General features: G+C 49.4%; 8 protein-coding genes across 14 annotated transcripts; 3 read left to right on the top strand and 5 right to left on the bottom strand.

Moving 5' to 3' along the window:
• The first annotated feature begins 1,983 nt into the window (after window positions 1–1,983).
• Gast (gastrin) lies at window positions 1,984–2,403 on the top strand. Its single transcript, XM_021178234.3, has 2 exons — window positions 1,984–2,194; window positions 2,306–2,403. Exons 1-2 carry the CDS (start codon window positions 1,984–1,986, stop codon window positions 2,401–2,403), a joined length of 309 nt encoding a protein of 102 aa, XP_021033893.1.
• A 6,928-nt stretch (window positions 2,404–9,331) lies between these two features.
• Hap1 (huntingtin associated protein 1) lies at window positions 9,332–18,367 on the bottom strand. 3 transcript variants are annotated; one of them, XM_085829572.1, is made up of 14 exons: window positions 18,153–18,364; window positions 17,783–18,034; window positions 16,768–16,844; window positions 16,341–16,457; window positions 16,050–16,228; window positions 15,784–15,883; window positions 15,640–15,706; window positions 14,226–14,356; window positions 13,885–13,947; window positions 13,457–13,591; window positions 13,249–13,340; window positions 11,223–11,605; window positions 10,633–10,840; window positions 9,332–10,459 (listed from the first exon to the last, which is right to left on the bottom strand). In XM_085829572.1, the coding sequence occupies exons 2-13, from the start codon at window positions 17,967–17,969 to the stop codon at window positions 10,686–10,688; spliced, it is 1,686 nt and encodes a 561-aa protein (XP_085685698.1). In that variant the 5' UTR covers window positions 17,970–18,034; window positions 18,153–18,364; the 3' UTR covers window positions 9,332–10,459; window positions 10,633–10,685. The 3 variants fall into 3 exon arrangements, with proteins under 3 accessions (XP_085685698.1, XP_085685697.1, XP_085685696.1); XM_085829571.1 differs by having other exon boundaries at window positions 11,223–11,587; window positions 17,783–18,367; XM_085829570.1 differs by having other exon boundaries at window positions 17,783–18,365.
• A 15,044-nt stretch (window positions 18,368–33,411) lies between these two features.
• Jup (junction plakoglobin) lies at window positions 33,412–61,358 on the bottom strand. 4 transcript variants are annotated; one of them, XM_021176737.3, is made up of 14 exons: window positions 61,093–61,358; window positions 49,515–49,730; window positions 46,076–46,335; window positions 45,691–45,929; window positions 44,411–44,612; window positions 43,272–43,416; window positions 42,118–42,221; window positions 40,639–40,977; window positions 39,262–39,537; window positions 37,026–37,176; window positions 36,778–36,899; window positions 35,379–35,418; window positions 35,019–35,184; window positions 33,412–34,246 (listed from the first exon to the last, which is right to left on the bottom strand). In XM_021176737.3, the coding sequence occupies exons 2-13, from the start codon at window positions 49,720–49,722 to the stop codon at window positions 35,033–35,035; spliced, it is 2,238 nt and encodes a 745-aa protein (XP_021032396.1). In that variant the 5' UTR covers window positions 49,723–49,730; window positions 61,093–61,358; the 3' UTR covers window positions 33,412–34,246; window positions 35,019–35,032. The 4 variants fall into 4 exon arrangements, with proteins under 4 accessions (XP_021032396.1, XP_029339632.1, XP_029339631.1 ...); XM_029483772.2 differs by having other exon boundaries at window positions 61,078–61,254; XM_029483771.2 differs by having other exon boundaries at window positions 61,009–61,251.
• Window positions 61,359–72,123: 10,765 nt separating this feature from the next.
• P3h4 (prolyl 3-hydroxylase family member 4 (inactive)) lies at window positions 72,124–78,791 on the bottom strand. Its single transcript, XM_085829569.1, has 8 exons — window positions 78,249–78,791; window positions 77,997–78,149; window positions 77,676–77,847; window positions 76,544–76,672; window positions 75,450–75,595; window positions 74,847–74,930; window positions 73,139–73,283; window positions 72,124–72,920 (listed from the first exon to the last, which is right to left on the bottom strand). The coding sequence occupies exons 1-8, from the start codon at window positions 78,726–78,728 to the stop codon at window positions 72,898–72,900; spliced, it is 1,332 nt and encodes a 443-aa protein (XP_085685695.1). The 5' UTR covers window positions 78,729–78,791; the 3' UTR covers window positions 72,124–72,897.
• A 959-nt stretch (window positions 78,792–79,750) lies between these two features.
• Window positions 79,751–88,767, top strand: Fkbp10 (FKBP prolyl isomerase 10). The gene is made up of 10 exons (XM_021177369.2): window positions 79,751–80,066; window positions 84,395–84,540; window positions 84,886–85,075; window positions 85,189–85,334; window positions 85,639–85,828; window positions 85,938–86,083; window positions 86,621–86,813; window positions 87,071–87,213; window positions 87,421–87,584; window positions 87,883–88,767. Exons 1-10 carry the CDS (start codon window positions 79,825–79,827, stop codon window positions 88,066–88,068), a joined length of 1,746 nt encoding a protein of 581 aa, XP_021033028.1. The 5' UTR covers window positions 79,751–79,824; the 3' UTR covers window positions 88,069–88,767.
• A 4,728-nt stretch (window positions 88,768–93,495) lies between these two features.
• On the bottom strand, window positions 93,496–106,657 carry Nt5c3b (5'-nucleotidase, cytosolic IIIB). Of its 2 annotated transcripts, XM_021176975.2 has the most exons (10): window positions 106,580–106,657; window positions 105,912–106,050; window positions 105,697–105,795; window positions 105,113–105,182; window positions 104,968–105,014; window positions 100,870–100,955; window positions 99,401–99,490; window positions 97,467–97,629; window positions 95,653–95,853; window positions 93,496–94,094 (listed from the first exon to the last, which is right to left on the bottom strand). In XM_021176975.2, exons 2-10 carry the CDS (start codon window positions 105,921–105,923, stop codon window positions 93,960–93,962), a joined length of 903 nt encoding a protein of 300 aa, XP_021032634.1. In that variant the 5' UTR covers window positions 105,924–106,050; window positions 106,580–106,657; the 3' UTR covers window positions 93,496–93,959. The 2 variants fall into 2 exon arrangements, with proteins under 2 accessions (XP_021032634.1, XP_021032637.1); XM_021176978.3 differs by lacking the exons at window positions 105,697–105,795; window positions 105,912–106,050; window positions 106,580–106,657 and adding an exon at window positions 105,796–105,866.
• A 128-nt stretch (window positions 106,658–106,785) lies between these two features.
• Window positions 106,786–119,990, top strand: Klhl10 (kelch like family member 10). Its single transcript, XM_021176704.3, has 5 exons — window positions 106,786–107,110; window positions 110,200–110,689; window positions 111,931–112,548; window positions 119,245–119,394; window positions 119,566–119,990. Exons 1-5 carry the CDS (start codon window positions 106,917–106,919, stop codon window positions 119,938–119,940), a joined length of 1,827 nt encoding a protein of 608 aa, XP_021032363.1. The 5' UTR covers window positions 106,786–106,916; the 3' UTR covers window positions 119,941–119,990.
• A 574-nt stretch (window positions 119,991–120,564) lies between these two features.
• Klhl11 (kelch like family member 11) lies at window positions 120,565–135,780 on the bottom strand. Its single transcript, XM_021176915.2, has 2 exons — window positions 135,181–135,780; window positions 120,565–127,483 (listed from the first exon to the last, which is right to left on the bottom strand). Exons 1-2 carry the CDS (start codon window positions 135,726–135,728, stop codon window positions 125,902–125,904), a joined length of 2,130 nt encoding a protein of 709 aa, XP_021032574.1. The 5' UTR covers window positions 135,729–135,780; the 3' UTR covers window positions 120,565–125,901.
• Window positions 135,781–138,949: the final 3,169 nt, after the last annotated feature.

Raw genomic sequence — 138,949 nt, 5'->3', positions numbered from 1 at the left:
GGCTCCTGCCAGCCAGGGAGATGAGCAAGTGAGGGCCTATCCCCCATTGCTAAGATGAGAAAACTGAAGTCTAGAAGCCAGGCCGTGCTAAGACTGGAACTCACAGCTCTGGATCGCGTCGCAAGCCCTTTCCTAGGCCAGTGAAAATTCTGCAATAATGAGAATGCTTTAAATCCGCACTTTCCTATATAGCAGCCATTAGCCACATGAGTACTTATCATGTGGCTAGTTCAAAGGTGGAAAAATTGTATAGCAATTCATTCAAAAGTAAGGAGACACAAATAACTAGTGACTGCCATATTTATCAAGCTGCATGGCTCATATTGGACAGAACAATTGTCTATAGCATTGATTTTTTTCCCCTTTTCATTCATTCTTTCTTTAGAAAGAGTATCACTCTAGCCCTGGTTTGCCTAGCACTCACAGAACCTTGTGAGGCAATTCTGCTTCAGCCTCCCAAGTACTGAGACAGAAACAGGAGCCAGCAAGTCCAGCTGCGATTTTCAACATTTCTTTATTAGCCACAAATATTTCTCTCCCTCAGAACATCTAATTTGAGAATTTTGTCATAAGAAGCTAATATTTTTTTTAAAGATTTATTTATTTATTTATTACATGTAAGTACACTGTAGTTTTCTTCAGACACTCCAGAAGAGGGAGTCAGATCTCATCACGGATGGTTGTGAGCCACCATGTGGTTGCTGGGATTTGAACTCCAGACCTTTGGAAGAGCAGTCGGGTGCTCTTACCCACTGAGCCATCTCACCAGCCCCAAGAAGCTAATATTTTTAAGGGTTTTTTGTTGTTGTTGGTTGGTTGGTTTTGGTTTTGTTTTTCAAGATAGGGTTTCTCTAGTACCACCCTGCCTGTCCTGCAACTAGCTCTATATAGAGACCAGGCTGGCCTTGAACTCAGAGATCCGCTTGCCTCTGCTTCCTGAGTGCTGGGATTGAAAACATGTGTCAACACTCACAGCCTCTAATATCTTTTTTTTTTTTTTTTTTTTTTTTTAGTTTTTCGAGACAGGGTTTCTCTGTGTAGCCCCAGCTGTCCTGGAACTCACTCTGTAGACCAGGCTGGCTTTGAACTCAGAAATCCGCCTGCCTCTGCCTCCCGAGTGCTGGGATTAAAGGCGTGGGCCACCATGCCTGGTGTTTGTTTGTTTGTTTGTTTCCTAATATCTTTTAATACACATTTTTCTTATGGGGGAAAGTTAAAAAAAAAAAAAAGCAAAAACAAAAACAAAACAGAAAATATCAAGTCCCAGGAACAGATAAGGTTTGGAATTTGATGTTTGCTTGGGATTCTACTTTAGGTCCAAGCTGTGGTTTCCCCAGACTTGATTCACCCCCCAGCTTAGCTGCAAATGCCAGGTTTAATTTATTTTCCTTAGCTGCATAAGTACAGTTGCAGGCTGTTCATCAGCTAAACGATTCGGAGCCTCTGCTCCAAGGTTGCCTAGCAACCATGGGGCCCAGCCTCTGATGGACATACTGGTGGTCTCCAAGTGGCAGTGTATGATCTATAACACCCTTTAGTGTGTGCATGCCTCTTTGTTGTTGCTACTTAAAATTTCACTTTAAGCTCTAAGAATCATCAGACCTAGCCTCATCTGGCGGAGCAGTCTGGAAAATACTGTTCTATGATCATTGTGGGGTTTTTTTTTGCATTTGAAATTGTGTGTGTGCGTGTGTATGTGTGCATGCACACACACATTTGGATGGGCAAGGTGAGTACCCATATGGACATCAGAGGAAGTCTATTGCTCTATAGTTTAGTCCACTGAGACCAGATCTCTCTCTCTCTCTCCCTCTCCCTCTCCCTCTCATCCCTCTCTCTCTTCCTCCCTATCTCCCTTTCTCTCCCTCTTCCTCTCTCTTTCTGTAGCCAGGCAGCTTAGAGCTCATCTGGCCTAGCCCTTTACATCTGGGACTATGGAATATCCCCATCTTGAAGCCCAGCTCTCTTCCCTTCTCAGACAAGATGCCTCGACTGTGTGTATACATGCTGGTCTTAGTGCTGGCTCTAGCTACCTTCTCGGAAGCTTCTTGGAAGCCCCGCTCCCAGCTACAGGATGCATCGTCTGGACCAGGGACCAATGAGGACCTGGAACAGCACCAGCTCAACAAGCTGGGCTCAGCCTCTCACCATCGAAGGCAGCTGGGGCCCCAGGGTCCTCAATACTTCATAGCAGGTAGTAGCTGCTGAGCCAGCCAGGTTTGGTCATGGTTCCTCCATACTGACCCCACAGTTCTTTAAGACTTTGCCTTCTTCTCCCCGTTCTTACCTCCTGTTACCTCCTCAGACCTGTCCAAGAAGCAGAGGCCAAGAATGGAGGAAGAAGAAGAGGCCTACGGATGGATGGACTTTGGCCGCCGCAGTGCTGAGGAAGAAGGCCAGTAGGACTAGCCACACTCTTCCAGAGCCCAGCCATCTCCAGCCACCACCACCCTCAGCTCCGTCCTTACAAAGCATATTAAAAATAAACTAGCTTCCAATGTATCCCTGAGTCATGTCATGTGCTTGCCTGGAGAGGGGTTGAGGCAGGAGGGAGAGCTGAGTACACCTTAGAGGCAGACCCAAGAGTAGCACTGATCAAGGATCTACCTGGGTGAGCAGTTAAACTTACTGCTCTTTCAAAGGATTCTGGTTCAGTTCCCAGTACCCATATTGGGTGGATCACAGCTGCCTATAAGTCCAGTTAGAGGGAATCCAACCTTCTTCTCATCTCCTTGGACATCTATACTCACATGCATCTAGACACAAAACATCATGTGTGTGTGTGTTTGTGTGTGTGTGTGTGTGTCAAAATGTGTCACTATTGGAAGGTTTAAACCTCCCAAGACTGCCCATTCCATTTACAGTGAGGCCACAACTCCATTCCAAAGCCCTGTGCTAGCTCAGCTGCCTTCTTCCTGCCTCGGGGAATCCAGTCTCTTCCTTCTCCTTCCTTTCCTCACACAGACGTGTCATGCTCTTTCCTTCTCCTTTACCCTTAGTGGTCTCAGCTCCTGGGATGTTCTTCTCTCTGCCCAAACGTGGCAGGCTCCCCTTCCTACTTGAGGTGCCCCTAATTTCATGCGTATAACTGGTTTCTTGCCCACTACATCTGCCTTCTCATCCAGGTGGAAAACTAAGCATGGGTGGGTACTGGACTGGCTGGTTGTGTGCGTCAACTTGACACAAGCTGGAGTTATCACAGAGAAAGGAGCCTCCCTTGAGGAAATGCCTCTCTATGGGATCTGCACTGAAGATATCAAATTGTCTCAGTGAAGTATTGAGAAGGGGCCAAAAGGCCCAGAGGTGGGCATGATAGAAGAGAATTGCCGTGTGAGACAAGGAATCCACTTGGGCGTGGAGTGTTCTGCTAGGAACATAGAAATGCTATGGAAAGGGAAATGAAGCTCCTCTGAGAGGCTATCCCCTCTTGGTTTGCCAGAGATAGCCTTAACAAAGCACCACACAGGATGCCTGAAAGCCCATGTACTGTCCCAAAGGTCTGGAGAACTGTAGGTCTGAGACCCACATGTTGGCAGAGTTGGACCCGTCTAAGAATGGTGAGGGAGAATCTCTTTTTCTGCCAATGTCTGATGGTTTGCTGGCAGCCTTTGGCAGCATTCAGCTTGTAAGTCTCTACACTGTCCATATATAGTGTTCTCCCCCCCTCCTCTCTCTCTCTCTCTCTCTCTCTCTCTCTCTCTCTCTCTCACACACACACACACACACATATGTGTGTGTAGTGTTTGATAATGTTTTCTAAACATACCAGTCACACAGATTACAGCACACACCCTAATGACTTCTTCATTGTAATTAATTACATCTGCATTGATCCTATTATAAAAGCCACAGTCTGAGCTAGTGGGGATTAGATCTGCACAGAAATTGGAGGAGTTACTGGGCATGGTGGCTCACACCTGCAATCTCAACACTCCAGAACATGAGGCAGGAGAATTCCCCTGAATTCAAGGCCAGCCTAGGCTAATAGAGTAAGACCTTCTCTTTTTTTTTTTTTTTTTTTTTGGTTTTTCGAGACAGGGTTTCTCTGTGTAGTCCTGGCTGATCCTGGAACTCACTCTGTAGACCAGGCTGGCCTCGAACTCAGAAATCCACCTGCCTCTGCCTCCCGAGTGCTGGGATTAAAGGCGTGCGCCACCATGCCCGGCTTTTAGAGTAAGACCTTCTCAACACATAAAGTGTGTGCTAAAGATGGATCAGATCAGCAGTTAGGAGTACAGACTATTCTTCCAGAGAACCTGGGTTTGGTTCCCAGGACCCACATCTTGGTTCATGACTATCTGTAACTGCAGTTCCAGGGGATCTGACACTCTCTTCTGATTTCTGGTGGCACCACACATGCACCTGGTATCCTTACATGTGTGCAGATCAAACCCTCATAACATATAAAATACACCCAAAAATCTTCAAAGATCTAGGCTACCGTTAACAGAGGAGCTGCTACCTGGCCTAGCTGGTGCTGTAGGGATGTCAAGGGTACCAAATGGATATGAAACAACAGTATTACCATCTCTAACAAGGTAGACTTTATTGTCACAGAAAAGCTAAAGCAATGCGGGCAAGCAGGGGTTCCAACTGCAGGCTTGACTATGGTAGCTCCAGGCTTGACTATGGTAGCTCCTACCATGGTGATTCAGTTCTTCAGAGATGAAGAGCAGAGGAGTCAAAGGCCAATGCCAGCTGCTAAAATGGAAAATCATAATCCTTTGCCTGGTTTCCAAATCCACTTGGGTTTCCAAAACAGCCACTGATCAGGGTGGGTGCATACTGGGGAAAGAGCCCCACGCAGAGTTCACAAGGTAAGCTATGGAACACAAGGCCTGAGTCAACACTCACCCCAAAGACCCAGAGGGCCATGGTGTCAGAGTTAGAGGTGGCACAGAGAAGCCTTGGAGTTCCACCCAAGTGTCTTGCCACAGGTGCAGTGAGTCTTTACACATACCTTGTAATTTCTTAGTCTAGGAATGTATAATTTGGATAAATAAACATGACGGCTGACAGAGCCTCCCTCTTAATTCCCTGGGATGAGGAATAAGAATCACTATGGTGAGGGGGCTGGTGAGATGGCTCAGTGGGTAAGAGCACCCGACTGCTCTTCCGAAGGTCCGAGGTTCAAATCCCAGCAACCACATGGCGGCTCACAACCATCCGTAACGAGATCTGGCGCCCCCTTCTGGAGTGTCTGAAGACAGCTGCAGTGTACTTACATATAATAAAAATAAATAAATCTTTAAAAAAAAAAAAAAAAAGAATCACTATGGTGGGAGGTGCCAGCCCCTGAAGTCACCTTATTGCTCACAATATCACATGTCAGGTCAAATAGCAGAGACTCATCCTTAAAGACTTAAAGGAGGTCCAGTGTTGGTTTTGGTGGGAGACAGAGGCAGGCAAATCTCTGAGTTCAAGATCAGCCTGGTCTACAGAGTAAGTTCTAGTAGAGCCAAGGCTGCACAGAGAAACCCTGTCTTGAAAAACAAAACAAAAAAGACTTAAGAGAGACATGAGTGGAGTAACCTATTACACTGCCCAGGCCTGGGTCCTAGGCAGACAAGATGGACTATTGCCATCCTGGGAACTACTGCAAACATCAACAAAAGCAGTTGTGGATACAGAAAGACGTGCTGACGTTACTAGAGAATCACAATGTCTGATACATGCTGAGCTGATGAAATGCTTTTCCATCTGTCTGGAACAAGGATCAGAAAGAGTTCTCCTCCAGCCACAACGGACCGCAGTACACGTTCAAACAGGACATGTTTAAAATTAGTGTCAAAGTACCTGTGGTAGACAGGGACGTCTGGCTGTCTGCACGGTCCCGAGAGGAGACACACAGGGAAGCACTTACCCCTACATCTGCTAAACTATTTCTCATAGGGCAAAATAGGAAATAGTTTAGACTTAACAAGTTAAGAGGCAAAAAGTCAAGGAAGGAAGGGAGATTCTCAGATTAGAATTCTACAGTTACTGATGGCAGGTGTCTGTAATCACAGCACTTGGGAGATTGTGAGGGTTGGAAGTTCAAGGTTGGCCTGGGCTTCATGGTAGCACTTTACCATCCTAGCTACACCCTAGGCCTTTTTTTTTTTTTTTTTTTTTTTTTTTTTTTTTTGACAAGGGCTAACTGTAGCCAACTAAGTAGACCAGGTTAGTCTCCAACTCCAGATGGTCCTTCCACCTCAGCCTGCTGAATACTGTAATTCTGGCAGAACAGGCATGGACCACCACAGTAAGAACAGTTCATAAAGCAAGGAGTTCTAGGGCCTGCAAGGTGGAGTCAGAAGACTCAGGAGTTCAGAACCACCACTGTTACATAGTGAGTTCCTCTGGTCAGTGAACTAGAAGGGGGGTTGAAGCAGTCTAGAACCCTAAGTAAAGTAGGTTTAGAAACAGCTAAGCCTACTGGTTACTGTCCCTACTTTCCATGAGGGAAAACCTCATGTCAGGGACAAGAAGGATTGTGTCTAGGACTCAGGGACGTGTGGGGGTGGGCGGCTCTGTGCTTCCGGTCTCGTAATAAACATGAGTAGGGAATTCAAATAACCTGGCCTGACAAAGGAGGTAAAGCGAGGTGAAGATTTTGGTTGTCCCACCAGGAAGACAAGGTGAGCCAGTTGGGGGTGGGGGTGGGGCTCTCATGGAGGAGAATGCAGAGTATAGAGGAAGCACATCATAAGAATCATCCAGGGTTCTGGATTGACAGGCACAGCCTATACCATTCTACACCATTTGTCCTCTGGTTACCTTTGGGTTTTGTTAGTTTTGTGAGACAAAGTCTCACTGTATGGCTCTGGCTGGCCTAGAACTTGCTACATAGACCAGGCTGACCTCTACCCTCAAGATCTACCTGCCTCTGCCTTCCAAGTGGTGGGATTAAAGATATTTACCACCATACCCAAGAAGTAATTACGCTTATTTATGTATACTTGTGTGTGTGTGTGTATATATGTGTACACATATGTCACAGCATGCATGAGGTCTGATTGCCTTCTTTGTGAGTGTGAATATGTATATGCGTGATGCGTGTGTATACGCAGGTGTGTGCACCCGTCCATGTGCTCAGAGACCAGAGGAGGAGTCTAGGTGTCCTCCTTTATAATCTCTGGCTTATGCCTATGAGACAGAGCCTCTCAGTAAACCTTGAACTAGGCTCATAGCCCAAAAGCCCCAGCAGGCGTCCTGTCGTCTCCACTCTCCATGGTGCTGGGAATTCAAGGTACTCAGGCTTGCACCATGAAGCTCTCTCACCCACTGAACCATCTCTCTGTTGGTCTTTTTTTTTTTAAAAAAAGATTTATTTATTATATGCAAGTACACTGTAGCTGTCTTCAGACACTCCAGAAGAGGGAGTCAGATCTCATTAAAGATGGTTGTGAGCCACCATGTGGTTGCTGGGATTTGAACTCTGGACCTTCGGAAGAGCAGTCAGGTGCTCTTACCCACTGAGCCATCTCACCAGCCCTCTGTTGGTCTTCTTTTGAAGTTGCTTTTTGCTTGAGATAAGGTCTGGCTGTAGAGCCCAAACAGGCCTTGAACTCCGGTTCTACCTATTTCTGCCTCCAAGTGCTGAAATTACAGCTCTGTACTACTGTAGAATATTTTTTTCCTTTAAGGTACCATTGCCAGTTGGCAGGGGGGTAGAGGGAGGGTCGAGGGGGTGGGGGAGGAACGGTGCATGCCTTTATCCCACTACTTGACAGGCAGAAACAGTCAAATCTTTGTAGATTTGAGGCCAGCCTGATTTATATACTGAGTTCCAAGTCAGTCACAGTTTCAAAAAGAGAGGGGAAAAAAGCAACCCTGTGTGTTTACTGTGTAGTGCTATAAACTGTAAGTAGACAACTTTCCCTCCTACAAGATTTATAGCTAAGAATTGCCTTGGCTCTCACAGTCACTTTAAACTTGAACTTTTCTGTTTGGTTTTTTGAGGCAGGTCTCACTGTGTAGCTCTGGCTGTTCTAGAACTCACTACATAGACCAGACTGACCTTGAACTCATAGAGATCCTCCTGCCTTTTACTCAATTACTGGGATTAAAGGTGTATGCCACTCCAACTTGGAGGAGTATCACAACTGTTTAAGATTTGGGGGCTTCTTAGAGATATACTGAACACATAAACTAACTGATCCAAGCTTTTTTGGAACCATGAGTGGATTATTATACTTTAGAGATGAAGACTCACCCCCAAAGGCTCGTAAGTTAAGAGCTCAGTGTAGTGAGACCACTGTGTAGCCACTTTGTCTCAAACCTCTACATTAGTTTCCTGTTACTAATCCACTCCCTAAGACTATTTCCTGGGGGTGTCTCCAAGATGGCCTACTTATTCCTATTCCAGGTTTAGAGAGTTTGACCTAAGCCAGATGGCAACTCTCTCCCCACTTTATCTGTTTAACTAGGGCACAGGAACAGAGACCTCTCGGCAGATAGGTTCAGGAGAGCGAGCCTTGTCAAACTCAGCACTATCCCCAGCTCTTAGACCCCTAGATCACTGAACCTGTCTGAGTCTCTGTTTCACCACCTGCAAATGTATAGATCATCACCTGACACCTCACAGTCATGGGTCATATGCATTTATATTTAATGCAAAGTCATTGGTGTGTCATCCAATATCAGTCAATCTTCTTTCTGCAGCTCTGTTCCCATACAGTACACACACACACACACACACATTCATACACAGGCATACACACACACACTCATACACAGGCATACACACACACACTCATTCATACACACACACACTCATACACAGGCATACACACACAATCATACATACACAAACACACATTCATACACAGGCATACACACACACACTCATACATACACACACAGACACTCATACACAGGCATACACACAGACACTCATACACAGGCATACACACACAATCACACATACACACACACATTCATACACAGGCATACACACACACACTCGTACATACACAGACACTCATACACAGGCATACACACACACACACTCATACACAGGCATACACACACACACTCGTACATACACACACACTCATACATACACACACATACACTCATACACAGGCGCACACACACACACTCGTACATACACACACACTCATACATACACACACATACACTCATACACAGGCGCACACACACACTTGTACATACACACACACTCATACATACACACACATACACTCATACACAGGCGCACACACACACTTGTACATACACACACACTCATACATACACACACATACACTCATACACAGGCGCACACGCGCACACACGCACACCACGATCCCTAAGGAACACAACTGAGACAGGGCAGATATCTCACAAGTTCTTTATTTCCCACATTGGCACATATATCAATACAAAGGCTGACGAGCTACAAGACTATGAAGCGCTGCAGAAGCAGGGCAGGCGCTGAGGCCACAGCTCTGGGTGAGCACAGATGTGGAGGAAGGCAGAACTCTAGAAGGAAACTCACAGGCCACAGGACACAGAGACAGCACTGGGCAGAGGGGCACAACCCTCACTCAGATACACTTTACATCACACACAGTAATAGAAACGGAGAAGGGTAAAAAACAGCGAAAAGGACCAGGTTCAAAAAGCCAACCAGGACTGGGGAAGTCCCTTTACAGTGAGAGGTTCAAGGGATAGAGAAGATGCCCTGCCCCGCCCCCCATAACTGTCTACCCTAGGGACACGCCCACTCACACCCATCTCAGAGCTGGGTCTGGTAGCCAGCCAATCTGGGGTTCCAGCAGCCACAGCTTTGGCCCCAGTTTCAGAATGAGGGACCGGGGTTCTTTCAGCCTGTCCTACAAGAGGAGACAGGTCTACCAGGACAGGATAGGGAGAACTTCTGGCAGACATGGGGGGGAGGGTCCTGTTTCAGAGGAAAGGAAGGAAGGGTGGGACTTGGCCAGGCAGCAGAAGGAGGGGGTCTCAAGCTGTCTGTGGGGCTTTTTCCGACTGCTGGGAAACAGCAAGCCCAGGAAAAGAAGGGGGTGGATGGGAGCCAGGAGCCAGACCACCCTCAAACCCAGTCGGCCCTGTCAGAGGAGACAACAGAAAACCACCACTGGCCCTCACTCAGGTCCCCCGTGGTCAGCGACGTAAGTGCTGACCCAGCTTACAACCTGCGCCATCTTACTGTGCTGCAGCCAGTGATGTTCCACCCACTGGTGCCCCCAAAAAACGGGGTGGGGGTGGGAGGGGGCATCAGAACGACTGAAGGAGGCTGCCAAAACTTCAGGTGGAACGCAAGGATGGGAGCAGGAGGTGTGCACAGCAGTGAGACCAGGCCAGGGGTTCAGAACTCATAGACACGAGCTCAGATCTGCTCCTAGTATGACCTTGGCCAAGTCATCTCAGATCTCTGAACTTCGGGTTCCTCTTCTAATAAATGGTGCACAATCACATGTACCCACCCACAGGGCCATGAAGACGAAAGGAGCTAACACAAAAGAAGATCCGGATGCTAAGTAATCTGACTTCCCGGACAGCTCCTCAGAGGGAGTGCCAGAAAGGCCTGCCCTCAGAGCACGTAACCCCCCAAAGCTGGGGTTTCTAGATGGGCAGAGGGGACCCTGACCCACCCCTACCACCCTGCAGGAGCCCCACACTCACCCGGGGGAATGTTCCAACTGTGGCCCTTGCTGGCAGAGGCCTTCGTTCCAGGCCTAGGTGGCCCCAGAAGGCCCCTCTTCCTCCCTGGCACTGGGAGAGTGAGTGGCCCTTTCCTCCTCCAGCCTCTGAGAGTCCTGGGTCGGCACTCTGGGCTGCGGCTCCAGGATCCCGCCCCCCATGTTTGTTTGCTGCTGCTGGACTGGGGAGTCTTGGTGGGTAGAGGAATTTGGGATGAAGGATAGGGCAGAGATAGGAAGTTGAGGTACAAAGGTGTGTATAGCCCAACCCTGATTCCCAGTTCAGCCCCCCCCCCAGGAAGAAGGTGGACAGACAGCTGGACTTGTAAGCAGATTTTGCATAAATAAACACTGAGGCAGCAGTTCTAGCCAAGGGGGACTGGAGGCAACTATGTAAATAGTATGTAAATTGTATGCAAAGTCCATGCAAATCAGTACACTGAGTGGGACCGAGTTGAGGTAAGCGATCACTGGGGAGGGGGGGTGGGTCTTCACCTACTCTCACCTCTCATATGGTTGATGATCGGAAGCTTGTCCCACTGGCAGGAGGGTGTCCTCTGCGGGAACACTCACCTTTTGGGACCACCTTCTGCTTCTGCTGCCGCTTAGAGTGGGCGTCCTGCCAGTTGGACAGTTGCTGGAGGACATACTTCATGTCCAGGTGGGAAGGGCCCAGGCCACTGGCCTCCAGGGCGGAGACCACCACATTCATCCTTGTGGTCTCGTCCACCTCCGGCTCCACCTCCTCCCAGGCCTCGGTCTCCTCAGACGCCTGCTCGGTCTCTTCCGCCTGCCCATCCTCAGCCGTCCCCACCTCTTCTATGGCCCCCAGCTCCTCCTCAGGAACCAACTCCTCTGGAGCCTCGAAATCTTCAGGTGGCTTGGGATCTTGAGCCGGTGGGGGTGGCATCACCCTCTGCTCCTTCTTCCGCCCCTCCCTGCAGTGAGTGTCACGTCTAGGCAAGGAGACAGTGACGTCTTTCCACACGGGCCACCCCAACACTTCACTCCACACACCCCGATAGTCCCCCACCCCAGCTGTCCTAGCTAGGAGTGAGGGGAGAGGGCATCATCTTGGAGGCTTCCAAAAAACGCCAGCCCATGCCCCCAGCAGGAGGACTGAGGGTTATCAATACCAAAGAGGTCCCTTCTTCTTCTCCACTCCCACCCTTCAGCCTAGAGATGAGCAACTGGGATGGATATCTCATCCCAGAGCCAGTTGTCATGGAAATAAATCCATTATAGTAAGGCTCAGATGGGTCAGATGGCTTTGCCCAAAGAACTCCAAGCTGCCCAACTGGGACTGGGTCCCAGGGCTGTTCACCTCTCAGGTCATAGTCAGGTGACGAAAAGAAAAGCCTTCATCTCCAGCCACGTGGAGTAAAAAGCCACCTAGAAGGTGAGATCTGAATGGAGAGGGCACAGCCATTCCCCAAACAACAAGCAGACGAGCAGCCCCCCCCCCAAAACACTGATTTCTCAGAGTTTTCCCGGTCACAGAACCAGCAACAAGTGGTTGTCTGGCGGCTGAAATGTGAAGACAGATGATGGGGGTGAGGGGAAACCTTAGCCAGGTCACCCCAGGTTTGATGTCTTTCCCCCACCAACCATCTCATTAAATCCTTAACAGAGATCAGGACCTTCGGAATACTGAAGAAACTCAAACTGCAAGTTCCTTGGGCCATAAACATTGAAAAGTCACATGAAGCACAGGCAGGGTGGCACCTGTCCTGGGGAGGCAGAGGCAGGCAGATCTCTAAGTTCGGGGCCAGCCTGGTCTACAGAGTGAGTTCCAGGACAGCCAGGGTTACACAGAGAAATCCAGCCTCAAAAAGGAGGAGAAGGCTGGTGAGATGGCTGAGCAGGTAAGAGCACTGACTGCTCTTCCAGAGGTCCTGAGTTCAAATCCCAGCAACCACATGGTGGCTCACAACCACTCGTAATGAGATCTGACGCCCTCTTCTGGTGTGTCTGAAGACAGCCACAGTGTACTTATGTATAGTAATAAATAAATCTTTGGGCCAGAACAAGCGGGGTTGACCAGAGTGGGCAGAGGTCCTAAATTCAATTCCCAACAACCAGATGAAGGCTCACAAATATCTGTACAGCTACAGTGTGTACTCATATACGTAAAATAAAGAAATAAATCTTTAAAAAAAAAAAAAGAAGGAAGAGAAGAAGAGGGGGAGGAGGAGGAAGAGGAGGAGGAGGAAAGGAGGGGAGGAGGAGGAAAAGGAAGGAAGAAAGGAAGGAAGGAAGGAAGGAAGGAAGGAGGGAGGGAGGGAGGGAGGGAGGGAGGGAGGGAGGGAAGGAAGGAAGGAAGGAAGGAAGGAAGGAAGGAAGGAAGGAAGGAAGGAAGGAAGGAAGGAAGGAAGAGAAAGAAAAAAAGTCTCAGGTGGAAATGACTGATCCCATGCAGAGTCTGCAGAGCTAGGCAGTGTGAACGAGGCAGGATAAGGAGGCAGGAAGGATGCCTGAACATTAGGAGGTCAGAACATTAAGGTCAACCATTCTCTACTCAGAAAAGGTAGTTGGCACTGGGTGGACCAAAATGAGCATGGCTGAACCAGGCAAGCCTGAGGATCCCAGTTAGACACACCTCTCCATGAAATACGCAGGGTCAGTGATGAACTTCCTCAGAGATGTTCGGAGCTCCTCAGCCAGTGTCTCTGGGAAACTTGGAAGTGCATCCTACAGCCAAGAGGGGAGACATTCCACCCCAACACTCAGAAGAAATAATCTGAAGGCAGAAATCAGCCAGCAGGGCTGAAACCCAGGGCACACCGAGGTAAAAAGGGCACTCTCACCAGAGGCACACTGTATCCATAGTGGGTGACAGAGCCTGCGGACATGGAGGAGCGCTGGCGATGACTCTTCCCATCTTCCTGGCGGTCACGAGGCCTGCTCCCATAATCCTGCATGTAGGAGCCAGCTCGCAGGCTCTGCTAGGACCAAGGGGTTTCCAGTCAGGCACTCTGCCTGCTCTTGCTTTAGGCACAAGTAAAGACCCCAGCTCCAGACCCAAATAGTGCGATTCTGGGTGACCCTGGCCAAGATCCTGATCTCTACCCTCTTCAGACCTCAAACGAACTGGTATCTGCTGGACCGTGGGCCAGTCAGGGTGGAGGGCAGAAAGGCTCTGTCTGCAAGTTGCTTGTCTTCTTTGGAGAGCCAAGTCGTCCCTGGGGGGGGGGGGTGCATTCCAGATCTTTGCCTAGGAATCATAGAACCTCACCTCTGAGTGGATCCCCTTCTCTGAGGCCAGCATCTGCTGCAGTTTCTCAGTCTGAGCCCCATACTGGAAAAAACCATGAGGTGTGAAACCCCCCTCCCCAAGGCCTCCCACTCCTGCACTTCCTACCCCACCAGTCTTCCCATATCAGAGTCTCTGACAGTCATGAGGAACAGGAGTCATAAAGTGGGGGGTCATGCAGCCTGGTTTGGGGAGTGTGTAGGATTCTCTCTGGGCGGACTTGGTTAGGGACGTGGCTGGGCAGAATGAACAGCTCTCCCGTTATCTCTGCCAACTCTGATGCCTACACAGGGAAGGGCTTCGGGCCTGGCAGAGCAGCTTACAGACTGACAACGCTGTTGTAGCTTGGTGATCTCGGCCTGCAGCTGAGTGATCTCTTTCTGCTGCCTCTCATAGCCTTCCAGCCTCAACACCAGCACTTCCGAGAGCTCTGCCATCTGCTGGCTGGCTTCAGCTATAGGACAAGCACAGGTCAGCCTGGCTCTGAGTCTCCGCCCCCGTCACCCCCACAGAGGTCCCTCTGGACTTTGGCATTCTCCCCCCCAGGTCTTTTTTTTTTTTTTTTTTTTTTTTTTTTGAGAATCATTTATTGACACAGAGCAGGGGGCTGGAGAATATCTTAGTAAGACCTAATCCCTTGTCCACACCAGGAACTCTCAATCCCAATAGAATGAGGTACAATGGAGCCAGTGTTAACGGAGGAGTAGAGGAAAGGGTCCCAGAGGTGGTGAATGTGAGCAACTCAGTGCTGCAGAATCTGGGAAGGGCTCTGGAAGGAGCCTCTGGCTATGTAAGCCCCACCACACCGAGAAGGAAGATGCAGGGAATGGGCAGTGGGGAGGGGGGAGGGGCAGGGCATTGAGCAGAGACCAGGACAGAGATGGGGGAAGGGGTTGCAGTTATCCTTGGACCAATGGGAAGCCATTTTGGAATTTTTTTGTCACATTAGAGCCAGATTTGGTTTCAGAAATTCATCCTGGCTAGGTTAAAAAGGGACCTGGATGGGTAGAGAGACCCCATCATACATTATGAGGTGTCCTGGGCTAGAGACACTGAGACTTGCCAGCTGTGGCTTGCAGGGGAAGGAAGGACAGAGATGAGATTCGGAAAGAGCATAATAGCCAGATGCTATATATCCCTTTGAATCTGCATCTCAGCGGGTAAGCTTGAGGTCCTCAGGGACTGAGGAAGGCTAAGTCGGTGCTAGGCACAGCCTAGAATCAGTGTGTGACTGTGAACTGTCTCAGCCCTAAGTGCCCAGGCTCTGGCAGCTCCTGGCTCCCTCCTCGCCATCCTGTCCACCCTGCCAGCTTGGACTGTTCCAAATAATAGACAGACTTTAATGGCCTCTATGTGTTCTGCAGTGCTCGACCCTTCCTGGGCACGTGTTCTCCCCGCCCTTCCTCCTCTCTCCAGAGTCCCACATTAGGTGGTCTTCAACACCTGACCCTCCTGTCTCTGACTCCTGAGTGCTGAGGTTCCAGGTGAGCTTCACCACGCTCAACAATGGTGCTTCTCCTGCCCCTCATAAACCCCGAGAAGATGAGGAGCAGGCCGTGGTTCTCAGTCCTCATTCTAAAGATGAAGGTTCAGGGAAGCCAAGGAATCTGTCTGGGCTACCACAGCGGCCAAGTCCCAGAGCCAGGACCTCAGCTCAGCTCTCCAGGCTCCAAACCCTTAGCTCAGCCTCTCATATCTCGGGACAGTGCCCTCCTCCGAATTAACGGTGTCACGTACAGAACTGCTCCACACATTCCAGAATGAGCATTTGCTCTTCGTCCTCCAGGTTGTCAAGGTGGGAGGCCTGGAGGAAGGGAAAAAGGAAGGGGTGAGGCTGTCACCACCCCCTGCCCAAGGCCACGCCCTCCTCCCTGTCCTCACCTCCTCTCGCAGGTGGTCATTCTCTTCCTCCAGAAGCCTCAGCTTCTGCTGCAGGGCTTCCAGCTGCGGGCAGCGGTGCGCTGTCTCAGCCTTAGGGGGTCTGGCAGGGGGGAGGGCGATGATGAGAGTCAGACTGTAAGGGCTGGAGGATCCCAGTCCCCAAGGCTTCCCCAGCAGTGACAGTGTCAGCAGGCCCATGCCCATTTATAAACGAGCAACTGAGGCTCTGAGAACGGATGATCGGGGCACAAAGGCCGAACACGTACGGCTTGGGGGCACCATAGGGGTGATCGTGCTGCTGGTCTTGATCCCTCTGTCCTTCTCGTTCCTCCTCTTCGACCTCTTCCTCGTCTTCCTCATCTTCCTCATCATCATCGTCATCAGAGTCTGAGTAGAGCTGAAGAAGGTCATCTCGCAGGTTCACCTGCTTCCGGAGATGTAAAATCTAGGGCAGGGGAAAGAAGCCACGGAAAGATAAGCACAAGGGGGCAGAGTGGGTGCTAGTCTGGGGAGGGGACACACGGAAAACTCTCCCTGGTCCTTAGGAACCCAGATACCTCCTCCCGGGCTGAGCCCAGCATGGTTTCCAGCTTATTATTCTCCTCCATCAAGATACTGTTCTGTTTCACCAGGGACTGGCCAATCCGGGCGGCTGTGTTCAGGTCCCGTTCTTTCTGCAAAAGAAGAGCCAACCATTCCATTTCCTTCGCAGTTTCTGGGACCTCCCAAACAGGAGGGAAAAACCAGGGCTAGGCCACAAGAAGACTGTCTCTCTCTCCAGCACCCAGCCGTCCAAGTACCAAAGACTATTAACCAATTCCTGGGTCTGACAAGATCAGTCCAGATTGGTCCTCTGAAATCTACTTGCCTTCCAGGAAAGGGGCCTTCAAGTTGGCTCCCAGGCAAGAAGAAAACAGACAAAAACCCGAAGTCCTATAGGGCAGAGTTAAAATGAAGGCTGGCCTGAGTGAGGAAGGTACCCACCTCTTCCAGCAAATACAACATCACTTTGACATCATCTTCGGTGATCTTCTTCGTGGGTGGTGGATTAGGACACAGCGCTGCAGGAGGAAAGGCCCAAGTGGGTCAGGGAAAGGAGACGAGGCTGCCCGTAGCCCACTACATCCCTCACAACAAAGATTGTGAGACTGCACTCCATCTGGCCCTAACACCCTCTCCACAGCTCCGGATCTCCCCACTCCTGCTTTCTCAGGAGGGGCCTGGGTGCTGTAAAGACAAAACCATCCTCCGGGCTCATGAACTGGACTCTTAAGACCCCTGGGTCTCTGGGTCCCTCGAGATAAGAATTCAGGGAAAATACTGGGCTCATCATGCCCGCCCCCAATCGGCATCTTAGCCATCACTGGAGTCTCCTCGATCATAAAAACAAATGCAGTCACCCATCCTAAACCTGTTACTTGTCACAGGAGGGCCAAGTAGACTTCTTCAGCGCCCAGAAGCGGGCACCTGAGCCTAAAATTGCCCCCGCCCAGAAGAGGAGGTACAGAAGCCCAGTGCCCCGCCCACTCCTCCCGCTTCATTCCAGCTTCGGAAAAGTACGACCCAGACCTCTGAGGCCCAGTAGTGGTCAAAGGCTCCCCCCATACACACACCTCTACCCACCCACGCAGGCTGGTTCCTGCGGGTTAGCGCAGGCTCAAAGCGCACCCGCAGCCCCCGCCCCTCTGCTGGCATTGCGGTAGACGGGGAGGGGGCACTGAGAGTGCGCAGATCTGCCACAGCAACAGGCGCGAAGAGGCGGGCGGAGAGCGCGAGAGAGCTCTGGACCTGACGCACCCACAATAATCGGGAAACCGGAAAAGGGGGGGGGGATGGGGAAAGGGAAACCAAACCGGCACCGCAGACTGTGGTCTCACGGGAGTGGTGGAAAGGTGGAACTGAGAGCCACAAGGGGGCGGGGCGCCTGAGTCGGTGGACCCCCTCCTACCTGGAGATGCCCAAATAGCGCCCAGTGCGGGATCCCCGAGACTCAGTTTACCTTCCTGCAGCTCTCGAATAAACGCCGCACGCTCAGGGCCGGACACGCCGGGCCTCCGGCCAATGTACGCGGCTGGTGTCTTCCAGATTCCCTCGGCCTTTCCAGTGCCCAGGCCAGTGGCCCGGGGACCGTAAGGCCCCTGGAATACGTAGCGGGTCCACGGTGCGTCCGAATCACCAATGATCATGGACCGACAAAAGCTTCCTGTCTTGGTTCGGGATCCTGATTTCTGTCCGGACCCGGTTCCCTGCGCTGGAGCAGGTTTGGGCTCCGCTGAGGGCTCCGGAGCGGGACCCACTGCAGGCTGGGTCGTGGGGGTGCCTGCTGCTGGGTCCCCCGACCCCGTCCCGTCTCCCGCACCGCTCTGCACCTGCTCTTTCGGGCGCATCTTGACTCCGCAGTCCGCTGCCGCAGCCGGGGCTTTATAACCTGTGCTCGGAGCGGGCTCCACTGGGCTGTACCACGCGTGGCGCTAGGGGTGACCGTTGATCTGTTAATGGTGTCGAGGACTCAGGATCGTGCAAGAAAGCAGCCAGTGGTGACGGGATAGGAAGTAAATAAAAGAAGAAGAAAGAAAGAGATGAACTAGTGCCTAGCTTATTCTGTGGGGTCGAGTTCACGGTGATGGATTTCTCTTCCCTTCCATCTTCTGAGAATGGTTCTGTCCAAAGCCGCCGCTTCCCTGGACTTGAGTAGAGGGACCCGTAGCTTCTGCCTAGAAACAACCCCCCCCCCCCCTTTCAGCCCCCCGCGCGCGCTCCCGCCACCCCAGCTTCCAGGGGCTTTCTGTGTTGCCCTACCCAACATTGTATACAGACCGAGGTGACCTGAGAATCGAGGCAGTACGCCTGTGTCTTTCCAGGTAGACTAAGCAAGAAATCCAAACTCCGGTATGGCTTTCAACGTGTTGCGTGTCATCCACAGGTCCTTGCGCTCTCACTCCCGCGCTCGCTCCTGGACGTCTTCCATCTTAGTGCGTTCACTCGTTCTTTATCTCCAACCCTAATTCTCAAGCCCTACAGTCCAAGCAAGCACCTGTTCTTCAAACATTCCAAAAAGAACGTCTTCGGAGGCGATCCTGCTTAAATGTTTCGCTGTGACGACTCTTCAAGATCCCCGTGTACACACACACACACACACACACACACACACACAAACCAAAACATCCGTTATCCCAGGGTCTGAACTGATCGATGTCGGTCTTCACGACTTTACCCGTGCTCTTCAGCTCATGGACGGACGTATGCTCCCCAGAAAAATGGCTACTTTGGAAGCTGGCTCTCAGTCCTGAATGAACTGGTATAAGGAGTGGGAGGGCAGTAGCCATTTCTGTGCTTTTAGACTGGGAGACAGGCTTAAGGGAGATGGGTGACTCATGGACTCAAGTCTCAAAATCGTTCTTGATGTTCTCCATTCACCATCCTCCAGTGGACAAGGCTATTGGCTTTACGTTTTTAAAAATATTTATTTTTAATATTTTTATATGTGGTGTATGAAGGTGTCCATGTCAACATCAGTTGTTGTCCGTCCCTTGCCACCTTATTTTTTGAGACAAGGTTTCGCACTGAATCTGGAGTTCAGCACTTTGACGAGACTGTCTGGCCAGCGATCCCCCAAGACATCCACTTAACTCCACCCTACCCCTCAGCCCCGGGGTTTACAGACAGGTGCCACCATACCAGACCTTCATGTGGATGCTAGGGATCCAAACACAAGCCTTTATGTTTATACGCAGACAGAGACAGTTTACACACGCACACACATATGTATGTATGTATGTATGTATGTATACACACACAGACATACGGTTTTGTTTGTGCATATGAGTGTTTTGCTTGCTTATATATCTGGACACCACTACCATGCCTGTTTTCCACAGAGGCCAGAAGAGGGCATCGGATCCCCTGGAACTGGAATTACAGATGGCTGTGAACTGGGAGCAGAACCCTGAAAGAGCAGCCTATGTTCTCAACCACTGAGCCATCTCTCCAATCCCCACACACACCCCAATTTTGTTTTGCTTTTGAGAGAGGGTCTCACTCTGTAGTCCAATCGAGCTTAAAATTCACTATGTTGCCTAGGCTGACCTCAATTCTCCTGCTTCAGACTTTCTTGAGCTGGAATTACAAGTCACACCCAGCTTGAATTTGCCTTTTAAACACTCCTCAAACATAGCTAGTTCCAGGCCAGCCAAGGCTACAGAGCGAGACCAGACCTCCAAAAAAAAAAAAAAAAACCAAAAAACAAAAAACAAAAAAAAACCCTTAAGTTCTTTTTCTTTTTTTCTTTTTTCTTTTCTTTTTTCTTTTTTTAGTTTTTTGAGACAGGGTTTCTCTGTATAGCCCTGGCTGTCCTGGAACTCATTTTGTAGACCAGGATGGCCTCAAACTCAGAAATCTGCCTGCCTCTGCCTTCCAAGCGCTGGGATTAAAGGCGTGCGCCACCACCACCCAGCATTAAGTGCTTTTCAAATGTTCGTCTTCTGTTCCAACGGTCTATTTTGCAAGCAGAGTGTTCCTCCTTTCTTCTCAGATTGTTGTGCTAGCCAACCTCCCCCTATACCCCAACACACGTCCCACACACCTGTCTTACCCCATCCTGGGTCCAGGTACATTCTAGCTTCTGGCCAGAGATGTACATGTACTGTACATCCACATTGCTGTACAGGTCCAAACACACACACATACATGCACACACACAAATATACACATTAGAATAGGTACTCAATATGTGTGTTGAATGAATACACACCAGGCATGCATGCGGTGCACAGCCCTTCATCCACACATTTATCTAAGCTAAAGAACTCTGGCACCAGTTCTTCCCAGCATCCTTGTCTGAGCTATAGACAGGGCTGATTCTCAAGGTCTTTGCAAAGAGTCTCCTAGCACATTCGAGGTCAGGTTTCCCAAACAGTCCAGACCAATAAAGACAACCCAGAAAGAATCAATGTGCCCTTTCATCGGTACCCACTCTGTAAAGAGGCGCTGCCATTCCAACATGTCTTTCTACCACAGGTGGTAGTGTACGTCTGGAATCCCAGCCCCTGGGTGTGAGGTGGAAGGATCACGAGTTCAAGGCCAGCCTGGGCTCCGTGGCAGATTTGAAGCCAACCTGAATTATATAGAAATTTTGAGGCCAGCTCAGGCTACATGAGAAGGTGCCTTAAAGCCCTTCCCCTGAAAACATTTCCTTTTATTTCTGTTCATTCATTCATTCAACAAACATATCGAGTACCTATTCTAATGTGTGTGCTTGTGCATTTGTGTGTGTGCGTGTTTGTACATGAACAGCCATGTCTGTGTACAACACATCTCTGGCCAAAAGCTGGAGGAAAACTCTCTTGCTTTTCACCTTACTCCTTTGACACAAATGTCTCAATGAACCTGGAGCTTGGAATGTTTCAGCTTGGCTGGCTGGCCAGCAAGCCCCAGGGAATTCTCTCTTCTCTCTCCTCCTCCCCTCCCCTCCCCCGCTCCCTGAGCCCATTCCCCCAACACCAGGGTTACAGACTCTTGAAGCTTTCCCCATGGATACTGTCAATCAGACTCAGCCTCCCCCCCCACCCCCACCCCCACCCCATTCTTAGGCAGCAAGGACTTCTACCCTCTGAACCATCTCCCCAGCTCTGAGTGCCTATTCTATAGGCCAAATACAGGGCTAGACTAGGACTAGAGAAGGGAATCAGAGAAACTCCAGCTCTGCTCTCCTGGAATTTAGAGTCTAGAGGGGAGACAGATAAACAAGAAAGCAAGTCCATGGATTTCACACCGTTCTCAGAAAGCCACAAAGAGGTATGATTAAGAAAAACAGAAAGTAAGCCGGGCGGTGGTGGTGCACACCTTTAGTCCCAGCACTTGGGAGGCAGAGACAGGCAGACCTCTGAGTTTGAGGCCAGCCTGGTCTACAAAGTGAGTTCCAGGACAGCCAGGGCTATACAGAGAAACCCTGTCTCAAACCCCCTCCCCCCCCCCGAAAAAAAAAAAACAAGAAAGAAAGAAAGAAAGAAAGAAAGAAAGAAAGAAAGAAAGAAAGAAAGAAAGAAAGAAAGAAAAAGAAAAACAGAAAGTACCTACTATCTGAGGGTGGAGAAAAGCATCCACTGATGAGCCATTTTGCAGCACGGGCTGCAGTCAGCGTGCGAGGCACACTCAGACACTTTCTCTTCCCTCTGGGGACCAGGGCTTCCTATTTCTGACTGGTGACTGGACCTTGCTCCCTCTTCCCTTCCTAGTCCTGCATCCTTCCCATGCCTATCAGGCCTGTAGGGATTCATGCGCCCGTTTCTCAGAAGAACCATCCTCTCAAATCAGTTTGGTTTTGAAAGATCGCTTCAAGCTCAGATCTTACAATAGCAGGGAGCCATAATAAAGAAATGGCACCCTGCTGAACCCTACAAGCTTTCTTCTTCCCTTTCCCTTGGGATCTCTCTCTCTCTCTCTCTCTCTCTCTCTCTCTCTCTCTCCTCTCCCTCTCCCTCTCCCTCTCTCCTCTCCCTCTCCCTCTCCCTCTCCCTCTCCCTCTCCCTCTCCCTCTCCCTCTCCCTCTCCCTCTCCCTCTCCCTCTCCCTCTCCCTCTCCCTCCCATCTATCTATTCACCATTGATATTCTTTTTGCTTTTTGTATGAGTGTTTTGCTTGCGTGTACATGCACCACATGCCTGCCTGGTGCCCAGGGAGGCCAGAGAGGGAGTTGCATCCTCAGGAACCAGAGTTACAGATGGTTGTGAGCCACCCTGTGGACGCTAGGTCCCCTGTAAGAGCAACAAGTGCTCTTAACCACTAAGCCATCTCTCCAGCCGACTCCCCTTTTTGAATCAGGATCTTGTTATGTAGCTCAGGCTGGCCTGGAATTCTCTGTGAGGCAGGCTAGCCTCAAACTTGAAACTCTCCTGCTTCAGTCTTTTCTCCTGCCGGTATTAAAGGTATATCATGGGGCTGGAGAAATGGCTCAGCGGTTAAGAGCATTGACTGCGCTGGAGAGATGGCTCAGTGGGTAAGAGCACCCGACTGCTCTTCCAAAGGTCCGGAGTTCAAATCCCAGCAACCACATGGTGGCTCACAACCATCCGTAATGAGATCTGGCTCTGTCTTCTGGAGTGTCTGAAGACAGCTACAGTGTACTTACATATAATAAATAAATAAAATCTTAAAAAAAAAAAAAAAAAAAAGAGCATTGACTGCTCTTCCAAAGGGCATGAGTTCAAATCCCAGCAACCACATGGTGGCTCACAACCATCTGTAATGAGATCTGATGCCCTCTTCTGGTGTATCTCTAAACAGCAACAGTGTACTCACATAATAAATAAAGAAATCTTTAAAAAAATATATATATATATCATAGTTACTGTTCTATGGTTGTGAAGAGACACTGTGACCCAGGCAATTCTTATAAAAGAAAGTATTCAACTGGAGGAATGCAGAGATTTAATCCATTATCATCATGGCAGGAAATACATGCATATATATATATATATATATATATATATATATATATAAAATCACCCGAGCCCAAGCCTTGAGAGATTTACATCGTGATACACAGAGAGAAGAGGGGTGGGGAAAAATGAAAATGGAGAGACTGGACCTGGTATAAGCTTTTGAAACCTCCAAGCCCACTCCCAGTGACACTCCTCTTCCAACAAGGCCACAGCTCCCAATCTTTTCCAAAGCGTTCACTAACTATTTGTGAGCAAGTATTCAAACCTAGGAGCCCCACTAGAGGGCGCCCTCATTCAAAGCAACACAGGGTACAAGGCGTTACACCTGGCTAACCCTAAGACAGCTCTACAAAGCTGTGGAGAGTTGAATCAGGCCAGGGTCACTACAGTGAAGGTACAACACATAAACTTTGCCTTTTGTTATGGCCAGAAACATTATCCATCTTAGTTTTTGGTGGGCTTCGTGCCTTTTTAACCTCACTCCTCTAACTTATCTTTCGATCATTATTCACCCCTAAGAAACATGTATTAAGCATTATGACAGGCATTTGGGACACATTGGTGAACAAAGAGACTAGATCTCTGCTGTCTTAGGGATCATGTGCCAGAGGGGAGCTACAAACAGGAGCAAAGAACTGAAACCCAGAGATTCAGCTCAGTGGCAGGCACTTGTAAGCAATCCCAGCACTCCAGAGGCAGAGGCAGGAAGATCAAAAACTAAAGCAGCCTGGGCTATGAGTGAAATGATGGGTATCCACTCAGGAGCCCTAAGACCAAGTTCTCAGCACAAAGGAGATTTATCTTCCTCAGAGGGACAAGGGACAGGGAATAAGAGACAAAGACGAGATAGAGGATGAGGGAGAAGGGGAAGGGGAATTTATCCGGGAGGATGGACAAATGACTGCCTCTGGATACAGAGGAGACTGATATGGTCCACAAGAAAATGATAATTTGGGGGTGGAGAGATGGCTCAGTTGTTAAGAACATTGACTGCTCTTTCTGAGTTCAAGTTCCAGCAACCACATAGTAGTTTACAACCATCTGTAATGGGATCAGATGCCCTCTTCTGGTGTGTCTGAAGACAGCTACAGTGTACTTCTGTACACTTTTGACGGCTGGACTTCATACTTTGATAGCTGGACCTTGGTAGTCAACCTCAGAAAGAGGAAGTGGACAAATAAGGGAACAGACCTCAGCGACTAGCTTTTGGGATGCCATCTAACTGTTTTAGCAAGGTGGATAGAATAAGAGAGAAGGGCAGGGCCTGCCAGAGCCATGCTTGCACGCTATGCCTGGCTAGAGTTCCTTCATTGAGTGATACTTGTCTCCGGGAAAACAAAAAGGAGATGGAGCAGGGGAGCTGGACGGATCCTGTGCGGGGCGTGGGGGGAGACTGTGGGGGGAGCTTTGGAGGCCTCTGAGGACGGGACTGGAGAATATATGGTTCTTCTGGGGAGACATAGACAAATGTCTGCTCTCTCCAGATATGACACCAAAGACCAGTGCGTTGACTAGGGACATTAAGTTATTAACACAAGTAGTAACGCACACACTTTTAATCCCAGAACTCGGGAGGCAGAAGCAGAACCTCTGGAAGAGAAAAATATTTCTCTAAACTGATGATTCATCTCACTAATCCCCCTCAAACTTTTAATCCCCCTGCCTCAACCTTCAAAGGAGCTGGGATCACAGACATAGACTGCCTTTCCCCCACAGTATACATGTTTTCATTGTCAGCAAAAATTTAGGAGACACAGCCTCGGTGTTTACTGTGGACAGTGAAGGAGGAGAGGGGGCTCCTTTTGACATCTGCCCAGCCCATCTCTCATGAGTCCATAGCTTCAGGGATCTGCCAAAGGTTCCTCCTTCCAGGCAGTCTCTCTGTGCCTGGGCACTTGCAGCCTACACCGAGCACAGAACAAGGCACACAGTAGGAGCTCATTGAATGTGCGTTAGACATCATGTTTCCCGTGTAGAAGCAGTCTCGAGGTCCCTGGGAAGTCTGAGTAAAAAGGGAAAAGAAACAAAGATGGAGACAATGTTGGAGAATCCTCTAGGTCAGAGTATTAGAATCATGCAATTCTGGATGTGGCCTCCAGAGGGCAGTGTTGGCTCACATTCGGCCTCACCCCGGTCCTGCTCATTCACCAGGGTGAAAAAGGATGGAGAAGCAATTATCTTCTCTCTAAGTCATTATTGTGGCCTCTTCAGGGCCCAGCACTGCCAGGAGAGCCAGAGGGGACTATGATCCTGCTCACTCCCTGTATAGAGACATCCTGAGGGGTCTTGTGCTGTCTCTCCCAGGGTGTCTTCCCCAACTCTTGATGGGCCAAAGAGGAACCAGGGAGACAGAAACCTTCACACCTAGTTACCTCCACCCATGAATTTAGGGGCACATTTTCTCTAATTCCCAGCCTTGGGTAGCCCACACCTAGTTTGGTTCCCTCTCCCTGCCTCCTCTCCTGGCCTAAATTCTGGAAAAGGTCACCAGTAGGGGTTGCCCCCCAGCACTCTCTGAATGACCAAGGACTGGGATTGGATGAGATTTCCTCCTGGCTATTCCCTTGCTGACTTCCGCAGGCCTAGGGCTGCTCAATCTCTTGGATCCTGTCACCCAGGCAGATGTCCACTGTACACCCTGCCCCACCCCAACTCCAATCCAGCACCAGCATAAACCCTTCCTCCTCTTCACGGAATGGAATTCCCGAGGACCAGGAGGACCAGGCTTTTCCTACTCCTCAGCATTCTTCCCCTTTCCTTTATGCCTCCTCTCAAAAAAAAATCCAATCAAACTCTTTGGGTTCAAGAGTCCCCAGCCGGAGTTCAGGCAATGCAGTCAGAGCACCAGAGCGAGTGGCTGGCTGTGTCTTGCGCTCCCTGCTGGCTATATCCGGGAAGGGCAAGATGCAAGGATCTGGAGAGCAAGCGCTACCGAACGGAGAGGTGCCGAATCCTGGAGGCAGGACTCCTGGAGAACGGAGTCCGGGAGGCAGAAGGACCAGGGTCTCAGGAGGAATGCTTTCTCCGCTCCCAACACCTGTGCTCCCTACCACCTCTCTGGCTCTTGCACTGGGAACCTCGCAGAGGCCTGTGATCTTTCCCTACTCCCGCTCTGAGCCTTCATCCCCTACCCCGACTCCTTGTTTAACACTTGGCGCGCACCATCCACAAGGGAAGATAATCCAGTCTCCCCATTTCACCAACGACGAGGACACGTCTGTTTTGTTTACTTTTGTGTCCTTTGGACTATAATTAGGCACCCAATAAATATTTGCTGGATGAATCTAAGGATAAACTCTGGGTGTGAGCACATGGTGGTGTGTGCATCGGTGCCTACGGAGCCAGAAGGCCTCAGGAGCACGTGGTGCCCTCGGGAGCCAGAAGGCCTAGATCTCCTGGAACTGAGGTTAAAGAAAATTGTGAGCTACCCTGTGGGTGCTGGGAATAGAATCCGGGACTTCTGGAAGACCACCCATTGCTTTTTTGAAGGAGGGGGCTGCCAAACCACTTTATTCCAAGACTTGGGGAAGGGCTGAAGAAGTTCAAGCCCTCTGATGTTCTCCGCAAGGCAGATCTTCTCTAAAAGCAGCCAGCACTTTTAACTGCTGAGCCATCTCCCCCGGTCTCTCTTTTCCATTTTGAGGTAACTAAGCTGTCCAGGCAGGCTTTGAACTCACAATACACCCTGCCCCTGTTCTCTAAGCAGCTTCTCTAAGCAGCTGAGATTACAAGATTACATCAAGCCCCACTTCTGTTAGTAGTTCTGCCCTGGGGGAGGGGTCAGATAGGCATGTACATCTCTGGCTCGGAGGATGACAGGCCACCTCGAGCTCCTCCTTCCTGGTATGAGCTGGCATTATAGGCTACCCAGCCCACGTGTGAACCCATTGGACCAGAGCATCCAAGGAAGGCCTGTACTCAGTCCCAATTGTGGGGGATGAGGGAAGCTGCCTGGGAGGGAGTCTGGCATCTCCCATTCAAAGGCCAGGGGGAGGGGGAGTCTGGCATCTGGCATTCAAAGGCCAGCTCTGGGGCTCTTGCTAGCTGTGCTGCCTTAGGGGTATTTTCTAACCTCTCTGAGTATCATTTCCCGGCCTTCCACACACTGGGCAAAACTGTGGCCATTGGTTGATGTGGTATGAATGGCTCTTGCCAGTCATCAGAATGCCACAAACTACTGTTACCATTACTGTTAGCAAAGCAAATCGCAGGCAGGCTCCCCAGGCTTTGGTAGCCTCAAAAGTAGAAAAAGTATCTCCAACCTCGCTGGTGGGGTGGCATACGTGCGAACCTAAAGACCCAGTTGAAAAAAAGGGTGGGGGGGGGTGGGTGAAGTGATGCCTTTAATCCTAGCACGGAGGGAAGCAGAAGCAGGCAGATCTCTGTGAGTTCAAGGCCAGTCTGGTGAGTTCCAGGACAGCCAAGACTATGTAGGGAGACTGTCTAGAAAGAAAGAAAGAAAGAAAGAAAGAAAGAAAGAAAGAAAGAAAGAAAGAAAGAAAGAAAGAAAGAAAGAAAGAAAGAGAGAAAGAGAGAAAGAGAGAAAGAGAGAGAAAGAGGGAGAGAAAAAGAGAGAAAGAAAGAAAGAGAGAGAGAGAAAGAAAGGAGAGAAAATAGAGGAGGGAGAGAGGGATGGAGGAAGGGAAGAGAAAGGAGAAGAAAAGGAGGTGGAGAGGAAAGAGGATAAAGAGGGGAAGCCTGTGTATGTGTGCTTGGTGGTATGTTTGTAATCACAGCATTTAGGAGGTAGGGTTTGGAGAGGTGGAGTCACATAGTAACGTTCAGGCTAGACTGGACTGCATAGTAACTTTCAGGCTAGCTTAAGGCTGCCTTAGGCCCTATTCTCAAAACAGGAAGGAGAAGGCAAGTGGGGAGAAAGAGAAGAGGAGGGAAAGAAGGAAGGAAAAAGACCTACTACATGTCTGAAGGCTGTTCCAAACGATCGCTGAGCTCAGGGCCGGATGAAAGGAGCCCGAGGTAGGGATGGGGGCTTCTTATTGGCTCTCCAAGCATAGTCACTGGATGGATTTACCCTCAGGAGGCCACTGTACCTCCCAGTCAATACAAAGGCAGCAGCTCCCACCACCAAGGTCCCCAGGATCAGAATGTACCACCAACTTTGACTGTGACACCACTGACACCTGGTGGCTATTGCTGTCCTAGCTAGGCACAGCAAAATATTGTCCCTTCCCACCCACCACTCTCCCCTCCAGGTGAGGGCCCTGGAGTCTTTGCTGCTTGGGCCGCAGTGTGTCAGCTGTCTACCTAGTGCCCCTCCCTGCCTCAACCCGTGCTTGGATATGGCACGCATCAGTTCCCTCCCGGCTTGGCATGACTACTGCTGTCTCCCAGGCCCTAAAGCATGATGCTACCAACAGATAAGGACAGCGGATATTGAGATTCCCAGAGCCTTGAGGAAAGCCTGGCAAAGAGCAGGCCCCGAGAGAATCCTTGAAAGGACAAGGGAATGAAGGGTGAGCGTTCCAATCCAGGGACTCCTTCAAGGAGCCTGCTGTGTTCTGTGTAGGTGGCCATCTTCCTGTTGGGCCCAAATAGAACAAAAGGAAGAGGAGGGAGTGTCTCCTATTTCTCCTCATTGTTTGGGCTAGGACATTTCAGTTCCTCTCCTCCTGGCCCCAGGCTGGCACTCTCAAGTGAGGCTCTCCTGGTTCCCAGGCCTTCCAGGACCTGGATAGAAAGACACCACTTGGTTCCTCAGTCTTGGGCTTGCAGTGGACGGCAGACTCTGAGGCTTCTCAGCCTCCATTATCAATTTCTCTTACTACATGGGTCAATGGCTCATGGTAAATCTCATGTAATCATATATGTTTGCCTTGTACATGCATCTGTGTTATCTGCCCCAACCACCTTTCCAAGAAACCAGAGTCTCATGTAACCTAGGCTGGCCCTGAATTTGTTCTATAGCCAAGGATGACCTTGAACTGCTGATCTTCCTGCCTCTATCTTCTGTTCTAGATGGGATTATAGGTACATACCACCAACCCCAATCTATACCTAAATATTTAGTTACTCTGTGTGTGTGTGTTTTTCCAAGATAGGGTTTCTCTGTGTAGCCCTGGCTGTCCAGGACCTCACTCTGCAGCCTAGGCTGGCCTCAAACTCAGAGATCAGCCTGTCTATGCCTGTGCCTCCAGAGTGCTAAGATTAAAGGTGTTTGACACCACTGCCTGGTATTAATTTTATTGGATGTTTTCTGCAATTCCTGTCCTACCTCAACCTCCTGGGTGCTATGATTATAGAGGTCCTACACCACACCTGGATTTATTAGTTTTTGTGAACTTGAGATTCAACTGAATTTCTCAAATTGTCCCCACATCTTGTCTACAGCCTAACTTTATATTCTATCTCTGTGTGAATAGATGTTTTCAAGTTAAACTAAAGGATTTAGGGTCCCAGCTAAATTATTTTTCTAGTTACTTGGGTTTATTATTCTTTTAAATTAGCTTTATACCTAAAAAAAAAACAAACAAATTTTGCATAATGTGTATGTGCACATGTGCATGCCATGGCCTACAAATGGAGGTCAGAGGACAGCTTGCATTTTATCAAATGGGTTCAAGGGTCAAACTCAGCTTAGCATCCAGCAATTTACCCACTGAATCATCTCGACAGCCTAAGGTGTACAGTTTCTGGGATGAGGACTTATAGGTGTGATTTAAATCTTCAGTGTAAGGCTCCCTTAATAATTTTTTTAAATTTAATTTTATTTATATGAGTACACTGTAGCTATCTTCAGACACACCCGAAGAGGGCATCGGATCTCATTATAGATGGTTGTGAGCCACCATGTGGTTTCTGGGAATTGAACTCAGGACCTCTAGAAGAGCAGTCAGTGCTCTTAACCACTGAGCCATCTCTCCAACCCCCCTTAATAACTTTTTAAAAAAGGTGTGTGTGTGTGTGTGTGTGTGTGTGTGAGAGAGAGAGAGAGAGAGAGAGAGAGAGAGAGAGAGAGAGAGAGATGAGTGCATGTGGAGTTGCTCGTGGATTACAGGAGAACGCTGGATCTCATGGAGACGGAGTTACAAGTGTTCTTCACCACTGAGCCACCCCTCCTGCACCATGACATTTGTTTTTAATAATTTCACTTAGTAAAGGGCTTGCTATAATGACTGGAGTCCAAGCTGTAAAAACAAAGTATAGTGGTGCAGGCCTGCAAGTCCAGTGCCAGGAAACTGAGACAGAAAGACCCCTGGGGCTGGCAGGCCAGCAAGTCTAGGCAAAGTGATTGATAGCTCCAGGTTCCTTGAGAGACACGCAGCTCAAAAAATAAAATAGGTTGAGTATCCCGGTGAGATGGCTCAGCGGGTACAGGCAGCTGCCACCAAGCCTGACCCAGAGTTCTATTTGGGACACACATACATAAAATAATGTAAAGGGACACTCAATCTCATTGTAGAAATCTGTCTAGCTGGATTCTGCCCCTGTCCCATTACTAAGTCTGAGAGCACCACACTGTCCTCTGTCCACACTGGAGTGGCACCCACCATTTTGATAGGTGTACCTCTGCTCTAGTCACTGACTTGGTTATGGGACTCTTGACTGTAGTAGGCAACAGAGGAGCCCTTCCTCCACACACAGCAGAGGGTTCCCGTTCCTTGGCCATGGCTGTTCCAACATAGCTGCTTCCTGACTCGAATCACTTTCTGTCCTAGAGATACCCCACTCAGTCAGTTCCTCTGCCGCTAGCACAGGAAGCCACCTTTCTGTGGTAAGCCATGGTTGTGATGTACCCAATGGCTTCCACATCTGTCACTTGCCCACCAGAGCCTTGCTACTCATCAGGGGCTGCCATGCAGAGCTAAGATAGCTCTCAACTTCCTCCGTAGAAAGGCTGGTCCTGTGGTGTAGTTTCAGTAAACAGCAGGTAAGAATCTCTTCTGAATTAAAGGAATAAAATCTGTGGGAATCAAGTTTGCCCCTCCGCCCGGTTTTTGTTGTTGTTTTTAGCACATAATTATTTTGTCTGAACATGCCTGTGCACCATAGGTATGCCTGGTGCCCATGGAGGTCAGAGTTCCCTGGAACTGGAGTTACTGACACTTGTGAGTGGCCATGTGAGTGCTGGGAATGGAATCCAGGTCTGCTAGAGGGCACCCAGTACTCTGGTCTCTCCAACCCCATTTACCTTCTGCCTGGAATTGCTGCATCTTCTCGTTTTATCCTGACACTAAGCAGATGGGCCGGATGTGGTTCGTCCTGAGTGTGGGAACCCCAAAAGCCTAGGCACAAACCAAACTCATGATCTACCCTGTGCTACACCACAGCCCTATTTTATAGATAAGGAAATCAGGGTTCCAAGTGTGGGCTTTCTCGAGGTTGTGGATAGCTCCTACATGAGAACAGAAATGGACCATCGATGCCACAGAGATTAATGTGCCCTTTTTGGTCAGCCTCCTGGGAAGCTCAGCGCTCCAGCTCCGCCATGGCTAGAATCAACTTTCAATCTTTCTGTGACAGTTTTACTTCCTTCTCTGATCCCTTGCCCTTGCTGCCTGTCATGGGGATACACAATGCGATTGCCACCTCCTCTTCTGGGGTGGGTAGACTTCTTGCTGTTTTCCTTGGCATCTCTAGATCACTCTGCTCCGTGCTGGGCAGCCAGAGATAACATAAGCGCACTCTGCAGGTTCTACTTGAGTTCAGTGATCGGTGAGCATCAGTGGTTGGCAGTGAGGTCTCAGCCTGCCTGTCTGGAGCATCAGCTGCAGATGCAGAATCCTGCCGTATCCTCCACACCTGGCTAGCATCTTCTCTCACCACCTCAGGCTCATGTGCTGTCTCCCCCTTGCTGCTTCCCACACACACTCACAGAGTCCTATGCTCTTCCTTTACCAAATTCTTTTCAAACTACCCAGGCTGAGCATTCAGCCAGGCCCTGAACATGGGGCAGTTAAATAAAGACCTTGTGGTCTCTGTATGCGGAGCCTCCTCTCCCTTCCATGGTGCCTCCTGTGGCACTCAGCTGTCTCTCATCACCTCTGCCTGAAGGCCCAGTATTTTTTTTTTTTTTTTTCGAGACAGGGTTTCTCTGTATAGCCCTGGCTGTCCTGGAACTCACTTTGTAGACCAGACTGGCCTTGAACTCAGAAATCCATCTGCCTCTGCCTCCCAAGTGCTGGGATCAAAGGCGTGCGCCACCACCGCCCAGCCCCAGTCATCTTTTGATTGAACTAACTTCCTGCCTCCACCCCAGACCTTTTCTTTCTTCCTCGACCCCCTGTTTTTTCTCATTTCATCCTCAAATGTGATTGGCTGCAGGGAAGCAGGGTGTTACCCTGATGCTCTGTGATGCTCAAGTCCTAGCCTGGGCTCTGTGCAGATATAAGAGGCAGATGTCTGGCCCCACATGAACAGGCTACAGGAATTTCCTGTTCTCAGAGTTTGTCAGGGCCGTGATGACCAGCCCACTTCGAAAAGAAGAACTTAGCATTGCTGGTGGGGAAGTGTCACATAGGCCCCAGGATCAGTGCTTCTGGGGCAAGGCTGAGACAGATGGCATGGGCCAGCAAGAAAAGGTAGCGGGAAGCTGGGCGTGGTGGCGCATGCCTTTAATCCCAGCACTCGGGAGGCAGAGACTGGCGGATTTCTGAGTTCGAGGCCAGCCTGGTCTACAAAGCGAGTGCCAGGACAGCCAGGGCTATACAGAGAAACCCTGTCTTGAAAAAAAAAAAAAAAAAAGAAAAGAAAAGAAAAGAAAAGGTAGCGGGGACAACCTGAGCAGGAGGCATGATAGCGTGCAGAAGATGCTGGCCAACATTAGTGTTACTGACTTGTAAGCAGTAAGGAGTCATGAGGGAGAGGTGGACAGGGGATGGGGTAGGCCCACTTCTGGCCAACAAGAAGCCTGTATTAGTAAGCCGAGGGCCATGGAGAGCTGAGGTATAGAAGACGTCTGATGTCACAGCAGGACAGCAGAGGCTGAAGCCAGCAAGGAGCTTGCCTGTGGAGCAAGATAGCCTGGAGTCCCTAGTGTTCTGTGTGAACATGGGACCAAATCATTCAATGGACTCCTGCTCTTCAAACCCTCCCTTCTCTTCATTTGCCTCTGCAACCCTGAGGACATGCAAAGATCAGCCAAGTGGGGACATCAGGGACAGAGGGTCTGTCACACCTATTACGCATGCCCCTTACTTCCTCTACACCATAATGCTTTTAACAGCCTCCATTGGATCTCTGTGTTATTTTATTTTCTTTGCTTTGGTCTATACAAAAACAAAAAAAGAAAAGAAAAAGCCAATAACCAAAAAATAAAGTGTTGATAATAAGACTCTCTGAGGGGACTTCCCTTTCAGTCCTCTGCCCCCCGCTCCCCGCCCCCAAACCCATGTGCAGGAGGTGGCGGGAGTCAAACAGGAGGGGGAGAAGAAAGCCCCTCACCACACACCAGAGGGGTGAGCCAGAACACTTCTGCAGGGCAGATGGGCCAGTGTGGAGCGATGTGAGAGGAGCATCACCAAGAGTTCCCCCCTCTGGAGGGTCAAAGCAAAAACTTAGCATCCTGAAGGGAAGGGCAGGTCCTGGCAGGGGCACTTAATGTCTCCACTCTCCCACTGACCCCCGAGAAGGTCCCTGAACTTTTCAAAAGAAGCTTTGGGTGTCAGGGGTTGGGGCCTTGAACCTGTGTCTTGGATATCCCAGGAGGTCAAGTGAGAAAATTGGCCCCCGAAAAAAAAACAAAGGAAGGCCTGGGTGGGGGTAGGGGTGGGGGTCCAGGCAGCTGGAGTCAGCAGAGAGAATTGCTGTGCAGGGACACAGGCTGAGTCTAAAGCTTTAGTGGCCATAGCCATAGTGGGGACGGGGAGAAAGTGCTGAGCCTGGATCCCCAGCCCAGGACAGAAAAGCGGGAGCAGACACCATCCCAAAATCCCTATGGAGGAACTCGCTGGAGCACGGGAGCACGTGTGTTCAGCAGGAAGTCCAGGCCGGCTCCCGGGGCTCAGGTACTTTTCTGTCTCCTCCGACAGTCTGCTCTTGAGAGCTCTCCAGGTGAGAAACAGCACCTGTGGGGCATGAGGACACCGAGGTCAGGTGCTTGACAGGCCTGTCTCCCCCAGAAGTTCAGGGGTGCTATTGTGACATCTGTCTACGACCCCCAGAAAAAAAATGGTCTTTTTCCTCATTTGCTTAGAAGTAGCTGGAGGAGCATGGCCTAGCCAAGCAAGGGGCAAATATAATGGAGGACCCCCACCCCCACTCCAGCTGTGCAGGTCTATAGGGGGCTAATATAGGAAGATCCTAAATTCAAGGCATGTCTGCACTCCAGGCTGTAAAAGGCTGCCTGGACAGTTTAGCGAGACTATCTCAATGTAACAGACGGCAAAACCAGGGCTAGGGATGTGGTTCAATGGTAGCCTTGCCCTAGCACTCATAGGTGCAATAGGTTCAGTCCCCAGTGTTAAAAAAAAAAAAAATGACACTGGGATGGTGATGTCACTAAGGCTAGGGAAAAGCCACAGACATGAGGCCAGCCTGGGCTACATAATGAATTTCAGGCCAGCCTGAAACACGGAGTAAAACCTAGTCCATAATAATTCTTCATCATCATCATCATCATCAGAAAGGCAGGCCAAAGCACAACAGATCAAAAAGCACAGGATTGTCACACTCCTTCCCCGTCCCCCAGTGTTTATAGTCCAGGATGGAAAGGTCCCCACCAGGCCAGAGAGAAAAGGAAGTGGCACTGTAACCATAGCAACAGGCTGAGGGCAAGGCTGAGAGAGAGAGAGAGAGAGAGAGAGAGAGAGGAGAGGTGGGGGGAGGAAGGGGCCTTACTGAGGTGGAGCTGGCTAGGCCAGCATGTGGTCTGCAGTGGGGTAGGGAGGCCTCAGGCCGTCACTGTAGGTGTCCATGGGGTAGTCTCCATCCATGTCCATGTGCATGTCCAGAGGGTCCAGAGGCACATCGCTGGAGTACATGGGGCGGTAGGTGGCATCCATGTCTGGGGACGAGAAAGGAAGGCTTATCTGGAGATCTGCAGACCACACATGGTAGAAGAGCAGGCCCACGCCTAGGGACCAAACTTCCTCCCTACACCCCCACAGCAGGGATCTAGACTGGAACACACTGGCTACCAGGAGTTTCCACTCTCGCCCACACAGCTCCAGGCTCTGGGTTAGGGCTCCACACACTCACCGTCTGCATAGGGTTCGTTGATCGGGATCATACTCTGGGCCTGAGGAAGGACAGAAAGACATAGGAAGTGTGGGAAAGGATCCTCTGGCCTGCTTTTCCACTAAGGAACAGAGAGGTGCTCCAGACAAGGGGCAGGACACCTCCCCTAACCCTAGAGGAAGAGAAGAAAGCACCGTGCTCCCAGGCCCTGCTCTGGGTAGAGGTCCTGACACTAGCGCTTTGGGCACACACAGGCCAGAGCAGCTGTGGGGAGGGAGTGTCGGGAAGAGACATAGACACAGGGTGTGGCTGGCTACACAGTACCCGTGTGCAAATTAGAGCAAGACAACCCTGGATGTGGGCTAGTGGCAGAGTACCTGTCTAGCATGGCCAAGGCCCTGGGGTCCTGTTACACATATACACACACACACACACACACCACATTCTCAAACCCTTTATATTCATGTGGGCAAAAGAGATATGTAGCTGGGAACAGTGGGTGGATCATGCCTGCAACCCCAGCACTTAGGAGTCTGAGGCAGGAGGATTGGTACAAAGTCCAAGCTAGCTGGGGGTAGAGTGAGACCCCAATTCCTGTTAATTCTAGTATTCAGTGGTCAAGGCAAGAGAATCGTCATATATTCAAGGTTAGCCTGGGCTACCTATATAGCAAGACTTTCTCAAAACACCACCCAGGACTATAGATACAGCGCAGGGGTAGAGTGTCTGTAGGATGTACACAGGGCCCTCATCTGACTCCCAGTACTAAAAAATAGCCGAGCAAACAGATGAAACCATATACAAAACAAAACAAAATAAACAACTAGACATGCTTTGATCTGCTATCTCTATGTCATGAAGGATCTCCATTGCTGGGCTGGAGAGAAGTTAGGAGTAAAGGCCGCTCTTCCAGAGGTCCTGAGTTCAAGTCTCAGCAACCACATGGCGGCTCATGACTCTCTCTATAAAGGACCCCATTGCAAAATAAAATAAATATCTAGCCAGGCATGGTAACCCATGCCTTTAGGCCTTTTAGTCATGGTACTTAAGAGGTGGAGACAGGAGGTTCAAAATCAGGGCTGGAGAGCCGACTCAGTGGTTAAGAGCATTGACTGCTCTTCCAGAGGTTCTGAGTTCATCACATGGTGGCTCACAACCATCTGTAATGGGATCTGATGCCCTGTTCTGGGGTGTCTGAAGACAGCAATAGTGTATTCATAAGCATAAAATAAATAAATCTTAAAAAAAAAAAAACCCAAAAAACAAAGAGTTCAAAATCAGCCTTGAAGTGAATATTGAGTTGGAGGCTACACCTCTCTGAGGTCAGCTATGCCTCTGCAGAGAGCAATGAGCTGCACCCCCCCCCACCGTCCCCCATGCAGTACGTGGCTTGCACAATCAGATGTGGTCTGATACTCACAGCTTCCCAGGCAGCTGGGTCATGCTTGAAGAGGGAGTTGGTGAGTTCCACAGACACTCGTTTACGGTAATCTGGGTTCTTGTCCTCAGAGATGCGGAACAGGACAGCAGCAGCATAGGTCGCTGGGCAGAGAGGGAGGGAAGTTAAGACCAAGTCAGAGGCTGTCAGTGCTGCAGCTGGAGGAACAGAGCCCAGCCTCCTCCCTCTGGTGCTCCCCTGCCCCCCACACCAAGTCATGGGTCCCTCACCGGTGCCCTCATTGCGGGAATGGAGTAGTTCCATGAGAGGGGCAGAGGCGCCCTCCGCATCAATGGCATCGGCAGCCTCCTTGTCCTGGGCCAGCTCGCAGAGCACTCCCGCAGCCACACGCTGGATGTTCTCCACAGAGGAGTACAGGAGCTAGGAGAGAGGACAAGGGTGGAGGTGAGGAGTGAGGCAAGCCAGGCTGCACACCAGCCACACCGCCCAGCCCTGCCCTGTCTAGCCGTCTTAGGAAAGAGAAAGCCAAGGAAAGCATAAAGAAAGGGCAAAAAAACCAGACTGGCCCCTAACACCTGAGCAGACACAGCCTCTGCTAACATGTCAGCACGTGACCAGTATATTTTATCACCGTCTTATTATTATACACTATGTATTTTATATTATATGTAATTATATATTATAGCATATAGTATATATAAATATATAGCATATAATATACTATATAAAATATAATATATAGTATATACTATATATGCTATATATAGTATAACATATACTATGTATATTATATATAAATATACTACACATATACTATATATAAACACACCATATATATGTATGTTTATATATATGCATATATGTTTTTGTTTTTCCAGGCAGGATTTCTCTGTATAATAATAGCCCTGGCTGTCCTGGATTCCCTTTGTAGACCAGGCTGGCCTGAAACTCACAGAGTTGCGCCTGCCTCTGCCTCCTGAGTGCTGGGATTAAAGGCGTGCCCAATCTCGCTATAGATATGTTCGCACGTGTCTCTATATGTGTGTATCGTGGTGACTGTGTTTTGGGGCACGTGTGCATTTGAGTGCATGTTCTTGTGTATGAAGATCAGAGGTTGGAGTCACGTGTTCCCTTCCGTTGTGTCTCAATTTTTCAGGCAGGGTCTGTCTCTGAACCTGCAGCTCCAGGTCTGGCAAGGCTCACTCCTCCTGTCTCCACTCCTCCCCACGCTCGGGTTAAAAGCTGCCGCAGCACCTTAGTACTGGGAATCTGATCTCAGCTCCTCGAGGATACACGGCAAAGCCTCACTGGCAGGCATCTCCCAGCCCCACCCATAATGCTGATTCCTCCTTTATTCTGCCTGCCATGGTAGAATAAGGCACTTTCTTGTGTATTACTTCAGAGTCTGTCCTACAAACCTATGAGTTCATTCCACTGAAGGTAGGTCCGGATGAGACCTTAACTCTGAAAACTAATAAAAAATATTTCAAAGGAAAAAAAAAATCTTGGGCTGGGGATGTAGCTTGGGGGTAGAGTTCTTGCCCCTGAGCTTGGCCCTGACTCAATCCCCAGGACCACAAAGCAAAAAAATGCATCCCGTGATTTGTGAGGCCTCACTGCACACGGGGGTATGACATAGTAAAGCATTCTTCTATTTTGTTTAAAAGATAAGGTCTTGCTATTAGCCCAGGCTACCCTAGAACTGTCTCTCAATCCCCCAGTCTCAGCCTCCCTAGGGCAATATCACATACTGCCATTCTTTATATTATCTTTTAAGTCAAAGATAACCCAGGCTAGCCTTGAGCTCACTCTGCATCCAAGGCTGGTCTTGCATGGCTAATCCTCCTGCCTCTGCTCCTCAGTGCTGGAATGAGAAGCATGTACCACCACACCCATGGTTTCCTTCAAAACTACTTCCTCACCATTAGACAAAGGGCTTGTTTTTAACAACTGTGTCCGCAATTATTATCTCGGGTACATCTCTGTCCATTTAGGTTATGCTAATGATTTCCCCCAAGAGAGAGTCGGATCTGAATTCCAGGCCAAAGGATAGCTCCCAGACTGCCCTTCCCTCAAGTAGGCGGGGCACAAGACGATCAGTTTATCCAACCCTCAAGTTGGCCAATTTGACAGTGGAAAATGGCCTCTCACTGGGAGCTAAATTTCATTTCTGTAAATTCCTGGGCCGAGCCGTCTGCTTATGAGCCACCTGGGAGCCACTTGTTGACTCTGCGTGCACCACACTGTTAGGACCCAGTGTTAATGAGCTCCGGTGTGCTGAGGCGCTGGTTCCTAGGTTCCATGTTTGTCCCTTTCCTGTTTCTTGAACCTGCAGATGCTCTTCATGTCTGCCTGTGGCTGCACTTCAAGAAGGCTCTCGTGTTCTAAGTTCGGAAAGCCACTTATCCACCCTTCTCTACGCAGACCTAGACTACTCCTGGCCCACACATTCCAAACCCCTCAGCAGCACCTGGGGACAGATCTGCCCATCTGTACCGGACTCACCTGGACAAACAGGGGAATGGTGTTGAGCCGGAAGATCTCCATGCGGTTCATGGAATCCCGGGCAAGGATGTGCAGGGCTCCGGTGCAGCCTTCCACGATTTCCTCCATCCTCACACCATCCGTGTAGGGCTGCTGGGTACCTGCAGCCACATGGCGCTGGGCATCCTGGTGGGCCTTGACCAACAGCTGGACGAGGCGGGGAATGACCGCGGCCTCCTGCAGAGGGGCATGGTTGGCTGGGCACAGAGCCAGGTTCCGGATCAGGCCAATAGTTGCCTGGTAAGAAAGGAGGCAGTGATGAATGGAGGGGCGGGTAGTCCTTAAAACATCTGGGGGATCCCGGCTCCCCGGCTTTAGGTATTTTGTCCTTCCTGTCATCTCTTCTGAATCTGAGCCCCACTTCAGTAACAACCACAAAGTCAGGAGCATCCTGGCTACTCCAGGAACGGGGAACTGGGGGCTTGTGGGCGGGGCTGTAGGCACAGAACTGAAGGAATCTAGAGCTAAGGTTGGGGCTTTAGCTCAGTTAGGACACACAAAGGGTTGGATACCCAGCACCGCACAGAGCGGGTGTGATGGCACAGAACTTACCCCAGCAAGTTGGGAGAGACTGAGGCAGGAGGATCAAGGCAAACCTTGGCTACAATCTGAGGTTAGCTTGGGATACCTGAGACTGTACTTTTTAAAATAATAATAATAATAATAAAAGAACTAGATTGCTAGGTGGGACATGTCTATAGTATTCTCATCAGTCAGGAGCCTGAGGCAGGAGGATTGAAAGTCTAAGGACAGCCTGAGTTACATCTCAGGGTCCTTGTTTCAAAAAATAGCCAGAGTCAGGAATGGTGACAAACACCTTCAATCCCCTGTACTTAGGAGGCAGAGGCAGAAGAATCTCTGAGTTCGAGGCTCGTCTGGTCTACAGAACTCCAGGACCATCAGAGCTATAGAGTGAGACCCTGTCCCCCAAAAACAAAATAAATAAGTGAAGACTTTAAAAATAATAGCTGGTTGGTGGTTGCACACAACTTTAATCCCAGCACTCAGGAGGCAGAGGCAGGCGGATTTCTGAGTTTGAGACCAGCCTGGTCTACAGAGTAAGTTCCAGGACTGCCAAGACTATACAGAGAAACCTTGTCTCGAAAAAACAACAACAACAACAAAATAATAATAATAAAACAAATGGGGGGCAGATAAATGAAAAGACTCAGTCTCTAAGAGCAGAGCCAATGCTGAAGCAGAAATGGCCATGGGAGCTGCTTCCTATTGTCTAGGCCCTGCTCTTCCGGATCCTTACCATATATCCCTATGACCCTGAACAGGGGACACACCCCTCACCTACCCCCCACCACAGTGCCTGTGGCCTTTACTGGGTACCTTGACCAGTGGCCACTGGTTTGGCTGGTTGAGCAGTTTCACAATGGCCGGGATTCCATAGTTGAGGCGCACAGAGTTCTGGGCCATCTCAGCCTCGGGGTGACGGCTAGTAAGGTGGCGCAGGGCACAGACGGCGGGCTCTGTGATGTCATCTTTGTCTCCGGCTCTCAGGATGGCGTGGATGAGCGCCTCCACGCCACTGTTCTGTGTCACCAGCATCTTGTTTTTGCTGTTGTTGCAGGTCAGGTTGGAGAGGGTGCCCGTGGCACAGGTGAGGACGTTGACGTCATCTACACTCAGTTGGTTGACCAGGATCTTCAGCACACTCTCCAGGCCCTCCTGAGACAGGAAGCACATGCAGGGTAAGGGACACAGCCATCTCTATACAGCCTCTCCAATAGGTCCAAGGGGGAATGGACAGGCTGAAGGGCTAGGGCTTGCTTGTATATAGCTGGGAACCTTGACCTCACAGCCTCCCATGCCCTGAGGGAAGTCCTTAGCAGGAGGCTGAGAAAGGCTGGAGCCTTCCACAGACCCACAGCTACAGACCTGCCTCTAAGGCCAGTGTGCTTCATTCCTGCTGGCCAAAGGAGGCCTCTGGTCAGGAGGAAGTTAGCAAGGGGAAGTTAGCAAGGCCTTTGGGGTCATAGGCGTCAGCTTTTAGGCACTTCTTACTTTGCCAGGCCTTCTCTGTCACACCAGGGGGTCTGCAAGCTAAATCTACTTCAAAAAAAAAAAAATCCCTAATTCAAATACCTCTCTTTTCCCAGGACTAGCAGTGGCGCAGAAAGGGTCTAGGCCTTGGAGATACACATCACAGGGTCAGAATGACAGCTCTGCCACTTACTAGCTCTGAAAAAGGGCTTTCTCAACACCGAGCCTCGGTTTCTTCCACGATCAATAGGGCTGCTTGCTCTCCCTCTACATGACTGAGAGCGCATGCCCACGGAGGCCATGCAGAATGCTGGCCCATGGAGGGTACTGAGAGCGCATGCCCACGGAGGCCATGCAGAATGCTGGCCCATCGAGGGTACTTGCTTGGTGGTGTGGTGACGGTTAAGCATAGGGAGGGAAGTTTGGTTGCCTGCCTGTGTATCTGTGCACCATATGTGTGTGCCCAGGACCCTCAGAGGCCAGAAGAGGACATCAGATGCTCTGTAACCAGAGCCACAGACAAATGCTCTTAACCACTGAGCCATCTCACCAGCCCCCGTAGTACTGGTCCTGACCCAGAGTCTAGATCTAAACTGTCCCCTTACCTGAACCCCAACTTAAAGATGTCAGCCCACTTCCTCTTCCTTTCCCAAACCCTAAGCAGGATGAAAGCCCCCTACTAAATAAAGGTGTGATAGCCATCTGGAACTTTTCAGCCTTCGCCATGAAGGAGGAGGACTCACAGGTCCCAGAGGTCATGTGCCTAGGTGGAAGGAAGGCTGGCATGGTTTAAGAGACTGGCCCAGGTCCAGGCTCCTGTCTCACCTGCTTGGTGGCCACATCTGAGAGATTGCGCAGAGTCCACAGGCAGTTCTGCACCAGGCGGGGGCTGTTGCTTGTCAAGTGCTTGCCCAGAGCCTGCATCCCACCTGGGGAGGGGACAGGAGTCCTGTTAGCTCCAAGGGAGCCAGACTGACAGGGCAGAGACCCTACCCTGAATCTCCTAACCCCAGAGGTCACTCTTTTTTGTTTGTTTGTTTGTTTGTTTTGTTTTGGTCTTTCCAGACAGGGTTGCTCTGAGTAGCCCTGGCTGTCTGGAACTCACTCTGTAGACCAGGCTGGCCTCGAACTCAGAAATCCGCCTGCCTCTGCCTCCCAAGTGCTGGGACTAAAGGCATGTGCCACCACTACCAAGCTCTGTTTTTATTTTTAAAGATAATTATTACTTGTGTGGGGGGATGGTAGGTGGAGGGGGGTTGTGTAGTACCCAGAAGAGGGCATCAGACCATCCCAATTTTTTTTTTAAGATTTATTTATTTAGCTGGGCGTGGTGGCGCACGCCTTTAATCCCAGCACTCGGGAGGCAGAGGCAGGCGGATTTCTGAGTTCGAGGCCAGCCTGATCTACAAAGTGAGTTCCAGGACAGCCAGGGCTATACAGAGAAACCCTGTCTCGAAAAACCAAAAAAAAAAAAAAAAAAAAAAAAAAAAAAAAAAAAGATTTATTTATTTATAGCCATATGCTTTTAATCCCAGCACTCGGGAGTCAGAGGCAGGTGGATTTCTGAGTTCAAGGCCAGCCTGGTCTACAAAGTGAGTTCCAGGACAGCCAGGGCTATACAGAGAAACCTTGTCTTGAAAAAAAAAAAAAGATTTATTTATTTATTGTATATAAGTACACTGCAGCTGTCTTCTGACACACCAGAAGAGGGCATCAGATGTTATTACAGATGTTTGTAAGCCACCATGTGGTTGCTGGGATTTGAACTCTGGACCTCTGGAAGAGCAGTCAGTGCTCTTAACCGATAAGCCATCTCTCCAGCCCCAGCCCCTCCCAATTTGAGCTACAGGCAGTTGTAAGTCACCAGATGTGGATCTTGGGAACCAAACTTAGGTCCTCTGGAAAACTAGCAAGAGCTCTTAAGGTTTGAGTCTACCCTTGGGTTCCCCCACAAGCCACCTTGTGGTTCTCACACTCACCAGCCTCCACGATGGCAGGCTTGTTGCTAGGACACACGGAGAGCACCTTGAGCACACGGCTGGTGGTCCACAGAAGCTTCTCATAGCTGTAGTTCCTCATGATCTGCACAAGCCCTTGGGGTCCCCCATTGGCCAGGATGATCAGCTGTCAGGGGTTGGGGGGGAGAGAAAGGCTGAGTGTAAGACAGAAGGCATGGAGGAGTGGGGGGTGACGAAGCTGTCTTTATGAAGCTTCCGCTAAGCTGTAAATGGCTTCTGAGACTATCAAGCCAACATCTCTGGGGTTGGGGGGTGGGGATGATGATATCAAATACTGGCAAGGATGTAGCAAAGGAAAGCTAGTCACAGCCATTACCACTGATGGTGATGAACTGTAGTCCTTTCGGAAGGAGGGCTAACCCACGGAGTAAGTCTAGACGTGCTTAAAAGTAAATAAATAAAAATCAAAAGACCTTTTGAGCTCTGCCAGGTCTGGTGTTGCACACCAGCAGTTGGGAGACCAAGACAAGTAGATGTAGGATTCCAGGTTAGCCCGGGGTTAGTTAGAACCTGTCTAAAATACACAGGCGGCTGGAGACTGCTCAGGAGTTAGGAGCACTGGTGGCTTTTCCAGAGAACCTAGGTTGGATTCCCAGCACCCATATGGTGGCTTATAACAATTGGTAATTTCAGTTCTAGGGGATCTATCACCCTTTTCTGGCCTCCAAGCCATCTTTCCACCCTTCCCTGTTTTCTTTCTTTCTTTTTTTTTTTTTTTTTTTTGGTTTTTCGAGACAGGGTTTCTCTGTATAGCCCTGGCTGTCCTGGAACTCACTTTGTAGACCAGGCTGGCCTCGAACTCAGAAATCTGCCTGCCTCTGCCTCCCGAGTGCTGGGATTAAAGGCATGCGCCACCACGCCCAACCCCTTCCCTCTTTTCATCTCTAAGGACTGAATCCAACGTCACTCAGCATCATTCTATTCTATCACTGAGTTATAGCCTGATCCCTAATTCTTTTCTCATCCTTAAATTATTAGTTCTGAAGAATTCAGAACTAGGGTAAGACACACATTCATCTGTGTAGACACATCAATATGCCTTTCCGGAAGTGGCCGGAAGCCACTACGATGCTGCTGTAGGCTTTGGTGGAGGGACTCACCTTGCTCTCCTGGTTGCCATAGGCCAGGAGCTGCAGGCAGTCAGTGGTGATGGCCAGGAACTTAGGGTTGTTCTTGTTGAGTAGGGGCACCATCTTCTGCAGCCCGTCTGCCAGACGCACCGCCATCTTGGCGCCCTCCTGATAGAGCAGCAGGTTGTGCAGTGTGGTGATGGCGTAGAACAGGACAGACTCTACGGGGGAACTGAGGAACAGATAGGACCCGTGTGAGCCAGTTGCCAGAATGTGGGTCTGGAAGGAATCCCTGTTACATCCAGAGAGCTCACCCTAAATCAACACCCCCATGCAAATATACCCTTACCAAAATCTCATCCTTCCTTAAGCACAAAGCCTTTTTAATTTTGCTCGTGTGTGTGTGTGTGTGTGTGTGTGTGTGAATGTGAATGAACATGGATGGAGGCCAGAAGACAAACTCAGGTGTGCACCTCAGGAACACAGTCCCCTTCTTTAGACACAGGCTCTCTTACTGGCCTGGAGCTCACCCATTAGGCTAAACTGGTCAGCCAGCAAGCCCCAGGAATGCTTCTGGTCTCTGCTTCCCCACTGCCAGGGAAGCACTTTATGGCATCTAGCATGTTCATGTGGGTGCTGGAGAGGTAAACAAACACTCTATTGACTGAGCCAACCCCCAGACCCAATCCCACCCTTCCTTTCTTTTTTCTGTTTGGACACAGGTTCTCACTATGGAGCCCTGGCTAGCCTAGAACTCTCTGTATAGATCAGGTTGGCCTGGAATTCATAGACATCTGCATGTCTCTCGACCTCTTGAGGGCTGGGATTAAAGAAGAGCCCCACTATGCCCAGCCAGTCCCACTCTTAAAGACATCAGCATACAATGCATCTTCTCTCTACTCTCGCATCTGAGGTTCCGCACGGTGCTAATTACATGCTAGGTCCCTGGGCAGCTGAGTCACTACTGTGTGTAAGGTCATACAGGAGAAGCTCTGGGAGAGGATAAGAGGGGAGTGAAATCAGCTTCTACCCTCAAAGAACTCCCATTTACATCAGTACGAAGCTATGGGATGGGGAGGAAGCACGACTGGGTGGGGGTCAGCCATGCTGTTCTCTCCTGCTAGGATAGCCTGCCCCTCATCTACTCTGACCAAGTATACTCAGTTGTCAAAGCTCCGCCCCCAGAGTTGTCAAAGCTCTGCCTTTGGACACTCTCAACCATTCTTTGTAACAACTTGTATTGGAAGCCCAGGAAACGGGATGCTGGGAGGCCCCTGGCACCCGTGCTGCCGAGAAACAGAAACGAGTACCTGAGCATTCGGACTAGGGCAGGGATGCCTCCAGACTTGAAGATGGCGAGCAAGCCCTCTCGGTGGTGGGAGAGGTTGTGCAGGATGCTGGTGGTACACCGGGCAGTATCCAGGTCACTGGTGTTCTGCATGGTCCGTACCACCGCCGCCACCAGCTGCGGCGAGCCCATTAGAGCCCGGCGGGATGCCTCCTTCTTGGACAGCTGGTTCACGATCATAGCCGCCTTGGTCACCACTACCTGGAGGAAGTGTGTGAAACCTTGAGCAGACAGCCCCAGGCTCCTCCTCACAGGGAAGGAAGGCAAAGGCCGTGGCATCCTTTGATGACCCATCCCTCTGAGGACAGCCAGCTCCATCCCACCCCACCTCCAGGCCCTTCACAGACCGGGTCCTCATCGTTGAGCAGCTTGGTGAGCTCAGGCAGAGCCCGGGTGGCCAGCTCTGCATCATCCTGGTAGTTGATGAGATGAACAATGGCCGACTTGAGCAACTGGGATGGCTCGGCCAGGCGCTGCAGATTGGTCGTCTGCCCCTCCACCTGGGTGGCCAGCAGTAGAGAACTGTCCTCGCCTGAGACCCCTGGACACATGGCCTCTCGCACCCGCTTGGCTCTGGCCGTCGTGGACATCTGGTACTCCAGGTCACCTGAAAGCCAAATGACATAAGGACTGAGCTACAGGAGATTTTACAGGGATCCTGAAGAGCAAGGCAAGCCTTGAAGATGTGGCTCCAAGCTCCCTCATGTTTCTCCAAAGCACAGGGCATCACTCGTGATCCCGAACCTAACTAGGGTCTTAGGGGACCATCATCGCCCTTGCCTGTGTCATCCCATTGATAGCATGAGGCCCTCCTAGCTCATCCAACTCTATGACAACTAAGATCATGATTTGATTTTTTTTTTTTTTTTTTTTTTAAAGGTACAGGTTCCACCTCGGAGCACTGGAGGTGGAAGTTCAGGGTCATTCTTTTTTTTTTTTTTTTTTTTAAAGATTTATTTATTTATTATATGTAAGTACACTGTAGCTGTCTTCAGACACTCCAGAAGAGGGCCCCAGATCTCGTTACGGATGGTTGTGAGCCACCATGTGGTTGCTGGGATTTGAACTCTGGACCTTCGGAAGAGCAGTTGGGTGCTCTTACCCGCTGAGCCATCTCACCAGCCCCATGATTTGATTTTAAAAGACTCATGTCTGACACCTATCATTACGAAAATGTCTGCAGCAGAATATGTATTTATCAAAGTACAGTTCTAGGAAGTAAACGTAGGGCCACACATTTGTTCAGCAAGCACTCTACCACTGAGCTATATTCCCAGCCTTTAAAAAAAGAATTAGGGGCTGGAGGAATGGTTCTGCCATTAAGAGCACATACTGCGGGCTGGTGAGATGGCTCAGTGGGTAAGAGCACCCGACTGCTCTTCCGAAGGTCCAGAGTTCAAATCCCAGCAACCACAAGGTGGCTCACAACCATCCGTAATGAGATCTGACTCCCTCTTCTGGAGTGTCTGAAGACAGCTACAGTGTACTTACATATAATAAATAAATCTTTAAAAAAAAAAAAAGAGCACATACTGCTCCTGCAGAGGACACAGGGTCCATTCCTAGCACCTACGTGGTGGCTCCCAGCCATATCTAACTCCAGTTCCAGGAGGTTCTGGTGCTCTCTTCTTGCCACCATAAGCACTGCACCCACTTGGTATATATACATAACATACATGCCGGCACACACTCACACACTTAAAAAATTAAAACTACTTTAAGTTTCCCAAGTTGGCTTTGAACTTACTTCGTACTCAGGTAGATCTTGTACTTGTAATCCTCCTGCCTCAGCCTACCAAGAAGCTGGGACATCATATACTTTTGCTATGATGGCCAGCTCAGCAGCTTTGGCTGGATGAATGCTTGCCTAACACGGTTCTGCTCCCAGCAATGAATAAAAGCAGGCATGGTGGCACACTCGTGCAATTACACTCCTCCAGAGGTGGCAGCAAGGGGATCAGAAACCGAGGGGCATCCTTGGCTACACAGTGAGTTTAAGACAGCCTAGCCTACATGAGACTTTGTCTCAAAAACAAAACCAGGGGCTGGAGAGGTGGCTCAGGAGCTTAGGGTACTGTTGTTTTAGCATGAGGATCAGAGTTCCAATCCCTGCACCCACATCAAGGAGCTCCAGCTCTAAAGGCTCCAAAGGACACCTTCTGGTCTCCAGGGGTCCCCGTGCACATATGTGCACATAGACACACACACAGAAATGACAGACAAAAAGAAATACCTAATGGCGGAGTGCCTGTGTACCTGACAGTGTGTTAAGCACCTTATTTCATCTGTCAACAATAATCTCTCAAATCAAGTACAATACTATCTCTACTTTTCAGGACACTGGACACTGAGGTCCTAAAAACAGTGGACTCAGCTGGGCGTGGTGGCGCACGCCTTTAATCCCAGCACTCGAGAGGCAGAGGCAGGTGGATTTCTGAGTTCGAGGCCAGTCTGGTCTACAAAGTGAGTGCCAGGACAGCCAGGGCTATACAGAGAAACCCTGTCTCGGAAAAACCAAAACCAAAACAAAACAAAACAAAACAAAACAAAAACAGTGGACTCAGGAGCCCAGAGCCCCGCTGTTCCTCCTGTAACCAGCAGGGCAGCCCAGTCACAAGATTAGACAAGCTAAACTTCCTTAGTCTAACTACACAACTCATCCTCCATAGAGTAGCAACTCTCTCCCTGAACAGGGGGCCAAAAGAAGTCCCCGAGGCACCAGCCAAGACCACATAGCCAATCAAGAGACAGGACAGGAGGCTGGCTTTGAGAAGGCAGGAGCAAGAGTCCTCAAGGGAAACACTGGGTTCTCCCTCTGGGTAGGCTGGGGCTATTAAAAGAAAAAGTCCCATATAGCCCTGCTGTGGCCAACGCTCCAATGCCCTAGTAGAGAGGGCAGGAACAAGGTCATTCTCTAACTAATGGGGAAGGAGAGGCTGCCTACAGGGCTCTCCCACCTATATGCTTTCCTTTAGCTCCTAGGAGTACACTGGTCCAGCCAGGCACAGAGAGGTTCCTGCCTGCACAGCCAGGAAGGAGACCCAGGACACAGAGGTTCAGTTCATAGAGACCTCACCAGCCTCAACTCATCCTGCAACCGTCCAGGCCCCAAATCTCATCCCCTGGAACATTTAGGGCCCTGGGGGCATCTGCGAATGACAGTCCTAAAGCCATGTGCACCTTTGTCCCAGAAGGAAAGGGAATACCTGGACTGGTAGAGTATTGGCCTTTGTGATAGGAACCTGTAACTGAATCAGCTTCCCCATGCCCGTCCTCAGTACATCTGTATGTCCTGTGCTAGCCCAGTCTAAGCTTGAACCCTGGGTGTGTGTGGGGGGGTGTGGGTATGTGGGAGTATTCCCTGTCTCTCTCATCAGACATGAGGTTCCTGGAGTGAAAAGAATATGTCCAGATCTTGCCAGCCCCCGCCCTGAGGGGGTTGGCAAGTCACCTTATTACATTCCTGAGATCCCAGAAGCCAAAAACTTTGGGCTCCAATAGCACCCTAGGTCAGCGCCTATGCCTCCCTACACATTCAGAATTCACTGGGGTGACTTCTGTATCTATCTCTGGGTTGTCACATGTCCCCATCAGACTTCCCGGGTCCTCAAGAGTGGAAACTGTGAAGCCAGGTGTGGTGGTGGTACATTCCAGCATTCAGGAGGCGGAGGCAGGCAGATCTCGGTGAGTTCAAAACCAGCCTGATCTACAGAGGTGTTCCAGGGCTACACAGAGAACCCCTGTCTCGGAAAACCCAAAAGGAAAAAAAAAAACCGGAGTCCATACCTTGGTTCTGTGGCACCCCTTGTGTATAGGTGGTAGTCTTCTTGAGTGTGTACTGTCGGCCGCAGGCATCATCCTCATCCATGATGCCCTTGCTGCTTACAGAGGGCACACAGGTATTGACGCCGGAGTGGATGCCCGAGTCGTAGGTGTATGTCTGCTGCCACTCTGTCACCTTGATGGGCTGCTCAATAAGGTTCATCACCTCCATGGTGGCTGCTGAAGACAAAAAGACAGGAGTACAACATCAGCTGGCTAGGGGGACCCCATTACCCCCAGTTTCAACTCAGCTGTAGCTGAGATCTACCCTTCTCCTGGAGCCCTACCATAGCCTCAGGGGCCTCAGAGGGTTGCAGACAGCAAGGTGCAGGTGTGAAGCGAAAGGTGTGAACCCAGCCCAGAAGACAGCCTGGGGCACAGTAGGGCTGCAGTGGGGCCATTATGGATAAGCTCCATGTTTTTTGGGTTCTCTAGCTCTGGTGTGGAGTCAGGAAACAGCTAGATCCCTCCAGCCTAGTGCAGGCTCACTCACCAGCTGCTCCCACCCACCCTTTCCAGTAGAAAAGGAACTAAGGGTTTCAGAGGGCTGCTGAGCTCTGTAGACCTGCCCTCACTCCACTGGAGTCCCCTGGGAAAGGCTGCAGAGGCTGTAGCACACCATCAGCCATTGGATGAGAGACTGGGTGGGGCAGGGAAGCTGTCCAACAGGTTTCTCTGGGACGCCCTGGGCTCCCTCAGAGTTCCTGAATCTCAAATTCCAGAAGGCCGGGCTTAACCAGGGCTTCCTCTCCTCCAGCTCCGAGCTTTCCCAGTCTTCTGAGCTCTATAGACCTGTTCAAATCTACCTCTCGTTGGGTGCCAGGGGCTTCAAACTCACGGTCCACCATGCTCAACTGAATGCTGTGAGGATAGTGCTTAGGAAGGACTTGCTATGGTGACAGCACTTAGTAGGTGTTCACTGTTGGGGACCAGGTTGTTGCTATCCTGACTGCCTCACCCCTAGGGTGTTCGTTCATCGTCCACTTCCCGGAGCCCGGGCTAGCAGCACAGAGTGGGACAGGCCCTCTGGGGTGGTCACTGCTGTTGAGGACTCACACCTTGCTCTGAGGGCTTGGGGCCACTTTAAGGCCCATGGGCATCTGCACCTACTTGATGTGGGGTCCCCATTTGGTCTGTTTGGCCCCACCATCATGGGCACTGACCCTATCGCAACCACCACCACCTATATACAGACAAGTCATGGAGAGAGACCTACTATGTGTTCACACCCTTCACATATGCCTCCAGACCCCTCACCAATGCCACCAGCCTCACACATGGGTTTCAGAGCTTTACTCCCCAGTTTATAGATGTGGAAACTGGCTAGAAATGGAACCAGAGAAGGGACCAGGCATAAGCAAGCTTGATGCTAAAGTCTTCTGCCTCTACACTCCAATACTGCAATACTGCTTCAGAGAATGAACAGAGCCCACTCATAAAACGGGGTGGTGCCCAGCATCTCTCAAACAGGTTGTTCCACCATGATGGGGGACCTGCAAAAATTAGGGTGGGGCAGCTGGTGTACTGAGAGGCGCCACCCCAGGAACAAAGAGAATCAGGGGCCTCTTCCCAGTGACAGCCCCGGCCCCACCTTTCAGAGCATGACGACAGAGGGGCATGGTAGAACATGCCTGTCATGCCAGTACCAGGTAGACTGGGATAGAAGGTTCACCAGTGGGAGAACAGCTACAAAAGGAGACACTGTTTCAAAGAGGGGAAAAAAAAAAAAACAAAAAAAACGGAAAGGTTGATGAATGTTCTCCCAGTCATTCTTGGGACGCACAGCCCCTCCCCTGCCACACGCAGTCCTAAAACAGACAGAGGCAGGAGCAGCACCAGTGTTCAGCTGCCACCTTCCTCCCTTCCCGCCATCCCATCCCGGCTGACTCAGAGTTTCGTTTGGGGTTGATAAACAGCAGCAGGCCCAGGCCACCGACAGCAGGCTCTGTGCCACCAGATGTGCACAGCTGCTCCCAGACACTTGCCTGGAGTAGCTATTTTAGAATACCGCCTCACCACCCTACCACCCCGCACTCTCCCCTCCTCCCCCCTCCCTTCTCATGCTCCCCTCCTCCCAGCTCCAGCAGGGAACAGAAGGAAATCAGGAGCTTGGAGGAGGCCAGCTCAAGAAAACCCTGCCTCTCTCTGACCCCCATCCTGTCCTCTGTCCCAAGGGTGGCTCCCAAAGAGAGAACTTGAGGAGCCTGGGAGGAGTGAGTGGGTCCCAGAAATCATCTTTGGGAGAAGAAAAAACCAAAAAACACGAACCCTGAGAGCTCTTGAGAAGGTGAAACCCATAGATGCTGACCCTCCAGTGCCCAATAGAGGCAAAGCATAGGGTCCAAGAAGGTGAGGAAGACCTGCCCCGGTCAGGCATCAACTCCTCAGTCCAACCACAAAGCTGCCTTCCACTGAGATAGCCATGCAACCAGCCATCTAGGACCCAGAGAGATGGGAGAAGGCTCATCTTAAACCAAGGACCAGCCGCAGATCAGAAGGGGACACTGCGGTCAAGGGTAGCCTCAGGAGAGAGGGGTTCACTCACAGGCTGTTCCTCAGGCCCAGCTGGCCAGGCCTGGAGCCAAGGGAAGCAAAGGGCTGGAAAGCTGCCCAGGGCCAGGCAGAGGTCAAAGGATATCAGAGGGCAAGCATCCTGTTCTCTAACAGCCAGTGACTTCCAACCCTGCCGGGAGGCCTTTGCTGGTTCCCAATTTATAGATGGGGAAACAGAGGCTCCAAGTTCCAGGAATGGTGGCACCATGCTCAGTTCTGAGTCTGTCTTACTTACAGACTGGGGTTTAGTTCACTTCTGAGAGTCTGGGAGAAGCTGAGCCCTCTGACCAAGGGGAGGAAGGGGAAGGTAAGGATGAGGGTGATCACAGGTGGCGGTCCTCCCCACCTATGCATTGGTCAGATTAGGGTCTCAGCTCTACTGGTCAGATTAGGGTCTCAGCTCTACCATATATGCTGGGAATCTCTGGGTGTTTTTGCTTTGTTTTGAAGGATTTATTTATTTTTAATGCGCATTGGTGTTTTGCCTGCATGCATGTCTGTGTGAGGGTGTCAGATCCTCTGAAAATGGAGTTACAGATGGTTGTGAGCTGCCAGGTGAGTGCTGGGAACTGAACTTGGGACCTTTGGAAGACCGCTGAGGCATCTCTCCAGCCCCTTTGGGTGTGTTTTGTTTTGTTTGTTTTGTTTTGCTTTTTCAAGACAGGGTTTCTCTGTGTAGCCCTTGCGGTCCTGGAACTCACTCTGTAGACCAGGCTGGCCTCGAACTCAGAAATCTGCCTGCCTCTGCCTCCCAAGTGCTGGGATTAAAGGCATGCACCACCACTGCCCAGTATTGGGTGTTTTTTAATCTGAGAAAGGATGGCCCCATGATCTCAGAAGAAGCACTGATGGCCAGATTCTAATAAGATGCTAGGGTCCCTGTGTCAGTGAAGGTTAGGCTAAGGGTGGGCAAGGTAGAGTTGAAAGCAGCTCAGAGAGTAAACACACCAGAACTCGTCACAGAGACAGCTAGCTAATCTTGTAAGGGGAAGGCTGGTAGTCGGCCATCAGAGAGGATGGTCAATCAATTTCACCTTTCTCCCTACCAACTCAAGAGAGCCTGGGAAATTCTTCCACAACAAGCAAAAGTATAGGTTTGGCCATTCTCGGGGTGGAGAGGCCGCACCCAGTTCGGTCTCATCATTCTTCACCCTGGAAACACAGGTCAGACCTTCTGCAATGCACCCTGGACAGAACCAGGGTGGAAGTGAGGGAGACAGTGGTGGGGGCCCTGCCCAGGCACTGGGCCAGAGATGGGTAGAGACAGAGACAGGGACAGGGCGGGTTTCCGAGTTGAAAGGGGGACCTTTGTTTAGCAGTGGGACTCTGCTCCATTGTTGGTGGCAGGGAGGAAGAAGCCAGCTTAGAGATCACAGGGTGGAGTAGGAGGAGGACAGGAAGAGAGAAGACACAGGCCCTTGAAGGGTACGCAAACGGCCCTTCCCCCACTGGCTCCAGACTGGGGAGGAGGGTCAGAGCCCCGCCCTTCATGCCTGTTCTTCCGTACAGCCAGCTGGGGTGCTGGCACCACGCTCCCTCCGTCCAAGCTGTCCAGCAGAATGACGCCCAGTCCTGACTTTAAAAATAACCCCTCCAAGAGTGACAGCAGCCTCCGACCTAGCCAGCACCTGCAGGGACAGTCAAGCAACAGGCACAGCCAAGCTGGGCTGCTAAGTGACAGTAAAACACCTAGAAACAGGCTCAGGAGAGGGCTGCCTGAGAGGCTGGGCTAGACCTGGATGCAGAAACAAAGCATGGGGCCACACATGGCAGGCAAAGCTGGACTCCCCTGGAGGTCCTTCGGGCTAGAGGTTGGTACCCTAGGCACACCCAGACCCAGGCTTACATCAAAGCAGGAGAGCAGGGGGATAAGCATCTTTACAAAGTTCCCCGTCAGAACCAACACCTAACTGGCCGTGGGCCTTTGGGCAAGTCAAACCATTTATGTAGTTATGGGACCCCTTTTCCTCAGACTGTATGTAACCTGAACATAGCTGCCACCCAAGTAGTAGCCAGCCCCAACAGAAAAGTCCCCACCTCAGGGTAGGGGCTTAGAGAGGACACCAGCCCTAAGTTTCCCTTCTCAGTGCCTCTGGATCCAGCTGAGATACTGCCAACAGTCCCAAGGACAGAAAGAAACACACACTGTCATGGCTTGCACAGTCAGACATAGAAACTTCTAGAGACTGCTGATTCCACGAGGGAACCCCTCACTGTCCCCCCAACCCCGGCACCCCATTCTATCATGGTGAGAGGCTCCTGGGCAGACACCATGATTTCCATCACCAGAATGGCCACACTGGTAAGAGAGACAGTACAAGCTACTTGCGCATGGCTGATGCTGAGGACCAGAGAAGACAAGGGATGTTTCAAAGGAACATTCTCACTTCCAGCCTGGAGGGCAGCCCAGGCCAGACCATGGCTGAGAAGAGGTCTGGAGTGGGAGAGGCTCAGGCCATGACCCAGCTGCTGTTTGTTCTCTTCTGGGCTGCTTCCCAAAGCAAACAGAGCCGGGTGGGAAAATGGAGGGGGCTATGTAGCAGAGGGAAGTGGCCTGATCTAGGAAACCTAATGGGTTCCCCTAACGGAGGGCTCCAGCTGCATCCCTGATGAGGCCAGCATCCCAGGCCGGCAGATGAGCCCAAACCAGGACTCCTGGGAGTGGAAAATTACTCCAGCTGTTACAAGCCCCTAGCCAGCACCATTGGGGCTTAGGCAGTCCCATTAACAGCAGTTGGATGCCAGCCAGTTAGAGTAGGATGTTGCAGGGGTAGGGCTGGACAGGAGGGACCTGAACCCTTAGTCCCCGGACAACGCAGGCTGCAGCAAGCAAAAGCTTTGCAAGAAGGCTTCAAGCAAATGCCTTAGTTGGGGGGGGGGGGGGCTGGAGAGATGGCTCAACGGTTAAGAGCATTGACTGCTCTTCCAGAGGTTCTGAGTTTAATTCCCAGCAACCACATGGTGGCTCACAACCATCTGTAATGAGATCTGCTGCCCTCTTCTGGTGTGTCTGAAGATAGCTACAGTGTACTTGTCATATATATATAATAAAATCTTTCTTTAAAAAAAAATGCCTTGGTTGGGGCTGCTGAGATAGTTTAGCAGGTAAAGGTGTCTGCCTGCACTATAACCAGATGGCTTGAATTTTATCCGCATGGCAGGAGGACAGAACTGACTCTTGCAAGTTGCTCTTTGATTTCAGCCTGTATGCGGCAACACTCCCCGATATAAATACATGTTTGGAAAAATAAAAACTTGCCATGTTGAGGGCATAGGAGGGCTTCACGGATGAGTGGCTTCTGAGTGAAGTGCTTGTATGGCATGCCCGGAAGCCCTCCCTGGGCTCTAATCCCTGTATTGTGCAGGAATAAAAGCAGCTCACCTCTGTATACAGAGCTCCCATGGAGGTGGAAGGTCAAGAGCAAAGGATAGGAGGGTAGAGAGGGAGGAAGGTTCAAGGTGGCTGCTTCACACAGTTCAGATTAAAGACAGCTGCTTTTTATTCTCACAAATTTCTGTGCATTCCTCAATTTAAAAAAATAAGATAAGCCGGACGTGGTGGCGCACACCTTTAATCCCAGCACTCGGGAGGCAGAGGCAGGCGGATTTCTGAGTTTGAGGCCAGCCTGGTCTACAAAGTGAGTTCCAGGACAGCCAGGGCTATATAGAGAAACCCTGTCTCGAAAAACCAAAAAAAAAAAAAAGATAAAATAGCAATCAGCCAGCCAGTGATGGCACATGCTTTTGAGCCTAGCACTCCAGAAGCACAGGCAAGAGTTGAAGGCCAGCCTGGTCTACAGAGTAAACTCCAGAACAGCCAGGGCTATACAGAAAACCCTGTCATGAGAAAAAAAAAAAAAAAAAAAAAAGACCAACTGAGCATGGTGGAGCAAGCCTTTGATCCTGACACTCAGCGACAGAGAGACAGCCCACAGTGAGGCAGTTGGTCGATTGCCTGGCCTCTTCTCGCCATCACTAGACATAAGATCTCCCTCCACACTGGGAAACCGCAGAGAAAGCTGAGCACCCTCCTCTGCAGCCAACCAAAAGTTAAGAGGCCAGGAGGCTAGCACAAGCAAACGGTCAGACGGTCAAAGAACTCTCTCTCTCTCTCTTCGAATCTATCCCAGGAAGTTGCTAAAAATTGGGACAGTCAACCACATCCCAAGAGCAAGGCCTCAGGGTGTCTGTCATCTGCTGAGACACAAATCCCAGTGACCTGTCCCACCCCATCTCACTACCTTTTTCTTTCAGAGAGTTACGGGGCCAGCCAGCTGTCAGACGCTGGGTTTCTATTCGGCCCCGTGGTTCTTCTTCCCAAAGTCCCCAAACAGAAAGTTTCCTCCAAGGACTTAGACTGACTCTTCACCCACAGGAAGTGCCTCCTGGGCAAGGGTGGCCCTCTCCACCTGCTTCTCCTTTTGAAATGAAGACCTCCCATCCGGAGCTGGAGAAATGTCTCAGCAGTTACGAGCACTTACTGCTCTTGGAGAGGACCCAGACCAGTTCCCAGAACCATATGGCAGCTCACAATCTTCTATCACTCTGCTTGCGGGGAGAATCTGACACTGTCTTCTGGATAGGAAGTCTTTTTCTCTGTCTAGCCTCTTCATAAGGACATCTGTGTGTCCTCACCCCCATCCCCACCCACCTTGTCCCTATTGGCCTCAGGGTGCTAGAAAGCCACCAGCCCAAATTTTACTCTGTGTGGTAATCTGCAAGAATGACTTCATTCTCCCTCGGTGCTTCCCAGTCAAGGCTCCTTGCTTAGGGGCTCTCTTCTCTAAGATAGGTAAACAGGCTGTGGTTCCGTCCTGATCTGAAGATCTGGTAGAAAGAACCTCAGTCTTCAGGATGTACCAGTACGCAGGCTCAACCTAGCCCCAGTTCTCCATTCTGGTGCCAGGTGCTGGGTTGGCAGAGGGGTCCAAATCAGTCATACCTAAGAAGACCCTGGCGCCACCAAATCTTCCTTTGTGGGCTAGCTCTGGCTGACAGGCATCTCCTACAACCTCTCACTCTACTCCCACAGGAATATCCTCCTGTGGAGGTTTTCATAGCCCAGATGCTAGTGTCTCCAGACACGACAGGGCAGTAGAAAGCTCCTCTCCAAGCAGCCTGGTTGTGTTATCTGGCATGATCCAGCAGGACTCTCACCCAAGCCTAAATCTGACTCATGTGTCTCTATTCCCCAGAGAGCACCCCGCCTCCACTTTAACTTGGCAAAGCCACAGACACTAGTGAAGCAGGTGGCTCCCACATCCTCTCCGGGGTCCAGCCCAGAAAGCTCTGAGCCATGCTGTCCTCCCCTCTGGTCTCCCCTAACTTAGACCCTCACAGCTCCTGGCCTTGAGGAGCTGCCTTACCACCGACCACAGTGAGGTTTCAGAGTCCCGGCAGCCAGGGTGATGAGTCACTCCCACCTGACAAACCTGTCCCGCCTTCACCGCCCCCACACGTCTAGCAGGGCTCTCCTAAATTCCCTTCTATCCTTGGAGCTGAGGCCCTCCAAAGGGGGCAGGAGAAAACTTCCATTTAGGGCTAAAGATGTAGAGCGTTTGCCTAGCATACATATATGAAGCCCTGGGTTTGATCCCCAGCATGGTATAAGCCAGTGCTACATGCCTATAATGCCAGTACTTGAGAGGTCTGAACAGTTGAGAGATGGCTGATTGGGTTAAAGCTAAAATTGGACCCACAGGACCCACAGGGTGGAAGGAAAAGGAAAAAAAAAAAAAAAACCCTGAAAGTTGCCCTCTGATCTCCACAGATGTGCTGTGTCCTGTGCATGCTCAAACACACAGGCACACACTAAATAAATAAATAAATAAGATGATGATAACAAATGTTTTAAAAAGCTTGCCAGGCAAGGCAGCACACACCTGTTATCCCAAGGAGCAGGGGCTGCTGGGTCTCTGTGAGTGTGAGGACTCCTAGTCTAGATAGCAAGTTCTAGGCTAGCCAGGGCTGCACGTCGAGACCCTGTCTTCAAAAAGGAAAGATAAGAAAAAGTCGTTCAAGGTCGATCTCAGAGGCTAGCCTAGGCTACATGAGACTCTGTCAAGAAAGGAAGGTGGGGGGAGGGGGGTGCTTCCAGGGCTGATGACGGATTCCATAGGAAAGTGCTTGTCTACGTTGGTGCAAGGTCCCAGATTTGGTCATTTATCACCCAAAAGAAAAGAGGGGATGGGTGGAGAAATTCTTCCGGAGTTGTCGAGGAGCCAGAGAGCAGCATGAGGTCTGAGCTTAACTCTCTCTGGAGTCTGGCTGGGCACCACTGGGCAAGTTGCTAACTTTCCCTAAGTTGTTGAGGAAGACAACAACGGCAGCTGCCTCTGTAAGCATGATTAGTGAGAACCATTGTGAAAGAGCTTGGTACCAGATCGTCGTCTTCTGGCTTTGAGTGACCATCAGTCAAGTAATTTCTGGACAGCTTAGGTTTCTTTATTCCTGAGGTCACTGAGCCTAAGAAGCAAGGTGCCCTGACCCAGGCTGCGCAGGTAAGGACACACTGTTCAGAGACTCAAGGTAGCTTCAGTCCAAGTCTGTGTCCCAACTCTCAGAACTGCCCCCTTAGACTATCTAGATCGCTGTCCTTCTGTGGACCAGCCAAATGTGTCACCTTGTTCTAAAGTAGCTCTGCAGGACAGGACTTCCTCTCCTGGGCCGTGGCCTGTGGGCCCCCAGGAAGGAAATCAGTCAATCAGGCTCCGCCTGACCTTCCGTTCCCACAGGCTGCATTCTCCAAGTCCGACCTTAGCAGGCCAGACGGCCGCTCCAGGGGGAATAGGGTGGAGCTTGGGTGCGGGGGAGGCTCCTGTCACCCAAGCCCAGACTTGATCTGGCAAGAAATGACTAATCAGATCCTACCTTGGCTTCCCCTCCCTCCTGTCCGGTCAGAAGCCAGCTTGGGCCGGGCAGCTCCTGGCCACACTTCCTCAATACTGTCTTTTCATCACAGCCACGAACCAATCAAATTAGCTAAACTAATCATTTAGCTCATGTAATTACAATGCCTTCCCCTCCTCCACCTTGGCATGGAGAGGAGGGGAGACAGGCTGCAGGAGCCTAAACATCATATCTCCCCCTCCTCCCCACCCCCTGTGCTTCCTGGAGGTGGTCACTTATGTTACCCCCCACAGGACCTAAGGGGGTTCCTCAAGGGGAGAGTCTGTCTGCCATCCCTACTCTCCAACCAAGCACCACCAGCAGCCTCCAGGTGAGTCACAGCAAGCAGCGCTCATGACCGGCGCCCCACCTTCCCTCTGCTTCAGGCTAGCGCTGGCATTCCTGCTCGGTCCCCCGCAAGAAGGCAAGAAGGCTGATGGGGAGGGACCTCCAAATGCCTACGAAAAGGCCACTCTTCGGATTTGTATAACCAGTGCAAGGGCGAGTAGAAGTTCACAATCCCAGCCAGAGAAGAGCTCTCAGCACACGGGAGGCAAGGGGAGGGCGCGATCACACTTTGCAGCCTGAGGGTGCCTGGCAGGGAAGAAACCTTCCACAGCAAAGACTTCCTCCTGTCCCACTTTCCCCGCCAAACACTCAGGAAAAGAGTGGGTGGAGGAGGGACTTCTGGCGAGTCCTCTAGAAAGAATGCACCTTCATAATCTAGAAACCCAGCGGAACGGCCAGCAACATTCCTGCCCTATGCTATCCTGCCTCAATTGTCAGCCAGCTAAATAAAATGGGGGAGTTAGGGACAGACAGATCACTCTTCCTCATCTTCCTAGTTTGGCCCAGCCCTGTCCCAACCCCATTCCTGGGGAAGGGGCAGAGCTTGGGAGGACAGATACTTAGCAGGCCTCATATAAGGGGGTGTGGTGGTCTCGGGAGGAGGGGGAAGGAAGAAGGCACTTCCCCTTTCAGCAACGCCCCCACCCCACCCCCATTGGTCCCTACCTCAGGCCTTAGGGTCCTGGCAAACAGGATGGAGGTGGGGGCAGGGAGAACAGGGTCAAAGCGCACACACTGGCCTATGTTGAGCTTGGAGCTGACTGGGGGAAGGGGTTTTCCTCCAAGAAGTACCACCAAGCCTAGAATCAGCTCTCAACAAGGAGACGAGAAAATCCTAGAAAAGGCTCCCATGGTTACTTTCTCCTGGAAAGTTTGGAGTGATTTCTCAAGAATGGGTTGCAGATATCAAAAGATATTGCTGTTTCCCTATCAACACTTTGGAAACCACAGCTACTAAAAGCTGGGCGAGTGCTTCTTAAATTTTCTCTACCGGCCCAGACTCCAGGCCAAGCCACCAGTGTCAGACATCGGTAGGGCACTGAGCCCAGACCCTTCACCAGTTCCCCAGTCACCCTATCCCACCTCCGTAGGAGAAGGCATTGACCGGCGTACACTAGAGCGGAGGGAGGCGCCACAGGTACAGCTCGGAGCTGCAGGGCAGGGCCTCCGTCTTCCAAGCGCTCACCTGCTCTGCTCAGCAGGTGGGAATTGCGTCCCTGGGAAAATGTGCACTCGGCCCCCACAGTTTGGAAAGCTGGGCGCAGACAATAGGGCCCCACCCAGGCCTGGGGGAGTAGGGAGGGAGGGAAAGCGAGGATGACGCGTGGGGTGCGGTGAGGGTGGCCCCAAAGAGACTAGGCAGCAAGTTTCCCGAACGGTAAATTCCTGTCACCGTGAGCTCCGGGACCAGGCGGAGCGGGTCAAAGTCTGCTCGGTCAGCTCCAGGGGAGAGTCAGGGACGCCGTGTCAGAGGAGCTCTGGGGCCCTGGGGGAGGCGCGAACTCCGAGGCACCTGCCCTAGTTCCTCCCCACCCTTCTCAGACCTGCGGTTCACCGAGCCTGGAGGGGCGCTCCAACCCAGATTGCTTGTCCCAAGGGTCCCGCGCCCCGGACCCCAGCGCGCCCCCTGTCGCTGGTGTAGGATGCGCTCCCTGACATCCGCCCTCACCTGCCCTGAAACCGCTGGAACCAGCCTCCCGGCCGCTTGCTGTCCCTACTCCCCCGCAGTGATTCGTACCCCGATCGGGTGTACCTGAGCGTGGAGCCGGGCTGAGCCGAGTCGGGGTCGGGTCTGGCCGGGAGGGAGCCGGCGCGGGCAGCGAACTGAGCTCGGCGCGCTCGGGCGGCGGCTGCTCCGGACTCTGGCCAAGGCAGCAACTCAGTAACCGAACAAAAGGCAAAGGGACCTGACAGCCAAGCCACACCTCTCGCCCCCTCGAAGCTCCGCCCCCTAGGGAGACTCCCACCCTCTAAGGCTATCTCACTGGCTGCCCAGCCTGACTATCCCATCGAGGGGCGGAGCCTCGCGCCGGGACCTCTACCACGGCCGCCTCTGTTTATGCGCTCACCATTGGCCCCAGGGACTGCCACTCGACTCTAGGGTGGACGCCAACTTGAGGTCTCATCCTCACTCTGCATCTATTGGCAAATAGAAAGTTTCTTCTTTACGATTGGACAGAGGGCTGTCAGTAAGACTAAGGCAAAAGCCAATGGAACAGGTGGGGCGTGACTTGCCCCACCCTAGCCCTGAGCAGGTAAGACTCATTATTCTCCCCTTCCCCCTACCTGTCCAACAGGTGAGTCAGGGGGAGGCATGGGAAAGGACTGACGCCTTCACTAGCCAGCCAACTCAGCGTCAGGCTTATTCATTCTTGCCTCAACGTAGTAATAAGATGTTTGTAAAGCATTTCATAGGCTTTGTGCTAGGTTGGGATTTCAACCCCCTACAAAAGATGGAGTGTTCCCTGATCCCTTCTGTTTAGAATTAGAAGGCCTGGGTTTGGGTTCTCCCCTTAATCTTTGTATGACCTTAGGCCAGTTAGTGTACCTTTCACCCTGTATCTCTTCTGTAAAGTGGGCTCATTAGCTTTATCTATCTTAGGTTGGAGAGATTAAATGAAATAAGCTTTGTTGTAGCACTTAAACAGCTGAGGAATGTCAGTATTTAAACCAATGAAACAGTCAGTTCAAGACAGTTCTTCAAAAGTGCTGGAGCAGCCAGGCAGTGGTGGCACTCGAGGAGGCAGAGGCAGGCAGATCTCTGTGAGTTAGAGGCCAGCCTGGTCTACAAAGTGGGTTCGAAATGATCCACGTTAAAAGAATATTTTTAATGGGCTTGTGTGGTGCCTCAGTTGTGCAGATGTGACAACCCGAGTCTGATACCTCATGGAGGGAGACAACAGCCAAGTCCCACCGGTTGTCCTCTGTCCTCTGATCTCCCGCCTTGGCACAAGTGCCACACACATAAAAGTAAATAAAATGTAATACGATTTTAAAACTATGCTCCAAAGAAACTTGAAGGTTTCTCTGCCACCTTTCTCCTCACTTCAGCCAATTGGCAGCAGGGGAAGGCTAGAGTCGCCTAGGTGGAATTAGAGGAAGGATTGGAGCTTCTGAATAAACTCTGTGTGTCCGCAGAAGGCACCACGGCTTGTCTTAGTATGTAACAAGCCACAGCACGTTGCGGAGGCCAAAGGTAAAACCCCCGGGTGGAGGCTCCAATGTAGAAAACAGAGCCAGTTCCTCCCAGAGGAAATATGGTACACTCTAAACTCGGACACCTTATTTCAAGTCCCAGAGCAGAAGGGTCAGTGTGTGGGGGTGGGGGTGGGGGTGGGGGGGCTGGATACTGCTCCAGGGAGAAACAAAGGAGATTAAATGATGGTATAAGGAAACTTTGATGGATTTGGGGGAAAATCAGACATTAGATGGAAAGAAAGGGAGCAGAGGTCTAAACCAAAGCGGGGCAGCAAGCCCCTTCAGAGTAGACAAGGCTGTTGAGCCATCCAAAAGAACTCAGTAGGTAGCCTAAGAAGACGTGGGTATTTCTTCCTGTGGTTGATGACTGCTGTTGCGGCTGTAACATGAACCCAAGGCATTCACTCATTCAACTCAAGTACTGAGCACCAACTGTATGCTGGGTGCCAGCATAGACCTTGGCTGCATAGAAAATTAAAAGTATCCTAACTCTCAAGAGAGCGTACAGAGTGACAAGAGGAAACAGCTTGTGTGGGTGGGAGTTGGGGGAGTGGCTGTTTAGAAAAGGATTTCCTGAAGCACACACTCAGGCGCGCGTGCACACACACACACACACATAAATGCACAAGAGCTTACGGGCTAAAATAACTTCAGATGAAGATATCCTAACAGTATCTTTTACCACATTCCCCCAGTAGAGAAAGGAACGAGGCCTAACTTGTTCTCTTCCAGCCAATAAGTCTTCCTGGAAGGGAGAGGAAGATAGCAGCATCCCTAATCCAGTTGTAGGTGCACCTGGCAAATTGCCAGGACTGCTCCCCTCCACTGTTTCCCTGACTCCCACCCCTGCTAGCTTACCTGGGGATCTTTATCTCTACCTAATCCATGAGCCCACCTGCCTACTTGCCACACTCCACAGTGATCAGCCCAGGGCTCAGGAAGACTTCACCGTCCCAAGCTGCGGCCTCTGCCAGGGTTCCATCTTCATCCATTCCTCCCACCCAGTCATACATCCCTTCCAAACCCCTTGAAGGTTTCTCTGCCGCCTTTCTTCTCACTTCAGCCAATTGGCAGCAGGGGAAGGCTAGAGTCGCCTAGGTGGAATTAGAGGAAGGATTGGAGCTTCTGAATAAACTCTGTGTGTCCGCAGAAGGCACCACGGCTTGTCTTAGTATGTAACAAGCCACAGCACGTTGCGGAGGCCAAAGCTAAAACCCCCAGGTGGAGGCTCCAATGTAGAAAACAGAGCCAGTTCCTCCCAGATGGATGCACTTCCTGTGTGTTTCTTAATCTCCTACTATGTGCCTGCCAAGGCACCAGGGCTTCGCCTGCGTCTGAGGATACATAAAGGAATCAGAAAATAGCTGTTCCTGGAATCAGTTCTTTTGCATGGGGATTTGGTCTCCTGGAGGGAAGGAGACACATAGGAATAGAGCTGAGCATTGCTATGACTATTGGTCTCCTTTGCAGCTTGAACTTGAAGGAGAGGGACAAGGGCATCCAACCCAACCTTCTGCTTCCCAGCCTTTAAAGGCAAGAATTTTTGTATTTGACAAATCTCCAAAAAAGGGAAATTCTTCAGTCTCCCTTATAGCAAATGCCCTTGTCTCCTTTTTCTGATAGCGGTGAGTTTCTTCTGATGTCTAGCTTCAACTCGTATCCCTGCAGTTTAGCCTCATTTCTCTTGCCTGGAGCTCAGTAGGCACTAAATCCTTGGGCCACCAAGACGTATCTGATTAACTCAACCTTGCAACCCTTTGGAGCCTGAGAGTCGGGAGTAATAGAGCACCAGCCAGCCCATCCCAAGCTCCCCAGAGACAGAAGCCAGTGATCAAGATGAGGGACTGTTCATTGAAGAACCTCTTTAAGGCAAAGGTGACCGTCAATCAGATATTGTCCAAAGCAGTCAGAGTGCCTCCTCTGCTTATGTCATTTCTTCCTCGTGCCTCCTGATAGACCTCTGGGCCATATAAGGAAGCAGATGAGGAGTTTCTGTTCTTTCTTCTTCTAATTATCATGTGTATGTGTGATGGTGGTGGGTGTGCCATAGCTTGCCTGTGAAGGCCACTTTGTGGCAATTCCTTACATTTCTAATGTGGGCTCTGGAGATTCAATTCAGGTTACCAGGCAGACACAGAAAACACCTTTACAACGCACTGAGCCATCTCTCCAGCCTGTGTTTCTGTTCTTCATTAGAACTTAGCTTTTATGCGGTGGAGAGCTCTTCTGATGGATGGCTGTATTTAGACCTATAGAATAAACACACACACACACACTCAGAAACATATACAAAGACCTTTTAGCCCTAGGTGGCCTGAGAAATACCCACCTTTGAATCATGCAGGGGCCTCTGCCCTGGCTATTAAAATCTAATGGTGTCCTGAGCATGCTTACCTATCATTCCAGGTACAGAGCCATCCTTTGGCCCCAGGAAGAGGCCTTCTGCCCCCAGTCCTATCCTCTAAAAGCTCCAGCTTTTCGTTTCTGTCCTAACTTTCCTGGGGTTGAGTCTCCACCCAGGGCCAACTAGGGGAGAAGGCTGCGCAGAACTCACACCCCTTGCAGACCAGGTACCTGAAACCCCGGTGTTACTTGTCCAACATGACCGATGCTTCTTAGCCTATGAATCTTTCACTACAGCCCTCTGTCCCAAAGGTTCTGGCACTTCTGGGTGGTAAGCCAAAGAAATCACAAGTTCAGTTGGGGAGAAGGAAAGATGCAACTGGGGGTACACAAACTCCTGTATCTTCACGCATGTGTAGAGCCAGAGGTGGCTTTGTGTTATGAGCAAAGACAGGAGGGAAGGTAGATGTCTCAAGGGCTGGAAGCTGGGGACAAATCTCCCTGGGGCTATCATGTTCTGACAGAGCAAGAATTCTAAAGCCCTTCCTGGCCTTGGTAGCCATTGTGGGGGTTCTCTTATGCTGGGATTGCTTTTCTAACAGATTCGGAAATTCATATCGATCTGCAGCCTATCTGTGAACCTCCACAGGTCCTTCAGCCCCTGCTCACGGATGTTGGGGGAGGGGCTTGTTCGGCATGACCCCTTCAAGGCCAGATCTGTAGAGACACTAGCAGCCTGAAGACCCTGGAAGTCTCTGGACCCCCTGCTGGAGGAGTCCTCACTTCAGCTAGAGCTGGAGGAGTCTCTCGAGGAGGGGTGGGTGCACTTCTTTGTGCCACTTGGTTCTGTGGAGCAGCCTTTGAGACCAGATGCTGCCCACAGCTAGCCCTGTGGGTGTGCTCCCAGCCAAGGAAGGCCCCTAATTACAGAGGTGGCTCTAGCGACAGACATGACACTTTGCAGCAAGGCATGTGGGCGGGGTCGAATGCCAAAAAAGAAAACAGGGAGACAAGAAAACAGAGATAGGGAAACAGAAATAGTACGGGCCAGGGCCAGATACCAGAGGTGGGGGAAGTGCAGCCCAGAGGAACCCTGGATCTCTTTAGAGAATGTCTATTCTGGGCTGTCCCCCTTACCCACTACTAAGACCCTTCTAGAACGAAGTCCCAAAACAGCTAGTTCCCTTCCGCCCCAACCCCCCACCAGTGAAGTCTCAGGACAGGCTTGTAACATGGATATGCTCTGAAGTGGGTCTTTTGAGAACTTCTCGAAGCAACTACCAGCAAACCCCACTTGAGTAGTTTTAGGGGGGAAGGGAGGGACAAGGGAGACATTGCCACTTGAGTCACCCAGCTTCCTGCTCCTGGCTTGGGCGACCGACTCCAAGCACAGGCTGACACAGGTGGGGCTCCATCTGCCCTGCCAGCCTGCCAGCCTGCCAGCCTGCCAGCCTGCCTGCCCCTCCCTCCACCCTCCCCTCCACAAGCTCTGGGAAATGCCTGTGCTAATCAGGAGCCCTTCCCACAGACAGGCAGGCCCTCAATCCTGAGCAAGCTTACACCTGTGCATGTGCTCACACCTGCTTGCAGGAACACACACACACACACACAACACACACACACACACACACACACACCCTCTTTCCCACCTCGGAGTTCTCAGAAAGAAATGGATCTTCACTCTCATGCACATCTGAGAAAACTGAGGTTTGAGCCAGGAGAGGGGCTTGTCTAAGGCCCCATGAACAACAAATGCATAGCAGAGTTGGAAACAGAACCTTTGTTTTCTGTCCACTGGGTCAGGTCCCAAACAACCTCGCTTTTCAACCCAGGGAGAGTGTAGGGTCCTGGCAAAAGAAAGCAAGGACTGATTCTTCAGGCTTGACTTCTGTCATCTGAGTAAGACTTGAGGAACATTTGGGAGGTTAGATAACCAGGGTGGAAGGCTGCTGCACGGCTGCAGATGCCTAGGGCACCCTCCTAGGCTCTAAACCAGGACCTGGACCTTATTTCCTCTAGGTCACTACCAACGGTACCCAGCAAACAGAGCCATGGTGTGGGGATGAAGCAAAGAGACCACCACGCACACCTCCAAGGTCTCAGTGACTCAGTAGGAATTGGGGCAGCACTCAGAATCTAGGGCCAGGCCCCTGGGGAATGTGAGAGTCGAGGTCCTTGAATATTTCATCAGCACTTCAGCTCCGGTTGAAGCAGCAGCCAACTTACCGCTCATGGATAATTTATGATCCCAACAGAGAACCTGGAAGTAGTGAGGGGGGAGGGCATGGGGGGAGGGAAGCAGGGCCAAGCTGTAGATAAGAGTGAAGGAGAGAAGCCAGCTGGATGGGAGTGTGTGAGAGGTCTGGGAGCAGGAGCTCCCAACACCACGAGACTCTTCCATGTTTGAGGATACCAAGGCATTAAAAATCAATAAACAGCACAGTGATGGAGATGCTACTAGAGGTTAAAGTCATCAGACAAGCGTTTTCTGACTTCCAGGCCTGACCCTAGCCTGTGGTGGAGCGCCTAATCTCATTCCGAGATAGCAAAACAATATAATGGTTCTGTGGGACCGGGAGGCCCTCAAATAACCCCACCTACTCCACACTTGGGCAAACCGGGGAGACAAGCTAGACTTCCCACTTGGACTGGTTGAACCCACCCCCCCCCCTTACCAGCCTCCTCCTCCTCCAGGAAGACCCTAGGAATTTAGCCAAGTGGTTAAGGGGCAAAGAAGGAACTCAGGCGTGGTCACCTCTGACTTCATCCAAGGAACATGGCAGTCGTCCCTCTTTCTCCTCCTCTTTCTCCAGAGGGATTTCGCAAAGCCCAGGCTGGCCTTGAAGTTGCAGTGTAGTTGAGGGTGATCTTGAATTCCTGCCTCTATCTCCGGAGTGCTGGCTTTACAGCTCTGTATCATCATACCTGGTTTACACAGTACTGAGAATGGAACTGAAGAGCTCCATGCAAGAGGGGCAAAGTCCCTGAGGCAGACCCCCAGCCTGCAAGAGGGACAAAGTCCCTGAGGCAGACCCCCAGCCTGCAAGAGGGGCAAAGTCCCTGAGGCAGACCCCCAGCCTGCAAGATGGACAAAGTCCCTGAGGCAGACCCCCAGCCTGCAAGAGGGGCAAAGTCCCTGAGGCAGACCCCCAGCCTGGTAAATTTCTTTTTTCTTAAAGGAAAGATGGAAGCGATGACCTCAAATGGAAAATGTCAAGTTCCTTTGGCCTCTGCTTTTCTTATGACTTTAGAGAGCTCTTCCAGGTAGTCAGGGGGTCAAGCGTATGTATGTGGGAGGAAGGCAGGCAAGTAAGCACAACCTCGCCTCAGTTTCCCCACCTGAGTCATGGGCAGAATAGGTGCTTCTATACCAAGGGCTGTTTCAGGGGACAAAAGAGATGCTATCCAGGAGTCCTTGGCGCCAGCTGAGACCCAGGGAGGTAGTGATTATGAGGTGATCAGACCATAGGTTGGGCCTGGGATTTTTGTTTCAGCTGGGGCTGCTTGCTGTGGCTCCCAGCAGACTCCCGTGCATCCCCAGTCATCTTGGAACTTGATCATAAAGGGAAGCAGCCAGAGCTGTGTTCTAGTCCAGATCAGAGTTAGGTCCGGACCTGGAGTCCAACCTAGATTCTTGGGGCCTCAGTTTCCCTATCCATGAAAAGCAGGGCCATTTTCCAGGACTGACCTTGGAGAGATACTATAAAAGAGGCCCTGGAGGAAGGCCAGAGTTAGGAGACAAGGATGATGGCCCTGGGCCCTGTGGTCACCAGATCTTTGTTAGGTAAAGTTATTCACTCCAGAGCCAGCTTGACGGGACCATCTGACATGGAGAGGGGCCCTTCTTTGTTCCCAGAGAGACTCTATTCTCAGAGGCAGGCAACATCAGATGAGATGTTAAGGATTCTAACTTCTTTTGATTTTTAGATTTAAAAGTTGTATTATATGTTTGGGTGTTTTGTCTGCAAGTATGTCTGTGTACCTACAAATGACAGAATGGGGTATCAGGTCCCCTGGAACTGGAGGTACAGACAATTGTATAGAACTGCCATATGGGTGCTGGGAATCAAGCCCAGGTCCTCTGGAAGAACAGCCGGTGCTCTTAACTGTTAAACCATCTCTCCAGCCTTCTTAAGTGTTCTTTTCTTTTCTTTTTTTAAGATTTATTTATTTGCTTTTATTTATATGAGTACACTGTAGCTGTCTTCAGACACACCAGAAGAGGGCATCAGATCCCATTACAGATGGTTGTGAGCCACCATGTGGTTGCTGGGAACTGAACTCAGGACCACAGAAAGAGCAGTCAGTGCTCTTAACCTCTGAGCCGTCTCTCCAGCCCCTTAAGTGTTCTTTTCAAGGCTGATCTGATCACAGTAGTTTGTGAGTACTAACATTAATGCCATAAAAGTGGGAACCGCACCCAACTACTAAATTTGAGTGGCTAAAAAAAAAATTTATTTTTAATTTACTTTTTATTTATATGAATATACTGTAGATGTCTCTAGACACGCCAGAAGAGGACATCGGATCGCATTACAGATGGTTGTGAGCCACTATGTGCTTGCTGAGAAGTGAACTCAGGACCTCTGGAAGAACAGTCATTGCCCTTAACCGCTGAGCCATCTCTCCAGCTCTCAAAATAATATTTGAAGCTGAGGCGGGAAGTTAGTGGGGTTTGGGGGAGCTAATGGGACTCTTTCTTCTGCTGACCATCACTCTCAGAAGTTAGGAAGCTGCTCTCCTACATGACCCCAACAACTCTGTCCCAGGGCCCCCAACATGAGACCTACATCCCATGGGCCTGACACCAGGACTCTGTTCCTTTCCCTTCTCTTTTCTTTCCTACCTTCTTTTCCTCCCCTCTTCCCTTCCCCACTCTCCCTTTTCAAATTCCTCCTAGGCTAAACACACTAAGGGTGCATTCTTCTCCTTGGCCCCAGCGGACAACCCCAAGCCCAGGGCCTTTCCCTTCCACCTGACCTTCCTTCAGATCATAACACCTCAGTTCCCTTCTCTAAACATCAACTCCAGCACACCCGGAATAAGGGGAGCAGTTTTGAGGGTAACAATGATCCAGGCTGGTACCCGAGGGGCACCCTGCACTACAGAGTTCTGCTTTTAGACAGATGGGATCCAGTTTCTGGATCCAGAACACTCCTGTGGCATCTCTTGAGTTTGGTCTGATTTGGGTGAGGTCACAGCCCAGTGTTTTGCCCATCCCACACCTCCACCCAGCATACTGTTGAGAATGGGAGAGCTGGTGGGGTGGTGAGGTGAGGTGAGAGCATTTGGACAGGGTGCGGCTAGAGAATGGGCTGGAGGGCCCACGCGGAGACTGGCTGGGATTCTGTCTCACCGGTTTGGGGAGTCAGCTGTCCTGGAAATGGGATGGGAGGGGCTGCCAGCTCCCTGAGAAAGGGGAGCTGAGTGAGGCATACTGGACTGGCCAAGAGCCTGAACAGGATTCCTAGGTGTAGCTAACTAATAGGCATGTACGCACGCACGCGCGCGCATGCATGCACACGCACACACACACACACGTTTGGATACACACTCAGTCACACATATGCACATTCATATGCATACTCAAACATATTTACACACATCATCTGAGACCCTTCAGCATTCTGGATCCCTCTTAGCCGGCTCTATTTTTCTTATCTGATATATCTAGCATAATTCAATTTTTGTTTTTTAGATGGGGTCTTCCTATGTAGCCCTGGCTGGCCTGGAACTCGTGGAAAGACTTCTGCCTCCTGAGTCCTGGGATACTAATAATTTATCTAAGATCTATTGCTCACCACCTGACTCCAGTGAAACAGAACTCTGAGAGGGCGGGGTGACTGGCCTACTTTGCTCATGATCTTGTGCCCAGCAACCTGCAGCATGCCTGGTATGTGAAAGGCACTCAATACTTGTGTGGATCAATGGAGCCTTCCCCAAACACACATGGGTCCACAGGTATATGGACAGAGACATACACACTGAAAGAGATTCTGGGCACCCTCAGACCTGTGCACACAGTGCATGCACATTAGGCACAGACACAGACTTCTTTGCCCTCTGACCCACAGGCACTTTTCAGACCCACACCCAGCAGTCCAGATTCCAGAGCTGGTGCTCATAGCAGCACACATCTGTGCAGACATGTTCAAGCACATCCTGCTCCCTGCAGCATGTGCTGCCAGACCTGGAGGGAAGCCTCTCCCAGGAGGTAGGCCACTAGATGCTGACAGTGCAACAGCCTGGGATGGGAAGGGTAGGCAGAGCCATCCTGGTTCGTGGAAGCTGTCAGGAAACCAGTCTAGACTCTCTTATAACAGAGATGGAGGTCACAGGGAAACTACCTATCTGGAACACAGTTCTACCTCTAAAGGCCAAGAGACTTGGAGCAGAGCCTAGGAGAGAGACAGATGGGATATCAGTCCTCTAGGACACAGAAGTTCGTGAGTCCCAGGATTGGCCATCTGGCACCTGGGAGCAGGGGGGTGGTAATGAGAACGTCATGCCCTTCCCTGGGTCAGCTCCACTCTTCATTGTAGAGGCCTCTGCCCCATAAGAGTTCTCAAGGTGTAGAGTAATAAGATAGATCTGTCACCTTTTTTTTTTTTTTCCCGGACAGGGTTTCTCTGTGTAGCCCTGGCTGTCCTGGAACTCACTCTGTAGACCAGGCTGGCCTTGGACTCAGAAATCTGCCTGCCTCTGCCTCCCAAGTGCTGGGATTAAAGGCATGCACCACCACCGCCCGGCGAACTGTCACCTTCTTGACACTCTTGAAAGTGCCCCTCTGTCCCTAACTCTGCAATGGAATGGCAGTGGGGGCAGTAGTTACTAGAATAGCATCTTTGCCCCCTACTCCTCCAGACTCCTGACACCCCCCCCCCAACCAATGCAAGGTTGGACAAGTGAATTCTGGTTGTCCCACCCTCTGGCTACTGAGCTGGGGTTCATTCCCCCAATGGCCAGACTAGGCATGCATGCTCTAATTCTAGGGAAATTCCAGGAAAGAAAAACGTGTAGTGGATGTCTTTAATCCCCTCTTCATATCCCTCTAAACACCCAGAAGAGTGGCCTGGGACTAGAAAAATACAGACATCCCTGATTAGAAACCCGAAACCACCGTCCTCCAAAGGCTCCCTGGAATACTGTGTCTTCATGCCCCCTGGTGGCAGGTCTGAGGTTCCTCACAGCTCACGGGGATCCCCAGCTCTCAATCAGATGTCAAGGGAGTAAAGGACCTGCCAAGGCCATAGGGTACACCAACTGGCATTGCACAGAGAAGGGAGGATTGGCAGAGAGAGGGAGGCAAGGGCCTGTACCCAGACACCTCCACCTTGCAGACTGGCCTCAGGTGTTATGATTCATTTCAACAATAAACATTTATTGAGCAGCAGAGCTCTAAGCCCAGTGTTCTTCACAACCCACTCTGCAGCTCAGACACAACCGCCACCTGGCTGGCCTTGGTCCTGTGAGACTCAAGCCGGAAGCTGAAAATTTCCGCAGGAGCAGAAAGGGAGACAGGGACCCCAAGAGCTCACTTCCCAACCAGCAATATGGCCACCAGTCTGCGCGGTTCAAAGACACAAGAGAGAGAGAGAGCTAAGGTGAAGTCTGAGTGAAAACTAGGTCAACTGTGTCCCTTTTGAGGTTTTTCCTTTTGTTTTATTTTGAGACAGGGTCTTACAACAGAGCCTCTACTGGCCTAGAACTCACTACGTCGGGCTAGCCTGAAACTCACAGAGACCCACCTGCCCCTGCATTCCAGCTGCTGCAATTAAAGGCATGTGATACCACATTCAGTTGTTTTTGTTTTGAGACAAGATCTCATTATGTCGCCTGGCCTGGCCAGGATCTCACTGTGTAGGCTGGGCTGGCCCCGAGATCTGCCTGCTTCTGCCTCCCCCGGGTGCCAGGGTTAAGGGTGTGTGCCACCACACCTGGCTATTTTAAGTTTTAATAAATAGTTCTTGCCCCCAGCCAGGTGTCCTGAGCTTGAAGAGTGCACCATGTCACCGCCTTATGCCAGTTCAGGCTCTGGCTCTGAAAAGGAAAGAGAGAGCAAGAGTTAGTCCTGCCTATTGTAACAGGTGTCTGAATACCACCCTAGCAGGAGCATAGATCACTAACAGGCTGCACCCTTGAGCAGGGTGACAGCACCCACCTGCACTCCCCTGGCACTATAGCCCAGGGAGAGAACCCTGTCCCCAGTGCCCATCCCAAGCTGTGTTCCTATCCCTTCGGCACAATCCAGTACTGACCGGCCTCGGCCTCATCACCCTTGGCATCTGGCTCCTGCCACCAGTCAGCATAGAGACCTTCCTCATAGTCGCCCTCGCCTTCGAACTCAGCATCAGATAGAGGTTCTTCAGGCTCCGGGAGTGATTCTGTCTCCTCCAGTTCCATCTAGAGCAGCCCGGGGATGGGGGAGAAACTGAGTCACAGCAGACCCACATGCAAATAGGCTCCCCTTCAGATCAGAACACTCTCTACCCCCGCCCCCACCTTTCAGCCCCCACCCACTTTAGCAGGTTTCCTGGTGTGGTCCTGGCGGGAGTTGGGCAGGCAGGCCCCAGACGACCCAAGACCTCTCCCCTGCCCTCCCCAATGTTAGCATCTAACAGGATATCAGGGTTTGTCCTGCTGGGTCCCATTCTGAAACTGCTTCCCTGAGTGACACTTGGGGCTTGACCAGCAGAGGCAGGCAGGGTGCTAGCGTCAGCACCGCCTGTACCTCAGCCCCACCTTCAGCCCCACACCCAGTGAGAACACTGCTAGTCTGTGCATTTTGTCTTCTGGCTCTTCCTCTCCTGCCAGGAATGCCTTGGCAGCCCTGACCTGGATGGGCCTGTGGATTCCACCAAAGCCACATGCCCACTCCAGACTGAGGCCTTCAAGCATCACCCTCACTGGTGCCCATGCTGCCCCGCCCCCCCCTCATGAGAACCTCTGGGAGACTGTTTCTCTCAGCCACTTACTGCAACCCAAGCCTGACATCTGGCAAACAGCAGACCCAGAGTGACAGTCATCACCGTCACTGCGGGTTCTGAGCATCTACAGAGTACCAGCTGCACGTACTATGAGCTTTAAATAATCTCATTTAATTGTCACCATAATAAAAGTCAAAGGGCATTCTTCTCATAAAAAGCAGGGTTTTGCTATGTTACTTAAGACGGAGACGCTAAGGCCAAACGGCTGGCAAATGACAGAAGTGGGAGGACAAACACCTAAGGCAGCCATGTGTGACGATGAAGACTGCTCCCAAGTTCACTGAAGGTGAGTACTGAATAAATAAACCACACAGCAATCCCTTAAGAAGCCCAGGTCATGGGATGGACAGATGGCCTGAGTGCAATTCCGAGCACCCACACGTAATTGCACTTCTAGGGGATCCAACATTCTCACACAGACATACATGCAGGCAAAACACCAATGCTTGGAATAATAATAATAATAATATACCCAGGCTGCCAAACCCTCACTCTGAATTGGCTTTCCATATTATCATTCATTTATTCATTCATCCACTGGCTCAGCCTCAGTTTCCGAGCATGAGGAAAAGCCAGATGTTGTAGCTGGGGATAATTTAGCCTCCTATCCTGGGATGTAGCTGTTGAGGAGGTCAGCTGGCCAAGGCAACATGGTTGAGGACTATGCATAACTCCAGGTCTCAGGCCAGGCGGCTAGGCAGGCGGGGAAGCCAGTGTAGGCCCAGAAGAAAGCCAGGACACCCAGCAAGGGCTCCCTAGAGGAGCTAACATTTGAGCGGGGGGAGGGGCCCAGGAAGTGTGTTGTAGGCCTGGGACAGGCAGAGAAAGAGCCATAGGAACACTAAGGTACAGCGGGATACAGATGGGGATCGGGAAACTCCTGCTTCACCACAGCCTGGAGCTGTCACACACAGTGGCCTCAGGAAAAGAGCCTAACATGTCCCCATCATGGTCCAGCCTCTCACAGGAAGCCACTCACCTCATCGTCTGACTGAAGGTACATGTGTGTGAAGTCTAGCAACTCCCGGAGCTCAGAGGTCTGGTTGTGATAGAGCACAGCTTCCTAGGAAGAGGGAAGGACAGGGTAAGGTGGACCCTGCTGCCAGACAGCAGGAAGACAGGGCTCAAGGATCAGGGGAAAATGGACCAGCTCATAGAATAATCCTAGCTACTCGGAACACTGGATTAAGAAGGATTCTGCGGATTCCAGGAGGAAGAGTGCATCAATCCATTAGTAATGTCTGCCACAGGCATGGGAGGCAGGGATGGTACCATGGGGCCGGTATTTGCCAGCCTTGCTCTAAACTCCCATGGGGTTTTCTCATTCGTTCATTAACAGACTCCTGGGGTTGGGGTGGGGTGGGGTGGGGACTCAAAGGACAGCACTGAGGTGGAAGCAGGCATGTGTGGGCACCTATTTGCATCCTTTCCACATCCCAGACATGCTGAAGCCTAGACTCTAGCCACAGACCATATTCATTTTTTCCCCTTTCCTCTCCAGCCTTCCAAGGAAGTCAAGGTTTTTTTTTATTTTTTTTTTTTTAAACCAAACCACAAAACTGCACACGAGACCAATGCCCACCTCCCGGGGTTGAAAGTCCTCGTCTTCAAGGCCCCAGCGAGCCCGGTGGAAGCGGTAATATACCAGGTTCTGCTGCATAACGCTGTCCTTGGGGTCAAAGAGCATGTAGCTAGCAGCACTGCGGGCAGCCTGGCGCACATCATTCACTACAGGCAGGAGAGAGGAAGGAGCGACCCTGATGTTTTCCTTTAAAGACAATCCACTCACCCCACCCCACACCCACCTTCCAACCTAAACCCACCCCCCAGACGCCTCTCAGAATATGTGCTGGCTCCTCACCCCACCCAAGTGAACACAACCCAGCAGGCCCTGGGTGTTGCCCTGGTACCAGGCAGTGTGAGTCACTGACACTCTCAATCAGTTGGGTTTTATAGACAAAGGATTGGAAGCACTGGGGGATTAGATAAACTGCTTGTGGCAATACTGCCAAAGAGAGACAGCTGTTGGGGGGGAATTACAGGCCCTCAGTATGTACTGCCGAAGAGAGAGACAGAGACGGCTGTTGGGGGGAATTACAAGCCCTCAGCATCTTTGCCACAGTCTTCAGGAAGAGTTTCTTGGTCCCTGACCTCGGCCCCTCCACTCACAGCTCTTAGCCCTTGAAGTGTTACATCTCTGAGTTGTAGGAACCCTGGATTGTCCCAGCCTAACCCCAGGTGATGGCAGGACCTCCCTGTGAATCCCTAGTCATGGGGCTAGTGGTCTCTTGTCCTTTAGAAACCTCAGTTTAATCTGAAGAATGGGTCTAGGAATGTCCCTGGCATGATGCTGGTGGGGCAGTGCTGAGCAGTGTCGCCGACCTAGTCTACCCGAGAGGGGCCTCTGACTCTTTCTTGAGGCCTCTCACCTGCCTGGGTTCCTTCCCCCGACCTAGTCTACCCGAGAGGGGCCTCTGACTCTTTCTTGAGGCCTCTCACCTGCCTGGGTTCCTTCCCGTGTCACCACCACCCTTAGCCTCTCCTCCCCTTCTCCGGAGTCTTTCATCTGAGAGGCGCATTTTCATGCTTCTGGGAGCCCCCCCGCCCCCCTGCCGTGTACTGTCCTCTCCTAACCCCTAGTGTCACCACTTTACCCAGCCCATCCCGGAAGCTCACGTTTGTAGTAGGCAAACTGTAGGTAGTGATACATGGTAGCCACGAACTTGTCCACAAAGAAGCCACCTACGTTGGGGGTGAGATTGGTTTCACAGTCCACCTTGCACTGCAGGGATTCTGCGAAGAGATCTAGGAAGGATGCAGCCGTTAGGAAGTGATGTGTGCTAACCCTGATCCCCGGTGGAGACCAAGATCTGCTATGGAGCCTGCTTCCCTTGTCCGGAGTTCCTGGGTTAACGTATATGAAATGCTTGGCACACCGTATATTGTGCAGGCAAAGAAGCACTTGTGCTGGGCGTGGTGGCGCACGCCTTTAATCCCAGCACTCGGGAGGCAGAGGCAGGCGGATTTCTGAGTTCGAGGCCAGCCTGGTCTACAAAGTGAGTTCCAGGACAGCCAGGGCTATACAGAGAAACCCTGTCTCGAAAAACCAAAAAAAAAAAAAAAAAAAAAGAAGCACTTGTTTCCTACTGCCCCGTAACCGAATCCCTGTCTGACGAGAGAGAGAGAGAGAGAGAGAGAGAGAGAGAGAGAGAGAGAGAGAGAGAGAGTTCTGGGAGAATAGATGGGGTGTCCTGATAATAGTTCTTTCTGCCTCACCGCTACCTCCTTTGAAGGGCCTTGTGGTTACAGATCCAAAGACTAGCTGTGGTTCCTCCACCCAGCACTGCTTTCTGCACACACCTGCCTGGAGTCAATTCCTCAACTTCGTTGTTGTTCGAGACAAGGTCTATAAAGCTTTAGTGGCCCAGGAACTCACTCTGTAGACCAGGCTGGCATTGGACTCACAAGAGATCAGTCTGCCTCTGCCTCCTGAGTGCTGGGATTAAAGGTGTGTGCCACCATGCCCGGTTCTTTTGTTTTTGTTTTTGTTTTTGTTTTGTTTTGTTTTGTTTTTTTGAGGCAATCTCTTTCTCTATATAGCTGACCCAGAATTTGCTATGTATACCAGCATTTCTCTCATCAGACTGGAGACAGAAAAGGCCTGACTCGTGTGTAGCTTCGGAGCACTTTGCTAAACCTGCTGAATGCTGTCCCGGGACATAGCCATGCATTAAGAGGCCTTAGAAGGCCTGGGAAGCCAGGGCACTGTGGGTGAGGGATACCCCACAGTGGTCTGAATGGTAGATACCTGCTATGGCTGGGTAGAAGTCCTTGAAGTCTACCTGCTCATGGGCTCCCTCACAGCCAGCTAGACACCGAGCAAAGACCGTCATATACTCAGCCAGGGCCCGCTCCATGTCTTCTGTGCTGCTGCGAAAGTCCCCGCTGTTGTAAAGCTTCACAGCCCGGAGGAACACAGCCTGGAGAGGAGCATGGCGGGGGGAGTCAAGGGAACCCGAAGGCTCATAACGTGTGTGTGTGTGTGTGTGTGTGTGTGTGTGTGTGTGTTGGGTGAAGAGGTTGTAGGAAGGCGCACCAAGGCTAGCCATCCCTCCCACTCTCTCCACACCTCGTAGGGCTGGGCCTCCAGGTCGGTGAGGGACTCATCTCCAATATCCAGCATCCCCCTGTAGTAGCTGAGATACTTGGCGGTCAGCTCGTGCTTGGGGTTCCTCTGGAGGAAGGTGTAGGCCGCAGCCACCGCCTTCTCCAGTCGGTTCGCCTGGTGAGGAGCGTGGGGAGTGGGTCAGTGGGGGGCCTCGGACGCACCGCGGGGCCTCACGTTCTAGGGAAACTCGACGGCGGCCCCGGCCGCGCCCACCTTGAAGTGCGCGTAGTGCAGGTACTGATAGGGCAGGCGGCTCTGGAAGTCGCGCAGCAGCTGCCGCGGCGGGTAAGGGACTTGGAAGGCGGGCAGCGTCCTCTTGCAGCGCCGCAGGCAGGCGGCGCGCTCCAGGACGTGGCCGAAGAGCCGCAGCTCGCGAGCCCAGTCCTCGCCATCGCCGTCGTGGTCGCCGTCCGGGCCGGACGCGGGCTGAGGCTGCGAGGTGGCGGGGCCACTGCAGTTGGCGTGGCAGAAGGCCTCGCTGTCGCGCAGCAGCCGGTGCAGCCGCAGCGCCGCCTCCAGGTAGCGCGCGCTCTCGCGCCAGCTCTCGACTTCGTACTGCTCCAGAGCGTGGCCGTAGGCCGTGGCCAGTGGCATCAGGTCCTCCGGAGGGAATCCTCGGAAGCTGTATTTCTCGTACTGGGCCCCGGCGCTGCCCAGCAGCAGCCACAGCAGCCCCCACGCCCCGCGAGCCATGCCCGCGCCGCGCCCGGAGGCTTACGGAGCAGCCCGCGACCGTCGGGCTCCAGCCCAGCCCACCCCCACCCCACCCCCGGAGCTCCTGCTGGGTCTTAGCGCCGGGCCCCAGGCTAGAGCCGGGAGGCTGGGGTGCCTCTTTAGGACCGTCAGTTGACGCTCAAGTCCGCTACGTGGGCTGGCCCTCGACCACTAGCAATGCTTACACCACTACTGGCCCTCCCTGTCAGACACGGGTGGGTGGGGCTACGTCTCACGCCCAGAAAGCCCCTCCCCACCAGCAGTGTCCCCCCCCCCCCCCACAAGTGCCACCTCTGTCCACTTTGCCTACGCAAAGTGGACGAAGCCACATAATCTGGTCTTTTTCTCCTCGAGTCCCCTTTGCATCCCCTAGGTGGCCCGGTAAACACCCGCGCTGGCGTCGAGGGGGAACACACCTCGTGTTACGCGCAATGACACCATCAGCCTCCCGCCGGAGCAAGATTCCTGTGTCTTTAGTGCAGCCAGGCTTTTGCAGGACAAAACAGCCTTTCACCTAGAGAACATTCTCCCTAACCCCCCTTTCCTCCAACCTTTCGCGGGAGGAGAGTTGGGGCGGGTGTGTGTGTGTGTGTGTGTGTGTGTAGAACTGAAATAGCCTTCAGATTACAGCCTCACCTGCCACCAGAAGGGGCCTAGATTTGGGGTGCCAGGAAAAGCTAGAGATTCCTCCAACAGGCTTTAGGACCCAGAGACTCTGGAAAAAACTTTTTCATTTTGGAAGTCCACTCCAACTTCTCATCTTTCCCGAACCTCCCTCTGGGCCAGGCCCCGGGTCTCAGTCCCGGATGGAGTTTGGGGGGAGGGAGACTCAGAGATCTTTATGGCAAATTCCTTGGACTCCAGAGACTCTCAACCTGGCCCCCACCTCCTAGTTCACCATAAAATATCACCCTGCCCGGCCAGCTCATTCTCTCCAGCCCCCATTCCACGTGGACCCGCCAGGGCGGGGTGGGGAGAGAGGACAGGAAGGGGGGGGAGTCAGCTCTGAGAGGAGGGGGAAGGAGGCTGGCGGCTGGCGTCCGCTCTCACTGCAGGCGTCCCTGGTCTGGGCACCATGTTCCTTGTGGGGTCCTCCAGCCACACCCTCCACGGGCTCCGCATACTGCCGTTGCTGCTGCTTCTACAGACCTCGGAGAGGGGATTGGGTCGTGCCAGCCCGGCCGGAGCCCCCTTGGAAGATGTGGTCATCGAGAGATACCACATCCCTCGGGCCTGTCCCCGAGAAGTGCAGATGGGGGATTTTGTGCGTTACCACTACAATGGCACTTTCGAAGACGGGAAAAAGTTTGACTCCAGGTAAGAGCTTGGGCACTCCGGGACTCAGCACCACTTTTCTGAGCTTCCAGAGAATGTTGCCCCTTCTAAGATTTGCATTCCTGTAGTTCTTTCATAATCCTTTGCTACAAACAGCATCCTGGGGAGAGCACCTCAAAGGATGCCTCCTATCTTCAATACCAAATTTTCAACTCCTAAAAGATTCCTGACCCCGCCCACGTCCCCCTCCTAACCCCCCTGGAATATTTGATGCTCAGGTGAAGTGCCACATATACTTACCATAACTTAAACACAGACATACCCTGTGTTTAAAAACATACCCTGGCACGCAGTCTTAGAGGGCAAAGAGACTGTGCCTACTACACGTAAACCCTGAGGTGAGTGGATGGATGGTCGGCCTGGTGCCACCTCCCTTTGCACACACTCTGGCTCCCTGTCTATTTCTATCTCCAGTTTTCTATGCCCTTGTGGTTGGAGACTGGAGAAATAACCTTTCCTTGAGGGTGTAGGGCCCTAGAGCAGCTAGGGAGGGTCTTAAGCAGAGTGGACATTATAATTTGGGGGTAGACCATAGCTGATGCCGTGACCAAACTGTCCACGTGTCACAAAGTCTGACATGCCATCCTGGGAACTCTTAGTGCCTCCTTCTCCAAGCCTCTGGGAACTCAGTTCCTCCATTTTAGCTTCAGCAGCCAACACCAGGCTCCAATGCCAGCCTTGGCTTGACGGGATCAGCATCTTCCATTCTGATCCAGGACCTTGGTTGGCCAGACAGACAGCCGTTGGTTTTGGGGGGACAGATCAGAGCTGTGTGGTAGCCTCTTTCCAGGCTATAAGGTATACTTCAGGCCCTATCACACTTGGAACTCTACACCACAAAGAAGAGTTGCCTTTCACTCTCCTCTCTGAAATAGACAGCTCAGCCCACAGGCAATTAGTGGTCATGACTCTGGAGGGAGATTTTTTGGTACCGTGGTTAAGAATACCTTCTCCATCTTTGTAAGGCCCTGGGTTTAAATTCGGGCTGTGACAGAGGAGGAGTCTTAACTTCCCTTGTCTGAAACATGGGATGGGAACACTACCCACATCCTCAGGTTTGAATGGTGACAATGAATGACAGTGGCTTCCACAGAGCCTCCAGGCCTCCAGTGGGTTCAGGACATAATTGTCGTAGACTCTGGCAGAACCATAAGTCTGATGGTGTTTAACTCATAGAAACTTTGTGCTCAGCATTGTTTTTTTGTTTTGTTTTGTTAAGGGGGTGGGGGAGTAGATCATGACAAGGTTTCTCTGTGTAGCCCTGACTGTTAAGAAACTCATGCTGACCTCAAACTCACGAAGATCCACTTGCCTCTGCCCCTAAGTGCTGGGATTAAAGGTGTGCACTACCACCATCTGGTACCATTGGCTTTTATATAGCGCTGTAAAGGAAATAGACCAGACATAAAGCCTGCCCTGTGGGCAAGATGAGGAAGAGAGCTGGGAGCACAGCCCAGTAAGAGATTTATCTTATGTCTATGAATCTTTTGCTGAAATGTAGGTATGCACGCTGGGGGCATGCCTCATGTTGGAGGAAGTCAGAAGAGGGCTGGATGGCTGTGGCTGGATGGATGTCGGTGCCGTGACTTGAACTCACATATTCTGCCAGTGTGACAAGTGCTCTAAACTCTGAGGCATCCTCCAGCCTCCCTGTTTGAGACAGGATCTCACTATGCAGCCCTGGCTGCCCTGAGAATCACTATGTAGAACAGGCTGGTCCCAGTTTACAAAGATTGGCATACCTGTCCCCCAAGCTAAAATAAAAGGCGTGGACTGGGTGTGGTGGCACACGCCTTTAATCCCAGTACTCGGGAGGCAGAGGCAGGTGGATTTCTGAGTTTGAAGCCAGCCTGGTCTACAAAGTGAGTTCCAGGACAGCCAGGGCTACACAGAGAAACCCTGTCTCGAAAAAAGCAAAAAACAACAAACAAACAAACAAACAAACAAAGATTAAAGGCGTGTACCACCATGCTCAGCCTTCCAGCAATAGTGGGATGGGAGCTGGGGGTATCTTCCCTGGTGGGGACTTCTTAAGCCTGTCTTGGGCACAGTTTCTAAATGTTGAAACTGGAAAAGTTTTTTAGTCCTTGGATATCTTCAACCAAAATAGAATCTCCCAGCCTTGGAGAGATGGCTCACCACTTGTTCTTGCAGAGGACCTGGTTTTTGTTCTGAAAACTCTTATGGTGGCTTGTAACAATCTGTAACTCCAGTTCCAGGGGATCTGACTCCCTCTTCTGCCCTTCTTAGGCACCAGACATGGCATGCACATGGTGCAGAGACATACAGACAAAACACTCAGCCGGGCGTGGTGGCGCACGCCTTTAATCCCAGCACTCGGGAGGCAGAGGCAGGCGGATTTCTGAGTTCGAGGCCAGCCTGGTCTACAAAGTGAGTGCCAGGACAGCCAGGGCTACACAGAGAAACCCTGTCTCGAAAAACCAAAAAAAAAAAAAACACTCATGTACATACATACATACATACTCACACATACATATTTTAAAAATATTTATTTATTTTATGTATATGAGTACATTGTAGCTGTACAGATGGTTGTGAGCCATCATGTGGTTGCTGGGAATTGAATTCAGGACCTCTGCTCACTCCGGTCGGCCCTACTCATTCTAGCCCTGCTCACTCCGGCCCAAAGATTTAATTATTATTATATATAAGCACACTATAGCTGTTTTCAGACACACCAGAAGAGAGAGTCAGATCTTATTACAGATGGTTGTGTGCCACCATATGGTTGCTGGGATTTGAACTCAGGACCTTAGGAAGAACAGTCAGTGTTCTTAACCGCTGAGCCATCTTTCCAACCCTACATACATCTTTTTAAAAGGATTAATATCCCATTCTTGGGGCTGGAAGTGTAGTTCCAGCATCCCAGCTGTAATCCCAGCACCCAGGAGGCAGAGGCAGGAAGAACCTAAATTTAGGGTCATCCTTGGCTACATAGAAAGTTCCAGGACAGCTAGTACTACAAATGACACCTGACTCCAAGAGCAGGGATGGGGGTGACTGGAGCGATAGTGTAATGGTTAAGGGCACTTGCTGTGTACAATCATGAGAACCTGGGCATCCTGTGCACACTGAGTCAAGGAGATAACCTGCCTCCAACGATGAGCCATAGAGTGACGGATGAGGACATCCAGTGCCCTTTGGGTGCCTCCGAATGCACATATGGGTGCACACACAGGTGTGCACACACTCACAGACATACGCACATATACACATCTCTCTTTCCTTTAAAGAAAAGAACTCTCTCTTGACTTGTGAAAACAGACAAAAGCCAGGGTAAGTTTAGAATGGGCTTTCTTCAGAGGAAGGCTGTTCTCTGCCTCTCCAGGGCCCGCCCACTTCTGCTTCCTTGGAGAAAGGATGCTCAGAAGGAGAAACAGAGCTCCTCGAGACCTGAGGTGGTGTGATGAGTCCGCAAAGCCAAACAGAACAGCTGGAGTTGAGTTCAGCAGCCTGGGCCTGGCCTGGCATATATGGGAGACCCTAGATTCTCTTTCCAGTATCAGAATAAACAAAAGGGAAAAAAAACCTGAAAATCACAATACCCACCCCACGGGGAGAAAAATTCAGTGAAATGATGAATGCAAAGTGCCAAGAGCTTAATTTCACATACAGTAAGTTCTCAATGAATACTCATTTGCCCCCAAGCTATGCTATCAGAAGTAGCAATAGGTAGCACACAGTTCTGTCTGCTCCACTCCACCCTCTTGCTGGGGAGTAAATGTTCCTGGCCTCCTCTGGGACTTCCTTCTCCTAATAGCCTATTATTAATATTAATGTTACTATTAATATGTATATATTTAGACAGGGTTTCTCTATGTAACTCTGCAACTCCCTATTTAGACCAGACTGGTCACAAACTCACAGAGATCTACCCACCTCTGCCACCAGGGTGCTGGGATTAAAAGTGTGAGCTACCATACCCAGCCAGCCTGTTATCTTTTTTTTTTTTTTTTTTTTTTTTTTTTTTGGTTTTTTCGAGACAGGGTTTCTCTGTGTAGCCCTGGCTGTCCTGGCACTCACTTTGTAGACCAGGCTGGCCTCGAACTCAGAAATCCGCCTGCCTCTGCCTCCCAAGTGCTGGGATTAAAGGCGTGCGCCACCACACCCAGCTCAGCCTGTTATCTTAAGAGGGGCATAAGGGCTATCCCAGACAAGAGAGTTGGAGGAAAAAAAAAGAGAAAGTTAGGAATGTGTGTGTCCGCATCGTGTCCTATGTGTGTATGAGACTGAGTAGCCAGGCATTGGGTGAATGCATGCATGCTCATCTGTCCTGTTTCCTCCCCCAGCTATGACCGTAGCACCCTGGTGGCCATCATTGTGGGCGTAGGCCGCCTCATCACCGGCATGGACCGGGGTCTCATGGGCATGTGTGTCAACGAGCGCCGCCGCCTCATTGTGCCTCCCCACCTGGGCTACGGCAGCATCGGTGTGGGTAAGGAGGCCAGGGGACAGGTATAAGGTGTGTGAGCATGGGGGCAGGAGGCAGGGATAGACAAGATGCTGAAGCTCAAAGGTTCTGAGTGACTAGGCCAAGGTCATACTGTTCACCATCTGATTGGTGGGAGCTGTGGCCGTCAGTTCGCTCTGAAATGAGAAAAGTTGGATGGATACAGAGTCCTGTGCAGAGGTACAGGAGTCACCGCTTGGTTAGGAGAGAGGGTAGCTGGAGCCAGAGGTACAGCAGATAGAGTAGGAGTCCCACATCTAAGTAGTGGTATGGGGACCTCCAGCTGGGCTTCGGACTTGTGTAAACCCAACCTCTGCTGCTTCCCCACAGCGGGCCTCATCCCCCCTGATGCCACCCTCTATTTTGACGTGGTCCTGCTGGACGTGTGGAACAAGGCAGACACGGTGCAGTCAACTATCCTCCTGCGCCCTCCCTACTGCCCCCGAATGGTGCAGAACAGTGACTTTGTGCGCTATCACTACAATGGCACTCTGCTGGATGGCACTGCCTTTGACAGCAGGTAGAAGCTAGGGGCCGTCCTAAGGGCTGGGGACTGGGAGCAAGAGAAGGGAGCCCTGGTGTGCCCTGCCTCTCTGGCCTCTAACCACAGGATCTCTGCCTTTTTCTCTGCAGCTACAGTAGGGGAGGCACTTATGACACCTACATCGGCTCTGGTTGGCTGATCAAAGGCATGGACCAGGGGCTGCTGGGCATGTGCCCTGGAGAGAAAAGGAAGATCATTATCCCTCCCTTCCTGGCTTATGGGGAGAAAGGCTATGGTAAGGGACTCCTCTGGAAGAGGAAAAGCCAGGATCCACATGGAAGTGTTCAGGTTGTATACTGTCGAAGGGCAGCCAGCCAGCCAGGGAGGCAAGCAGAGATGAAATTCCCCTCCCTAGACAGGACGGCTTTATTCTGATTCACATAGAGGCTCAGTACGGGTTGGTGACAGGTTGGCGACGGCTCTGAGGGCAACCCAAAGGAGGAGAATAGGCCACAGAGTTGGTCCTTTTGCATGAGGCACCTTGCTGTGCCTGGGCTTGCTCCCCACGTGTATGGTTCAAGCCCTGTGCCTTCCCCCAGGGACTGTGATACCCCCGCAGGCCTCCCTGGTCTTCTATGTCCTGCTGCTGGATGTCCACAACCCGAAGGACACGGTCCAGCTGGAGACGCTGGAGCTGCCCCAGGGCTGTGTCCGGCGAGCTGTGGCGGGGGACTTCATGCGTTACCACTACAATGGCTCTTTGATGGATGGTACCCTCTTTGATTCCAGGTCAGGGGGTGTCCTGAGGTGGGAGGGTGGAGACTGAGGAGCACTCTGAACTGCCTGGAAGGGGTGGGGCACCTTTGACCCCCTCCCCACCCTTTCCCCTGTCTTACAGCTACTCCCGAAACCACACCTACAATACCTATGTCGGGCAGGGTTACATCATCCCTGGGATGGACCAGGGGCTGCAAGGCGCATGCATAGGGGAGCGAAGGAGGATTACTGTGCCCCCTCACCTTGCCTACGGGGAGAATGGGACAGGTAGGATTTGGTCCCCAGGCCACCCTTCTGCTCCTCTGAAGTGTACCCCTGAGATTGCTGTCCCTCTTGTTGCCCAAACATGTGAAGCTTAAACTTGGTCACCCATTGGATCCCTACCAGGGAGACTCTGTATGCTGTACCTCCAAGGTAGGCCCCAACCCCCAATAGTGAACAAGGACAGCAAGCCTGAGTTTGGAGACAGAATAGTTAAGGACAAAGAGTCTAGCACCACTGAGCAAAGAGGTCTGTATTACAGATTTTGGGAGCCTCTGGCTCTTCACTAATGCACTGCACATCACTCATGGCAGGGTGTTACTGGTAGCCTGCAAGGTGTTGGGTGGAAAAGGGTTTTCCTGTTCCTTGTCCCATTCCTTCAACAGGAAGATGTAGGTAGCGGGAAGCACTCATTCTGGAACATGCCATCTGACCTTGCATGGTTTCTTGAGATTGGGAGGAGGTATCCAGCCTGGGCCCCATGGAGATAGTGAGAAGCCCCCACCCAGAGCCCTCAGCTAACTGTGCCCCATCTGGCCTCAGGAGACAAGATCCCTGGCTCGGCTGTGCTCATCTTCGATGTGCACGTCATCGACTTCCACAACCCTGCGGACCCCGTGGAAATCAAGACGCTGTCCCGGCCTCCTGAGAACTGCAATGAGACATCCAAAATCGGGGACTTCATTCGCTACCACTACAACTGTTCTCTGATGGACGGCACCAGGCTCTTCTCATCGTGGGTTCTTGGGCAGGGCCAGGGCTGGGCTGATGGTGGGTTTAGGTGTGGGTGAGCTTGCCAGGCTCCTTCTCCTCTCTCTGGGTCTCACAGTCTCTTACTTCCCATGTCACTGAGCCTCGGGGAGCCACGGGTGTGAAATGCAGAGAAATGGGGGTGTAAAGCTGGAGGAAGTGAGAACTGCCATTCTAGAATGATATATTGAAAGAGACAAGCCTTCAGTCACCCTTGTTGCTGGGAATCCACTCTCCCCACAGCCACGACTATGAGGCCCCTCAAGAGATCACCCTCGGAGCCAACAAAGTGATCGAAGGTCTGGACAGGGGCCTGCAGGGCATGTGTGTAGGAGAGAGGAGGCAGCTCATTGTGCCCCCACACCTGGCCCACGGGGAGAATGGAGGTGAGAGACAGAGACCCAGATTCTAAGTCTATTCCCATGGTTTGCCCCATCCATCTCAGGCCTTGGCCACTGGTGGGTGGGACCAGGGAAACTTTTAGGATGGTTAAACACCCCGTGCCCCTTCCATAAGAGAAAGCGGAGACCTGCGTCAAGGCTCAGCTTCAAACCTCACTGGAATTCTGTTCTCTTTGCCCTCCATCTCTCCAGCCCGGGGTGTCCCTGGCAGTGCTGTGCTGCTATTTGAGGTGGAGCTGGTATCCCGAGAGGATGGCCTGCCCACAGGCTACCTGTTTGTGTGGTACCAGGATCCTTCCACTAGCCTTTTTGAAGACATGGATCTCAATAAAGATGGAGAGGTGCCCCCAGAAGAGGTGGGTCAGGAACTCAGTCACAACCCCAACCCAGAAGCCAGCATGCGCATTGCCCTCTGGCTGCCTACCTTGCTCCCCTCTGCTGAGTTCCATGCATTCCCTCCTGCACACTGTGCATGCAGCCTGTCCTCCTCCTCCCACCCTCCATCTCAGACCCAAATCCTCTGGGTACCAGGCTGGGGGTGGGGTGGGGGTGGGAACAATGTGGGCCAGCACCTGGGGCCCCTTCCCAAGGCCATCCACAGCTGTGGATCATGAGCCTCACCGCCTCGTCCTCCTCTGCTCTCCCCTCCCCCAGTTTTCTTCCTTCATCAAGGCTCAAGTGAACGAAGGCAAAGGACGCCTCATGCCTGGGCAAGACCCAGACAAAACCATCAGTGACATGTTTCAGAACCAGGACCGGAACCAGGATGGCAAGATCACAGCTGAGGAGCTCAAGCTGAAGTCAGATGAGGACCAGGAGCGGGTCCATGAGGAGCTCTGAGGGCCAGAGTGTCAGGCCTGACCTCAGACACAAAGGCCCCTCGGCTGGGGGGCCAGTGGGCATGGAGCTGGCCTGCTAACAGCCCCCGACCCCTCAGGGGGAATAACTCTGGGAGTCACTGGATATCAGTGGAGACTACTGTGGTCGTCCCACGCATGGGCCATGGCTTTCAGTCCTCAGCACAGACATCTGTATTTTTCTCTTCCAACCCTAAGCCTCTTCCTTAAGGTTCTTGTGATAGAGCCAATTCAGGGAGGAGGCCCTGAGGTTTGGCTAGGGCCATCGCCGACCCCACACACCCATCCTCCCACCCACGTCACTAAGGCACGGCAAGGGTGAGCTTCTTGGTCCTTCACTTTCCCAAATGTGCCCTTTATTTGTACTGTCCTGTCCCATCTCCCTGTCCCCGCCCCCTCTGTCATGGCAGCTCTGCAGGGGCATGAATCTGGGCATTCTCCTGCCTCAGCTCTGCCTGCTCCTCAGGAACTGGTGGCTCCAGCTGCCCACCCACCCTTCTCACTCATCTCCTCCCAAGCCACCGGGGTCAGGTCTTTCATCTTAAAAAGTTTCCTCTAAAATGAAAGGTTGTGTAAGAGGAAAGCCTGCGCAGACTCAAGGGTTTCGAAAACCTGCACTTGGTGCTAATCTGAGGGGAGGAAGGTGGGCAGGATCGTGGACTCAAAGGCTAAACTGATCCAGTTCTTTCTCCTTTGTGTCAATAAAAGGTTAAACTGAAGACCTCAAGAAGTGGACAGATGTTTGGTTTTCTTTTTGGTGCTTGTATTGTATGCCTGTATGTGTGTGGGACTGGTGGCTGAGTTCCGATGTCCCTGACAATCTCTCTTTTATTTTTTTTTAAATTTTTTTAGTGTGTTTGTATGTGTGCATAGATGGATAGATGGATGTTTTGCCTGCATGTATGTCTTTTGTACTACATGTGTGCCTGGCAACCACAGAATCCACAAAAGGGTCTATCAGATGCCCTGAGACCGGAGTTAGAGCCAATTGTTATCTGCCATGTGTGTGCTGGGAACTGAACGTGGCCCTCCTGAAGAGCAGTATGGGCTCTCTTACCTTTATCTTTTAGGGTTTCTTTTTTTTTTTTTTAAATATTTATTTATTATATGTAAGTACACTGTAGCTGTCTTCAGACACTCCAGAAGATGGCATCAGATACAAATGGTTGTGAGCCACCATGTGGTTGCTGGGATTTGAACTCAGGACCTTTGGAAGAGCAGTCGGCACTCTTAACTGCTGAGCCATCTCACCAGCTCCTCTTTTTTTTTTTTTTTTTTTTTCTTTAGTTTTTCGAGACAGGGTTTCTCTGTAATAGCCCTGGCTGTCCTGGAACTCACTTTGTGGACCAGGCTGGCCTTGAACTCAGAAATCCGCCTGCCTCTGCCTCCCGAGTGCTGGGATTAAAGGCGTGCGCCACCACGCCCGGCTCACCAGCTCCTCTTAGGTTTTTTAATGTGTTTGTGTTTTACCTAGAGTCTGTTTGTACACCACATGTATGCCTGATGCCCAGAGAGGCTGGAAGACAGCATTGGATCTCTGAGGACTGGATTACAGACAACTGTGAACTGCCATGTGGGTGCTGAGAATCAAGGCCAAGTCTTCTGGAAGAGCAGTCAGTGCTTTTAATGAGAGTCCTCTCTCCCCTGCCCTCTTTTTTTTTTTTTTTTTTTAAGGCAGGTCTCTCCTTGTAAACCTGTCCTGGAGCTTGCAATGTAGATCAGGCTGTCCTCAAGAGAGCTGCCTGCCTCTGACTCCCAAGTGCACCACCATGCGGGCTGCTCAACCATCTCACCAGGCCCTACATAAACCTTATTTTTTCAGACAGGATCTCTCACTGAACTTGGCTGTCAAAAAATTAGGCTAGATTGACTGGTTTGCAAATCGGAGCTGGGATTACAGGTGCAATACTGTACCTGCTTGTCACATGGTTGGGGGGGTGGGGCGGGTTGGGCTTGCATGGTAAGCACTTTACCAAAAGGCTGAGCAATCTCCCCAGCTCAGGAGAGCACTTTTACCCCAAGGGCAAGTGCAGAAATGGGGATGAGTCAGGCAGTTGTCATGGCCTCATGAACTCCAGACACCAGATGGCGCTCTTCACACGTCCCTCCTTCAGGCCTAACCAGATGCCTGTGGTTGTGAAGTGGCCTGGGGCCTTGGGAGTTACTGTCCAGAGATGAGGGTCTGCAGGAGAGGCATGCAGAGGATCCCAGTTCTTTATTGTCTTAGCTGAAGGCAAAAACAGTGTCCATGACCTCAGACAACCTCCAAAGCCCAAGAATCAAACTAACCCACCCAAGTCAGATCACACTTGTTTATACAGATCCGTTCTCAGTACCGCAACACTCCCACCTTCCTTTCTCCTCCTTGCCAGAGGGAAGGAAACTGACTGCAGATGTTACAGTCCTAGAGAGAACTGCCTCTCTCCCCAGCCAGTCTGTTCACCCTCACTTGCCTGTCTCATTCTGCACACGGTGATGGAGATGCCCCGTGCTTTCTCACCGGACTGGGGCTTTCCAGAAAACGACAAGGCCACATCCCCACTCCTCACTATTCCTAAGCAGCATCTTCTTGCCCAGTGCTACAGTTTGGAATCAGGATGTCCCCTAAGGCTTGGTCTCCAGCTCAGGAGGCTGTTAGAAGGTTGGGGGGCTCGTGGAAAGTTTCGTTGGCGTGGTGGCTTGAATGAGAACAGTCCCGCTCGATCACATATTTGGATACTTGGCCCCCAGTTAGCAGTGCTGTTTGGGAAGGATTAGGTGTGGCCTTCATGGTAGGCATATGCCGCAAGGGCAGGCTTTGAGGCTTCCAAAGCATCCTCTGTGCCCTCCCTTACTCCTGTGTCCTCTCTGCCTCCTGTTTGTGGACCAAGGCGTAGGCTCTCAGGTGCTACTGCTTCCCCTTTGGCCACCGTCAAGGACTCTAACCTTCTAAAATCACAAGCCCAATCAACTGTATTCATAAGCTGCCTAGGTCGTTTTGTTACAACAGAAAAGGAACTGACAATTGGTGTATTCTTTGAAGTGGACTGCAAGGCTCTGGTCTCTCTTATACCAGGCTAGCTTAAGACCAAAAGGCTATTTCATCATGAAGTACTTCCCGCCATGACTACTCAGCCACCACAGGCTGGAAACAATTGTTGCCAAGTAGTACAGCCTGAAACTTCCCAAACTATAAAGTCAAGTAAACCCCCCTTTTAAGTTGACTGCTGTATTTTTGTTACAGTAACAGAAAGCTAACACATCCCAGGATCTTAAGACAGGATTGCTGCCTAAGGCCAGTGATTGGCCACCAGAGCCTCCAGAAAGCTCCTGAGGTTGTGATCCTGAACCAGTCATAGCTGCTCCCCATGCCCATATATATCCTCCCCACCCCACCCCCAACCACCTCCCCACCCCACCCCCAAAAAACTCTAGGACAGTTGAGAGTGAAGCTGAGAAACCAGCAGATGGAGAACTGACCCAGAACTTGGCTCTTAGCTACAGCTTTTGGGCAAGTTACTCATCCTGTCTGAGCTACCTACATAAAGGGATTCTGCTCACAGGGTCACTGAGACAGCAGGTGTCTAAGTGCCCAGAATGGCATGTGCATTCAGCAGGCATTCATAGCCCTGGACTCCTGGTCCCTTCCGATCTACATGTAAACCTCACTTCCGAAAACCAGCCTCTTGAACAGGAAGGTGCATGGACAACTTGATTGGGACCAGAGAAAAGGTCCACGAGAACCAGCCCTTCTGTTTGTTCTTTGACAGGAGCCACAGGGAGAATCCCCCTAGTTCATCACATCTCTTTTAGTTTTTCGAGACAGGGTTTCTCTGTGTAGCCCTGGCTGTCCTGGAACTCACTCTGTAGACCAGGCTGGCCTCGAACTCAGAAATCTGCCTGCGTCTGCCTCCCGAGTGCTGGGATTAAAGGTGTGCACCACCACTGCTCCGCTCATCAGTCTTTTGAGAACAGTTGAAATTGCAAAATGCTAGCAAACCAATTACTTCTGCTTTGCTCTGCAGTCTGTCTTGGGTGTCCAACCTCAAATCCCTTTCACAGGGCTGAAGAGGTGGGTCGGTGGTTACGAGCACTGGCTGCTCTTACAGAGGATCCAGGTTCAGTTCCCAGTACCCACACGGTGGCTAGCAACCATGGCTACTCCAGGTTCAGGGGAGCCAGCACTCTTCTGACCTCGGCAATTACCAGGCACACATCTGGTACACATACATACATGCAGGTAAAACACTCATATACATGAATTAAAAAAAAAAAAAAAAAAAGAATCTGCCAGGCAGCGATGGCGCACGCCTTTAATCCCAGCACTTGGGAGACAGAGGCAGGCGAATTTCTGAGTTCAAGGCCAGCCTGGCCTACAGAGTGAGTTCCAGGACAACCAGGGCTATACAGAGAAACCCTGTCTCGAAAAACCAAAAAAGTCCCTTTCATTATGTTGGTGGCACTGGATCAAAAAATGGAGAAAGAGATCCAAGGACATGGAAAATGCGTACTCAAATAGCTCCTTTGTGCACGTGGGGGTGTCTAAGACAGGCCACCTCAACTCAACCGAATTTCAAGTTTCAAGTTTCACCCGTTCCAGGTGAGGATCACACCTTCTCATCCCTACCCTCTCCGCTCTACAGATATACGACGAAGCTCTTCCAGGATCCAGGCAGCAAGCAGGCTCAAACTGCACCCACACTGGGTTTCTACACTTTCCCTGCTCTCAAACTTTGTTCTGTGTGGGGAGCTGTTTGCCTGCTTCTATGAAAGAGAGGGAAAAAAAAAAAAAAAGAGTCTGCCTGCCAGGCAGAGTCAAAGCAGGTCAGGGTCTGTTGGCAGCTTTCCTGGCCTGCTGAGACACGGAAGGATAGCAGGCACACTTCTGACTCAAGGCTAGGACCTGAACGTTCTATTGACCTTGGTGGAAGGAACAGGGAGGCCTCTCGATAAGGAGAGATGTCCTGCGTATACTTCAGTAATTGTTTCTGTTAGCTTGTGGCTCTGCTGCCCACGGTATTATGAGGTATTTAAAAAAAAACAAAACACTTGAGGCTGCGGCAGTATTGACTGGAAGTCCTTACAAATCTCTCTCTTGTCTCAGCATCCTTTTTTGGTTTTCCTATAATCATCCTCACTCCCTGCGTCCCTCCTCCCCTGGGCTGTCTGAGTCGGGCCAGTGAGTCTGGCCCAGCTCTGTGGGTCTCCACTCCATGTTCCTGTGCCCTGAGGGTCATGGTTCCTGATGCATAGTCCACTCCCACACCATGAGTTGAAGCTACTCTGTCTTTTTGAGGTTTTGTTTGTTTTGTTTTTTGAGACAGGGTTTCCGTGTAGTCCGGGATACCCTGGAACTTGCCCTGTAGGCCTTGAACTCAGAGATCCGCCTGCCTCTGCCTCCCAAGTGCTGGGATTAAAGACGCGAGCATCCACTGCCCAGCTTGTATTTTAATTTTCATCTGATTCACACATTATATTATATTTCTTGGACATACAGCTTTTCTTTTTCTCTGCCCCCACCCCCACCCCCATACAGTGCTGGGGAAGGAACCCAGGGCCCTCCATATGCTAGGCAGTGGCTTCACCATTGAGCCATCTGTGTTCCCAGCTCTGAAAACGTTCTTAGAGAGAACTTTTGGACCAGATGATCTGTAGAAGGCTCACACTGCGGTTAGAAGGCTGTGGTCCATGGTTTACTTGGAAGCGCACTGGCTGCCTTCCCACAGGCGAGGCCTCCCTCGAGCCTCTTGCGGGCAGGAGGGAGGCAGAGGCATGGGGAAGGAGTCAGGGGGTGTGGAAGGGCCTAACAGCTCTGAACTTCTCTCTGTGCTGACAAGGGATAGCTTTGTGGGCAGGGTCTCCTCCTCATGGCTGAGGCAGGGCCTGGCCTGAGCCTTAGGAGCCCTGGAGCTCCACGCAGTCCCCCTGGCGCAGGATGTGCTGCAGCAACCCATTGACCACGTCCAGCGTCTCATCCTTCTCCAACACAATGTCGTAGGAGTCCATGTACCGCTCCCGCCGCTCCTCCACCTGCCAGGGAAGCAGATGTGCCGTCCCTAAAATGTCCCTTTTGGCACTCCATACTCTGGACCTGGGATAGAAGCAAGCAAGCACCGCTCCCCAGCTCTCTTGTGAAAATCTGAGGAGCTTACAGGGACCAGCCTGGCAAACAAGGGGCCTGAGCGGCCACAAAGAACACTTGGCCAGTGTCTGACAGACAGTGTCACATGGCAGCTTCCTATGGCTCTGGCATGCAATGGGCTCCAGCCTCTGCTGTCCGGGTCTACCCGGAAGGACACCTCTTCTGATCCCTCCTGGCCTGGACTCTGTCCCCCCCTGCCAGCTCTGCTTCTTTTGTTTCCTTTTATAAAACTACGCTCTCAACCCTGGCATCTCCTCCCTCAGCCAAGCTTTCAAGAAAGGAGTCAGGTGTGCAACAAAGCTGTGTATGTCTTCAACCTCAGCACTCAGGAGGCAGACAGAGGTAGAAAGATCTCTGGGAGTTTGAGGCCAGCCTAGCCTACAGAATAAGTTCCAGGACAGCCAAGGCTACACAGAGAAACCCTGTCTTGGAAAAACAAAACAAAACAAAACTGATCCCCTGCTCCCAAGAAAACCCAAGGAATTGAACACAAAGCGTTGAAGTGAGAGGTAGATGGGTTGGCAGCATTTGTAGGACTAGAATGGGGCCTGACAGATGGTGAGTACACAGTCACACGTGTGTGTGTGTGTGTGTGTGTGTGTGTGTGTGTGTGTGCTAGGATGATGGTCTGGAGTGACACTTTTCTATCAAGCCCTGGGCCAGGCCATGGTAAGAAACGCACAGCAGTGTGCTGAGGCTTTGGGATTTAAATGAATGACAGAGGGCTGGTGAGATGGCTCAGTGGGTAAGAGCACCCGACTGCTCTTCCAAAGGTCCAGAGTTCAAATCCCAGCAACCACATGGTGGCTCACAACCATCCGTAATGAGATCTGACTCCCTCTTCTGGAGTGTCTGAAGACAGCTACAGTGTACTTACATATAATAAATAAATAAATCTTTAAAAAAAAAATAAATGAATGACAGAGCACTTACCTGGCTTCTCCCAGTTCCGAATTCCTTCTCCAGCAAAGCGAAAATGTGTGTGTGTGTGTGTGTGTGTGTGTGTGTGTGTGTGTGTATACTCACACAGACACTGTCAGGGTGGGGGGTAGTCCACCAAAAGAGCGAAGATAAATTGAGGTATGACTGCATATTCACATAGTCTCAGCCGTTTGGGAAGTTGAAGCAAGATAGTTGGAAGTTCAAGATCAACCTCAGCCACACAGTTTAAGACTAGCTTGATATACATGAATTCCTGTTTCACCATCAACATCCTCTCTCCCAGAGAGGGGAGGGGGAATATCGCGTACGCACAAGATGGAGACCATGACTCATGTGCCCCAATATCTCTGGCCCCAATATCTAGCCCATGAAAGGTATTCGCTTGAGAAAAGGAATGCACGCAGGAGCCAGAGGGGAGGGGCCAGCGGCTGCCTGCGGGAGCCAGAGGGGAGGGGCCAGCGGCTGCCTGCGGGAGCCAGAGGGGAGGGGCCGGCGGCTGCCTACCTTGTCATTCAGGAAGCCGATCTTGAGAATGTTCTGCACCCCGGGGACCCCGTCAGCCATGGTGAGGTCCCCGATGGAGTCTCCCAGCAGGATGATGTTGGTCTTGTTCTGAAGTTGCTGGAAGTAGCTGGAGTTCCCACACACGGAGCTGTTCTTGTTGTAGGTGTGGATGAGCTGCCCCTTGAATCCTTTCAGGAAACCCTGAACCATCACAAGAGAAAGACAAGAGGGCTAGGGGGACCCACGGAGCACACCTTCCATTGTCTGTCATGGGAGAAGAGACAGTTCCCAGAGCCAGAGACAACGGCAAAGCTTCATTGTAGCTTAAACCAGAGGCTAGAGAACTAGGGTTGCCTTTGGTCTGTTTTTACGTTTCCATGGAACCCGGCTAGACTCATTTGCTTGTGTTCCGCTGCATTCGGGGTGGTGACGGCAAAGTTGGGAGGAGGTGGGTGCAACAGAGTGCCCCCCCCCCAAGCCCAAGTATCATAGCTGGCCTTGTACTAAGGACCGAGATTTAGCCTACGCCTCCCGCAAGCCCTGTACTGCTGAGCTACACCCCTTTTTCGTTTGAGACAGGGTCTCTCTACAAAGCCTTAGCTGACTTTGAACTCAGAGGTCCAACTGCCTCTGTTTCCTGAGTGCAAGGACTAAAGGCATATGTCATCATGCCGATCTTTCTTCCTTTCTTTCCTTCTTTCATTTTTTGAGACAGGGTCTCACTTCACATAGCTCTGACTCACCATGTAGATCAGGCTGGCCTCCCTCAGACTCATAGAGATCCCCCTGCCTCTGTTCCCAAGTGTTGGGATTAAAGGAGTGTGCCACCATGCCTGGCTCTGGTCTTCATTGAGACACATCTTTTTTCTATTCAGCCTTTCTAGGATCACCGTGAAATTTGTTCTGTGGCCCAAGAAGTCAAGATGAGCTTTCAATGTTCCTGCCACAAGTCTCCTAAGCAGTTGGGAACGCAGGGCTTGTGCTGGCCTTTTACAGAACTTTGTAACTCCTGCTTTAAATAATGGTCACCAGGTGTTACTGATCCTCTGGTCTGGTGGAAGCCAGAATGCTGCTCTGTCAGATGCAGGAAGCACTCAGAGATAAGAGCTCCTGCCTAGGAGGCCAGGGTTTTCTCTGGGTCACATGCGCTAAGCCCTCAGCTGTAGGCCAGAGGGACAAAATTTACCACTGATTTTTTGTTTGTTTGAGACAGAGTCTCCTGTAGCCCAGGAGGTCCCTTGGTCCATTTAAAGTAGCACACAGGCCGGGTGTGGTGGTGAATGCTTCAGTTCTAGCTCTGGGCAGGGGGCTAGGATGGTCAAGGAGGGGTGCACAGGTGTGTTTCTCTGTGAATTTGAGACCAGCCTGGCTTACATAGTAAGTTCTAGAATAGCTAGGGCTATATAAAAAAACTCTATTTCAAAAGAAAGAAAGAAAGAAAGAGAGAGAGAGAGAGAGAGAGAGAGAGGGAGGGAGGGAGGGAGGAAGGAAGGAAGGAAGGAAGGAAGGAAGGAAGGAAGGAAGGAAGGAAGGAAGGAAGGAAGGAAGGAAAGTTCGTAACCTATGAAGCCAAGTGCTGTGATTCACACCGACAGTCCCAGCCACTCAGGAGGCAGAGGCAGAGGGCTGACTAAGTTTAGGACCTCCAGGCCAACCTGGGTAATTTAGCAAGACTCTTGTCTCAAAGAAAGAAAGAAAGATGAAGAGAATAAAAATGCCCAGCAGAGGGCAAAGAGGCCACCTGGGCAAGCGGAAGGCACCAAGGCTACAGGCAGCCCACCCCTCCTCAGCAGCCCAGCCGACACATGGCTCACATCCTCACTGAAGTCCATGTAGTTGGACACAATGTGGATGTTGGGGTGGAACACTTTCATCTGCCGGATAATTTCTTCCAGGATGTCACCAATGCCCGCCGAGAAGATGAAAAGGGGGATGTTGTTCTGGTAGAGTGTGTCGAAGAACGTCTTATAGCCCTCCCTGCAAAGAAACCAAACGGTTGAGAATGCCACAGCCCTGGCTCCTGGTCTTTATTTTCTACTTGGGCTAGGTATTTTTATTTGTGTGTGTGTGTGTGTGTGTGTGTGTGTGTGTGTGTAGAGCACATGTGCACGCAAACATGTATTCATGCTTGCTTGTGTCTGTGGGTGTGGGGTGTGTGTGTGTGGGGGGGTGTCTACCTGTGACCCAACTGTAGAGGTCTGAGGTCAACCTTGAGTGTCTTTCCTCAGGAGCCATTCATCTTTTTTGTTTTTTCAAGACAGGGTTTCTCTGTGTAGCCCTGGCTGTCCTGGAACTCACTCTGTAGACCAGGCTGGTCTTGAACTCAGAAATCCAGCTGCCTCGGCCTCCTGAGTGCTGGGACTAAAGGTGTGCACCACCACTATTTGGAATTCATCGTACTTTCTAGTTTTGAAAACGTATGTTTATAGGTACAGGGGTACCGTGGCACACTTGCAGAGGTCAAGAACAACTGCCAGGAGTCAGTCCCCTCTTTCCACTTTACATGGGTTCTGGGGATGGCAGGAATCAGGCTGAGCCATCTCCCTGACTCTTACCTTGTTGACAGACAGGGTCTCTTACTGGGATGGGGGCTCAGTGGTTAGGCTAGGCTGGCTGGCCAGTCAGTCGGTCAGTCGGTTGGCCCCAGGATTTGCCTATCTGCATTTCCTCAGTGCTAGGGTAACAAACTCATCCTACCACACCCAGCTCTTTAGATGGGTGTAGAGATGGAACGATGGGACTCAGGTCTGCATGCTTGATGAAACAAGTCCTTTAATCAACTGGGCCGCCACCTTAACACTTCAGGCAAGACGTTTTAAATTCTTCTTTTCGTTTCTCTCTGTACCTCTGTACATACACACACACACACACACACACACACACACACACACACAAAAGAATATGCCGGGCGTGGTGGCGCACACCTTTAATCCCAGCACTCGGGAGGCAGAGGCAGGTGGATTTCTGAGTTCGAGGCCAGCCTGGTCTACAAAGTGAGTTCCAGGACAGCCAGGGCTACACAGAGAAACCCTGTCTAGAAAAACCAAAAAAAAAAAAAAAAAAAAAAAAAAAAAAAAATATATATATATATATATATATATATATATATATATATATGTGTGTGTGGACATATCTCAATATACATATATATTTAATTGTAACACACACATTAAATATTCTTTTTTCTTTTTTTCTTTTTCTTTTTTTTCTTTTTTAAAGAGTGTTAGTACCCAGTGTGGTGGCTCACGCCTTTAGTCCCAGCACTAGAGAACACAAAGTCATACAGATTTCTAAGTCTGAGGGCCAGCCTGGTTACACAGAGTTCCAGGACAACCAAAACTACACAGAGAAACCCTGCCTTGAAAAACGAAATTGAAATAAAAAAAAAAAAATCCTGTCAACCAGAGGTTTCTGTTGTTGTCCATTTTGAACCCATTATTTCAAAGGAGTTGGACGGTAGGAGATGGAGCTCTGGCCACCTGGCACACCATCCCCTGAGGCAAATGGCTTCTGGGGCCAATTTTCCTCTTCTTCTCCCAACCACTGACTCTACTCGAGCCCCTGCCTCCTCCGCCTGGGTCAAACAGTCTTAGACTGGCTTTCATCTTTATTTTTGTATTTCAATGCCAAGGACGGAATCCACAGGTCTCCAGCATGCTGGGCCAGTACTCAGCCAGGGAGCCACACCCCGGCCCACAGAGCTGCTTGGCCTGGTTGGGTGGAAACATTTCCACAGTAAGGAGCTCACCTGAGCATCGCAGTGGACTCTCCAACCACCTGAGCAATCTGGACTTTCTGGATCCTCTGCTGGCACAGGAGACTGTGGGCTTTGCTCCACCTACAAATAACCCACAACCCCGCGTCATTCCAGTCACCCTAGCAAGCCCAGTGCCCTGTCCTTTGTCCCCTCTGATGGAGGGCGCACATTCTGTTCCACAGAGCCATCTCCTGAAGAACTTACAGCCATCCTTAGAAGAGAGGTGAGGAACTGAGGGGAGAGGGAGCCAAGGACTATGTAATGGACTGGGGAGATCAGAACGTTTCTTAATTCCCTCCCTACAGGGCTCTGTCCAGGCATGCTAGGTTTTGGTGGGTTTTTTTGTTTTTGTTTTTGTTTTCTTTTTCGAGACAGGGTTTCTCTGTGTAGCCTTCTCTGTCTTGGAACTCACTCTGTAGACCAAGCTGGCCTTGAACTCACAGAGATTTGCCAGCCTCTGCCTCCCAAGTACTGGGATTAAAGGCATGCATTGCCACCACCTGCCTAGGTTTCGTTTTTTTAACAGAGTCCTAGGCAGCACAGGCTAGCCCACAACTTCCTATGTAGCTAAGAACAACCTTGTTCCTCCTGTCCTAACCTCCCGGGCTGAGGTGAGGTACATGGGCCACCATGGCCAAGCTTAGCAGGGCTTGTCTCTATCAGAATCTTGCAATCTGGTTGTGTCCCCAAGTTGTAAAATTGTGCGGTGTGGTGGTCTGAATGAGAATAACCTCCCAAGGCTCATGTATGTAAATGCTTGGTTCCAGACCTTGTTGGAGGAGGTGTGTCACTGGGCAAAGGGGTAGGGTGGGGGTGGGGGATGGACTTGGAAGTTTCAAAAGCCATGCCTGCCTTTCTGCTGCCATGTTCCCTGCCGTGATGGTTCCCTGGACTCACCCTCTGACCTATAAACCCCAAATAAACTTTCTCCTATAAGTTGCCTTTGTCATGGGATCTTAGCCCACAGCAAGAGAAAAGTTAACGACCCCAGTCCCCAACACAGGGGTGTTCGGGTCAAGGGGGTTTGCCTTCAAGAATGAATGATGTCATTAGGCTATCAAAGCAAGTTCAGCCTCTCCCCCCACCCCACCCCACCCCTCTCTGCCCTCCTGCTACAGAGTGACAGCAACACAGCCATTGGCAGAAGTCCCCTCAGCTGGGACTTCCCAGCCTCTCGAAAGCTCTGTTCATTATGCATTGTCCAGACTGTGTATCCATGACACAAGAACAAAACACACCAAGACAAGGTCACCTGCTGCTTATCTCCCAGGCCAAGGCATTTCTAAGAAGTCCCTGAGCCTTTCCACTGTCGCAGCAGCAGGGAACCTGGGTGTAGTTGGAGGTTCCTCCTTAGAGCCGGGTCAGAGGCACAGCCCTCAGGAAGGAAGCGTGTAAGCCTGAAGCTCTGGAAGGACACAGGCTGCCTGGCCCTCTCCATCCTTCATCCCGGTGCCACTTACCACTGCACCATGTGAGGCAGCTTCTCTTTGATGGTCCGGTGTGGGTCGATCTCAATGGGATAATAGTGGTGAAAGAGCTCGGTGAGCTGGGACAACCAACAGGGGAAAGGTCATTAGTGCACATCAAATTGGTCCCGCTTGAGGTGAAGACCCCGTCAAAGACGGAGCTTTGTGTGAGAGGCTTTTCTTCAAGCTTTCATGTCGGGGGTGGGGGGAGCACACCATTTGTGAAACTCAACCTTCTCTTCATGCTTTTCCGACTGTTCGCATTTGCCTGTTATAGATAATGTGCGGTGTGCCTGCACTCTCGGAGTTTACTGATCCTCGGCACCCACCCTAAGGAGGAGGCCTAAGGGCCCTCAACATGAGTTAGACTTGGTGGTCCATGTCTGGAATCCCAGCATTTGGAAGGAGGAGACAGGAAGATGGTAGATGTGTAGCCAAGGCCACATATGTAAAACTCTGTCTCAAAGTCAAAATATATACATATACACAGAGGGGGGGGGGATAAAAGAAAAAGACATGAGTGGATGTAGGGATGTAGCTCGTTGGTGGAGAGCCCACCTAAAGAGCAATCTTCACGATGACAAAAATCAGCAGGCGCTGAAGAATTAGCTCAGTAATTAAGAAGGTTTTGCTGCTCTTGCAGAGGACATGAGTTCGATTCCTGGCACAGACACACAGTGGCTCACAACTGTCTGTAACACCAGTTGTAGAGGATCTGGCACCTCCTTCTGATTTCAATGTGGTATCCAGACACACATGTAGGCAAAACACTCGTACACGTAATAAACACTAACCGGTGAGTCAGACACGGGAGTGAAAGCGTCAGGGAAGGGCTGGGGATGCTGCTCGCCTGGCTGGCTGCCTGCCTAGCATGCATGTGTGCCCGGGTTTCTTTCCCGGGAACACATAAACATATGTAGGGTGAGATGACACATAACGATAGTCCTAGCCCTTGAGAGATGGAGGCAGGAGGATTAGAAGCTCAAACTTATCTTTAGCTACATAGTAAATTTGAGGTTAGACAGGGCTACGTGAGAACTGTTCTCAGACACATGGGCTGGAGAGATGGCTTAGAGGTTAAGAGCCCTTGCTGCTCTTGAAGGAGACTGGAGTTTAGTTCCCAAAACTGACAAAGTGGCTCACAACTATCTGGAACTCCAGTTCCAAGGGATATGTCTTTTTCTGACTTTATGGGTACCCGGCACACATGCATGCACGCATGCGTGTACGAATATACATATACACATACACACACACATACATATATGTAGCTAAAGCACTTATGTACATAAACCACCAGGCATAGTGGTGGCGCATGCCTTTAATCCCTCTCATGGGAGGCAGAGGCAGGCAGATCTCTGAGATTTAGGGCTATCTTTGTCTATACAGTGGACCTTATCTTGAAAATAGAAAGAATTAAAATTTAAAAAAGAAAACTACTTAAGGCTGAAGAGATGGCTCAGTGGTTAGGGGCACTGGCTGCTCCAGAGTGCCCGGGTTCAGTTCCCAGCATCCACAGGGTGGGGACCAACCCTCTGTAACTCCAGTTCCAGGGGGGTCCAGTGCCCTCTTCTGGCTGCTGATGGCATTCTGTGCACAGACATACATGCTGGTAAAACATCCATGCATATTAAAAGAAAAAGAAAAGAAAAAGAGAAATATTTATAGAAGTGCTCCACAGATATCAGTGAGAAAGGAGATCATGCAATTATGGCTGAGGACCTGCTTAGTGGTGGGACATTTGCCTAAAATGCATGCAGCTAGGCTTGGACTGCCAGCACGTGACAAAGAGTCATAAAACAGACCTTGCAGATTGGTGTTAGAAACCCAGCACACTGGTGACAATTCCATCCATGTCACCATTAGGAAAATTTCAGAGCATCTGCATGTGCCTCCTTTAGCTAAGATTTCTTTCTAGGAAACCAGGACTTTTGACCCTCTGGGACAGCTACTTCATGGATCATAAGTCATGCAGAAACAATTGGTAAGGCTCCTTGGGAAAAAAAATAAGAACTGACAGAGTAAAGAATTTTAAAGGACTTATGTAGTCTTGGGACTATTAGGAGCTCATATGGAGTGGCTGTCCATCTGTCCGAAAAGAGAATTAAATGCAGGGATTACATGGTATTAAGCAGAGTATTCTTGGAATGTCTTAAGAGCCTCAGTGTTGGTCAGGGGTATAGCTCATTTGGTAGAGTGGAGCTTCTTGTTCCTGGCCATCTTCACAACAAGCAATCAGGTTAACAGTCTTGGAAGGGCCAGGAGGTGGTACCATATTCCTTTAATCCCAGTAGGTGGATCTGTGAGTTCAAGGCCAGCCTGGTCTATAGAGTGAGTTCCAAAACAGCTAGGGCTACACAGAGAAACCCTGTCTTGAAAAACAAAACAGGGCTGATGAGATGGCTCAGTGGGGAAGAGCGCCCGACTGCTCTTCCGAAGGTCCAGAGTTCAAATCCCAGCAACCACATGGTGGCTCACAACCATCCGTAATGAGATCTGACTCCCTCTTCTGGAGTGTCTGAAGACAGCTACATTGTACTTACATGTAATAAATAAATAAATCTTTAAAAAAAAAAAAAAGAAAAACAAAACAAAGTATTGGAAGGCCTTGGGTTAAATCCTTAATACCATAGAAACAAAACTCTAAGCTAGACACGGTGGTGCATATGTCTGATGCAAGCATTCAGGAACTAAAATCAGGAGGAAGAGGAGTTCAAAGCCAGCCTCAGCTTCATAGCAAGCTCCAGGCCAGATTAGGCTTCATGAGAATCTCAACAAAACAAAACCCACAGGAAGCATCAACCAATGCAAGTGACCAATACACATTAGTACGCAACCTTAGTGACTAACAGAAACCAAGTCACTGATTATCTACAAGAATGAGCTCAGCCACATGTAAGAGCCTAGCCTGGCTCTGCTCTAAGAAAAGCCACTCAGGGTACAAGCCTGGGACCGAGTAAACAAAAGCCAAGCTTCTAGAGTTGGCTTCTCAGTGTTGTACACACCCTACGGCAATGGATTCACATCCATTCCGGAAGATTCTCTGAATCTGCTCCCTTATCAGAAAGTGACATCATCAAGAACATGGCATTAAATGGGGCAAAGAGCTTGGGACAAAGTCTCTATAAAACCAACACCTGCAACTCCATCAAATGACCCTGGGGCAAATGGTTCACCCTCTTTAAGCACCTGTTTTCTTACATGTTAGACGAAGACAGTAATATGGTAGTTCTCTCTACCTTTGGGAGCAGAGGGTTGTTCAGTAAGATCTGGCATCCAAGTCTCGTGCAAACCCCATAGATAGCAGTAAGCATAGTGCTCACACACAAACTATCCATCACTGTGTCTCAGCCAATAAGGAAAAGCTGTCCTCATGGATTAAGGCTAGATCCAGGGGCTGGAGAGATGGCTCCGCAGTTAAGAGCACTGACTGCTCTTGCACAGGGCTGGAGTTCAGTTCTCAGTTCCTACATCAGGCAATTCACCACTCCAAACTCCTGTGACCTCCAAGGGTATCTGTATGTCTATGTACCCCACTCACACACATACACTTTAAAATAATAAAAATAAACCCAATAAGAAAACCATATCTCCTTTACTATAACAACTTTTAAAAAAGAATGATGGAAGAACAAAACCAAGTGAAACTAAGGAGCAAATCCAGAGTGTCACGAATGGTCGATAAGCTTCCTCGAACCCAGACTCCCTCTGTTTTTGAGATAAGGTCTTCCTATCTATCCTTGTCTGGCTGAGACTTAGTATGTAGAGCAGGCTGGCCTCGAACTCACAGAGATCTGCTGCCTCTGCCTTCTGAGTGCTGGGATCAAAGGTGTGCGCCACCAACACCCATACAGCTTCCTTTTCCAACGTTTTATTCTGTGTTCTAACGACGTTGCCTAAGTGACCTTGAACTCTTTCTGGAATCCAGGCAGCCTCTGAACTTGGGATCCTCCTGTCTCAGCCTCTGGGATTACAGGTCTCCCCACACTGTGTTTAAGGAACGGAGTTTCTTAAGATTTCAGTCCTGGAGGCTGTGGTTCAACCCCAGAAGCATACCACAGCCATGTCTGAGCAAAGAAGGGAATGACCCACCTCTTTGCGACAATCCTCACTGATAATTTTGCTGTTATCCAGAATATCTGAAAAAAGAAAACACACACACACACAAGACTCCCTTTATTTGCTCCATAGCAGTTGTCATCTGGAGCCCTACAAGGAAAGCTGAAATGTGACTTACTGTGGGAAGAGGGGCATCGCTGTCCATTATAAGCAAATCTGCTCAGGGTCATGTCAAAATCGGAAATCACCTGAGAGACAAAGGGGAGATGGTGGTGGTTGACAAGGTTGACTAGGTTGACTAGGTACTGGTCTATCCTGGTCCTTGCCTCAGCCTGGGGTAGTGGAGGAAGTCTAACCAGGCTGCAGCAAAGCCTTTGCAAGGTTAGGAAGAGACAGAAGAAAGAATGAAAAAAGTGACATCCTGAGTTAACCCTGAAGAAAACAAAGTCTCCCGAATGTGGGGGCGACTTTCTGTGGCTTCTTTATACACTGGTTCTTTCTTAAGGTGCCTTCTGACCTTTGTGGATCTCCCTATGAGGGAGGGGGGCCTCCACCCACTTGCTTTCTAAAACCAAGCGGCAGGAAAAGGGTCACATCTGACTACTATGAAAGTTGGCTATTGGGGGAGGTAAGCTCTTTCCCGAGGTGAACCAATCTGTTTGTCCATGACCACCCTAGGGCGCAGGCTCGCAGAGCGCGAACCACAGTTGGCGGGAAGGCTGCAGGGCAGGCACCCTCCCGCCGTACCCCAAGCCACGGTACCTGAAGGCGGTCTCCTCCGCCCCTGCGAAGGGCGCCCACAATTTCCTGCACCCGTCCGGGCTGCCGCATCAGGACCGTGGCCTTCATCAGGCTGCTTACCTGTCGTGAGACCCAAGAGACCCGCTGACCCGAGAGCCGCGATGGGCATCAGGACAGCTGAGTCTCTCCGCACCCGCGATCCCGCCACGCGGGACCGTCCCCGCCCGTGGCCTCACCTCCTCCGCCATCACGCCGCCGGCTTGGTGGGCGGCCCCGAAGGCAGCGCCCGCCTTACAGCCACACTGCGCAGGCGTCGCCTCGCACTAGTCGCGTCGGTCTAGGAGCTGCAGGCCGTTTCCAGGCTGGCTTCGGATACTGGCAGGAGAAGCAAGAGGGGGGAGTGCGGGTGTGTGTGTGGGGGGGGGGGGAGGGATGTTCTACTGTGTGTGGGGGTGGAGGAACGTTGGGGGGCGAGGGGGAGGGGAGTACCAAGACTCTGGGGTCCTGTATGTGGGCTGGCTGTCATGAGGCTTTGGTGTGTACGGGCGCCTGTCACTCACTCTTTCTGGAACATAAGTGCAGTCCTTACTGGGGTTGGGGGTCACTGCTTAGTGAGAGAGTTCTTGCCTGCAGGTATGAGGCCCTGGATTTCATCCCCTGCATTGCAAAGAACAACCCACTAGGTATCCAAGTGCATTTTGGACAGGGGATGTACCCAGGAGACACTTCCCTAACTGGGCTCTTCATCATCACTAGGCCACAAGCAAAGTAAGCCAGCAAGGCATCTCAAGGGCTGGAAGATTCTGGCCAGCATGACATTTGATCAGCTCTGCTTCTGCCTCTGCACCCATGGGGAGCCCACAGAGAGCTTTGGAAGGATGCTGCAGGGAGGTGGGGACCCAACCTGAAGATGCCACAAGCAGCGGACTCAGTAAAGGCTCAATTGTGTTGGTGGTCACAGTTCTGCCCTAGGTCTGAGGTCGAGGAAAGAGATGTGGGGTGGTCTACCTGTATGTTCTGGGGGGAGGGGGAGGAAAAGAAGGGGCAAGAAGGGGGTTCCAGAACCTGAGAGCACAATCCTGAGTGATCTCACTGCCCAGGATTCTGGAACTTGGGCTGCCTGATGGTCCCTATATGAAAGATGTAGTAGGGAAAAGGAGCGACAGCTGGCTAAAGGGGCCCCCCATAACCCTCCCCAACACCCCAGGAGAGCAGCCTCTCTCCCCTGGTCCCAAGGAGCCATGGAGATGGAGAGCACCGCGGCCTCCACCCGGTTCCACCAGCCTCACATGGAGAGAAAGATGAGCGCAATGACCTGTGAGATCTTCAACGAGCTCCGGCTTGAGGGCAAGCTCTGCGACGTGGTCATCAAAGTCAATGGCTTCGAGTTCAATGCCCACAAGAACATCCTCTGTAGCTGCAGCTCCTACTTTAGGTACACCGGGGGACCCAAGCTGAGCCGTGTCTCCATCACTGAGACTCTGTGTTTGTTTATAACTGGTTTGAGCTGTTCTCAAATCTAAGCTTTGTAGGTTGACAGCATGCCATTGCAGCATTAAAAAAAAGTTGGACAGACCTGATCCTACACTCTAGATAAGGCTCCAAAAGGACCAGTTTATAATCCAGACATAGTGGCTCATGCCTGTAATCCCAGCAACTGGAGAGGCTGAGGCAGGAGGATCAGTAGTTCAAGGGCAGCCTGGGCTACAGAGTGAGAATCTATTTCTAAAACAAACAAACAAAAACAGAACCAAAACAACAACAAGAAGATAGTAAATATTTTTTTTAAGTTTGTATTTATTCATTTATTTTATTTATGGATATTTTGCCTGCATGTATGTCTGTCTGGGCCACATACATGATGCGCCTGAAGAGGCCATAAGGGGACATTGGGTCCCCTTGGGACAGGCATTGCAGACTGTTGTCAGCTACCATGTAGGTGTTTGGCATGGAACCTCATGTTCTGTTGAAAAGAGACCCATGTCTACAGCTCCAAGATGTTAAATAGCTTAAGCTCAGCAGGCCATGTACTCTGGCAACAGTTCAACTCTGCCTTCTGTCAAGAACTGCCAGACAAGGCCAGGATGTTTCTGTCCATCTCTAATCCCGGTACTTGGGAGGCAGAGGCTGGCAGATCTCTGTGAGTTCTAGGCCAGCCTGGTCTACATGGGGAGTTCCAGGGCTACATAGGTGAGACCCTGCCTAGAAAGAAAGAAAGAAAGAAAGAAAGAAAGAAAGAAAGAAAGAAAGAAAGAAAGAAAGAAAGAAAGAAAGAGGAAAAGAGAAAAAGAAAAGAATGGGCCCAGAAGACAGGATTAATACAAATTATTTATGGACACTGAAATTTGAATACAGTTTTAACATGTCACAAAATGTTCTTTGAATACTCTGCCCCCTCCATAATTCCAAAATGTAAAGAAAAATCTTGTTCCCTGGGGGCGGTACAAAGCAAAGGGTGGACTGGCTTCGGGCTGCATTTGGCAGAGGCTGTAGCTTGGCAAGCATGGGTCCTAAAGAAGGAGTTGATACCTAAGCCCCACTGGTCTTTAAGCCTCTTAGAAAAAAACAAAATACTCTGTTTTAGTCAGTACCCAGAAATGTACCTATTTACAGGGGCCCGCCTAACACATCGTTGTGGCCATTTATTGCTTGTTTTCTTACTGGGGGATGCTGGGTGTTAGAAGGAAACGAAGAAGTGAACATTTCTGTTCTCATAAAGCTTAGTCTTTTTTCTTTTTTGTTTTTTTGTTGTTGTTGTTGTTTTGTTTTGGTTTGGTTTGTTTGTTTTGTTTTGAGACAGGGTTTCTCCGTGTAGCCCTGGCTGTCCTTGCTCTGTAGACCAGGCTGGCCTCAAACTCATAGAGCTCTGCCTGCCTCTGCCTCCCCAGTGCTGGGATTAAGGCGTACCACCACCACCTGTGCTTCTCCTCCTCCTCCTCTTCTTCTTCTTCTTCCTCTTCCTCCTCCTCTTCCTTTTCTTTCCTTCCTTCCTTCCCTCCTTCCTTCCCTCCTTCCTTCCCTCCTTCCTTTCCTTCTTGTTTTTTTGATAAAGAGTTTCTCTATGTAGCCCTGGCTGTCCTAGAACTTGCTATGTAGTCCAGGGTGGCCTGGAGCTCACAGAGATCCAACAGCTTCTCCCTCCTGAGTTCTTGGACTAAAGGTGTGTGCCACCACGCTGGGCTACACATAAATATGGACGGTGGCTCAGTAGTGAAGGTACTTGCTGCTAAGCATGATTACCTGAGTTCAATCCCTGGGAGCTAACTGGAGAGAACCAACTCCCACAAGTTGTCCTCTGACCTCCACATGAACACTCACTCCTACATCGGAGCACTCACTCATATATGCTTACGTGTGTGTGTGTGTGTGTGTGTGTGTGTGTGTGTGTGTGTTTGTGTGTGCTAGGATTACAGGCTTGTGTCACCACACCCAGCCTTTTCTTTTCCTTTTGGTTTTTTGAATGGTATTTCCCTCTTATCATCAAAGTCAGGGGACATTTTTGAATGCAAGGGGGACATGAACTCTTTGTAAGGGCCACTCTGGTGCTGGGTTGTCTGTACACACGGGAGATTTGGTGGGCAACAGGACAAGGCAGATTTTGATTTAATTTTGTGTGTATGTTTTGTCTGCATGCATACTTTTGTGCCTGCCGCTCATGGAGGCTGGAAGAGGGCGATTCGTGCTGGGAATCAAACCCAAGTCCTCTGCAAGTACTCATTGCTGGGTCATACTCTCTCTATCCTCTGAGGCCCAGGTTGTTTGTTTGTTTGTTTGTTTAATTTTATGTACTTGAATGTCTTCTCTGTGAATATGTTTGGCCCCATGCACATGCCTGGTGCTTGCAGAAGTCAGAAGAAGGCATTGAAGTCCATAGAACTGGAGTTATGGATGGCTGTGAGCTGCCATGTGGGTGTTGGAATTTGAACTTGGGTCCAGTGCAACAAGTGCTCTTAGCTGCCAAGGCCTTGATCTTATTCTCATTCCAGAGCTCAATTTCTCCATCTAAACACTGTAAAAGAGAAGAGGGAGGTGGGCTGGGGAGATGGCTCAGTGGGTAAAGTGCTTGCTGCCCAAGCAGGAAGACCTGAGTGTTCAGATCCCCAGAAACCACACAAAAGCCAAGCATGGTGGCACATATTTATAATCCCAGTGCAGGATGGAAAAGACAGGTTAATCCTGGGGGGCTGGCTGGCCAGCCAGTGTACTCAGAACAGTAAGTTCCACAAAGAGTGAGAGACCCATGTCTCAAAAAAACAAACAAAAAAAAACCAACAACAACAAAAAAAACAGGGGCTGGAGAGATGGCTCAGCGGGTAAGAGCACTGACTGATCTTCCGAAGGTCCTGAGTTCAAATCCCAGCAACCACATGGTGGCTCACAACCATCCATAATGAGATCTGATGCCCTCTTCTCGTGTGTCTGAAGACAGCTACAGTGTACTTACATATAATAAATAAGTAAATCATTAAAAAAAGGAGGAGAATGTTTCCGTGCTAATTTCTCTCCTCTTCCCCCCCTTCCCAGAGCTTTGTTTACAAGTGGCTGGAACAACACTGAGAAGAAGGTTTACAACATTCCTGGCATTTCCCCCGACATGATGAAGCTAATTATTGAGTATGCGTACACTCGGACCGTGCCTATCACCCCTGACAACGTGGAGAAGCTGCTGGCCGCTGCTGACCAGTTTAACATCATGGGCATTGTTAGGGGTTGCTGTGAGTTCCTCAAGTCGGAGCTGTGTCTGGATAACTGTATCGGCATCTGCAAGTTCACGGACTACTACTACTGCCCCGAGCTGAGGCAGAAGGCCTACATGTTCATCCTGCACAACTTCGAGGAGATGGTGAAAGTCTCGGCAGAGTTTCTGGAGCTCTCTGTCACTGAGCTCAAGGATATCATTGAGAAAGACGAACTCAACGTGAAGCAGGAGGATGCAGTATTTGAGGCCATTTTAAAGTGGATTTCTCACGACCCCCAAAATAGGAAGCAACATATTTCAGTTTTACTTCCTAAGGTCAAGTTTAGTTACTCTTTGCAAATACTTAATTGCTCCTGTTTGATTCCTCTACCCAGAGGGAGCGTCCCTAAGAGCCACAAAATAGGTCTCTTGCTCTCTTTGTCTGCTGATTGTAATGCCGTATAAATATGTATCCCCAATGCCCGCTGACTGTGAACTCCTTGGGAGCAGATATGCCTTAGTCCCTGGCCCTGCTAGCCCTTCACATGAAAGTCAACTCAAAGGAGGTGCGCGGTATGAGTTTGTGGAAAGGAAACAGGAGCAGGTGGAACGTGCTAGGTGCATGCCAGATCCCCAGGCTATGTTGATGCTTAGCGAGGGAGGGGCGCCTCCTGCTCTTCCCGAGTTGGCGGATTTTGGTGTGGCTAGTTCTTCCTTTAGCCAAAATTGCCTTAGCGTGGGGAGAGCCGCAGGCCATCCCACAGAATTTCAAAGGGTCTTTCGCCCTGTTGCCATTCAATAAGCTCCCCACTCCAAGTTAGAAGCTAAGGTAGGAAGGAAGGAAGCCACAAGGGTAGCATACAAGTGTAGTTACTTGGTTTTAGTTACTGTTATTTTACATATGGAGCTATTTTTAATTTCTGGCCAATCACATGGCTTCTTTTGGTCTAAAAGCTCTACCCAGTGGCGAAGGAATTCTATCCTCAGATGCCTTCTGTCTAGCTCATTTCTTGATATGTATACCACCTCCACAAAACAAAACCACCTATGAGTTGAATACACATTCTCTCCCACAATCCCAATCTCAGCTCCCCTTCTCCTCTAAGGGGGTGGGGCCCCACTTAAGACTCTGCAAGGTTAGGCATTTCCCCTCCCACTGAAGCCAGACAAGGCAGCTCAGCTAGAAGAACATACCCCACGTACAGATAACAGTGTTTGGGATATCCCCCCTACCCTTGCTCCATTTTAAAAAGCAAACTAAGGGGCTGGAAAGATGGCTCAGAGGTTAAGAGTACGGCCTGCTCCTTCAGAGCACGTGACTTCAGTTCACAGCACTCAGACCCTCAACTACCTACAACTCTAGCTTCAGGGGATCCAATGCCCTCCTCTGGTCTCTGCCAGTACACGCACGCGAGTGTGCGCGCGCGCGCGCGCGCGCACACACACACACAATTTAAAAAGCACAAACCAAAATACACCCAGAAACCCAAAAGGCAGATGATATAGCAGGGCTTAAAGAGATGGGACTTCCCGACATCCTTGCCTCACCTGAATAAATTTCTGTATTTTCTTCTTAGGTTCGCCTGGCCCTAATGCATGCTGAGTACTTCATGAATAATGTTAAGATGAATGACTATGTCAAAGACAGTGAGGAATGTAAACCAGTCATCATTAATGCCCTAAAGGCTATGTATGACCTGAACATGAACGGACCCTCCAATTCTGACTTCACCAACCCACTTACCAGGCCCCGCCTGCCCTATGCCATCCTATTCGCTATTGGTGGCTGGAGTGGCGGGAGCCCCACCAATGCCATTGAGGCATATGATGCTCGAGCAGACAGATGGGTGAATGTCACCTGTGAGGAAGAAAGTCCTCGAGCCTACCACGGGGCAGCCTACTTGAAAGGCTATGTTTATATCATCGGGGGGTTTGATAGCGTAGACTACTTCAATAGTGTTAAGCGTTTTGACCCTGTGAAGAAAACTTGGCACCAAGTGGCCCCTATGCACTCTAGACGTTGCTATGTCAGCGTGACAGTCCTCAGCAATTTCATCTATGCCATGGGAGGGTTCGATGGCTACGTGCGTCTCAACACTGCTGAACGGTACGAGCCAGAGACCAACCAATGGACACTCATTGCCCCCATGCATGAGCAGCGGAGTGATGCGAGCGCCACAACACTCTATGGGAAGGTAAAGAACCAGGGTGGAAGGGGAAGATGGATACTGTTCGTCCTTTGCGGATGAGGCTGGAAGACAAAATGGCAACACTCCCAGTTGTCTTTCAGATGACGGTCCCCTGTACACAGCCACATCCAGATGCTCGAGGCTCATACAACATGGTAGGGTGCTTGTGTATAGCCTATGCACGGTTGGGTGTGGGGGCACACACCCATAAACCTAGCCCTTGGGAAGCTAAGACAGGAAGATTGCTGTAGCTTGAGGGCAGCTTGGGCTATGCAGGAAGACTCTCTCAAAGAAAACTGTTGTATACTATGTCTCATATACGTCAATTACCTTCAGATTACCTATAATACCTGACATTATGTAAACACTGTTAATTGCTATACTGTATTTTTGATAATTATGAGAAATATCTATACATTTTCCATATACATATTTAAATTTTTTGATGGGGGGGCATGCTGAGCATATGTGGGGGTCAGAGGACAACTTGCAGGAGTAGATACTCTCCTCTACTAGGTGGGGTCCAGGGACAAATTCAGGTTTTGTGGCCAGTGTCATTACACACTGAACCATCTCACTAGCAAAGTTTTTTATTTTTATTAGATTTTTTAAAAATTGTATTATGTGAGGGGCTGGTGAAATGGCTCAGTGGTTAAGAGCACCCGACTGCTCTTCCAAAGGTCCGAAGTTCAAATCCCAGCAACCACATGGTGGCTCACAACCACCGGTAATGAGATCTGATGCCCTCTTCTGGTGCGTCTGAAGACAGCTACAGTGTACTTACATATAAAAATTGTATTATGTGAATGAATGTTTTGCCTGAATATATGTATTTGCACCATATGCATGGCTAGTGCTCAAGGAGGTAAGAAGAGGGATCAGGTCCCTGGGGGTAGTGTTATGGGCAGTTGTGAGCCATCGTGTGGGTGCTGGGAATCAAACTGCGGGTCCTCTGCAAGAGTAACAAGTGTAGCCTGGTCATGGTAGCACACACTTTTAATCTCCAGCACTAGGGGTAAAGAGACAGGTGGATCGCTGTGAGTTTGAAGCCAGCCTCATTCACATAGTTCCAGGACAGCCAGGGCTACACACATTGTCACCCTGTCTCACAAAACACGCCAATAAAACCAGAAAACTAACAAGTGCCATCTCTCCAGCCCCCATTTACTTATTTGAGACAGTTCTGTGTACGCCCGACTGGCCGGAAGTTCCCACAGTTCCTCCTGTCGCTGCCTCCAAAGTGCTGGGAATAAAGGCATGTGACACTTTGACTTTTTTTTTTTTTTCCTTTGAGACAGGGTCTCAAGGAGTAGCCAAAGCTAGCCTTGAATCTTCAGTGATTCCCCCTTGCCAGAGCCTCTTGATTGTCATAACTACAGGTGGGAGCCATTATGCCCAGCCTGAACACATCCCTCTCCTAAGAGTTTCTAAGATTGGTTTTTCGTTTTTGTTGTTTTTGGGGGGCTGGGGTAGGGTACTGAAGAGATGCTCAGTTGTTAAGAACACTTGTTGCTCTTGTAGAGGACCCAAGTTCAGTTCCCAGCACCCACATGAAGCAGGCAGCTCACAACTTCTTTTAAATCCAGGCCCAGGGGATCCAACATCTTCCCCTGGCTTCTGAGGTCTCTGTCTGTCTGTCTGTCTGTCTCTGTGTCTCTCACACACACCAATATTTTTGTTAAAGTTTTAAAGGGGCTGAAGAGATGGCTCAGTGATTAAGAGCACTGGCTGCTCTTCAAGATGGACCCAGGTTCAGTTCCCAGCACCCACATGGCAGCTCATACCTGTCTGTAACTCCAGTTTCAGAGGATCTGACGCCCTCACACAGACATATATGCAGGCAAAAACACGAATCAACATAAAATAAAAATAAATTTAAAAATCTTTTTTGGAGCCGGGCGTGGTGGCGCACGCCTTTAATCCCAGCACTCGGGAGGCAGAGGCAGGCGGATTTCTGAGTTCGAGGCCAGCCTGGTCTACAGAGTGAGTTCCAGGACAGCCAAGGCTACACAGAGAAACCCTGTCTCGAAAAAAAAAAAAAATCTTTTTTGGAATGTTTTAAATATGTGCAGAAGAATGCAGGTGCCTAGAGGCCGGAGGCATCAGGTTCCCGGAGAGGAGTTTGGTTTTTTTTTTTTGGTTTTTCGAGACAGGGTTTCTCTGTATAGCCCTGGCTGTCCTGGAACTCACTCTGTAGACCAGGCTGGCCTCGAACTCAGAAATCCGCCTGCCTCTGCCTCCCGAGTGCTGGGATTAAAGGCGTGCACCACCACGCCCGGCTCCGGAGAGGGGTTACAAGGTTACAAGTGCTTGTGGACTGGCAGTTGTGGGTGCTGGAGACCAAACTTCCGTCTTTTTTTTGTTTGTTTGTTTCTTTGTTTGGTTTTTTTATTTTGTTTTTCGAGACAGGTTTCTCTGTGTAGCCCTGGCTGTCCTGGAACTCACTTTGTAGACCAGGCTGGCCTTGAACTCAGAAATCTGCCTGCCTCTGCCTCCCGAGTGCTGGGATTAAAGGCGTGCACCACCACGCCCGGCCTAAACTTTGGTCTTCTGCAAGAACCATATGTACTCTTAACCACTGGGCCAACTCTCTAGTTTCATCTTTCTCTCTCTCTCTTTCTTTCTCTCTCTTTCACACACACATACACACACATACACACACACACACACACACACACACACACACACACACACACACCAGGGTTTTTCTGTGTAGCTCTGGCTGTCCTGGAACTCACCCTCTAGATCAGGTTGGCCTCAAATTCACAGAGATCTGCCTGTCTCTGCCTCCCAAGTGCTGGGATTAAAGGTGTGCACCACCACTGCCTGGCCTTCTTTTTTCCTTTTCACCCACATTTTTATTTAGTGTGTGTTGTGGGTAAAAGCATTCTGTGGAGGTCAGAGAGCAGCTTGCAGTAGGCACTTTTTTCCTCCCTCTATGTAGATCAAGCTCCCTTACCCACTGAGCATTCCAGCCCTCCTCATCCTTTTCTTCTTTAATTCTTTAATTCTTTGTGTGTGGGGGAATACATGTGATGCAGTCCAGGGGTAGAGGTCAGAGGACAACTTTCTGTCCCACCATGTCAGTTCAGTGGCAAGAGCTCTTGACCATTGAGCCATCTTGCTTAGCCCTCCCCCCAATATTTGCAATCCTAGTTTTTTTTTTTAAAGCTTTATTTTATGTATATGAGGACACTGTAGCTGTACAGATGGTTGTGAGCCACCATGTGGTTGCTGGGATTTGAACTCAGGACCTTCGGAAGAGCAGTCAATGCTCTTACCCTCTGAGCTATCTTGCCAGTCCGAAATCCTAGTTTTAATATGTGGATGTGTGGAACCTGAGGTACACAGGGCTGACTGTGCTCTTTTGCTTATTAGAAAAAAAATGTTTGAGGCATGGTGGCACACATGATAATCCCAGAACTCAGGAGGTAGAGGCAGGTGGATTTCTGCAGAGCTTAAGACAAACTTGGTCTCCGGAACTCTAGGACTTATAGGATAGGCTAAAAAGTGAGACTCTTAAAAAAAAAAAAAAAAAAAAAGCTGGGCAGTGGTGGCGCACGCCTTTAATCCCAGCACTCGGGAGGCAGAGGCAGGCAGATCTATGAGTTTGAGGCCAGCCTGGTCTACAGAGTGAGTTCCAGAACAGCCAGGGCTATACAGAGAAACCCTGTCTTGAAACAACAACAAAAAATAATCAAAACCCAAACAACAAAACAAAACAAAATACATGGCTGGGTGTGGTGGCACACACCTTAATCCCAGCTGAGGTAGGCAAATTTCTGTGAGTTTGAGGCCAGCCTGGTTTCTATAGTGAGTTCCAGGTCAGTCAGGGCTACACAGTGAGGCAAGCCCTGCCTCAAAATAAAACAACAGAAAAAGAGTGACCCATGCACTAGAAATGTAGCTCAGCTGGTAGAGATCAGTTGCCTCGCAAATTGAAGCCCTGGGTTCAATTTTTAGCACCAAGTAACACTAGGTGTGGGGGTACACGGCTGTCATCGTGGGGAGGGGAGCAGGAGAACCAGAAATTTAAGGTCATCATCTTCAGCTACCTGGTGAGTTTGAGGCTAACCTGGGGAAAACAAGACCCTGCCTCACAAGGAAAAATAAAAAAAAATAATCATGTAGGCAGGGAGATGGCTTAGCTGGTAAAGTGTTTGCCTTGCCAAATTAGATCCTCTGCATGCATGCCCATGCAAAAATAGCTGGGTGGCATTTACTTGTAATTTCAGTGTTGGGGAGACAGAGACAAGCAGATCGCTACTGTCCTATGATCAACTAACCTAGCCTAGTTGCCAAGTTCCAAGACAGTGAGAAATCCTGTCTCAAAACGAACTACCCACCAAAGATATTGGGAAGCTGAAAAGATGGCTCAGTGGTTAAGAGCAGTTGTTGTTCTTGCAGAGGATCTGGGTTAATTGTCAGCACCCACGTGGCAGAAATCATGGAACTGCTAAGATTTTGAGTAATGTTTAAAATGAACTAAATAAACTTTACATCTTGAGGTTAAAAAAAAATTCAAGTAATAAAGGGGCACCAGGAAGTGAAATGAATCTGAATCCTATATTCAAGGAGATAAAACAGATTAAGGAAGTGGTAACCTCATAGCAAGATTCCACCCAAGTAAGCTTACTGATGATGCTTTTGCAGTTGAACAAGGGATAGTCATGTCTAGGTGTTACTATTACTTGGTTACTATTTTCACTTGAGATTTTAATCTGAAATGAGCTAAAATCCAAAAAATGGAGGACACACGCTTTTGATCTGGATCTTGAGGAACAGTGGCCATGAAAAGCTTAAGCCCAGGCATGGTGATACACACCTTTAATCCCAGAAGACAAAGCCAAGCAAATCTTTGAGTTCAAGGCTAGCCTGAGACAGAGAAAGTTCTAGGTGAAGAAATGCTTAAATGCAGGCATGGTGGTATACACCTTTAACCTTAACATTCAGGAGACAGAGCCATGCAGATCTCTGAGTTCAAGATCAATTTACTGAGCAAGTTCCTGGACAGTCAAGCTTCAGAAGTAAGGGAGTTAGAAAACAGAAAGCTGGTCATAGAATTAGAGGGGCCATGTTCCAGCACCAGCAAGCAGCAGAACGAGGCAGCTTAGGCCATGTGAGTCTGGCTTTAGAGTCAAAAAAAAGAAAAAAAAACCCAAAACACTGGGACAATCGACGATGCTTAGCTGGAGCTAAGAAATTAACAGTGATTAGGAAGAGACCAGCATCACGGAGGTGAAATCTGGGAAGTGTTTTCTGAGATCACAAAGAAGCTGTGTTTCAGAGATAGCCCAGGTTGTACCTCATGCTGCAGCTGCACTTGGTAATGTGTAAGAGTCACTCAAGTGCAGGTTTTGAAGGTATGAAGGTATCGTGGAGAACAGCTGAGGCTTGGCCCTATGAGAGGCCAGGGAAGACAGCCCAGGACTGAAGGGGTCATGCAAAAAAGTTGAGGTTTGGCACCATGAAGAGAGTCTATGAGAGGCTATCCGTGAAGCCTAGTTGTAGCAGAAGACCCCAGTATATTGGAGATGCCAGTTCCTTGGGATGATCACCAAGAACAGCAGCAGCAGTGGAATGGAATCAACCAGGTTCTAGAACGCTAGAGGAGCTTAGAAAATCATGTCTGGATCCCAGACATCGGAACATGAAGCTGTGAAGTTGAAGTTGACTTGGAGATCCCAAGATATTAAAGATGCCAGAGCTGTGGGATACCTGCTGAGGAAAGCTGCTAATAGGGAGTGGAACCAGCCCGAGAGAATGATGTTTGTTATAGTAAAAAAAGATGAGAAAGGAGTTGAAGATCTGAAGACCTCTTTGACATCAGTCACAGCGATGCAGAGTTTGGAGTTTGTCCAGCTGGTTTCCTGGCTTGCTTTGGGGATTACATTTAAGTGATTAGATGAATCTCAGATGAGAATTTGGACATTGTTGAGACTGCTATAGACTATGGGGACTTTGGATTATGCTATGTTTAGGCATGGCCCCATAGACTCATGTTTGAACAAGCCTATGGGGGCCAGGGAGTGGAATGTGGTGGTTTGAATATGCTTGGCCTAGGGAATGACATATGAGGAGGTGTGGCCTTGTTGGAGGAAGTGTGTCACTGTGGGGGAGGGCAAGGAGATCCTCCTCCTAACTCCATGGGAGTCAGTCTTCTCCTGTTTGCCCTTGGAACAAGATGAACTCTCAGCTCCTCCAGCACCATGCTTGCCTGGAAGCTGCTGTTTTCTGCCTTGATGATAATGGATTGAACCTCTCAACCTGTAAACCACCTCCAATTAAATGTTGTCCTTTATATGAATTGTCTTGGACATGGTGTCTGTTCACAGCAGTAAAACCCTAAGACACAAGGAAACTTATACCTCCTGGCCTCTGAGGACAGGGCATGCATATGGTTGTATAGATAGGCATAAAGGCAAAACATACATACATATAAATAAAATGTTTTAAAAAGTGATCCTCTGGCCGGGCGGTGGTGGCACACGCCTTTAATCCCAGCACTTGGTAGGCAGAGGCAGGTGGATTTCTGAGTTCAAGGCCAGCCTGGTCTACAAAGTGAGTTCCAGGACAGCCAAGGCTATACAAAGAAACCCTGTCTTGAACCTCCCACCCCCCAAAAAAAGTATTCCCTGACCTGCACCTGTCTTCTGTCTACTCCCCTGTATAATTTAGCAATCCTGAATTCTCTCCACACAGGTCTACATATGTGGTGGGTTTAATGGAAACGAATGCCTGTTTACAGCAGAAGTGTACAACACCGAGAGCAATCAATGGACAGTCATTGCACCCATGAGGAGCAGGAGGAGTGGAATAGGTGTAATTGCTTACGGGGAACATGTATACGCAGTGAGTTTTTATTGTACAATGATAAAGTGGCACCCTTAGATTCTTCTAATAGCCTACTACTGGCAAGCATTTGAAAAGAGGCATAGTGTCACTGGTCCCTCCCCACAAGGGCTTCCTCGGTGAACAGAAGCAGTGGATACCAGTCAACCTTGTTTCTTTTGCTCTTCACAGGTAGGTGGCTTTGATGGAGCCAATCGACTGAGGAGTGCAGAAGCCTACAGCCCAGTGGCTAATACTTGGCGCACGATCCCCACTATGTTTAACCCTCGTAGCAATTTTGGGATCGAGGTAGTGGACGACCTCTTGTTTGTGGTGGGTGGCTTTAATGGCTTTACCACCACCTTTAATGTTGAGTGCTATGATGAAAAGACCGATGAGTGGTATGACGCTCATGACATGAGCATATACCGCAGTGCTCTGAGCTGCTGCGTGGTACCAGGGCTAGCCAATGTTGGGGAGTATGCAGCTAGACGGGACAACTTCACGGGATTAGCACTGCGAGATGAAGTAAAGTATTCCGCTTCGACAAGTACCCTACCTGTATGAGCCTCTTCATTTAGCTAATAAAAAGTCTAAGCAATAAGAATTAATTCTTTTTTTAAATAAATGCAGTGTTTAAACTTGTAAGAGTACTGGAAAATGTTCAACTTAAGGGAAGCAAGGGTTGGATGAATGAGGGAGTAAGGAAGGTGATTACATTCAACAGTGGATAATGAAAAGAACCACACAGTACAAAGCAGCTCTAAAGAAATACGTTTATTGAAAACTTACATTTAAACAATTAGTAACTTAAACATGAGCAAGATAGCTTCAGGAACATAAAACATATCTTAGAGTGTTCTAAATACTACATCTCCTCTAACATAAAAGGAGATAATCAAGATTAAATCTTGCAAAGGGGCCTGGGTACCACTAGCCCAAAAAAACTGTTTATAAACTAATACTTATTTTACAAGTAACACAACAAGCCCCAGCCCACGGATGGTAAAATCTTCAAACACCTAGCAAGCATTGAATTTCACAAGTGCAGGAAGCAGGAGGGGAAGATTAACAGGTGCTTCAAGGTCCCGCCCTCCTAGCAAGCGGGAAGCTCTGTGAGGGTTGCAGTGAGCAGTAATTTGGCTAAGTGAAGTCCTTGCAGCAAAAGACCACTTTGTAAACGTACTATTGTTGTATTACAACCCGCCATAACTGTTTGGTTTTCAATCACCAGAACATATGCTGTAAGTAAAACAACAAAATCGATTTTTCTCAAGAAAGTAACAGATGATGAGCTGTGCCAAAATGTTTGATGGCTGAGAACAGACTGAATTGCTGCTCAAATATTCTAAGGTTGAAGCACCGGATTTTTCTAGTGTAGAAGAATATTTGTTTCACAACACCATACATGTTCAAAGACACGAAACGTGACTAATATGGCCTTTGCACAAAAGTTTAGTTCAAGGTCCTGTGTAGCTAAAATATGTAACACAGCTCCAGTCTACTTATAGTGTTGACACTAGAATCGTGAAGCAGAGAAGAAAATATTTCAAACACACACATGCTGCAGTCAGAGAGGGGAAAGTGTGCACAAGAACCTGCCTACTACTTATGACAGGATTAAAGCACAAAAATGGTCTCTCTGGCTTTTTAGACTGAGAGTCTTTTTTTTTTTTTTTTTGTTCAGCAGTTTAAGAAATTTTTGGTCCTGGAAATACTACACACAGCCAGGTAAATCAAAACAAAACTGATATCAGTTAATTTTAAATGTTCTTAGCAAAAATGTTATTTTGAACTGGCACAGAAAAGCAAAGCTATCAGGATACACAAGACTAATCATGCAAACAGCTGCAAGTGATGACCACTTAAAAGTTCATGACTGACATTCTCAGTTTGAAAGAAGATAGTAAGGGTCCCATTATAATGTGGAAAGTTAGCCTTACTCACAATAATGGACCACCCTTACTTTTTGGTGTAATCGACACCTCTTTTTCCAACTAAGAAAACGAAAGAAACACAACAAAGGTTCACTTGAATAAGCTTTTAAAAAGCTGACTTTTTAAAAACTGTTTTCATAAAAGAAATTTCTTTTCCAAAGAGCCACATTAGACCTGCACGATTATTATTACAAATGCTGTTATGTCCGTTTAAAATTTCCGAACGTCAGCTTTGAACAGATTTAAGCAAGTCTAGGTTCTTTCCTTCCTAACAAGTTAAAGGTATTTAGGAGGCAAGTTATGGTGGTGAAGCCACACACGTCAATTCACTTATGAAAATTAGAAAGTTGGTAGTCAGGAAACCTGCACACCATCATGCAAGGAAGGACTTACCCCTTCATTCAGCCAAGGCCTAGGCTGCCTGCTGAGTCAAAAAGACAGTGGTTTCAATCAAGTTAGGAGTCCTATTGTCTGCCATGAAATGAAAAGACAACAGAAAGATGGCTCTAATAACAACTTAATGGTGACTGTCCCAAAATACAACTCTGGGACCAAAAAGCCAAAATCAAAATACACGAATCTTCTCCCGGAGAAAGCTGGCATCCTGATGAGCTCCTAAATGACTTGTGGGCCGAGAGAAAGGCAAGCTTCCTTCACAGAGCTTCAAAGACTGTTAGTTGCACAGACCGTTTACAACTAAGGAGTGCCTCTTAGGATTCGGAGTCTTGTAATGAAGGGAGCTACAGAGAGGGCTGGGGGAGCAGCTCAGTTGGTAGAGTGTTTCCCTAGCATGTACAAGGCCCTGCGCTCAGTTCCTAGCACTGCAGACCAACCGACCAACCAAAAGCAATCCAAGGATGAACATTTCAAAAGAGTTAGGGAAAGGGGAGAATAGAACCTTTCTGTGGAAAGGGACTTGCAGCTTCCCATACTCGCTCCAGCCATCTCAGTTAAAATGGTTTTAAAGCAGATTTCCAACACAGTTATTAAAAACCTTTATCCTAGGCAAGAACACTAGCATTAACTCCAGGGAAATAAGTTATCAGTATGGAGTCCAAGAGCATTTAGTGTTATAGTAAACAGCCTAAGTTTCTGATATCCTATCATATAATAAGTTAACTCTAATGGGATAAGGGAGGCACAGATGATAGTACTAAAACTTTTTCAGAATAGTCCAGAATGTGTGAGAAGGTAAAGACATTCATATAGAAAAAAAATATTGGATTTACAGTGCTATCAGGAGTTAATTTTTGACTTATGTGTTTTTATTCTTATTATTAGTTACACTTTTGTTGTTGACATGTATGCTATGTATGCTAACTAGTCTGGCTCAGAACTCCTGATCTTCCCAAATGCTGAGATTACAGGTAAATACTGCCATACCCAACTTCAACAAGAGCCTTTTTGAAATGAAAAGCTTACTTTTAATTATGTATACATGTGTATGTCTGAATGTGGGTATGCCCGTGTGAGTGCAGGTACCAAAGATACTCGATCCCCTGAAGGCGGTGTTAGGCTTGTGAGCTGCGTTAATGAAGTGGGCCCTGGGAACCCATTGCAGCAAGTGTTCCTTTAATTGCTGATCCATCTTTCCAGTACCTAAAACAGAAGTCTTCTCTCTACACTGAGTGTTGAAAGATTTAGCTTGAATGCTAACTTGCATAAAGCTCAGGAGTGTATATAAAGTCAGAAAAATGGGTATTCCTTAATGTGACTTCCATGAGGTCAAAGTCCAGGACATGATGGGACTTTTCAGTGATGCAGCTTCTTGGGGATTATCGTACTCCTATCTGCTCTATATATTGCTTGTGTATATGATTATCCTTGAATAGTGGCTGCACAGATCTGATGAAGACTCTACAGTGTCAAAAAGGGAGTGTGCCTCTATGCCACTGTTACAGTGCTGACCCAAACATCATGGATGCTCAGAGCAACTATGTTCTCCAATCTACAAAACCTTTGAACATGAAGTGAATACTAAAGAAACAAAGACTGCATTACACTGGCTGTCAGTGAAAATTATAGCTGCACTTATGCTTATGTACAAGCTATTGACATAAGGAGAGAAGAGCCTTCATGAATGCTCTTATGAATCAAATTATGCAAGATGGTTTTGGACTGATTACAATAGATCACATCAAGGTTATATCAAATATCAATGTGGAAATCCTTTCTGAATACGAAGAATATTCACACAATCTCAGAGCCAATTCAGCATTAACAGTGTTTAGAAAGATGCGATGGGAGTGAAAATATCTACAGGTAAGTTGGAAGGAATGACTAATCAGAAAAGAAAGAAGTGCCAGGAAGACCCCAATGACAGAGTCATCTGAGGCAGTAACCGAGGAGGAGGTGTTAATGTCTCTTTTCTAAAGGTCCCAGATACAGTCAATTTACATGAAAGACAAACTAAACACCATGAACTACTACTTACAAAACAAACTGAAGAAGTAGAAAATGGAAATTAGTGTACTAAAGAGCCATCAAGCCCAGCATGGCAGGACATGCCTTTAATCCCAGGCAGAGGCAGGTGGATCTATGTGAATTCCAGGCCAGTCTGGTCTACAAAGAGAGTTCCAGGTCAGCCAAGATAACAGACTTTTTGACTCAAAAACCAAAAACATCAAAGATAAAATCAGCAAGAATACAGGTTAGATCATACAAAGTGAGAGGGAAGGTCTCTCTAATTCGAGATTTGCATTAAAACAAAAACAGGAGAAAAATATTTCTACATCTATCAATATATCAATACTATATCAATATTTATCAATACTGTATCTAGAATTAAATGATATCAAAATTTGAAATAGTCACAGAACAAGATCAAGATTACCCACAAAAGCTTAAGTGTGAGAGTGCCAATTCTAAAGCCCTGCACAAGGGAGTTCAGAGACTAAGTACAAATTAGACCCAGATTAGAAAAATGGGAAATTGTATATATTCCAAGTATCTACATATGAACAAAAAAAATCTAATGTACTGAGTAGGAATTTATTATCAAAAACAGTGCAAAAGCAATATGACAACCTATACAAGGCTCAAAAGAAAATGGTTAATCCTCCAATGCCATATGCAACAAAGAATGCACAGATACTAAGAGAGAATGGGACTCTCTTATACCTAATATATATACCTAATGCAACTGAAAAATTAAAGGACATGAACATAAACTATAAAATAGCAGCTCCAGAAAACAATAATAAATATAAAGAATTAGAGGAAGTGAATGTCCAACATCATTGTCACAGCTCAACAAAAGCAGAGAACTGGAGGGAGTAGAAGCAGCTGCTGCTGAAACTGCTTCTTTGGTCCTTGGAAGCTTGTCCCTCAGATATATATATGGCCAAAGCCTGATCTACCTAGTGAGTTCCAGGCCAACCAAGGCTACATAGTGAGACCATGTCTCAAAAAAAAAAAAAAAAAAAAAAAAAGACTTTAGGGAATGCAATAAAAATATTTACAAACTAAAAACCTTTTCTGCAAGATGACAGTGAATTGATTATGTAACCTTTTGATAGTTTCCTGTTAAATGTGGTATGTCAAAGCCTTAAAATTTTAAAAGCCAAAACTATGTACTCAGATTTGATATTCTAGGCTCTAAGTTCCAGTAGAAGTCTAGGGCATCTAGGTAAAATATAATAATCAGGGGCCAGAAATAACATGGCTTCTCTTAGCGGTATTTTCTAAATGGTTACGTCCTTGCCATTTGAAAGCTTTACTTGTAGAAAGAACTGATGAAAAGTCTATATAATATTCAGCGGAGCAAAAAACGAACTGAAGGCATCCTGTGTTGATTGTCACGGCACACTGCATCCTCATCAACACAACCATTCAAAGTGTTTCAAATGTTTGTTCATTTGCTTTCTCAGCTACACTGAGCATTTCTCTTCACCTGTGTAACTCCCTCTTTAGACAACTAGACAACCAGGTAAACATTAATACGTTCCCAACTATCATCTCAGAATGATGGCTTCAAGTCTATAAATAGCTATGGAAGAAACCAAACAAACCAGAGGATGTGCCATTCACAAACTTCTCATTGTCACCCTTCCCAATGAAAAGAACGAGCATTTGCAGATACAGCAAAGCATCAGCGCTCCACTCTGAGATCATCCTTGCTGAAACATTGTGCTTTACCTTCAGATCCAGTTTCACTATTGCACACGGCTCTCCTACAGATGAGAGCTTAACGCATACATTGGTATCACTGAAAACAAACAATCCATAAAAAACTTAAAGGAGCATCAAAGTAAATGTGCAAATAACACTGGTGCTTAGAGCCCCATGTAAGTCCCTAAGACAAAGGAGTTAGTGGTTGGCAGAAAAAAGGCCAAGTAACTAGACCTGCTTTCCCCCACTTCTCTTTAATAAGATCTTATTTGCCAGCACACAAACACAAACCAAAGTCAGGACTGCAACCTAACAAAAATTACCACATTGAACTGAGTTTCTATATGTTTCTTAACTATACTTCTTGTATATAAGTCCAAGTAGAAAATAAGTCATTGACATACTTTTCCAAGTAACAGTCCAGGCATCTCCAGCCTCACAGAACAGGGAGAACAGTTTTCAGCTGCAAACGCTAGCGAGCTCAGCATTCAATCTGGGAACTTGGCACTCTCCGCATGTTCAGAGCGTGCCGATGTATCTCTTGCATCTGTCGGATGCGGTCCTTCTGCCACATTAAGTTTTGAGGCATGGGGTATCTCTGTGTGCCATGCAAGTACCGGTAGGGGATCCTGACATGGCAAGCAGTGGCCCTGCAGCGGGGCTGAGGCATTGGAGGAAGGAGCATCCACCTCTTTCTCTCGGCACAGTATCGGTAGGCCTCTTTCCGATACTGTTTGTCAATATCATCACTGTTTTTCCAGCCTCCAATAATGAAGACATCATCTCTGTAATAGCAAATGGCTGCTCCTTCGATGCTTAGGACTTCTGGAGGCAAGCTTTCAAGGATCTCATCAGACACCTGACTGGCAATTTTTCTTACTGCTTCTTCATTTTCTAAGGAGTAACTCTTGGGACAGCATGATGCTGTCTGATAAAAGTTTGAATTGACCACAGACATCTGGAAAAAACAGTAATTGTCAATAAGCGGTAAAGATTCCACATCTTGCCACTGTCGAGTCTCTGTATCATAGCAAGTAATTACAGCCTTCAGTCCATCCTCAGTGTCCCGGTCCACAGGCGTGCGGGCAGCAATGTACACAAACCGGTCCTCAATGGCTAATGCTTTGACATCTCGCAGAATCTTTGGTGCCGACTCTAAGTTGTGCCATTTATCAAGCTCAGGATTGTAAACAGTCACGTCTTTAAAGCCAGGGCTAAAATTGCCATGTCCTCCAATGCTATACAGCTTCCCTTTGACTTCTGTTAGCCCAAAAGAGTGCTTTCTGGTCATCAGACTACAAACATGTTCCCATGTATTCAGGTTTGGGTTGTATCTTTCCACAGTTTTAGCAAACCCTGGTTCCATGGAGCCAGCAACATACACGTAAGATTCTGTAATTGCGACAGCATGTCCATCAAGGTGGTTATGAATGTGGGGCAGATTGACCCATCTATCCTCATCAACAAAATATCCCACACATTCACTTAAATAGTCTCCTCCTTCCGACACACCTCCGATAACCATGATTACGTCCATGTTTTGTCCATAGCGAGGTAACAGTGAGACTTGTGAAGTGGGCTGCTGCAATGTGCCAGACTGTATATTCTCTGCTCTGAGCGCATGCCTCTCCACTGCTTCTGCCACCAGCTTGACACAAACTTCATTATTGGCCACTAGCCGCTCTGGTTTGACATGCCGTGTAAGGTAGGTGGGTTTCATCTGGGACAATCTGAGCAATTTAAAAAGCTCTTCAAAGTATCTCTCTCTCTCTTCTGCATTTCTCTGAACCCACTTCAAAACTGTTTCAAAAAGAACCTCTTCAGAATCCACAGTAATTTCCAAGTCCGAAAGCCAGTCCCGAATGAGATGGAAAGGTAATGTGTAAAATTCCTCATCCTGAATGACTTTATAGAAATTTCTCCGTATCATATCTGCAGCTTTCAGAGCAAGCTGGCTCAGGGTATACATGTGGGCTAAGCTATGAATGGCCACACAATTTGAGAGATGAAGTTTTTTCTTGAGAAATTCTCCACAGAATTCTTTTAAACGAATTAGTAAGAATCTAGAATCAAGAAAAAAGAGAAAAGATTGATTTTGGAATATATATGTTATATAGTTGTATGTGTACCTGAATTATACAAATTAAAGTGGTAGGATTAATCTTATAAACACAAGCCTGGAAAAAGACTACCCTCCCCCTGCAAATTAGCAAACAGTATGCTGGAAAGTATTTTTTAGGAGGGAGGGTTTGAAATAGGTCTCTCTATGCAGATGGCTCAGTGGGTAAAGGCACTTGCCAGAAAAAGCCTAGAGATTTTACATTCCTAGGATCCATGTTGAAGTGGAAGAGAAACTCATGTCACAAAATTCTCCTCTTACCTTCAGATGTGCACTGTGGTACCTATATATCATAGACACACAGTAATAGATTTACAGGCATAAGCCTCTAAATGCTAATACTCAGGAGACTGAGACAGCAGAATCACAGGGTAAGGGCCTACCTGGGAAACTTAGTGAGACCCTGTTTCAAAATTTTAGAAAATGAGAAAAGGGAGCTGGAAGGATAGCTTAGTGGTAGTTCTAATGATCTTTTTTATGTTTTTAAGACAGGGTCTCACTAACTCTGGCTGTCCTGGAACACAGATCCATCTTTGTTTCTCTGCCTCCTGAGTGCTGGAATTAAAAACATGTGCCACAAGCCGGGCGTGGTGGCGCACGCCTTTAATCCCAGCACTCGGGAGGCAGAGGCAGGCGGATTTCTGAGTTCGAGGCCAGCCTGGTCTACAAAGTGAGTTCCAGGACAGCCAGGGCTACACAGAGAAACCCTGTCTCGAAAAAACAAAAACAAAAACAAACAAACAAAAAACAAAACAAAACAAAAAAAAAACCATGTGCCACTATGCCTGGATTCTACTGTCTATATATGGGTATTTTGTCTGCAACTATGTCTGTGTACCACATACATGGCTGGTACCCTTGGAAGCCAGAAAATGGCATTTGAGGACTTGAGTTTGATTCCTAGCACCCATATTGAGTTTCTCACAATTGCCTAACTTCAGGTGGGAAGAGTCAAACAACCTCTTCTGACATTCTTGGGACATCTGCACTCAGATGAATATACTCTCACAGATATACAGACACATACAACAAGGACAAACGCCAATCCAAATGCATTTCTGACATCCTTTCTAATCCCTTTGCAGCCATTGGAACCTTTTATTTATTTGCTTTTTTTTTTTTTTTTTGAGACAGGTCAGGCAAGCACTACCACTCCCAGTTTTGTGTTTTTCTTGAGAAGGGTCTTGGTGAAGAAGCTTTATCTAGTATGACCATACAGTCTAAACTAGAGGCAGGCAGGAACTAACTTCCTAGAGACTCTGCTTGGTCAGATAACAGAAAGAACAGAAGCCTAGGCTGTGACAGAAGTTCTTGTCTCTTCTTCCACCTTTTTAGGCAACCACAGGAAATAGGATCTTTTCAGGGGTTTTGCCCAAGGCTGGCTATCATTAAAATAAGACAAGATAAACTCAAATATCTGAAGCCAAGAAACAAAATAGACACACAACAAAATGCGTATGCAGGTGTCTTAGGGTTTTATTGCTATGAAGAGACACCATGACCAAGGCAACTCTTATAAAAGACAACATATAATTGGGGCTTGGCTTACAGGTTCAGAGGTTCAATTCATTATCAATGGCAGATGCAGGCAGACATTGTGCTGGAAAAGGAGCTGGGAGTTCTATATCTTATTCGGAAGGTAGCCAGGAGAAGACTAGCTCCCAGACAGCTAGGAGGAGGGTCTCAAAGTGAACCCTCACAGTGAGACACTTCCTCCAACAAGGCCACACTTCCTAATAGTGCCACTCCCTGGGGTTAAGAGGTTTGATATGTTACTAATAGAACATTGCCCACCCACCTAAATTTATTTAAGTTAAAATAAAACATAACAGGATGTTTATCCAAATCATAAATTTGGTAGTACTTGGCCCAAGGGTGGTCAATCTGAGACCATGGTTATAAAAGAGAAAGACCTTTTAATTGAGAAGAACCTTAAACAATCTAAGAATGTCATCATGATGACATCATTTCCATCATTCATCATGATGACAGGCCCATTTCCATTCAATAATGGTTTATTATGGTTACTGTGCTTAATAACTACTTAACTATAAATACAGATAAATTAAGATAACCTCTCTTAACACTCTTTAAGAAACATTGCAACCTTAGAGATAAAAACAAAGACAAAGAGAGTGGTAAGTGAAGGTTCTAGGCTCTAGAGTCTATAGTACCCAGACAGTCTGGGTGCCAGGGCCACCTGATTCCCAGGCTGCCTCTACAGCCTATGTTTAGCAGAGAATTCTGAAACATATTTCCTTAAGACAGGTTTTGGGAAACATTACTCTATAAAAACAATAGCTCTCACACACTAGGCATTGGCATTGTTGTATGAGAAGCACTGTGCTGGGCATATAATATTTATATGTATTTATTATGATAATGGAGATTTGTTGTTTGAATATGGTTGGCCACTAGAAAGCAGCACTGTTATGAGGTATGGCCTTGTTGGAGGAAGAGTGTCACTATGGAGGTGGGCTCTGAGGTCCTATGCTCAGATTTCGACTAGGGTCGAAGAGGCCTCCTCCTGGCTGTTTGTAGATGCCAGACTTCTGTTTGCCTTCAAATAACAATGCAGAACTCTCAGCTCCTTTTCAAGTACTATGTCTGCCTGCATGCTGCAATGATTCCTGCTATGATGATAATGGACTGAACCTGTGAACCTGTAAGCCAGAACCTGTAAGCCAGTCCCAATTAAATGTTTGCCTTGGTCATGGTGTCTCTTCATAACAATAGAAACCCTAAGACAGGATTCAACTCAGGCCTCACACATGGTGCTCTACTATACAACCCCTCTCTTCCACCTTCTCTTTTTATGGCAGGATCCAATAAGTTGCCCAGGTTGGCCTCTAACCTGTGATCCTTCTGCCTCAGTCTCTCAAGTAGCTGGGATTATAATACTGAGCCAAGAGACTCTGCTTACCCTATTATTTCTAATCCAAGTGCCATGTAGACCTAGATCAGAGATGTATATGTAGACAGAGATAAATGATCCTGCCTCAGAGATCACTAAATTAAGTTCAATCATTACAGGGCACTTAGAATGGTGCCTGTAGGGCCCAAAGCGAGAGGGAGAAGGGAAGCCGGGGTAGGAGTGTGGGAATGGTGCCTGTGAAAGATGGAGAAAATTTTGATTGATATATATATAATATTATATTTTTGAGACAGGCTCACTCTATGTAGCCCTAGCTGGCCTTGAACTCAGCCTGTCTCTCCTTCCCTCGAGTAAAGATTAAAAGCATGTTCTACTACGTCAGCAAAGTTAGGTTTTTAATTGTTTTTTTGTTTTCCCCTGAGACAGGGTTTCTCTGTGTAGCCCAGGCTGGCCTCGAACTCAGAAATCTGCCTGCCTCTGCCTCCCAAGTGCTGGGATTAAATGCGTGCACCACCACTGCCCAGCGCAGTTAGCTTTAAGTAAACTGCCTGAAGTAGTCTCTCCTTTCCTTACTCCTCAAAAAGGACTAACTCTGAAAAAAGAAAAAAAAAAATCACAGACAAACACAACTTGACAATAGCTCTTCTTTTCAGTTTCATTCTCCCAGTCTTATACCCATTCCATCCAATCCTGAGGATCCAGTCTTGTACTCTGAGAAAAGAAGCAATCCTGTGGGTAGGGGTTTTACCTTTCCACCAACCAATTTGTCTATAGTAAAGTAAGAAAATACACTAATTTTCTTTCCCATTCCACTCATGGTTTTGAGACAGCCAAGACTCTATGTAGTCTTGGCTGGCCTGGAACTTAAGACTCCTGCTGCTGTCTCATAAATGGTGGGATTAAAGGCAAGAGCCACCACATCCCAGATTCAATCCTTAGCATTCATGAGAAAGGGTCTCTGGACTTTTTAGTCCAGGCTGACCTAGATCCCCTGCCAAGTGCTGGACACAGGTGTGCATCATTCAATCTCTTTTTTTTTTTTTTTTTTTTTGTTTTTTTTCGAGACAGGGTTTCTCTGTATAGTCCTGGCTGTCCTGAAACTCACTTTGTAGACCAGGCTGGCCTCGAACTCAGAAATCCGCCTGCCTCTGCCTCCCGAGTGCTGGGATTAAAGGCATGCGCCACCACGCCCGGCTCATTCAATTTCTTACTGTAATATGTAGTCTGACCTACCTTGATTTAAAAACCTCCTGTGACCATTCCTCTGCTCTTATAGTATCAGTTTCTCCTCTTCCACAATCACTTTCTTCGGCACAAAAACATGGTCTACCTCTCCTATTTTAGAGTTAACTAAGTAGGCACTCTACCTCAAACCCAATCCTTTTTAATGGAAACACTTAACTCAATGATGTCATCACCAACCTTTAATGATTGATCATTTGACAGAAGACTCCACCCCCTTTTTAGGCCTCCATGGTATCAGCTCAATTCACTCTGCTGGATTCTTTAATGCCGTACAGACTCTCCTACCTGCCTTCTTTCCTTTATTCATGTTTAATGTGTACTCTTAAGTAACTTAATCTATTCTATGGCTTTAATTATAAATTATATGCTAGACAGGATTTCTCTATGTAACCCATGCAGGTCTAGAACTCCTGTTCCTCCTGGCTAAGCCTCCCAAGAGTTGGGGTTACAGTAATGTGTCACTGTCCTTGGCTCTTTTTCCAGTATAATCTCAGTGTTTGGAAATATCCCTATTCTAAAACTATGTTTTAGTGTTTTGCCTGCATTTATGTATGTGCTCCACATGTGTGCCTACTGCCAACATCAGAAGGGGGAGTTGGACCCCCAAAGTAAAGTAATAGATGGTTGTGAACTGCCATGTGAGTTCTGGGAACTGAACATAAGCCCTCTGGAAGAGCAGCCACTCTTAATGGCTGAACCATCTCTCCAGCTCCTGGAAATATCCTTTTTTGTTAACATTGTTTCTCCTTGTGTTTTCTTTCACTGCTTAACTGGAGAAGCAATGTCCTTCAATCTGAAGCTTACTCAGTTATCTGGACCATGCTCACTGACCTTCCTGTCATATCTGATCTTTTCCACATCTTTTGTATGTTTGAGTATGAATGTAGGCACAAGGCTTTGACATCAGATGTCTTTCCTTGATTAATCTCCACCCTTTTGTATCTAAATTTTTTTTTAGAGATTTTATGTGTATGAGTGTATATTTATGTACCATGTATGTCTGATGCCCTTGATGGTCGGAAGACATCAGATCCACTGAAATAGTAAGTACAGATAACTGTGAGCTACAGGTTGGGGCTGAGAACCTAACCAACCTTGGTCTTCTTCTTTTTTTTTTTTTTTTTTTTGGTTTTTCGAGACAGGGTTTCTCTGTATAGTCCTGGCTGTCCTGGAACTCACTCTGTAGACCAGGCTGGCCTTGAACTCAGAAATCCGCCTGCCTCTGCCTCCCGAGTGCTGGGATTAAAGGCGTGCGCCACCACGCCCGGCCAACCTTGGTCTTCTGTAAGAGAAACAAGTGCTCTTAACCACTGGGCTGTCAGTCCAGCCCCCCACCTTATTTTTCCAGACAAGGTCTTTCACTGGGTCTTTCAATTGCTTGGGTTAAAAAATTCTTCTGGCTGGCTAATCAGTAGAGGCACAGGCCTTTAATCCCAGCACTTGGGGCGAAGAGGCAAGTGGATCTGAGTTGAAGTCTGGTCTACAGAGCTAGTTCTAGGACAGCCAACGCTACACAAAGAAACCCTGTCTCCGAAAAAAAAATTTTTTTTCCTCACTCCTGTGTCAAGTCTACCAGTAATTCATCTCCTTTCTTTCTTTTTTTTTTTTTTAAGATTTATTTATTTACTTTATGCATATGAGTACACCATTGCTCTCTTCAGACACACCAGAAGAGGGCAGCAGAACCTATTACAGATGGTTGTGAGCCACCATGTGGTTGCTGGGAATTGAACTCAGGACCTCTGGAAGAGCAGTCTGTGCTCTTAACCACTAAGCCATCTCTCCAGCCCCCTCATCTCCTTTATTTCAAAACACAGATGGTCTGCAGAGATGGATCAGCAGTTAAAAGCACTGGCTGTTCTTCTAGAGGATCCAGGCTTAATTTCCAGCATCCACATGTCCTCTTTCTGCCCTCCTTAGGCACCAAGCACTGATACTGTACATATATACACACAAGTAAAACACCCTTATACATAAATCCCAAAGCATACACACAGATGACACCGTTCTCATCACCTCCCTTCTTCAATTCAAGCCTCCACCACTATTACAATGACCTAGTCTCTGCTACAGCTCCTGCCGCACCCTGTCCTGCCGTATTTTGACACGGAATTTATTAAGTAAAACAGAATCATTCTCAATGCCTAATTTTAAAAAGGTCAGCTTCTTTCACAGGCCCATAAGGCCTTAAGGCAAAGGTTCTTAACATGTGGGTTGTGACCCCTTTTGGGGATCAAGCAACCCCTTCACAGGGGTCAAATATCAGATAGCCTAAATATCAGATATTCACAGGAGCAAAATTAGTTATGAACTAGGAAGGAAATAATGTTATGGTTAGGGTCACCACAACATGAGGAGCCGTATTGAAGGGTTGCAGCGTTCGTTAGGCAGGGTGAGCATCACTGTTCCAAGGGACCCATCCATCCTCCCCACCACTTGGATGCTTTTGCTCCTCTCATCCTGCCTCCTTCATGCAGCTATATAACCCACAGTTTTCTCCCTCTACCTGAAGCACACTACCTTGCCACCTATATGCTTTTGCTATGATTTCTGAACATTATGGGCCCAATTTAAAAATAGTTCCTCTCAGCCTGGTCTATAGAGTGAGTTCCAGGGCAGCCAGAATTACATAGTGCGAACCTGTCTCAAAACAAAGAAATATAAAACAAACAAAAACTCCTCTCCATTAGGTTAGGGCCTATGACGCACAGTCCCACACCTCATTCTGCATCACAGCTGAAATAATTATTCAACATGTTATATATTCAAACATCAGAGAGTTTGATAAGAAAAAGGATTGTCATGTGTTTTGATCACTGCTACCCCCTCCCCCAGCACTTTAACGAGGTCAGTGTCTAGCATTGGAGAGGTATGTGTTAAAGGATTTGTAACAGTACTAGCATCTCCACCTGCCTCCAAACCAACCTCTGGCGTCCTTTCTGGATCCCTACAATCCATTTTCCACAATCCACTTTTCACTTTTGAAATATTTAAATATTTCGTATTTAAATATTAAAATCAGATAGTCTCTCTACCCAGCTTCCCATCCATCACACTCAATAAAATCCAAACATTCCTCACACACACCCTCTGGTCTTTAAACCCAGCATATCCGGAATCGCTGGATTTTCTTTTAACGTCCTTTCTTCTCTAAGCCAGCCTGGACCCTGACTGAGGCCTTTGGGAAGCCTGTAATGTGCACCCATTCCCTTTTGTACGGCCAATTTCTCTTGCCACTGCGAGGTTGGTTTAAATGACATTTCCTCCGATCCGTAGCTAGCCCTTCACCGTTTTTAAAATGTCATCATCACAGGAGTCGAACACGACCCACCGCTTTTCATCGCCTTTGTCCCTACCACCTGAAATCTGAGCACAGGGGTGCAATGCGCACAAGCTAGACTCTCAGGGGGCATCCTCAGTGCCAGGCGCGGTGTCTGTCCCGCCGCGGGCATAATGAGGGAGCTGGCACCACAGACACGGGCCCTCCTCCCCCAGCCCTCGCTCGCCCACCGTCGTCTCACCTGTCGGCCAGCTCCAGCACCTCGTGCACGCTGCCGGTGCTCACTCGGATGCGGCCGGTGTACATGTACTCGATAACGGCTTCCACCGTGTCAGGTTCGGGTCCGGGCTCTGAGCTCCACTTGCGCATCTCCACCCGGCCCGAGCGCGATTCCGAAAACTGACCCGAGAGTAAGGGCGTGAAGTACTCGGTGGCAGCGGCCAGCACCGAGCGGTGGGCACGGAACTCGCGACCTCCGGCCCCGCCGAAGCACAGGGTGATGTCGCAGAAAAGGCCTTGACGCCGCTGCTCGTTCTGCCGCCAGGACAACTCGGAGCAGTGAGTGCTGCACTCGAAGTCCTCGGCCTCTGGGCCCGGATCGCCCCCGCCCGTGTCGACGAGGGTAGAGATGCCGGCCCCGGTCACGAAGTCTACCGTGCCACTGCCTCGGACCTCGGCGGCCAGGCTCGCGGAACCGGCGACGGCAGTCTCCATGCTCTCCATCTCCAGCACTTGAAAAGATGCAGCCGCGGCCGCAGCGGCAGCCGCCGCCGCCACAGCCGCCGCCATCTTGACGCCGCCGTACCGGCCCCCTCAGCTTCCGAACGGTGCGGCAAGTCTGGTGCGACACAGAGGCATTCTGGGATTAAATAGTGCGCGCGGGGCGGAGCCACGCCTGCGCACTTCTGCCGTGCTTACGCCCTCTAGCGAGGCAAGCGCAGTTCTCGGAGCCAGAAAAAACCTCAGGTTTACCTTTTCTCTCTCCTCCATTATGGTGGCCGCCTGTGCTTGTTTTGTTGAATTTTCTTCTACTTTAAGTTGCTTTGGAGTGTATCCTCGCCATCACACGTACACACAATTTTTTGTTTGTTTGTTTTTTAACTTTCTCTGTAGACCATGATAGCCTGGAACTCACAGAGATCCACCTTGCCCCTGCCTCTGCTGGCCTGTGCCAATCCCAGCACTTGGGAGGCAGAGGCAGGCTGATCTCCCTGGGTTCGAGGACCTAGTCTCAGAAAGTGAGTTCCAGGACAGCCAGGAATACACAGAGAAACCCCGTCTTGAAACACAAAACGAATGACTTTGGAGAGAAAGTAATTTTTAAATTTTATTCTTATCAAAGTGTCTGTGCACATGTCCTACAGAGGACAGGTAGGTGTTAGATTCCCAGTAGCTGGAGTTAAATAAAGGCAGTTAAAAACCCACCTGATAGCCGGGCGTGGTGGCGCACGCCTTTAATCCCAGCACTCCGGAGGCAGAGGCAGGCGGATTTCTGAGTTCGAGGCCAGTCTGGTCTACAAAGTGAGTTCCAGGACAGCCAGGGCTATACAGAGAAACCCTGTCTCGAAAAACCAAAAAAAAAAAAAAAAAGATTTATTTATTTATAGCCACATGCTTTTAATCCCAGCAGGTGGATTTCTGAGTTCGAGGCCAGCCTGATCTTCAGAGTGAGTTCCAGGACAGCCAGGGCTACACAGAAAAACCCTATCTCAAAAAACCAAAAACCAACCAACCAAACAAACAAAAAAAACCCACCTGATAAGGATGTTGGGAGCCAACAATCAAACTGGTTCTCTGAGAGAGTACTCCTAACTGCTAAACTATCTTTCCAATCCAGGAGGGGGGCAGTATAAAGAAAAATAACGCCGTTAAAGTTATTTGTTTATTTTTGCAAGTGTCTCTCATGTAGCCCAGGGTGGCCACACACTTGCTGTGTAGGTAAGGATGACTTTGAACTCCTGATTCTTCTCCGGGATTTTGGGATTACTAAAATGTTCCTGAGCACACCCAATTTAACATGAGCTATATAAGAAACCAGGGCAGTTTAATCACCCCAGCACCAATAAATAAATAGCCCTAAAAATTACATTTATTTATTTTTATGGTGGGGTATTCGTGTGGAGTACAAAGCACGATTTAATGAACATCACTACATTAGAGGATGGAACTCGAACTTGAGTCATTAATTAGGCTTGGTTGGTGTTAGGTGCAATTAGCCATATTTTTTGCCCACAAAACAGAATATTTATTTATTTGTTTGTTTGTTTATAGGCAGGGTTTCAGCTAGGTAGGGGTGACTGTCCTGGAACTCACTCTGTAGACCAGTCTGGCCTTGAACTCACAGAGTTCACCTGCCTCTACCTCCCAAGTGCCACCAGGCTGAGAAAATTATTTTCAAAAGGTAGTAAAGGCGTAAGACGTTGAGTCTCAGGCTGGTAAAAGTAGCACATGCCTGTAACTCCCGCCGTTGGGATGCTAAGGCAGAACCATTTGTGGAAAGACAACCTGAGCTAGGCTGTCTCAAAAGAAGACTGAGTCTCAGCTAGGTGGGTGAAGGTGAGGAGTTACTTATGTCTGATTTCCTAAAAATGGATGTTGCCTACCTTGGAAGAACACAGAATGAAATGAGGTAGTGCTGAATCAAATGCTTGCTGCATAATTACCATTTCATATAGACTAGATAAAAGTGAATGAACCCAGCTCTTGGGAGGATCTTTGAATTTCAGAACAGGCTAGTCTAGTGAGTTTTGGGACAGCCAGGGCTACATGGAGAAACCCTATATCAAAAAAACAAATAAGGGGCTGGTGAGATGGCTCAGTGGGTAAGAGCACCCGACTGCTCTTCCAAAGGTCCAGAGTTCAAATCCCAGCAACCACATGGTGGCTCACAACCATCTGTAAGGAGTTCTGGCGCCCTCTTCTGGAGTGTCTGAAGACAGCTACAATGTACTTACATATAATAAATAAATAAATCTTTGAAAAAAAAAAAACAAATAAAAGCCACTTTGAAATTTTAAGCAAGATAGTGGAGTGTCAGAATTTAACTCTTTTTACATTCTTTAGTATAGGTGTGTAGTATTGTCATTGCATGTACCTCGCACACCTACTGTTAGAGAACTTTTCCTTCCACATCAAATTTACATGGTCAGGCTTAGCAGCAAATGTCTTCACCTGGCAAGCCCTCAACTTGATTTTTAAATGTCACTGAGAGAGGATGGATTGTACCAGGACAAAAGAGGAAATAAAGGCACCAGTTAAGTAGAACAGATATGGATCAGAGGAGAGTTCAAGGGTAAATGAACAGAACTTGGAACCCAGTAGAGCAGAAAAGTGACTCTCCAGCTTTTGGCTTGAGTAATAGCTAGAGCTATGGGTACCCCTAATCATTAAGGGGAAAGTGTTGTGTTAGAAGCATGGCTCCAGACAGACCACACCAGGCCAAACAGTTCCATGTGAGGTTTACTGTAGAAGAAGGGCAGAGGTGGCAACGAAAGAGAAATTAAAGGGGTCTTCCTTTTATTTGGATAGTGACATAGTAGCTGCCAAGTGGATTCTGGGAATATGGTGGTGGATGCCTTGGCAACAGGTGCGCAGGTCAGTGGGTTCGGAGCTGATCCTGATACCAACAGAAAGTGCGGTATAGAAGTGTATATTTTTCATAAGCTGGTGTTTTAATAGCTTTTTCTTTTGGAGAATTTTTGTTTGTTTGTTTTCAAGACAGGGTTTCTCTGTATAGTCCTGGCTGTCCTGGAACTCTGTAGACCAGGCTGGCCTCGAACTCAGAAATTCGCTTGCCTCTGCCTCCCAAGTGCTGGGATTAAAGGAGTGCGCCACCACGCCTGGCGGAGGATTTTTTAAAAAGTACTTTTGGGAGTTGGAGAGATGGCTCAGCAGTTAAGAGCACTGACTGTTCTTCCAAAGGTCCTGAGTTCAAATCCCAATCACCACATGGTGGCCCACAACCATCCCTAATGAGATTTGATGCCCTCTTGTGGGGTGTCTGAAGACAG

Source organism: Mus caroli, unplaced genomic scaffold, assembly GCF_978045245.1.
Source record: "Mus caroli unplaced genomic scaffold, Mus_caroli_1 scaffold_13, whole genome shotgun sequence".
Taxonomy (NCBI): Eukaryota; Metazoa; Chordata; class Mammalia; order Rodentia; family Muridae; genus Mus; species Mus caroli.
This window is presented reverse-complemented; position numbering and strand designations above follow the sequence as displayed.

Coding starts and splice junctions, on each gene's coding strand:
- Nt5c3b (XM_021176975.2), bottom strand. Junction 105,015..105,112: donor GCGATGCCCCTCTTCCCACA/GTAAGTCACATT, acceptor TTCTTTTTTCAG/ATATTCTGGATAACAGCAAA. Junction 97,630..99,400: donor GAGTCCACTGCGATGCTCAG/GTGAGCTCCTTA, acceptor GTTTCTTTGCAG/GGAGGGCTATAAGACGTTCT.
- P3h4 (XM_085829569.1), bottom strand. CDS start 78,728: ATGGCTCGCGGGGCGTGGGGGCTGCTGTGGCTGCTGCTGGGCAGCGCC. Junction 74,931..75,449: donor AGGACTTTCAACCCCGGGAG/GTGGGCATTGGT, acceptor CCCTCTTCCTAG/GAAGCTGTGCTCTATCACAA. Junction 73,284..74,846: donor ACCTTCAGTCAGACGATGAG/GTGAGTGGCTTC, acceptor GGGCTGCTCTAG/ATGGAACTGGAGGAGACAGA.
- Hap1 (XM_085829570.1), bottom strand. CDS start 18,170: ATGCGCCCGAAAGAGCAGGTGCAGAGCGGTGCGGGAGACGGGACGGGG. Junction 16,229..16,340: donor TGGGCTCAGCCCGGGAGGAG/GTATCTGGGTTC, acceptor CCCCTGCCCTAG/ATTTTACATCTCCGGAAGCA. Junction 14,357..15,639: donor GGAATGTGTGGAGCAGTTCT/GTACGTGACACC, acceptor CTTGTCCTATAG/CTGAAGCCAGCCAGCAGATG.
- Klhl11 (XM_021176915.2), bottom strand. CDS start 135,728: ATGGCGGCGGCTGTGGCGGCGGCGGCTGCCGCTGCGGCCGCGGCTGCA. Junction 127,484..135,180: donor GTGCTGGAGCTGGCCGACAG/GTGAGACGACGG, acceptor TCTTGATTCTAG/ATTCTTACTAATTCGTTTAA.
- Gast (XM_021178234.3), top strand. CDS start 1,984: ATGCCTCGACTGTGTGTATACATGCTGGTCTTAGTGCTGGCTCTAGCT. Junction 2,195..2,305: donor TCCTCAATACTTCATAGCAG/GTAGTAGCTGCT, acceptor TTACCTCCTCAG/ACCTGTCCAAGAAGCAGAGG.
- Jup (XM_021176737.3), bottom strand. CDS start 49,722: ATGGAGGTGATGAACCTTATTGAGCAGCCCATCAAGGTGACAGAGTGG. Junction 40,978..42,117: donor CAGATGTGGCCACCAAGCAG/GTGAGACAGGAG, acceptor TTCCTGTCTCAG/GAGGGCCTGGAGAGTGTGCT. Junction 36,900..37,025: donor TTCCCGCAATGAGGGCACCG/GTGAGGGACCCA, acceptor CTCTCTGCCCAG/CGACCTATGCTGCTGCTGTC.
- Klhl10 (XM_021176704.3), top strand. CDS start 106,917: ATGGAGATGGAGAGCACCGCGGCCTCCACCCGGTTCCACCAGCCTCAC. Junction 110,690..111,930: donor TTTCAGTTTTACTTCCTAAG/GTCAAGTTTAGT, acceptor TTTTCTTCTTAG/GTTCGCCTGGCCCTAATGCA. Junction 112,549..119,244: donor CCACAACACTCTATGGGAAG/GTAAAGAACCAG, acceptor CTCTCCACACAG/GTCTACATATGTGGTGGGTT.
- Fkbp10 (XM_021177369.2), top strand. CDS start 79,825: ATGTTCCTTGTGGGGTCCTCCAGCCACACCCTCCACGGGCTCCGCATA. Junction 80,067..84,394: donor GGGAAAAAGTTTGACTCCAG/GTAAGAGCTTGG, acceptor TTCCTCCCCCAG/CTATGACCGTAGCACCCTGG. Junction 85,076..85,188: donor GGCACTGCCTTTGACAGCAG/GTAGAAGCTAGG, acceptor TTTTCTCTGCAG/CTACAGTAGGGGAGGCACTT.